The sequence below is a fragment of the Solanum dulcamara genome, chromosome 3, assembly GCF_947179165.1.
Source record: "Solanum dulcamara chromosome 3, daSolDulc1.2, whole genome shotgun sequence".
Classification (NCBI taxonomy): Eukaryota; Viridiplantae; Streptophyta; class Magnoliopsida; order Solanales; family Solanaceae; genus Solanum; species Solanum dulcamara.
Genome location: NC_077239.1, coordinates 43,549,938 through 43,694,116, shown reverse-complemented (window position 1 = coordinate 43,694,116; position 144,179 = coordinate 43,549,938). Strand labels below are relative to the sequence as shown.

The following is a 144,179-nucleotide window of genomic DNA, read 5'->3' as shown; positions in this document are numbered from 1 at the left end:
CCTTGATTTTATGCTTCAAAATAATGCTAAATAGGGGTTATGCGGTGTAGGGTTTTCCTAAATGGTTTAACTTTAGAACTAGATTAAATCAAAGCATGCTTCTGAAATATACGTAACAAAGTCATTTATGCCTTGCGTACATCGAACTAGCCAAAAATATGGTTGAAATCATTCACTGAAAGGGTAGTTGTGGAAACAAATTGGGTTTGAAACCTTGGTGACCTTGTAGGGCTTGATTTTGGCTGAAAATCATTGTAAAAACTTTGATAGGAGTATTGCACAATATATTAGGACTAGATCTATAAGAAATTTGGCGAATTTGGGCCAAAATTTTCTGACCCACCATGGAAGACTCGGAGTTTCTGGAGAAGACAATCTTTGTTATAGAGAGGGTCTTCTCTATGGTTCCTTCACTATAGCGGAAGCCCTTCATTATAGCGAGGGTCTTTGCCATAGCGATGGGCAGTGCTTACCAACTACCCAACTTAGTTTTTCAAATACTATTTCTTTGTTCATAACTTTTATTCCCGCATTTCTACTAGAATTTCTTGAATCATGATGTTTAATGATGATTTATTTTCTCATATATCAAGAAATGGTTGGAGCCAGCAATGTCATCCCTTATGAAATGTTCGTGTTGAATCAATGTAGTTGGCGCTACTATGAGCAAAAGTTCAATAGCCTACTACACGAGAGAGGTATCCTCATGAAAGGAGTACAAGAGAAGGCTCCAACTTTTTATGGGATGCTCCATGCCATGCATTGGGGTACATTAATGAAGTAGTCATCCAAGTGTAATGAGACCATGGTTAGGGAGTTTTATACTGACTTGCCTAATGTCGATTTGAGAAGCCCGAACCCTATAATGTACGTTCGGGAAATCTAGGTTCTGATTGGGGTGGTGGTGATCAATAAGGCATTGGAGTTGCCGACCCTACAATGGATGAGTTTAAGGCCAAGGATATAAAGGAAAATGGGTCGTGGCTGGTGAACATACCGCTCATGAAAAAGAGACAGGGTAAGATCACTTGGGTCTTATCATACCCCAAACTAGACCCTAGGAGTGACATGATGATTGGGAATCCAAAGGATCCCAACCAAGCCTATTAGCATATATTGTATTCATAAGGTCAAGTAAAATATAATGAAATTAAGAGGAAGAACAATCTCAATCATAGAAGTCTAGGAATGAAAATGAAAACTCAAGTCATATGTCCAAGAACGGACTACATCAACTCTATGTCTAAATATGCCTCTACATACTAGATGGGGGCTTAGGACAAGCTCCTAATTCACCTTAACATAAATGGAGTCAAAAGTAGCAACATGAAGAAAAGTCTCATCCTCGATGAATGAGGACTCACCCAAGTACTTTAGAATAGTAGCAAGCTCTAGCCATGAATATGATGCGTAGTATGATCATCTGTCCCTACATTATGATACAATGTAGGCAAAAAATGTGTTAGTACATAGAAAGTACTAAGTATGTGAGATATGCATGAACAATGAAATAAGGCATAAACAATATGAACATAGGATACATGACCGATGTAATGAAAAGCATGAATAGGGATTGAAAAGCATTTGAAATCATATTAGAAACTTGCAGTCAATGCATCATAAACATCATTGTAAAACTTACTTCATTTCATATAACTTGTGTGAGATAGGACCTTTAACCTTATGAGAGATCGTGGACATGTCTGAGAGATATTAGTAGTCATAGTAAGAAATACTTTAAATCTTGTGAGAGAAACCCTTTTACCTTTTGTGAGAGACATCATTAACTGACATAAATTATGTGAGTCCCGATGTTTACCCATACACAGAAGGAAATGGGGAGACTACTTTCCAAGGTAGACTCTTATATGCCTAAGTGGATCCACTAAGCTACATGAAGGATCAAGCCTCTACTACGGGTGACCCTTGAAGGAATTCAGCCACTACTACAAGTGATACTTTATCATATGGTGGCACGTAGTTATGGGACAATGGGATCTTACTATGGGTCTCATGCCTCGACTACGGGAGAGAGCCTATATCTCAAGGTCCACTCGGTGCTAAGTAAACTCTCAATGGAATAATTTTAGCTATAAAATAATAAGTTAACATCATGTGGAAGGGGTAATATCTACTACCTGTCCACTCTTTATAAAAGCATAGTCATAGAATAGCTTCTTAATCATTAACTAGGTGAGAGATCCTCCACCATCATTCATACTTTTCATGTAATTTACTTGAAAGCCTTATAAAATCATACTCATAATATATAGCTTATCATTGAAAATTATAGCATAATGCATAAGACTATATGGAATCATCTTAAAATCATGTAATTAAATGGAAGTCATTCTTAATCATATAGGACAATATCAATTAAATCATAATCGAGAGGACTCACTAAGGAACTTATGAACCCTAAATAGCTTTATAGAGAAATTACTTGTAAATTATCAAAACCCATGCAATTTAATAGTAATCCATACTTAATTGAGTAAATAAACAATAATTAAATCTTAATTCATGCCATTGAAAAAATTTTGAGAAGACCCATAAATATAAATACTTGAATTGGGTAGAAAAATAGAGATTTCTTTGGGCTTCATTGGTGAAAAGAAACTCATGGATGAATACCCACATACCTTGATGAATTCTAGACTTGAAATTAAAAAGGAGACTTGAGTTCTTGAAAATTTTGACTTGAAAGCTTTGGGGTTCTTGATGGAGAAGAGGAACCCTAGGTTTGTTTTGATAGAATTTCTTGAGACGAGGATGTTTAGATTGATAATTATGAGAGGAAAACTAATTAGTTGGATAATATGCTCAGTTAAAACACTCAAAAATGACTTAGAATAGGGCTAAAAAACTTGAGAAAGAACCAAAATAGCCCTGAAAGAAGTGTAGGATTTTTCTGAGAATTTGACTTCTACGACTCATAGAAAACTCTACTGGTGGTAGAGTTGATTCGTAACAATTTATGATATGGCAACTTCTAGTAAAATGGTATAACTTTTTATTCCAAACCCGAAATGAGGCAAACTTAGTGGAGTTGGAAAGAGAATTCAAAGACCTTAAATTTGATAGGTCATGGACCATCAATTATTTATACTCTAGGAGATATGATCATATGAAATTGACTCAAGTAAAATCTTTTATCGAAACTCAATCGGTAAGAAAGCTTTCAACTCGACTTTGTGTTAGAGGATTCTTGTGACCTTAAAACATCTCCAAATCTATTTCCACATTGAAAAATTGACCTTAATATCTATGCACAATTAAGAATCACCTAGTACGACCTTACGAATGGCCCTCTATGGGTCAATATTTCCTCTACGGGTCATAGAAACAAATCGTCAAATCCAAGTGCATGAAACAACTACCGAAAAATACCTTTGGATTTTATGACTCATTCTTACGAGTCGCCGACTCTTCTACGAGTCGTACAAATGACTCATCAACTTCCCCCTTCATTTAGTCAAAAATAAAAACTCAGGACCTAATCCTACGAGTCCATCTAGGACTCATCAAACTTTCTACGACTTGTCTTATTGAGTTATAACTAAAGTATTGAGGCTTGTTATTTTTCAGCAATCAAACATTGACCCTACGACTCATTTCTACAAGTCGTCAACTTTGTTGAGGGTCGTAACTTGACTCGTAGACCTTCCTTTCACTTGACCAAATTTTCAGTCCTCAGTACCAATCCTACGATTTCGTCCTACGATTTATATCCTCTATGCATCGTAGGTCGACTCGTGGGAACTGGCACAGTTTAATTTTTTTTCCAAATCTCCTTCATTTCGATTTTTCAACTTTCAGGATCTTACAGGTCCACGGGCGGACTTGGATTAAGAGTAACTATTTTACCAATAAGGCCCAAAGATAACTAAGCCTTATTGCTAGAAGGATACGTCTTTCAATCTACTTGAGCAACGTTACTTATAAGCGGTCCCTGATCATGGCTTATATCCTGAGAAGGGTATCAATAAATATGTGGTCCTAAGTGTTGGAGGAGTAGAGGTACTTCTTTATCAAGAACCTTGGAAGCTTGCTCTTACCCCATTTGATCACTATGCTATGTAGGTAAGCTGGGGTCCCTAAAGATCTATCTAAATGAGAGCTTCATTGTTACACTCCCTTCAATCTACTAAAAGCGAGAGGTGTTATAAGGAGGGGGAAGAAGAGAATGATGAACTTAGATTGGGGTATAGTGAGGGGGGAAGAAGCAGAGAATGACCTTGGATAGGGAGTATAGTGAGGGGGCAGGGTGAGGAGGACACTTTAGGCTTCCTATGACCTTTGAGCCAATTTTCGAAGATCCAATATGACATGGCTGCCATGATGGCACTACTGAATGACCTACCTATTCCTTACAAAGTCGATCGATACAGATACCATGTAGAGGTCCTCTATGCCCCTCGCCTAGGCCTATATAGAGCTCTGAGGAAATCTGGGCAGAGAAAAAGAAGAAGAGGCGCTCTCGAGATAAGTTATTGGTGAGGATGTGGAAGGGAATGAAATCCCTTCTAAGGAAGTTAACATTCGAATTGGGTTCCCCAAGGGTGCTTATGAGAGATATACAAGGGTGCTCCTTCATCAATGTAGAAGATAGTGGATATTTTAGTGGCTCGGGTACTAGTAGTAATAAAGCGACCAACAGATGCAACTTGTGCCCCTCTCTTCCCTCTCAGTCCCTTCACATATTTCTTTGGTATTTTCTAGATTGGTTATTGGCCCCGTTTGGGCTTGTATTGGACAATTTACATTTGTGTACTTTGTCTTCTATTTTTGGATATTTGTTATCGTGCCGTTGATGGTACTTGAATGATATTGACCTCATTTTTTGACTTTTGGTTAGTTTTAGCACTAATGAATGAGTTATGAATTGAACAAGTGAGGGTATTCAAAATTGCATACTAAATCCAATTCATTGCCCTTCGCTATAGCAAGACTCTTCACAAAAGCGAGCCTCGCTATGGCGAATAGGGCTTTGCTATAGCAAGCCTGAGTAATAAGGGTTTCTTTGCTATATAAAGCCCTTATTCTCTATGGTGAAGTCCACTATAGCAAATGGGACTTTGCCCTGGCAGTAATTTACAACACAAATGGCTTTGATATTGAGAACTCCTTTTCACTATAGCGTTTTTCACTATAGCAAAGGGAGTTCACTATGGCAAACGCCAGTATACAGCAAAACAATCAAAATGATACATCTCTATCCTATTTATCTTGTCTCTACTTGCTCACTGCATGTGCAAATAACTGAAAATTATGATCTTTTCAACTCTCAAAAGTCTCAACATAACAACATTAGAAAAATCAAGCTCAACACAAAATTTTTATCGTGAGATACTAATTGGAATCCCCAAATACCAATTGGAAACATCTTACCCTTATATCAAAATTTCCACTCGAAACACCAAACTCGTCAAGATATCAATTGGAATCATTTTGAAATACTAGTTGGACTAAACTCCAGAGATTAATACATTGTAATGGCACTGAATAAGAGAATAAATGGGAAACTTCCTAGATGTACCATAAATGGTTAACGCTCAACTATACTCATAGTTTAGAAATCTAGGCGGTCATATGCAAAATGGTATCCAACTTATGAGGTCAGGGTTGAATCCCACAAGGAACAATATAGAGGCGATAGAAAGGATAAAGAACGATATCCCCCTAGGATGCCTTCGGTATCTAGGGTCACAGACTGACCATAGAACCCTTTTCAATAAGTGGAACGCATTAGTTGTCCGCTTTCTGGTTAGGCAGTCAGGGTCGAAGAAGGGCAATGACTCATTCTTAAAACTAGCATTCTTAAGACCAAAGAGTTAGGTAGAAGAGGGGGGGAGGGGAAACCCTCCGTTCCTAGTTCTCCTATAGTTGGATCCTCTAGAACCAGCGCCTTGGATGATGTGATCATAGGTATGATTTTATTAGGTCATCAGCCCACATCCTCTTTATTTGATCCAAGCTCCATATATTTTTATATATCTATTTATTATGCCCCTCGGTTGAGTATAAGATCAGAGCCATAGTGAGTTGTTGCATGTTTCGACCTCGGTAGGTGATTCTTTTATAGTGGATCAGGTCTTTAGATCATGTGTGGTGACTATTCAGGGGAATGACATTAGGGTTGATCTCATTTTGCTTGATATGGTGAATTTTGGTTTGTATTTGGGCATGGACTGGTTATCTCCTCACCATACGGTCTTGGATTGCTATGCCAAGACCGTTATCTTAGCCATGCCTGGTATCCCATTGATGGTGTGGCAAGACTCTTGTAGTCACACGCTGATAGGTGTGATCTTTTTTGTTCGGCCCAGAGGTTAGTAGCTAGTGGGTGTTTGGCATACTTGGCTTGTGTTAGAGATTTGAGTAGGAAGGGCCTTACAGTTGATTCAGTACCTACAGTTTGAGAGTTTGCAGATGTATTTCCTACCGATCTTCCTAGCCTCCCTCCTGACCGCGATATTGACTTCGCTATTGATGTAGAGTCAGGTACTCATCCTATTTCCATCCTACCATATTGTATGGCCTCCGTAGAGCTCAAGGAGCTCCGTGTTCAACTTTAGGATCTCTTGGATAAGAGATTCATTCAGCCTAGTGTATCGCCTTGGGGTGCCCCAGTCCTTTTCGCTAAGAAGAAGGACGGTACTATGCAGATGCGCATTGACTACAGGCAGTTGAACAAGGTAACAGTGAAGAACCGTTACCCCCTTCCTAGGATTGATAATCTATTCGAGCATCTTCAGGGTGCCGTGGTGTTTTCTAAGATTGATTTGAGATCCAACTACCACTAGTTGAGGATTAAGGCAGGGGACGTCTCTAAGACCGTATTTAGGACTCGCTACGACTACTATGAGTTCCTAGTGATATCTTTTGGGTTGACTAACTCCCTTGCCGCATTTATGGACTTGATAACCCGGGTGTTTTGGCTGTACTTGGACTCATTCATCATAGTATTCATCGATGACATTCTGGTATACTCGTGGATCTGGGAGGAGCATGAACAGGATTTGAGAGTAGTTCTCAAGAGTTTGAGAGATTTGCGGCTTTATGCCAAGTTCTCAAATTACAAGTTTTGGCTTGAGTCCATAGCATTCTTAGGGCACGTGGTGTCCAAGGATGACATTATGGTAGATTCAATGAAGATTGAGGCTATTCGTGATTGGGCTAAACCCACCTTTATGATTGAGATTCGTACCTTCATTGGATTGGTATGGTACTACAAGCGCTTTGTTGAGGGGTTTTATACTATAGAGGCACCTCTGACTCTGTTGACTCACCAAGATATCCTATTTGTGTGGTCGAAGGAGTGTGAGATGAGCTTTCTTAGTCTCAAGGAGTTGCTTACCACCGCTCTTATAATGACTCTTCTAGTTGCGGGTGAGGGATTCACCATTTATTGAGACACATCCGATGTTGTTTTGGGTTGTGTACTGATGCAGCAGGTCCGGGTTATTGCTTTTGCATCGAGGAAGCTTAAGCTATATGAGCGCAGCTACCCCACTCATGACTTAGAGTTGACGGCAGTATTTTTTGTGCTTAAGATTTGGAGGCACTACTTGTATAAAGTTCGATGCGAGATTTACACTGATCACTAGAGCCTTCAGTACATTATGAGTTAGAGGGATCTTAATTTGAGGCACCTCTACTGGATTGAGCTCTTAAAGGACTATGACCACTTTATTATCTACCATCCGGGTAATACAAATATAGTAGCGGACGCTTTGAGTCAGAAGGCGGTGAGCATGGGTAGTCTAGCCTTCCTTTATACAATGGAGCAACCCTTAGCTTTAGACATCTAGTCCTTAGCTAACCGGATGATTCGACTGTATATCTCTGATTTTCGGTGCATGTTAGCTAATGTGGGAGCTCATTCATCTCTATTAGACAGAATTCGCCGCCATTAGTTTGAGAATGAGGATTTAGTTACACTTCAAGATCGAGTTTTGGGAGATGATGCCAGCTTGACTACCTTAGATTCATATGGGTTTTTAAGGTTTGGTGGTCAACTTTTCATTTTGAGAGTTGGGGTCTTGATTCAGATGAACCTTAGCGATGTCCATGACTCTAGATATTTTATCTACCCGGTCACCGCTAAGATGTATCGCGACTTAATGTAGCACTACTGGTGGAGCGGTATGAGGAGAGATATCATGGATTATATATCGCGAGTTGTTAGTTGGTTAAGGCCGAGCATTTGAGGTATGGTGGCGAGCTTTAGTGGTTACCCATTCCCAAATGGAAATGGGAGCAGATTACCGTAGATTTCACTATGGGGTTGCCTCGCACTTCCTGAGGTCTTGATAGTATTTGGGTCATCATTGATCTATTAACTAAGTCAATACACTTCTTCCCCATTCATACATCCTACAGTGCTGAGAGGTTATCCTATATTTACATTTGGGAGGTGGTTCTCCTTCATGGTGTGCCTATTTTTATCATCTCAGACCGGGGCTCACAGTTCACATCTAGCTTTTGGATGACCTTTCCGGAGGAATTGTGTACCCATGTCAACCTTAGCACAACTTTCCACCCGCAGACTGATGGTCTATCGAAGCACAATATATAGGTTCTTGAGGATATGTTGCGGGCTTGTGTTATGGATTTTGGGGGTTAGTGGGATCGGGTTTTGCCCTTGGCGGAGTTTGCATACAACAACAGCTACCACTCCAGTATTCAGATGGACTCATTTGAGGCCCTATATGGTAGGCATTATCGCTCTCCAATTGGTTAGTTTGAGTCTACGAAGCCTAGGCCGCGTGGTATAGATTTGATGCAGGAGGCCTTAAATCATGCGAACGTGATTCAAGATAGGCTCAAGACATCTCAAGTAGATATCGGAGCTATGCAAGTCATATACGTCGACTATTGGAGTTTGCTATTGGTGACACATTATTCCTCCTTGTAGTACCTATGAAGGGCATGATGAGATTTGGGAGGTGGGGTAAGCTTAGCCCCAGGTATATTAGTCTTTTAGAGATATTGAGGACAGTTGGCGAGGTTACATATGAGTTAGCTTTGCCTTTAGCCTTTTTAACTATTCATCTAGTTATCCATGTTTCGATGTTGTGCCGGTATGTTCCAAATGAGTATAATGTACTTCAGTATGACGAGGTTTACTTGGATGATCGTTTGAGTTATATTATGGAGCTAGTTGCTATTTTGGCGAGAGATGTCAGATAGTTGCATTCTAGAGCCATTTCTGTGGTTAAGGTCCGTTTGAGGCATCATCTAGTCGAGTAGGCTACCTAGAAGATCGAGTATGAGATGTGGGCACAATTCCCCATCTTACTTGAGCCTTTAGGTACTTTTTGACTCTTACTTTTGCAGACAAAAGCTCTTTTAGTAGTGGATGTTGTAATAACCCTCCAGCTCATTTTTGAATTTATGCATTCATTCCATCGTTTAGAGCATTTGTGTAGCAACCCCAAGTCATTTATAATTAGTTGGCGATGACTGTTCGATCCCTGTTTTGTGATTTTATAACTTGAAAAATTGAATTTGGTCATAAATTCAGGAAAATGACCTCAGAACATAGTTGGCACAAATATTGAGGCAATCGGTGTGAGTTTACGATAATTTGACGCTTTTGCCTTTGAAATTTGGCCTATAGCTGACTTTGGTCAACATTCTTGCAAAATGCACAAGAATGAAAATTTTTTGACAGTGCAGTTAGTTCTGAAATGTTGAGTTTGGTCTAGAACAAACCTTTGCTCACTTCTCAAGGCTTTCGGTCTAATCTCGAGGCTCATTATGGAAATAGGCTCAAAATGGCACTTGAGTATGGGACCCACTTTTTGTTAAAATAACTTCATATAGGAATTTTGAATGTGCCATAGAGTTTGAAATATCGAATTTGGTGGGGTAGCATATTTTATTTGTGCGCACGGGGATCCAAACAAATCCTGAGCACTCCGTTAGAGGTTTTGGCATGGTAAGCCTTTTCTTGCACCAGATGTGTTTGGTGCCATCGCTTAAACGACCTCTAGTTTCTAAAGAGAGTGTTGTTTAAGAGGCTAAGAGCTCGCTAAAGCGACCAGCCCTTTTTGGCGGGTGTCGCTTAAGCGACAGCCCTATCGCTAAAGCGATTGGTTGCTTAAGTGACCACACATCGCTAAAGAGATGCCTGCCTTTTAGGTCGGTGTCGCTTAAGCGATCCCTGGGTGGTCGCTAAAGCGATACTTGAGGGTCATTCTAAATACCCAAAAATCAGATTTTGTATCAAATTTGAAACTTGGTTTTCTTCTTCAATTCTTTCGATTTGGGCAATTCAAAAGGCTAACTTGCATAGATTTTCGAGGGGAATCCAGTGGTGTGTTCAGAATTAGGACTTGAGGCTTTCTTTGAGGTAAATTCTCCTTTTTCCTACGTTCCTAATATCTTGAGCTTGGTAGTCTATCACTTGTGCATGTTAAGGTTGGGTCCGATTTGGTGTGTGAATTGTGTACCCTTATGGAACATGAGCTGGGGGTAGTAGTTAGAGCCTATTCTTGGGGTCAATTCCGGATTTTTGGACATGGGTTCCACATTTCTCATTTTAGACCTCAAAATTGGCCCATCTCTAAATTTGATAATTTTAGTGTCATAATGATAGTATTAACATTATGATTCTACTGTTGATAGCGTGGCAACTTTCAAAGGCCTCTCGGAAGGAAAAACCTCTGATTTCATATCTCAGAGCACGCGTGGTCGGTTTATAGGTAGACTATAATTTTTTCCTCGAAAGACTGAGCATGTTTTGGTAATTTTACATTGATTTGTATGAGTTTGGTTGTCTTTGGTATCGAGCATGCTAGATTCCTGGAATCTATGTTGTAGGCTTTGTTTTAGGAAATTGTTGGACTTTTTAAGCATGAATCATGTGGTTGTTGGTTATTCCTATCCCGTGATGCATATTGTGTCTGTGGTTATGTGTTTGGAAGCATGTTTGGCCTCAGTCTAGGCCTAGACTAGTGTTCATTTAGACTTTTGGCATTTTGGTACCATTGGGCCTTAGAACTTCTCCGTCATCATTTCAGATGGTTAACTCCCTGTAGACTGATATAGAAGACCAGAGTTTGATAGTTTGAGCCTTATCTAGGCAGTAACTCAGCTTGTGACCTTACCTCCATAATGCCCTATTCTCCTATCGATCCTATACCGCTCGGTTCTTAATTTTGGGAAGTTTTCTCAGCAATTCAGTTTATATTTGGTTTGGGATGGAGTGGTGCACCGATGACTCTGGGTTTGGGGCTACTCCCCATGATGCACAGCTGGTCGCTGATTCTAATTTGGTCTGATCCCTTAGCTACAGTTACCAGGTTAAAGTCCATGGTCCAGCGTACTTGTGTTCAGCTCTTTAGCTACAGTTACCTGGTCAAAGTCTGTGGTCCAGCTTACTTGTAATTAGGCTTCCTAGCTACTGATAGCTGGTTAAAGTCCGCGGTGTAACTTACCCATGCTCGACCTTTGGCTACAGTTACTCAGTTAAAGTCTGTGGTCTAGCTTACTTATTAGCTACAATTACACGGTTATAGTCCGTGGTCCAGCTTGTACATGGTTAAATTCTTGATTCCCTTATGAATCTTCGATTTAAGTCTTCATCCACTCTCAGCTATGGGTTGAGGTGTTGGAATTTGGAAATGGTTTGATTCAAGTTCGGGAAATAGTGATATTACTGAAATCCTTTGGTCCCATTCATTTTTATCAACTATTCTTGCACCTATCGGGCTTTTGGGAGTCCATGCAGGTGGTTACTCTTTATTTGTGCACGAGCGTACCTGTGTTGTTTATGGGAGCCCGGCGGAGTTAGTTATATTCTTTCTCTTTGTTTGCTAGTACACTTGTGTACATACCTACATTTGTTTCTTGCCCTGTCTATGGTTGTGATCTTTTACTCACATTTTAGTTACTTTTACTTATCTTGCTCAGTCGGCTTATGATGCCTACTGGGTATATATTGTTTTGATACTCATGCTACACTCTGCATCTGGTTTTGTGATACAGGTCCTAGTACTAGATACCGACATTGATTCGAGCCAGCTATGGTAATGATCAGAGGCGAGGGTGAGCACACTGCGTTCTGGATTTACCCATCTCCTTCTTAACCTATATTTTGCCTGTCTTTTCTTTTTTGAGATAGCTCTATTTTTGTGGGGACAAAGCTGATGTTGAATAACTGTTATCCCATGCTTCAAACAACCTAAAACAACCTACACCAACAAATCGGTGTAGTAAAAATAATATCATTATACCGCACATACTGAGTAGGGATCATACACCAACCTTAATTAGTTCCACATAAAATATCACAATAATCAAGAGAGACAACAATATAAATACAACGATGACACAACATTATATCACAGTAAATACTTCTCCATAACACCTACTACTTTCTTACCTTATTCATTCTCAAAAGATTGCAATTTCATTATTAATTGACTGACATAGTCACTAGCCTTGATATCCATATGAACCCCACTAATTAGATATGAAATCTATGCAATAATCATTATCTAAACAAGTCTAGCATCATTATTACTATCAATTCACACTACTCAACTTCTTAACTTACTAGTGTTTATATTATCAAGTTGATCATTGTGATTTCTTCTCACTCCCTATTAAATATCCATTATCGTTACCACAACACCACAAAATGTTCACCCAAGAGTCATCTTATTTGACAGGATATCATATAGAATCATTTCTACCTACCCTATAATTGAAAGTACCATCACATTGATGTCTAACTCTTGAACATACACCGTATTCTCATGTGATCTAGCACATATCAATCTTAGCATACTTCCCCAACAACTTTCCCAATAGCCCAATCGATTAATCATACATAATCTCATATTTATCAACAACGCAGAGTAAGTATATTAATCATACCTAGTTTACCGGTCACGACCATCAAAATATATCAATTAAATCATATTATCATGGTGTAGGCATCCAATCAATATAAGTCATCAATACACTTGTTCAAAATGCAAACAAATTAATAATATAATGGAAATCGTATCCATTATGGCCTTATAGTTGTACATTCATTGCACTTTTCAGAAATCATTAACATATCTCACAAATCATATATCATCTTTTTATTTGTACACAGATGCTAAAAGGTCTTAATCTTGCCTATCTAGTCATGATCTGTACAGGACTCTAGGTATATGTGTACCATACCGGCGTGGTACTTGGTCACATATAAATTGCTCATTCGTAACTCACATTGAACTCATTCCACTCATCATCTAAATAGTTGTTATATACTCATTATATATGAATATTTCAATATGCTAGCCTCTTTGGTTATCTCTTTAGTGCAAAACATCAAGCACAAAATAGCCACACAATCATCATTCATAACATCATCAAAGTATAGAGTAATTACAAGTTCATATTCCCTAACATCAGTGAATGAATAATTAATTCAATGATTTACATGCTTAATCTTACGAGAAATAATTTATTCAATAATAAACAACAACTATATTCGAAGATCAATCAACACACAAAATAAGTCACATTACATATCATTAACTAAGCAAAGTCAACTCCAAGTAAACGTAGCAAATTCCATGGTACTATTCAATTTACTAACCAATGATTTCCTACAAGACTACTACTTCGTTAGTTATTTCATGAAACTCATAATTATTAACACATCTTTAACCCTATTTTCAAACCATCTTTTCTCCTCACTTAACATGTTATGACAACCTTTAGTTTATGATACTCTTGTTTTTACCTGGTAAAACATCAAGATCAGTAAACTACATTTTCATTATTATCATTATCACTAAGCACAACATCACTAACTCTATCATTGAATTCAATACGTATACATTTCACGATCCAAGCTAGATCCTAGACGTAACACGATGATTAGAATCTCAAGAGATCCCAACCAAACTTCTTAGCATATCATAACATGAGCATAAGCAAGGATTACCAAAATAAACATAAATGAGGAAGATTAAGTCTTACCATAACAATCTCGATAGAAGAGAGACTCAAAACATAATATTCAAATGAACGGAACTACATGTCGGTAGTCTAATAATTCCTCTACTAATATGGATGGGGGCGTAAAATAAGGCCTAGGTCACCAAACAATCTGGAGTATAAATTTATGAAGGAAAGCATAAACTCATGTTAGTTTATCCCTCAAAGCATGAGGACTCACCAAAAAAGAGAACAACAATAATCCGTATCTAGCCATGAGTGGAAGGATGAGTATGGGACCCTATATTATAGGCTAATATCAGCAAAAGTATGCGTTAGTACATGGAATGCATTAAGTATGTGAGAGGATGCAAAAATGTAAGTATGATAACATGATAGTCATAAATAAGAGATGCATCACCAACATTCATTAAAACATGAGAGTAAATCATAACATCATAAAATAAGGTCAATGCATCATTTAAAGACATGATAAAAGCATAAAAGGAAACATAACTCATTTTAACCGACATTTAAGACTATATGAACTATAACATATGATCCGATGTAACTCTCACATCAAAAAAAGAGAGGATACTTGGCAAGGTAGATTTAGTATAATCATCAACATGTGCTATATATGGATTCGCTAGCTAGGCCAATTAAGGCACCTACGGGGGCATGTAGTTTGGGACTAGGGGTTGCTACTAGATATTCCCTTACAAAATCTCCACCACAAAGTCCTCTAGGTGCTAAGATAATCCCAACAGAATACATAAATCATTTATCATAACATAATCATTAGGAAGGAAATTAATTATTTACCAATTCACATTATATAATATAGCATAAGAATAGCTCCTAGAAAATCATGATCATAATATAATTCATATAGACACTTAACTTCTAAGAATCTAAATCGTGATTCCTTCATATTATGAGAAAAACTTTTCATAATTCATTTATGCATACTTAAAAACATGCTGAAAACATAATTCATCATTTTCATAAAACATGCATAATTCTTCATCAAAATATGATCATAGATTCATAGTTCATAATTGAAAATCATAATATAATACATGGGGTCTATTTGAATTCAATTGAAAATAATGTATTATAGTAATTTCATGCATAATATTGAAGAGTAATATTAATTAAAATCAAATAAAAAATGACCCTATGAAGATTAAACATAAACTCTAATTGAATTGGGTGAAATTGAATTTGTAAAATCGAGCTCTATTAAGACCCAATGGATGAAAGAAATCCATTGGTGAATTTTCACATATCTTAGATATCAAAGACTAAAAGCAATAGAGATTAGGATACTTAAAACCTTAGAGATCCTTGGAAACCCTAGCTTCTTCTTCCTTGAACTTGAGAGAGAATTTGAGAAAATGAGTTGAGAGGTTTTGAGTTTGTGAGTGAATGAGAAGAAATAGGTTATAATTTAAGGGTAAAATGGTTATAGGGTAGTTATAGGTCCAAAACAACGTAGTTTAGACATTAAATAAGTGGGGAAAGTCTAAAATACCCCTAACTTTAAAACTATCAAAGGGACCTACGACTGAACCTACGAGTCATAGGTCATTGTACGAGCCGTATAAAGGATTCATAACCATATTTCAAAATAGCCCAACTTCTATGATCCATTCTCTATGGGTCATAGGATTTTTTATGAGTCGTAGGACTCCTTCATAGAACATATGCACCCAAAAAGGTAGCTGTCACATCCCGACCTATGGCCTAGTCATAGCACAGTGATCGAAACCTCGAAGGGTCTCTAATCAAGCCTCTTGACATGTCATAAAGCATACATAAGGTAAAGTAAATGCGGAATCAACATAAGAAAGTCTAGAATGTGAATCATAACGATGAAGGTAATTTGACAACATAAACTCAATATTTTGTCCAACTAATGCCTCTAACCATGAACATGGGTGGGGGATAAGATATGTCCCTAGATCATCCTCAATATAAAAGAAATAAATGTCTTTGGAATTAAGAAAAACAACACATAAGTAGTCATTGATAAATGAGTACTCACTAACACTCATTTGATAAGCAAGCTCAACTAGCCACGTGGATGGATATAATCCTCAATCTCAATCCCTACATTAGGAGATAATGTAGGCAACAATATGCATTAGTACATTTAAATGTACTAAGTATGTGGGCATGACATGCAATATAAATCATAAGATGCAATAATAAAAAATTATCACGACTCGACCTAGGGACTAGTCGTAACACGACGATCGAAGCCTCGAAGGGATCCATGTAGCACCCCTTTTGGGAGGATGCCACTTACAAAATAAAAGGTATTTGTTTAATTTTTTTTAAATCACAAATAGTCAACACCATTGCGGGTCCATAAAATACACAAAACTCAAACCAGCAGTTATTACAAAACTATTATCTTCCTTTGTGCAAAATGACAAGCCAACATATAAATACAGTACAGGCATGACTTGAGTTAAAAGCGCACTCCAAAATAGCAAAACTAGTCACCCTATTCAAGTTACAAGCATACAATTTTGCTTCCACAAACCTTCAAAATATCATGCATAAGTGCTACATGTATCCTGTACAAGTCTCCAAAATATTTACAAAACTAGATGCATATGCAGATGTGATCTTCAAAAGGGCTCCAAAAGTTTACTCCAAATGGCCATCTTCACATATCGTCCCGCACATTACCTATGATAGAAAACAACTATCGCTAAGCATAAAGCTTAGTGGTGTAAAAACTTTGGGCTTGAAGCCATTAAATTCTTCAACTCCCTAGTTCATCGCAGGTGGATCAATAAGGTAAAAGTAAGCCTAAGTGAACAAGTATGTCAAAGTATCAAATACAAACCTTGAAGAGTTTCAAAATCAATATCAATATTCGAAGGCTCAAGTATCAAGAAACTTATAATTCAATTCGAAAGAGTTGTCAAATAATTAATTTTGCCCAATAGGTACGTCATGCCTTCACTCTAAAAGCACAATCAATATTAAGATAGACCAAAGCCCCGAAATCAAGAAGGACCGAAACCCTTATCAAAAAGGGTCATCACCCAATATCAAGAGAATCAAGAACCATGTTCAAAGTGGCTTTCCACCCATACTCGAAAATGGATGAAAATCCCATCGTCAAGATGAAATGTAAATCCAAAGTCAAGATGGGCAAGATCCAAATTGAGAGGCATGCCAATATCAATGACAAGTCACCATAACAAGAAGGACAAAGTCCCATCAAGAATGCAAAATGATCAAGCAATTCATACAAGTGGGCGATTTAGCGAAAATTTTGCAATACTTGAGATAATAATCATACCAAGATATAAGACAAAGAGTAAGAAAACAAACCATCAAGATACTTCAAATTTTGAAAAGTAAAATATTCCAAGTTCAAGTTTATACACGAACCTTGGCGTTTTAGCATACAACAGGTTCTACCACAACTCGAGGAGCTCAATTCCTCTCCGACATAGACCAAGCAAAATCCATTTCATCAAACAGTTCCTCTTAGCTTGTATAAGCACATATACACCTTAAATACACAATAAAATATCTACTTAAGTTTAAGAGTCTCGTCATATCAAAACTAAACATGAAATTAATAAAAATCAGCCCAAACTATTCAAACCGGAATTCTGGACAGCCTACTATCTTGTATTGTTGCTCAGTTTTGAAGGGGTAAATGGGGGAAATAGGCTTATTGGCCTCAAAGAAAGTTATATACATGTGTATTAGGGTCGCATATAATTTTGAATCATCCCTACAACAATTCTTTACAAAAAGATATGCCAAAAATACCAACAGCTGTCCATGTAGGATTTCTAAAACAAAATATGGGCAGCACCTCCCCTATACTTCATCACCCTTTTTCGAGCATCTAAAAGAAAAAATGGGTTTCCGAGCCTAAATTAAAGTTATATCTCTATGAAATAGCTTTTCAAAACATCTTGAATTACTCAAAATGAATCTTTACACAAGGAATTATACTAATATTACTAACGACAGTCATATCCAAAAATGGGTTTGCTACCAAGAACAAGAACCTCCTCACTGCCCCAACTATAAATTTTACGTTGTTAAACACCTCTACTTAACTGAAGAATACCTTAGAAAATTAATTGGCGGAACAAAATCGAAGGGCTTATCTTAATTGGCCAAACCCGTAGCTCTCTTTCTCCTTTCTCTAAGTTTCTCTCTTCTTTCCTCTCACTTTCTAATTGCAAAAGATGACTGATCAAGAATTACTCATTACTTTACATGTATATATATGCTCCCTTAAAGTGTGACACGTGGCATCCCTAGGGCTCCACCTCATCCATGCCCCCAATCCAAAGCTGCCACGTGGTAGCGTGGGGTTCACCCCAAGTAGGTATGTCACCTACTTGGTCCAAGTAGGTACATCACCTACTTGGTCCAAGTAGGTGCATCAACTACTTGTTTCAAGTAGGTGCTACGCCTCTTTTTCCCTTTTCCGTGGGTTCGTAATCTCATCTCACTTTAAGAACCTATATAATCCTTGCTACCTAAGCTCGACGTGTACTCAAGTAGCTTTGTTATGTAAGACATCCCAATCAATAGCTTACGTAGAACTTCATAGATAACGTGGATCACCTGGAAATCTTTTAGAAAAAACATAAAAAGAAAATTGGGGTGTTACACTCCAACCAAGCCTCTTGTATATATCATAAGCATACATAAGGTAAAGTAAAAGCGAAAACATCATAAGAGAGTCTAAATCATGAATAGTAAATAAAGAATGTCACATGACAACATAGATTCGAAACATTTATCCAACTAGATGCCTCTACACATGAGTATGTGCGGGGGCTAAGACATGTCCCTAGCTCACCCTTAATATGAAACATAGCAAAAGTATTTGAAAATAATAACTAACTCGATAACTAGTCCCCGATAAATGAGGACTCGCCACAAACGCCGTTGGATAGGAAAGCTTAACTAGCCACGTGGAAGAATATGATCTTCAACCTCAACCCCTACATTATGAGAAAATGTAGGCAAAAAGTAGGCATTAGTACATTGAAAAATACTAAGTATGTAGGAAATGCAACGCATAGAAAACCATGTTTGTACAAATGACCATTTTATATAGCATGATAGGAGAAGTAATAAAAATCATAAGTAGTCTTTAAGAAGGATCAATGCATAATAAACCATAAGAGTATCATATAAAGTAAAAGATAGGATTAGTCATTTAGAACATGAAAAGGACCATACATATGTAGGATAGGAACCATAACCGATAATAAAACTGTGCGAGCTATAACATGAAATCCTAATGTTGCCCCTATATTGGAGGAAAGAGGGAGACTACTTGCCAAGGTAGATTCCTACATGCCTAAATGGATCCACTAAGCAGTTATGTGAATCGGGTACTCACCCCTAGTTCTTAGACTCAGGTACTCACCTCAAACCTTGATATTTTGGGTACTCACCTCTTAGAGATTTGGGTATTCGCCTCTAATCCCTTTTATACCTACAGTGGCACGTAGTTATGCGATAAGAGACTTTATATAAGGAACCCATATTTTGAGTCCCCACCTCATGTCCATATTCGGTGCTAAGTTAAATTCCATGGAATACATATATAGCATAGAAATCATAATTGACATATATCATAGTCATTATCATAGGTTTGAAAATCATAGAGTAGCTCATTTTCATAACATACTTGTAATATGAGAATTTTTCTTTCATCATTACAATCATACATACTTAGGCTTAATTCATACTTAGAAATTCACGATCATAGTTTATACTTGAAATTAGGGTAAGACATGAATGCATGATCAATTGATTTGAAAATCATGTAATTGACTTGAAAAATGCATGATCATAAACTTTATTTTGGCCCATACATAATTAATAAAGATAATATCATTTGGAAGTAAAATTGAAAATACTTATATTTTACATCATGAACCCTAGAAATCAAAATAGGAGAATTTATGGAAAACTCTTCAATTTAATGCAATAACTATCAATTTATATCAAAATAGACTCATGATCATACTTTGAATCATAATTCATGTAATAGGAATAGAGATCATAAAACTCATAAAATACCATACTTCAACTTGATAGATAACCTTGAGAAATTGATTGGGCTTCATGGATGAAAGAATCCATGAATCAATACCTACATACCTTAAGTGAAAACACCAATAATTTGGAAGAACTTGAGAGTTTTGATGGTGAGCTTGAGTGAATTTATTTGAAGTCTTCAATGGAGTCCTTGAGAGTCTTTTGTAGAGAAAATAATATTTGAGTAGGTGAATTGTAAAAGAATGAATAGAATTAGGGGTTTAGGTTAATTTATAGAGTTGAATTAGGTCCTAAAAACATCTAGGTTCATTAGATAACAATTTGGGAGAAGTCTAAAACACCCTTACTAAAATCCAACTCGGCCAGAAAATCCTTGCTAGGTCCGCGACGCTGACTTTGCGCGGACCTTTCTGTTTTGTGTAGTTTCTTGAAAAATCTATCTTTTGATCTACGGGTCCTAAAAATTCACCAAAACTATTTTCCTATAGATTTTGACCTCTTGCTCGATATTCAGAACTCAGATTTTTCAAACAGATTAAGGATAATGCATTAAATGAGCGGTTTAATCCCAAGGCATTCAGATCCAGACCTTTTCATAAAGACACAGGGGCAAATTGGATCATTTTTATATCTTTCTTTTAGCAAGTATTCGCTAAGACGATTGTACCACATTCGCCCTGATTGTTTCAGCCCATATAAAGATTTTTGAAGTTTTATTGAACAAGTTTCCCGGGAATCTTTATATATTTCAGGTATTTTAAATCCTTCAAAAATTTTCATAAAGATATCGTTATCTAGAGAACCATATAAATAGGCTGTAATGACATCCATCAGATGCATGCCAAGTTTTTCATGAACTGCCAGATTTATAAGATACCTGAAAGTGATTGCATCCACCACAGGAGAATATGTTTCCATATAATCAATGCCGGGTCTTTGCAAAAATCCTTGTGCCACAAGTCGTATTTTATATCTTACGACTTCATTTTTCTCATTTCTTTTTCGCACAAAAACCCATTTGTACCCCACTGGTTTTATACCTTTAGGTGTTTGGACTATCGGTCCGAAAACTTTGCATTTTTCAAGTGAAGCTAATTCAACTTGAATTGCATCTTTCCATTTTGGCCAATCATTCCTCTGTCTATATTCATCGACAGATTTTGGTTCAAGATCCTCATTTTGTTGCATTATTTCCATAGTAATATTATAAGAAAAATTATTATCGATAATTATATTATTTCGGTTCCATATTTTTTCTGATGAGACATAATTTATTGAAATTTATTTATCATTTTCGGGCGCCTTAATCTCTTCTAAGGTTTTATCAATTGTATGTCTCCCCGCTCTTCTTGAGCAGGTTCTGTCATATCATGACCATCTTGATTATTTTCTCCTTTTCTTTTTTGAGAATTTTTATCTTTGTAACCGATTGGTCTACCATGTTTTAAATGTGGTTTAGACTCATTTGCATTATTTAATTGTCCTATTGGGATATCAACTTGAATTGGAGCATTAGCAGATGGGATATGAGATTTAGTAACTCTTGATAGGTTAGTGAATGCATCTGGCGGTTGATTTGCAATATTTTGCAAATGAATTATCCTTTGAACTTCTAATTCACATTTATTTGTACGAGGATCTAAATGAGATAGTGATAATGCATTCCAATCTATTTTCTTTTTGAGCTGCTTATTTTCTCCCCCTAATGCTGGGTATGCTGATTCATCAAAATGACTATCAGCAAATCTTGCAGTAAATAAATCTCCAGTCATAGGTTCCAAATATTTTATGATAAAAGGAGATTCATACCCAACATATATCCCAATCTTCTTTGAGGTCCCATCTTTGTGCGTTGTGGTGGAGCAATTGGAATATATACTGCACACCCAAATATTTTAAGATGGGAAATGTTCGGCTCTTGACCAAAAGTCCATTGTAATGGGGAGACTTTATGATAACTTGTGGGTATGATCCACACAAAACTTGCTGCATGCAAAATAGCATGACCCCATAATGAAATGTGAAGTTTTGTTCTCATAAGTATTGGTCTAGCAATTAATTAGAGATATTTAATCAATAATTCCGCTAGACCATTTTGAGTATGAACATAAGCAACCGGATGCTCAATTGTTATTCCAGTGGACAAATAATAATTATTAAATGCTTGAGATGTGAACTCACCAGCATTATCAAGACGAATTGCCTTTATTGCATAATCTGGAAATTGTGCTCTTAACTTGATTATTTGAGCAAGTAATCTTGCAAATGCCATATTACGAGTTGATAGTAAGCACACATGTGACCATATTGTAGATGCATCTATTAAAACCATATAATATTTAAATGGTACACATGATGGGTGAATGAGCTCACATATATCACCCTGTATTCATTCCAAAAATATTGGGGATTCAATGCCCACTTTGATTACTGATGGTCTAGTAATCAATTTGCCTTGAGAACATGCAACACAAGAGAATTCTTTAAACTGAAGAATCTTTTGGTTCTTCAAAGAGTGTCCATGTGAACTCTCAATTATCTTGCGCATCATATTAGAATCGGAATGGCCCAACCGGTCATGTCAAATAATAAAATCATTTGAGTTAGTAAACTTTTGGTTTACTATAGCATGTATTTCAACCATGCTAATACTTGTGAAGTATAAGCCGGATGAAAGAGTGGGTAACTTTTCAAGTATAAACTTTTTGCCCAACATCTTTGTAGTAATGTAAAAATATTCATTCTTTTCATCATTTATAGTCTCAATATGATAACTATTTTGACGAATATCTTTGAAACTTAATAAGTTTCTTTGAGACTTACTACAATATAATGCTTCATTAATTGTTAAATTTGTTCCCCAGCAAGTACAACTTTAGCTTTTTCGGATCCTTCAATTAACCTTGTACAACCAGATATTGTATTAATATTAGCTTTTTTCATAATTAAATAAGAGAAATATTTCTTATCTCTTAAAATAGAGTGTGTTGTGGCACTATCAACAAGATATATATCATCATAATTGATTTTGGATCCAATTGATGATTGGGAAATTTCCATATTCTTCATAAATAAAAGAGATATATTATAAGAACGTGAAAAACTAACAACATAAAAACTTTAAGAAATTGAACTGCTTTAAGAAATATTTTTATGAAGTACAACATAATATCAAACATAATTAAGAAAACAGTAACTATTTTATAAGATTTATCCCCCGTCAGATGATCAATTCATCAATCAATACTCATAAAGTCTTCTGCATCCAAATGAGTAATATTTGGAAGATCTGCGAAATCATCATCTTTATAAGCAATATTTGCCTCAATATTTTCATGTTTATTTGAGGGGGTTGCTTCATCATCATTATTTCGAAAACTCAAGTTTGCCTCCACATTATTATCTCTTTTTTTGAGAGAGGCTTGATAAAGTTTCACAAAATGGTCAGACATACGACATTCACGTGCCCAATGACCCTTCATACCACACCAGTGACAAATATTGGATTTACCTCTGGAAGAATTATTTTGAGGACCTTTATTGTTCTCATGTTTATTTCCAACATGATGACGATTATCGATTCGTCCTCTACAACATCCTCTCCCACATCCTCTCCCATGTCTACGACCACGTCCACGACCGTGACCGCGATAATTATTTTATCTAGATTTAGACTGATTATGCGCTGCTACAACATTCGTTTCAGAGAATGGAGCAGATTCAGTGGGACGGGCTTCATGATTTTTCATCAACAAAGTATTATTTTTGCTCAGCCACAAGTAAGCATGTAATTAATTTAGAATACTTCTTAAATTCTTTTTCATGATATTGTTGTTGTAACAACACATTTGAAGCATAAAAAGTGGAAAACGTTTTCTCAAGTAAGTCATCATCACTGATAAAATCTCCACATAATTTTAACATGGAACTTACCTTGTGGATCGGAGAATTATACTCTGTCACGGTTTTAAAGTCTTGAAATCAAAGGTGAATCCAGTCATATCGGGCTTTTGGTAACACCGTAAGTTTTAGGTGGTGATACCGATCCTTCAAATTAGTCCATAATTCAAGAGAGTCTTTGATAGTTAAATATTCAGTTTTTAGTCCTTCATGAATATGATGATGGAGAAAAATCATGGCCTTTGCTTTATCTTGGCTTGATGCATTATTATATTGTTTAATAGTATCACCTAGACCCTTAGCGTCAAGGTGAATTTCAGTATCAAGGATCCATGATAAATAATTTTTTCCAGAAATGTCAAGTGCCACAAACTCAAGTTTTGATAAATTTGATATGATAAAAATTGATATAGAAATTAATTTTACAAATAGAAAAGACAACTAAAAATAAAATTTCTTTAGTAAATATACCTGATATAGAAGTTAATTTATCTGGAAAAAATTAGAGCTTTGTGCTGATAACGTGTTATGAAAATAAATATAACTTGTCAAAATAATAAAGGAAAGAGAGTAAGACAATATAGAGAGTGTAGAAATAATTTTTCTTTTCGTGTGTTTGTTTCTGTTCTGCAACATCGCCTATATATAAGCAAAGAAGAAGACAATTTGTTGTCAATTTTGACAAATTGGCAAGTGGGCGGGTCCCATTTGGATGGTGACATCCATCACTTGCATAATAAAGATATATTTTTTGTGGTATGTTGTTGTTACCTTTTATATTTTTTATTTGTATTTGTGCTATTGTCTCCATTATTGCCTTTTAATATTCATTATTGATTTTATTCAAGTTTAGGCTTGATTATTTTAATTTTTTGTTAAAGTGGCCTGATAACTTTCTTTCTTTTATTTTTTATATGTTCCAATAACAATTTGGTGTCGTAGTCATATGTTTACTGTTAAAATGTTATTTTAATTTGGGTTGAGTATTTCTAATGTTGATACTAATTTAGTCAAGTATTCATTAATGTTTGTTGGATATTGTTTCTTAAATTTGATTTATTCCATTTTAAGTATTGCTTAAGTGGTTATATACATAACTATAGTTTGAAATTAGTTGATGAAGAAATTATCGTTGATTTCCAAGTCTCCCATGTTCATAAGACGAATTTTATTTTGGAGTTATCATTATTATTATTATTATTATTTTATTTATATTTATTCATTGCTAACACTTTTACTAATTATCTTTACACGTACCCAACCCAGAATTACTTTCCGAAGAAGCTATTCGAACGAATTTTGAATAATAATTTTAATTCATTATTATGTATATTATCGATGGTAGTCAAATATTAGGTCATTTTCTATATTATTGTTTTACTTTATTTTTGTTTATATTTTATTGTTTATTATATTTGTTATGTTATTTATCTCCTCCTCAATTTGAAGAAATGAATTCAATCGGGACCCACAACTGTGGATTCTGAAGCATGTTGATACCTTCCCTTCAGGATTATTTGAACGTCTTATCTAGAATCTAATGGTTTCATATATTATTTTGTTAATTAATTGATTTCCTAATTATCCTAAAAAGTTAGGTGGAGACTCCTTAAAATAATATTTTTCTTTTAATTTCTTTTAAAACTAATTAACTAATTAAATTGAGATTTTTACGAGTCCCACGACATTTCGCATTATTTTCAAAAATAGAGATGTAACACCATGTAATAACTCGCATGGTCTTAAATGTCGATTGTAGTCATCTTCCCACAAAAGGAATGTTTCAAATGCTCATTACTTGATTATTCATGCATGTGCTCACTTTTGTACTTTTCTTATAAATGTCTTAATGCTTTTCATTATAATGCACTGCTCACATACTTAGTACATTCAAAGTACTAACGCATACTCTTTTGCCTACATGATATCACCATGTAGTGATCGACATTGCTGCACATTCACCTCCTCATGGCTAGTTTGATCGTTGAAGGCTACTACCTATGTGAGTTCCCATATTTTCGGAATAATGCCCCTTCTCTTTTTCTAAATTATGTTATGTAAAGACTTTTGAATTCCTTTTTGGTACTTGTTCTATTTATTATGAGGGTGAGCTAGGGAGATGTCTTAGCCCCCGCCAAGTCTTTAGTAGAGGTATGCTTGGACATAAATATATGATGTCTCAGTTTGATTTTGTAATGACCCTCCAGGTTATTTTTCTAATACTGCATCTGTTTCATCATTTAAAGTATTTCTATAGCGATCCCAGGTCATTTCTGACCTGTTGGCGCTGATAGCGCGATCGCCTAGTCGTTCGTTTGGGTTTTAGACCCATTTTCTTGTTTTGGAGCTTTTATAACTTGAAAAGTTGACTTCGATCATAACTTCAAGAAAACAACCTCAGAATGGAATTCTGATAGTTTCATCTGCTCTGAAATAGCTAAATTAGGCTAGTAACATAGTCGGCACGAGTCCCGAGATAATCTGTACAAGTTTGAGGCCATTTGGTGCTTTTGTCGTTGAAATTTAGCTCATGGTTGACTTTGAACAACATTCTTTAAAAATGAGATCGAATAAAAAATTTGATAATGTGTTTAGCTTTAGAATGTCGAATTTGGTCGAGAACGAACCTTCATTCGCTTTTCGAGGCTTTCGGTCTAATTTCGAGTTCCGTTGTAGAATTTGGCTCACATGGCCCTTGGGTGTGTGGAATCCACTTTCATTTTAATGGTAAACATATGACTATGACACCAAATTGTATTGGAACATATAAAAACACAAAAGAAAGAAAGATATCAGCCCACTTTAACAAATAATTAAAATAGTCAAGCCTAAACTTGAATAAAATCAATAATCAATATCAAAACGTAATAATGGAGGCAGTAGCATGAATACAAATGAAAAATATTAAAGGTAACATCAACACACCACAACAAATATATCGTTGGAAGAAACATAGTAGATCTATAAACAAAAAGTAAAAAATAAATATAACAATGATGGCTCCACAACAAGAAAATAATAATAAAACAAACAACAATAATATAGTAAAATAAAGAATAAGAAGCAATAATGACAACAACAAAAAGTAAAAGCAAGTGAGCAAAATTTGTCTACCAATCCTAACGAATGATGAAAATAATAATAATAAGATAATAGCAACTAAACAATAACATTGGTGTATATAACTTAAACTAAAAAAAAATTGTCTTTTAAAATGGGGGGCCTCAAAAATCGATAGAGAAATTTTTTCATTGACCAATTTTAATATAAAATATATAGTCTATTTAAACAAGTTCATTAGAGAGAACAAATGATTCAAATAAAAAAGAATAAACATCTGATCAAAACATAACATACCATCCACACCAATTCATTTTAAGCAAAAATAATAAAATAGCATAAATAAAACAAGAAACAGTGCAAACAATTGGTAAAAATAAGTAAACTAATATATAATATAGAAAGAAAAATAAAGTTGACCACAAAAGTATTTGTAAAATTTTAACAACATGCTGAAAAAATTAAACCATCAATATGAAAATTCTTGAACAATCTATACAAAAGCAATTATATTAGCACATAAATTAATAAAATAGGATTACTGGAAAAGTTCAAATAAAAAAAATACTCCAATCAAATAAATCAACCCCAAATAACATTAACTATGATAAAATCAACAACAAAGAATGAGTCAATATAAAATTAATAACTAAACATGAGAAACTATATGAAATAAAAGTGGCCGAAGTTTAAACTCCTCCGGCCAGATCTGAAATGAGATGAAAGTTACCTTAGTAGAAATGGAGCTTGGAACTCATTTGTTATGGGGTTTTGCCGGTCATTAGTAATGATCTGGATGGAAAATAGGGAAGGTGGGTTTTGGAGGTGAGGAAAAGTGAATTTGGTTGGGGAAGAATAATAATAGTATGGGTGTGGATCCTTGGCTGTTGGAAAATAGGTAAAAGTGATGTCTTTTGTCTTGGTGAAGAATAAGAGAGGAGAGAGAGAGAGTTTGAAAATGGGGAAAGGAACGGGGGCCCAAAGGAAAAGAGGAAAGTAAAAATAATGTAAACATCTTTATTTTCTTCTTCATTCATGCAAATATCTACAAAGTCAAAAATAGTCAAAACTTACTTTTCCTAATGCCTAGAAAAGGAATATATTTTCTCATTTTGAGGTTGTAAATAAGGAATATGATTGAATAATTGAGTATTGTATTCGAAAGACTGAAGTAGTTAATTTTGAGCATGGTGAGCCAAATTTGGGTGTCAACACATGGAATCCAATATAACCCCCTACGTTGGCATGCGGAGACTATTTGCCAGTAGAGCTCCGTCAACTTCATTCATTTCTTTAATATTTAGGGCTATTTGGGGATCCACTAGCCTAAGACTACAAGGGATCCTATGTTGGCACATATTTAATCAGATAAGGGGTTTCTACTAGTATTCCCTTACCGAATCACACCTTAATACTCCATTCAGTGCTAAGTCAATCCCACGGAATAATTCATATAACATAAGAACATAATCATTTGCATAGCTTTAGATCATCAAAATATCATCTGGTAGAATTGCTCATTAAAACCTTTCATTTGATTCACACAAGTGCGAATTGACCTTTCATAAGTGGAATACATCATTTCATAATCAATCCAAGCCCAGGGCCTAGACGCAATACGAAGACTGAAGCACCCGGAGGTATCTAACCCAAGCCTCTTAGCATTCATTGAACATTTCATCGATAATGATAAAAAAACAAGCGTAAACATAAGGGGTAATCATGACTAAGGGGTTTAGCATTCAATAAGGATCAAAGTCAACATATCATCCTTTACTATGTCCAACAATACCTTCTACATTACGACTTGGTGGGGGCTAAGACATGTCCATAGCTCACATTAAAGATTAGGTCAAAATAACAAAATGTAACTCAAATTTATAAACATATCATAAGCTAGATAGGTTAGGAGTGTAGTTTCCGGAATATGGGAACTCACCAAAAGTGGTAGGCTTCAATGATCAACTTAGCCACGGTGAGGAGAGTGTGGAGAAACGATGGTTCCTACATGGTGATATCATGTAGGCAAAAATATGCATTAGTACTTTGATTATACTAAGTATGAGAGCATGCTATAATGAAAAACATCCAGTCATATATATGAAAAATATGCAAAAATGAATGCATGCATGAGAAACAACATATAGAATCTTAAAACATTCATTTGGTGGAAAAGTGACCGTAACTTACATTTAAGACCATGCGATCTATTACATGGAATCCAACATAACCCCCTACATTGGCATGGGGAGACTACTTACCGGATAGAAATCCATCAACTTTAATCATTTTATTAAATTTTAACTTTAATGGCTAATCATGGATCCATTAGCCTAGAATAGAAGACAAGGGCTCCTATGTTGGCGCATAGTTAATGCATTATAAGAATTTACTTAAGTACCTCTTAGGTTGAGTCCCCATCTACATTCTACATTCAGTGCTAGGCCAATCCCACGGAATAACATTTAAACATCATAATGGCATAAGCATTGATATAACTTTAAAATAAAATCATCATTCGGTGGAATAACTCATTAAAACCTTTTATTTGATTCAATGCGAGAATTTTTCTTTCAAATTGAAACCTTACTTTGGCTAAGAAGCCCCATAAATCAATCTTTTATAAGACTCCCATTACATAAACATTCGCTTCATATCATTCATTTGGAGTCAAGCTTTCATTTCAACTTTATTTTATCATAAGGAAATTGGGTGGGTTCATTTCATAAAAACCTTCAAGTGAATTTAAACAATACTTGCATGCATGAGAGTGATGGAAATGCATCAAAATACATATCTTAAAACAATCCACCATATATGCCTTCAAAACCCTTTTCAAGCCTTCATATGGGCACTTTATCAAATTATTTATTTGATGAAATTAAGTGTCAATATACATCAATATATGTAACAAAACTTAAAATACATCATAATCTATGCATATAGAGTCATTGTGTAAAAGCCCATAAGAATTCATCATTTAGAATTGAAATGCTAGTTTGAGAGAAAATATTTGTGCTCCATAGGTGGAAGGACCCATGGATGAAAAACTCACATACTTTGGGGACACAAAATCCTTATGTAAACTTGAAGAAGAAAGGAGATTTTAAATGCCTTGAGATGAAACCCTAGCTTTACATTGAAGTTCTTGGGAGAGTTTGAGAGAAGGGGAAATTTAGTGTATTGAGTATAAGTATGGAGAATGAGGGTTTTAAAGGTTTTAGGGTCTTTAGATAAAAGAACCCAGCCTCCAAAAATGACCCTAGTTAGAATTAAAATCTAGCAAAACACTAAAATACCCCTTATAAAATCTGGCTGGAAAGGATTTCATGGGGAACCTTCACGTTCTGTGGTGCTCAACATGGCCCATGGTGGTGTTCCGTGGTAAAGGACATGAAAAGGATTTTTGAAAAGCTTGCAGGGTAGTCTCTAAAGTTTCACCACGGGACCACGGTCCGTGATGTGCATGATGGGCCGTGAAAGGTGGCCGTGGTGCAGGTCCAACAAGTGGACTTGCAGGGTGTCCACCATGAGGACACACCATGGTTCATAAAGGATTCCACGATCCATGGTGGTCGTCCGTGGACCCTTTCTTTGGAAAATTTCTGAGGGTCTTGGGGAGGGGTCACCACGGAGGGATTCACGGACCGTGGTGCTCACACGATCAACGGTCCTCCTTCATGGTTCGTACCTTGCAGTCTGAGTCTCTGAATCTCTACCATAGTTACTCACCATGGTTTATGATACATACCACAGCCCGTGGTGGCCTCCGTGGTCAGCTCCTGGTGCCAGTTTCTACAACTTATAACGGTATATGTTGATGATCTGAATATTATCAAAACTTCTAAAGAACTTTCAAAGGTAGTAAAATATCTAAAAAAGGAGTTCGAAATGAAAGACCTCGAAAAGACAAAATTTTGTCTTGGTCTACAAATTGAATATTTTGTAAATGGGATATTTGTCCATCAATCAACATATACAAAAAATATTTTAAGGAGATTTTATATGGATAAAGCACACTTACTGAGTACCCCAATGGTTGTGAGATCTCTTGATATTAATAAAGATCCATTTCGACCTCATGAAAATGATAAAGAACTTGTTGGTGCTGAAATACCATATCTTAGTGCAATTGGTGCATTAATGTATCTTGCCAATAATTCTAGACCAGATATAGCTTTCTCAGTAAACTTGTTAGCAAGATTTAGTTCTTCCCCAATGCGAAGACACTGGAATGGAATTAAGCATATATTCAGATACCTCTGAGGGACCATTGATATGTGATTGTTTTACTCAAATGAATCCCCGTCACAATTGATTGGTTAAGCAAATGCGGAATATTTGTCTGATCCCCATAAGGGTCGATCGCAGACAGGATATTTAATTACATGTGGTGGTACAGCTATATCATGACGTTCAATAAAGAAAACTATGGTTGCCACTTCTTCAAATCATGCAGAGATAATAGCCATTCATAAAGCAGGTCAAGAATGTGTTTGGTTAAGATCAATAACTCAACACATTCAAGAAACATGTGGTCTTTCTTTGAAAAAAGACGTTTCAACAATATTGTATGAAGACAATGCTGCATGTATAGCTCAATTAAAGGGAGGATACATCAAAGGAGACAGAACAAAATATATTTCACCAAAATTATTCTTTACCCATGATCTTTAAAAAAAGGTGAAATAGATGTTCAACAAGTTCATTCAAGTGATAATTTAGCAGATATATTTACTAAGGCATTGCCAACTTCAACCTTTGAGAAATTGAGATACAAGATTGGAATGCATCATCTTCGAGATATTAAATGATGTCTTTATCAGGGGGAGTAAAATACGCGATACACTCTTTTTTCCTTAACCAAGGTTTTGTCCCACTGGGTTTTTCTGGTAAGGTTTTTAATGAGGCAGCACTCAAGGCGTATTACCAGATTTATGTACCCTTTTTTCTTTACTAGGCTTTTTCCCACTGGGTTTTTCCTAGTAAGGTTTTTAACGAGGCACAACATCTATGGGAGTTGAGAATTACTATGTATATTATTTCTTGTAAAATTTATGTAGACGTGGACATCCAAGGGGGAGTATTATGCAAGTGATGGATGTCACCATCCAAATGGGACCCGCCTACTTTCCAATTTGTCAAAATTGGCAACAAATTGCCTTCTTCTTTGCCTATATATAGGCGATGTTGCAGAACAGAAACAGACACACGAAAAGAAAAAGTATTTATACTCTCTCTATATTGTTTTACTCTCTTTCCTTTATTATTTTGCCAAGTTAAATTTATTTTCATAACAATCTTTAGAATAAATATAGTAGATCTGTAAATAAAAAGTAAAAAAAATAAATATAACAATGATGGCTCCACAACAAGAAAATAATAATAAAATAAACAACAATAGTAGAGTAAAATAAAGAATAAGAAGTAATAATGACAACAACAAAAAGTAAAAGCAAGTGCGCAAAATTTGTCTACCAATCCTAACAAATGATGACAAAAATACTAATAAGATAATAGCAACTAAACAATAACAATGATGTATATAACTTGAACTAAAAAATTTTCTTCTTTTAAAATGGAAAAGTCTTAAAAACCGATGGAGAAATTTTTTCATTGGCCAATTTTAATATAAAATATATAGTCTATTTAAAAAGTTCATTAGAGAGAATAAATGATTTAAATAAAAAAGAATAAACATTATAGGCTGAGAGATATGGTCGTTTGAATTTGATCTTAGTTTAAATTCAAGTCTAAACTAAATCGAAAAGACACTTTTAGCTCACCTTTGATATAGGAGCATATCACTACTTTAATTTATAACTATTGCACTCACATACCAAGGTATTGATCCTAACCTTATAATGAATGAAATTCGTATATCTTTACCACAGATATTTTTAGGTAACGATAGGCTTGGTCGTTACATATGCTATTTGAAATCACTTTTGATTTAGGGTCAAAAGATCAAGCTCAACAAGGTGATGTAAATTGTTTGTATACTTTTGTATATTGATTGTATTTTCTTATTTGATTGGATATGTTTTTATTAGGTATGACCTTTGTTGTATTGATGAAAATTTCAACTGGTCGTTCAAATCTTCAAGCATAAATAAGTCCAATTTATTCAAAGTTTGACGTTTCAATAAACTTCACTCTTTTAATATGCTCAAATTATATATGACACAAAGTCAAGCTAATTCAACCATTATTGCAAGTTTGGTGATGCAGAAACTTGATAATCCTAAGACTTTTTATACACCTAATGATATCATAAACGACATTCAAAAGGATTATTCTGTTGAGCTAACTTATATGCAAGCATGGAGGGCAAGATAAAAGGCAATGGAGCTGATAAGAGGGAACCCTAGTAGATCATATTGTAAGTTGCTGATGTACTTATATATGATTGCGCATACAAATCCAGGATCAGTAACAAAGCTGCATAAATCAGAGGATTGACGCTTTCTATATTGCTATATTTCACTCTATACATCGATCAAAGGATGGGTGTGTTGCAGAACTATAATGGTTATAGATGGAAGCTTTTTGAAGGCAACATATAGAGGTCCCATACTTATAGTTACACCCCATACTTTTGTACCTTGGAACGCATTCTTACGTCTCTTGAAAGGCTCTTAAGTTTCATGAAAGGATCGTAAGACTCTTAAGTTTCTTAAGGTTTCCTAAAGTTTCTTAAAGCTTCTAAAAGATTCTTAAGACTTATTAAGAACTCTTAAGCTTCTTAAGAGTTTCCATGTGAACCGGATAATCTATAATGCTATCAAACAACTCTAAGAAAAGGAGAATACGATACCCCATAGTAGAGAAGATTGGAAATAGAGTTGTAAGAATCCAAAAGAAGTTGGAGATCGAATGATGAGTCATACGACATGACTTATTTACGTAAGCTACCAACTTGGAAATCTTACATACTTAAGCTACTGGAGTACATACCAAGCTTACGTAGCAAGAATTACAAAGATTCATAAAGTAAGATGAGATTACGAACACGCAAGGGGGAGAAGAGAGTGCCACATGGCAGAATGAGAGAGTGCCACATGGTAGAATAAGAGAGTGCCATATGGCACAAGCTGGAGCAAGGATGGGGGAACCCCTCCCCCCATGTTACATGGCAGCCTGTGATTAGAGGAAAGGGGTGTATTGGCCCAATAAGGGCTTGACATGTGTCACTACTTAGGGCTTGACATGTGTCACCCCCTTAGGTGAAATATATATATATATGTCTTATGACTTATTAAAGTTCCATACTTATCTAGAAAATTCAAGAACAAGAAAGAAGGGAAGAGAAGAAACTAGAGAGGGAAAGAGCCACGATTTAGGAAGTAAAAAAAAATGAGTTCTTTGATTTTGCTCTGTGAATTGATTATCTAGGGTGTACCAAAATGTTATGAAGGTATTAGTAATGAAAATTTATGGTTTGTATCATCCCAAAATGTTACAAACAGCCACAAAGTTTTAGGCGCGCTAAAGGAACTTCTGAGGCAAGTTTCGATGAGTTTGACGAGTTTCGGGCAAGGTAAGGGCTTCCCTTTCAAATTAGAGTTTATGATGTTGTTATGAGGTATATTACATGTCTTAAATAAGGTTTTAATTGGAAAAATTACATAAGGATGCTTGACGTTAGAATCAAACTAAATTGAAGTGGTTGTAGCTAAATCAAAGTCAAGTAGTGGGTTGTGTTTGGGTTGCTATGGGTGTAGCTGGTTGGGTTGCATGTTGCAGGGATTTAAAGTGTTTTAAAAATGGTGTGGGTGCTTCTAGTTTCAGCCACACGACCCTCTGTTTGGTATGATTAAAGATTTTGTGAAATAAAGATTAAAAACTCTATTTTCGTATTGTAGTTTTGAGCTAGTTGTTTGGAGTTGTATTGTGTAATGTTGAGGTGGTTTACTTGCATATATTCTTTTGTTTGTTATTGTTGGTATGGTTGTTTACACTGTGGCCGAGTTGAAATCTCGGAGATGTTGAAGTTACAGGGAAAATACTGCCCGATTTTCGATAGCATCGGAACTAGTAACAAACTAGTCGAGGGTAATGGATAAAGAAATGGCTCCTATTAGTACTTGGCTGTAAAGTGGAATATTGGAAAGTGAAATTCTATTAATCTTAGTATTACTTTTATATCAAATAGGTTAAGGAGGTATCAAGGCAAGCCGGATTTCAATTAATCTCGAAAAAGGTACGTGAAGCTTTCTCTTGGCATGTCTTTGGCATAAGTATGTGAGCTATCCTTCTTTTCTTTTGGAATGTCTTAGTCTTAAGTGATTGATATACAAAATGCGGGGATAATTCCATTCATAAAACCCCAAGTATGACTCATAAGTCTTATTCACTTCTCGATGGTAGAATTCCTATACTAGTTGAGTTATTGCCTCTCAAGGCTTCTATATGATGGAGAGTAGTAAGTATGTGAAGTTATCTCCTTTATCTTGGCATGTTTTGGCATAAGTAGTTAGAGCTACCCTTCTTTCCTCTTGATATGTCTTTGACGTAAGTATGGTGCTATGATGGTAAGGTAATGCAATAATAAGGTTATGATACCAAGCCCATGATGGGCCGAGTACGATATATGTAAATGATGACTCCTTGAGGAAAAGTAGAGGCTAGATAAAGCTTATTCTTTCTCTTCCTTTAGCATGTGTAAGTAAAATGTGATATGAGCTCTGAGGTAACTTCACGTTTAAGTCCTAAATGTAATCTGTATCTCTTATTCACTTCTGAATGTCAAACTCTTGTAGTAAGTTGAACTACTTTCTTTGAACTCCATAGGTTGAGAAGTACTGGATGCACAAGCTCCTAGTCCTAAGAACTATGTGACAATGGGTATCCCTGATTCTATGAATTGTTAGTATTACTTTAGTACATGTCTAAGGTCCCCGAGGTCCTAAGTGATATAGGCCTCAATGGCATTTAGAAGGAACTCGAGATGGCTACACTACTATTCTGGTCCTCGGATGATAGCTTAATCTTCTTACATTGTCGAGTCTCTGATAATAATTTTGATTGTATATGGTTACTCACTACTTTATTCGTGTATACTATAATACATCTTTCACCGAGTCCCGGGCTGGTTATAATATCATTATTATTATATGATATATGGATCAGAACAAATATTCCTTGGCATTACTATATGATATATGGATCGGACCGAACATTTCTCGGTATTACTATATAATACGTGGATCAGACCGAACGTTCCTCGGCATTATTATATGATATGTGGATTGGACCAAACATTCCTTGGCATTACTATATGATACATGGATCATACCAAACGTTCCTCGGCATTACTATATGATATGTGGATCGGGTCGTCGTTCCTCGGCATTATTATACAATGTGCAGATCGGATCGTACATTCCTCGGCATGTACTTACTATATACATGGATCGGGCTGTACATTCCACAGCACTAATAATATATATGTTCTTATGATGACAGAATGATGTAGATGGTATACTGAGTCCCCTAACGGGCCGGGCACAATATATGATGGTAATATGTATGACCTTCTTTTATACGATGCGAGTACGGTAAATGGTTAAATGTTATACTTGCCCCTTGCATCCCTACACCAACTATAATTTCCTTATGATGTTTATGCTTTACATACTCAGTACATATATCGTACTGACCCCCCCTTTTTGGGGGGAGATGCATTCATGCCCGCAGGTACAGATACACACTTTGGGGATCCATCAACGTAGGAGTTCCACTCAGCAGTTCAGAAGCGCTCTATTGTTCCAGAGCCTAGTTTTGGTATTAACCCTCGATGTATATATTTATTTGTTCACAGATATGGTGGGGGCCCTATCCCACCTTATGTTACTATTCTTACTTTTAGAGGTCTGTGGATATGTATGTGAGTTGTGTATGGGTTGTATATGCATGTATGTACCATGGTGCATATGATAAGCCTCGCCGGCTTATATGTTATCCTGCCTGTTGATGTGCTATAACTTAAACAGGGGACAGATTTACTTATAGATAGCATGGATATACGCGAGTACCCAGTTCGGACACCCATCACGGTCTACGGGGTTGGGTCATGACACTTATTACTTCAACATAGAATGTTGATGGTAAATCTCAATTTTTATATTAACTGTATACTTGTTGTATAAGGGTGTATTAGGAGTTATATAATGTTTGTATAGTCAAGTATATGTTTGTATATGATGAATTTTCAAATTCAAGTTCTATGTTAACTGTATACTTGTTGTATAAGGGTGTATAGGAGTTGTATAATGTCTGTATAGTTGAGTATATGCGTGTATATGATGAATTATCAGATTCAAGTTTTATATTAACTGTATACTTGTTGTGTAAGGATGTATAAGAGTTGTATAACGTCTGTATAGTCGAGTATATATGTGTATATGCTGAATTTGAATATTTTAGTTGGTATATATAAGTGTATATAAATTGTATGGTGTCTGTATAATCTAGTATACATGTGTATAGACTAAAATATCTATTTCTTGATTTTGCTACTTGCAGGCCATATTTTGCCTCTTGCATATGCCATAGTTGATTCAGAAAATGATGGATTGTGGAAGTGGTTCTTTCAACAAATCAAGGATACTTTTGAAGTTCGTAAAGGGATGTGCATAGTATCCGATAGGCATGACAGCATCAACAATGCAACTATCATTATTTATCCAATAGTTCCACATTGTGTGTGCATCTACCATTTATGAAACAATATTAAAAAGAATTTCAAGAAGAGTCAAGTCAAGATTAAAGAAATATTTTTTGCTATGGCCAATAGTTACACAACTCGATAGTTTGACTATCTAATGGCAAAGGTGAATAAAATTGACTCTAGGGTGTCAAGGTATTTGATGGAAATTGGATATGACAAGTGGTCAAGAGCGCACATGAGAGTCAACAGAGGCTTGGTTATGACTTCAAATATAGTTGAGTCTTTTAGACCACTCGAGTTGTTAGATTTCATGACAAGTTTGGTCTAAAAGTGGAATTACTCAAACAAAAAAAATGCAATAAACACAACAACAAAACTTTCCAACAAATACAACACAATTCTATTGGAGAATATGCAAGCATCAACACGAATGAGGGTAAAACTTCTTGTTACAGTTTGTATAAATATTGTATAATGTATGTATAAGTATAGTATAATAGGTGGCTAGCTTTGTTTTTGAAAATGTTTAGGTAATGCCTTCAAGTGAGTACTTATACACTGTGATTGATAAGGTCAGACAATACATTGTGTGCTTGAAAGAAGGAACGTGTACTTGCAAAAAGTATCAAATTGATGGATTATCATGTCAACATGTTTGTGCAGTTTTGAAGAAGAAATATGTACATGGAGAAGATTATTGCTCCTTTTACTACACAAAGGAGTATATACTTAAAACGTATGAAGTCCCTATTGAGCCTCTTCCAGACAAGAGTACATGGGATATTTCTAAAGAGATTCTAGAAGAAGTCGTGCTACCACCAAAAGGGGAAAAAGTGTAGAAAGGCCAAGAAAGAAAAGGGCAAAATGGTTTACATAAATAAAGAAAAAGCGGGCAAAGACTTCATGTGATACTTCATGACTATACACACACTATTGATACTTCATGACTATACACACACTTCATGTGATACTTCATGACTTCATGTGATACTTCATGCAAGAATGTTCCAAATTAAAATTGTTAAATCTGTTTTGATTTTCAAAGTATTTTATTTGATAAAATTGTTGATACTTCATGACTATACACACACTATACAATTCTCCTATACACTATACAGCTTGATTTGATTATGAGTTTTGAAAAATTATTGTTTCTTAATGTGACTATTGATTCAGAAGATGAATAAATGGTTTAATTACGTCTATATATTCAATTTATACTTGATATTACATTCTTAAATAACACTTGATGCTATAAATAATGTAGACTTAATGTATAGCTATTGTATATGAATGTATAGTTCTTGTATAAATATGTATATCTAATGTATATGTGGATGAAATCTCTAAAACACATTTTGCTACATAAGAGAATGAAACTCTGCATAGCACATTTATATTCTATGCAAAAAAATATCCAAAAAACATAAAAATTATTAACCTGGAGCATCACTTCACTAGTTACCTTGAATGATAATAAACATCAAAATCAAAATTAATTACACACTATTTGATTTGTCAGAGATCAACAAACAAGCAAAGGCAAGATAACTAGTAGAACAATGATAACTAATTACACGTGGTTTGATTTATCAATCATTATAATTTTTCAAAAAACTACACTTTCAACAACCAAATTTTCTACTTTTTCTTCCTCTTTTTGGTCTTGCCATCGTTTTCTTCTTTTTTATCATTTCGGCCATAAATTCTGTCAGTTATCTCCGACTCACTAATTAAACCACCTAACTCCTTTTTGGCTATTGTATAATTCCACAATAAAACTACATATCTTGAATGATTCATTTGGACAAAAAAATCTTTTTTTTGGAGCTGAAAAAAGTTTCTCCATTATGAAATACTCAGCAAAGGCTGCTACGAATGCACCACAGTCCCTACAATAATCAAAAAAATAAAATAAGAAAATAAAGCAAAAGCTAGTAGAGAAAAACACACAAAAAAATAAACTTACACGATTTCTTTTTGTGGCAGTCCATCAACAAGCTTGATACCCAAAGGTGCAGGTAAGTCCTTTTCAAAATATGCATCGCTAAGCCAATCAATACCTTCCTTTTTTTATAAAATTCTATTATCTAGGTAAATAGGTATAAGCTCATCATATGATGCTATGACATCACGAACAAATTTATCATTCATAGCTACACGCTTTGAATCATACACATAAATTCACCTATCTTTAGCAGTAAATACACTCAACACCCAATGCCAGCGACTCTTTATGTGAATTGGCATTAACACATGATCGACTGTATGCTGCCAAAAAACATTGGCATCCATAACAAAGTCAAGAATATACTCATCTACAACATGATCCATCGGAATCACACTTTTATTTTTCTTAGTTTGAACAAACTTTGTATGTAGATCAAACAACTCATTGTGAAATAGAAAACCAGTTGTTGTAAACTTCACGTTAATATTAGGACCATATTTTCTTTTCTTCCTTGGGTAATAAAAGATCACATCAAGATGCTGAAAATAAAAAAATATAAACCACATAATAATATACTAGAAAGTATAAGCAATCTATACAATACTATACATAGGCTATACAGTACTATACATGAAATATAACTCAAAGCAAATGCATATAACTTAACTATACATAAACTATACTCTGAGTATATGGTTTGATACACTAAAAAGTGACTACCTCATGTCAGTAACATCACCTATATATGAATGAAATAGGAAAAAGTATCACACTAAATCAAAGAGTGAAATTGTTTTTGAAAATTTCATAGGTAAAGGAAAATAAATCATAGTGTTGCTCAATCCATCACCAACAGTGTATAACTTTGTGAACCATCCCTTCGCATTTAAAATATAAACTGCAAGATCAAGTGAAAGCTGTCTGAAGAATTAGTAGAAACAAAATAAACAAAACGTAGTAACTTAAAAAAATTAGTAGACAACTTTATGAAGACAGGTTACTCTTTGTTGTCCTTCCACTGTTTAATCCGCTTTGAAAATAATTCCAACAATTTAGAAGGAACATACATATCAACATCACTCTCAAAAGGATGCTTTCTATTAAAGATGATGCTTTGTATTCTTGTTGGCAAGGTACTCATGCCTGAATCAAACTCGATTACAAATGGAGACTTGCAAAGATTCCCTAGGAGCTTTACTCTACGAGATGTTCAGGCATAATATTCTCTGCCACTCCTAAATCTTCCTCGATAATCAATTTTGGATCCACAACTTTATTTAAAAAGAAACATTAGGATAAAAAATAATAATGTAAACTAAAGAAGCACCTATCAAACAACTAAAAATCAAATTACTATATCTAAATCAACAGCAACATGGACTTAATTTCAGGAGTTACTTGAGCAGCAACTTGTTCGACTATGGTTTCTTGTGCATTTACAACTACACAAAGCATAAGATAATGTATACAAAATATTGATAAAATAAAAATAGATACAACAGAACAAAAATGAAATATACAAAATAACTTGAAATCTTAAAAACTAACAAGTAGAAGTATCTACTCCCTTCGTGGCATCACCACCATGATCAGTTTTTCATCAAGAGAGAGTTCATGATATGAATCTTATGAACTTGATAATGCGCATCGCCATTAGACTCTTCGATTTTCTTGTCCTTCATAAGTTTGAACAGTTTTTTGAATGAACATACCACAAAGTCATTCAATTTTGTGAATTTATCATTAACCTACAATTAAAAAAAGGTAACAAAAATTAAAAGAAAGAAGAAACTAATACACTACAAAAAAGGTAAACATCTCTTACAATTCCAAGTTCATCCCTGAATTTTATGATCTCTAACTTCAAATCATCAAGCTTCAAAGGGGGAGCTTGCATCATAGGAGGTTCTTCTTTGGTGTTTTTCTATATAGAACGTCTAATAGGTTTAGGAAGTGGGATGCAAAAATCATCAGAATCATCGTGTACTTCATGAAAATTAGAAATATCATCATAGAAGCCTTGAAGATAAGTCTTTGATTTTTCTTATAGAGTAGCACATATTGTAACACCCCAATTTTCTTTTTATGGTTTTTTTTAAAAGATTTCTAGGTGATCCACGTTATCTACGAAGTTCTACGTGAGTAGGAATGGTTGGAAATAGGTCTAGAGGGATTTAGAAGGAGTTGGAGGCCAAATAATGGGTCATGGTAATCAACCTACTTGCGTAAGCTATCGACTTGGATGTCTTACATAACAAAGCTACTTGAGTACATGTCGAGCTTAAGTAGCAACAATTTCATAGGTTCTTAAAGTGAGATGAGATTTCAAACTCACGAAAGAGGAATAAGGAGATGATGCACCTACTTGGAATGAGTAGGTGATGCACCTACTTGGACAAAGTAGGTGACACACCTGCGTGGGTGGACCCTACCCCACCACTTGTAAGCCATGGGGTAGATGCATAGAATGAGGTGGCGGCCTAAGAGCCAGACACATGTCACCCTTAGGGGCTGACATATGTCACTCTCAAGAGAGAAGTATATAAGGCAACTAATGACTAAGGGTTCTTATTTTGTTCATCTTTTACACTTAGAAACTTAGAGAAAATTTGAGAGAAAGAAAGAAAAAGAGGATATTGACGTGCACACCACATATTTTAGCCAACTTGAGAGACCCACTTGTTAAGGTAAGATTGAGGTTCTTTTTCTTGTTAGCAAACCCATTTTTGGATGAGACTGTCGTTAGAAATATTAGTATATCTCCTTGTGTAGAGCTTAGTTTTGAGTGATTCAAGATGTTTTGGAAATATATTTTATAGAAATATAACTTTTATTTAGGCTCTAAAACCCATTTGTGCTTCTATCTACTCGAAAAAAGGTGATGAATTATAGGGGAGGTGCTACCCAGATTTTGTTTGGAAAATCCTACATGGACTGTTATTGGTGTTTTGGGCATATCCTTTTGTAAAAAATTGTTGTAGGGGTGATTCAAAATTTTATGCAACCCTAATACACATGTCTACAACTTTCATTGAGGCCACAAAGCCTACTTCCCCCATTTACCCCTTCAAAACTGAGCAACAATATAAGACAGTAGGTTGTCCAGAATTTATGTTTTGATAGTTTGGGCTGATTTTTATTAATTTCATGTTTAGTTTTGATATGATAAGACTCTTAAACTTAAGTAGATATTTGATTATGTATTTAAGGTGTATATGCACTTATATAAGCTAAGGGGAATTATTTGACGAAGTAGACTATGGTTGGAATATGGCGTAGATAAATTGAACTCTCCGAGTTGTAGTAGAACATGTTATGTGCTAAAATATCAAGGTTTGTGTATAAAATTGAACTTGGAATATTTTATTTTTCTGAAATTTGAAGTATTTTGATGGGGTTTTTCCTTATTCCTTGTCTTGTATTATGGTATGACTATTATCTCAAGTATTGTAAAACTTTCGCTAAACCATACGAATTGCTTGATCATTTTATATTCTTATTGGGACTTTTTCCTTCTTGTTAAGGTGACTTTTCATCGATATTGGCATGCCTCTCAATTTGGATCTTGCCCATCTTGACTTTGAATTTATATTTTTTCTTAACAATGGGGTTTCGTCCATTCTCGTGTATGAGTGAAACCACTTTCAATATGGTTCTTGATTCTTTTGATATTAGGTGACGATCCTTCTTGATTTTGTGGCTTCGGTCCGTCTTGATATTGATTGTGCTTAGTGTGAAGGCATGACGTACCTATTGGGCAAAATTGATTATTTAACAACTCTTTTGAATTGAATTGTAAGCTTTCTTCATACTTGAATATTTTAATATTAATATTGATATTTTGAAACTCTTCAAGGTTTGTATTCGATACTTTGATATACTTGTTCACTTGTGCTTACTTTTACCTTATTGGTCCACTTGCGATGAATAAGAGAATTGAAGAGTTTAATGGCTCCAAGCCCAAAGTTTATACACCACTAAGCTTTATTCTTAGCGACAGTTATTTTCTATCATATGTAATGTGCGGGATGAGTTGTGAAAATGGCCATTTGGAGTATACTTTTGGAGCCCATGTGAATATCACATCTTCATATGCATCTAATTTTGTAAATATTTTGGGGACTTGTACATGATACATGTGGCACTTATCTATGAAATTTTGAAGGCTTGTAAAAATAAAACCAGATGCTTGTAACTTGAACAGGGTGACTAGTTTTGCTATTTTTGGAGTGTGCTTTTAACTCAAGTCATTTCATGTGTTGGGTTTATACTTTGACTTGCCATTATGCACAAAAAAAGATAATAGTTTTATGATAATTACTAGTTTGAGTTTTGTATATTTTATGAACCCGCAATGGTGTTGAATTGGAAATAAAATTTCAAAACAAGTTTTCTAAATGTGTTGACTATTTGAGATTATAAAAAAAACTATCTTTTGCTTTTTAAGTGGCATCCTCCCAAAGGGAATGCTACAAGTGTTGGTATCAGAGCCTAAGTTTATGATTCTAGGACTTTTGTTGTGACTTGTTGGTATACTATTTTTTTGTTACATGTTATTTTTATATATAGTGCATATGCATCATGTACATGTCCCTAATGCAATGTGATCTTCCCTTATGAAGGAATCAAGTCGTGGCATCTTCTACTTCTAATAGACTTATGGAAGCCAGTCGTAAGGGTTGAAATACCTATAATGCTCCATTCCACCTACAAGAAGGGGTTGGAGAACATTTTTCTGATCCTAATCCCCCTAGTACAAGTGGATCTGAAGTGGGAAGTAATCAGGGTACAAGAGTTGGGCCACACTCTCAAATAAGTCATAGTGCCCTCGCTGTTGATCCCCCTTTTCAACAAATAGCTGATTTCTTTCATCACATGGCTAGAAGAGTGCCTAACCCTGATGAAATAAACTTTGAGAAAATCAGAAAAATGGGTGGAGTTGAGTTTGAAGGCACTGTTGACCCTACAGATGCCGAGCAGTGGTTGGAATGGATTAAAAGAGTGTTCGAGCAGTTAGAGTATTCAGACGCTGCCAAATTTAAGTATGTTGTCTCACTATTACAAAAATAAATGCCTATGATTGGTGGGTAAGTGTATCGAATGCCAGAGCAAAACCTCTTGTTCTTACTTGGAATGATTTTGTGAAAGAATTTCATAAGAAGTATGTCTCACCTGCTTATTATGATGTAAAGAAAAAGGAGTTCTTAAATTTAGAGCAAGGGAGTATGTCTATCATTGAATATCAGCAGAAGTTTCTCAGGTTGTCCCGCTATCGCTAGGAGAGTTTTGAGAAGCTCAAATCCTTATTAACACAATCTTCTATACTTACTCCACCAACTGAAGAGAAGGAATATGTGATATATAGTGATGCCTCTCATCGTGGTTTGGGTTGTGTCTTGATGCAAGAAGGGAAAGTGGTTGCGTATGCTTCCCAAAAATTAAAACCACATGAATTGAACTATCCTACTCATGACCTTGAGCTCGCTGCCATAGTGTTTGCTTTGAAAATTTTGAGGCATTACTTATATGGCAAAAAATGCCACATATTTACTGATCACAAGAGTTTGAAGTACTTGGGTACACAGAAAGAGTTGAATTTGAGGCAACGTAGATGGCTTGAACTCATTAAAGATTATGATTGCATGATCGATTATCATCCGGGTAAAGCCAATATGGTAGCAGATGCTCTAAGTCGTAAAGCCCTTGCTAGTTTATCGCTAAGCTACTTGCCTTTGTTTGTTAAATTGAGAGCTAAGAATGCTTGTCTTGCATTTAACTCTGATGGCTCTATTACTGCCGATTTGCAAGTCAAACTAGTTCTACTTGAACAGGTGAAAGAAGCACAAAAGTTAGACGAGAAGTTGGGGAAGTTGATCAAAGAAGCTCAAATTGGAGAAAAGCTTGATTTTAAATTAAGGGATGATGGTATTCTACTTTATCAAAAAAAGGTTATGTGTCCTTAAAGATGACGATTTGAGAAAAGAAATTTTGAATGAAGCACATACCTCACCATATGCAATGCATCCTGGAGGTACTAAAATGTACCAAACCATTAAAGAACACTACTGGTGGAAAGGTATGTAGAAGGATATTGCGGAGTTTACTTCTGGATGCATAGTTTGTCAACAGATAAAAGTCGAGCATCAAGTCCCGATTGATTTGTTACAACCCTTGTCGATACCTAAGTGGAAATAGGAAAGAATAACTATGGACTTTGTTTCTGGGCTTCCATGCACTCAAAGAAATTATGAAGTAATTTGGGTTATAGTTGATAGGCTAACCAAAAGTGCTTATTTCTTGGCCATCAAGATGGACTACCCACTTGAACGTCTTGCAGAATTGTATGTTGAGAAAATTGTGAGGTTACATGGAGTTCCTATTTCTATTGTATCAGACCGAGACCTAAGGTTTACATCTAGATTCTAGACTAGATTGCAAGAAGCTTTGGGCACTAGGTTGAATTATAGTACATCTTTCCATCCTCAGATAGACGGTCAATCCGAGAGGGTGATTCAAACCTCGGAAGATATGCTTCGAGCTTGCATTATGAAATTTGAAGGTAGTTAGGACAGACACCTAGACTTGATAGAATTTTATTATAATAATAGCTACCAATCAAGTATAGGCATGCCTCCCTACGAAGCCTTATATGGGAGAAAGTGTAGAACTCCTCTTTGCTGGAGTGAAGTTGGTGAACAAAAACTGGTTGGTCCTGAGATTGTGCAACAAACTGGTAAAATTCATCAAGGATCGTCTAAAATTACTTCAAATAGACAAAAGTCTTATGCTGATCTTAAGAGGCGTGAAATTGAATATCAAGCAGGAGATAAGGTATTTTTAAAGGTTTCTCTATGGAAGAAGATTATGAGATTTGGCCAATAAGGAAAACTTAGTCCTCGATTTATTGGACCATATGAAGTACTTGAGAGAGTTGGTCCAGTTGCATATAAATTAGCTTTTCTACCGAAGTTAGATAGAATCCACAATGTCTTCCATGTTTCTATGCTTAGAAGATATCGCTCCGATCCATCTCATGTTCTCCTTGTCGAATCCATTGAGATAAGTCCTGACATGACATATAATGAGGAACCTATCCAAATCATGGCCCGTGAGACAAAAAAGCTTAGAAACAAGAAATTTCCTTTGGTAAAAGTCCTTTGGAGGAATTATTCTATCAATTAAGCAACCTAGGAGCGAGAAGAGGATATGCGAATTCAATATCCACATTTGTTTTGAGTTTAAGGTAAATTTTGAGACAAAATTTCTTAAGGGGGGGAGAGTTGTAACACCCCAATTTTCTTTTTATGGTTTTTTCTAAAATATAACCAGCTGATCCATGTTATCTATGAAGTTCTACGTGAGTAGGGATGGTTGGAAATAGGTCTAGAGGGATTTGGAAGGAGTTGGAGGCCAAATAATGGGCCAAGGTAATTAACTACTTACGTAAGCTATCGACTTGGATGTCTTATAGAACAAAGCTAACTGAGTATATGTCGAGCTTAAGTATCAAGGATTTCATAGGATCTTAAAGTGAGATAAGATTTCGAACCCACGAAAGAGGACTAAGGAGATGACGTACCTACTTGGAACGAGTAGGTGATGCACCTACTTGGATTAAGTAGGTGATGAACCTACTTGATCCAACTAGGTGGTGCACCTGCTTGGGTGGACCCCACCCTTCCATATGGAAGCCATAGGGTAGATTCATGGAATGAGGTGGCAGCCTAAGAGCTGGACACGTGTCACTCTCAAGAGAGAAGTATATAAGGCAACTAATGGCTAAGGGTTCTCATTTTGTTCATCTTTTACACTTAGAAACTTAGAGAAAATTTGAGAGAAAGCAATAACAAAAGGAGATTAACGTGCACACCACATATTTTAGCCAACTTGAAAGACCCACTTGTTAAGGTAAGATTGAGGTTCTTTTTCTTGTTAGCAAACCCATTTTTGGATGGGAATGCCGTTAGTAATATTAGTATAACTCCTTGTGTAAAGCTTTGTTTTGAGTGATTCAAGATTTTTTGGAAAGCTATTTTATAGGTATATAACTTTATTGAGGCTCTAAAACCCAGTTTTGCTTTTATATTCTCAAAAAAGGGTGATGAAGTTGGGGAGGTGCTACCCAGATTTTGTTTTGAAAATCCTACATGGACTGTTGTTGGTATTTTGGGCATATTCTTTTGTAAAAGATTGTTGTAGGGGTGATTCAAAATTTTATGCAACCCTAATACACATGTCTACAACTTTCATTGAGGCCACAAAGCCTACTTCCCCCATTTACCCCTTCGAAACTGAGCAACAATATAAGACAGTAGGCTGTCCAGAATTTATGTTTTGATAGTTTGGGCTGATTTTTATTGATTCATGTTTAGTTTTGATATGATAAGACTCTTAAACTTAAGTAGATATTTGATTATGTATTTAAGGTGTATTGCACTTATATAAGCTAAGGGGAATTATTTGCAAAGTGGACTATGGTTGGTATATGGTGTAGATAGATTAAACTCCCCGAGTTGTGGTAGAACTTGTTATGTGCTAAAATGTCAAGGTTTGTGTATAAAATTGAACTTGGAATATTTTATTTTTTTGAAAATTGAAGTATTTTGATGGGTTGTTTCCTTACTCCTTGTCTTGTATTATGGTATGACTATTATCTCAAGTATTGTAAAACTTTTGCTAAACCGCCCACTTGTATGAATTGCTTGATTATTTTGCATTCTTGTTGGGACTTTGTCCTTCTTGTTATGGTGACTTGTCATTGATATTGGCATGCCTCTCGATTCGGATCTTTCCCATCTTTACTTTGGATTTAAATTTTCTCTTGACGATGGGGTTTCGTCCATTCTCGAGTATGAGTGAAAAGCCACTTTCAACATGGTTCTTGATTCTCTTGATATTGGGTGACGACCCTTCTTGATTTTGAGGCTTTGGTCCATCTTGATATTGATTGTTCTTAGTGTGAAGGCATGACGTACCTATTGGGCAAAATGGATTATTTGACAACTCTTTTGAATTGAATTGTAAGCTTTCTTCATACTTGAATCTTCGAATATTAATATTGATATTTTGAAATTCTTCAAGGTTTGTATTCAATACTTTGATATATTTGTTTACTTGGGCTTACTTTTAACTTATTGAGCCACCTGTGACGAACAAGGGAATTGAAGAGTTTAATGGCTCCAAGCCCAAAGTTTATACACCACTAAGCTTTATGATTAGTGATAGTTATTTTCTATCGTATGTAATGTGCATGACGAGTTGTGAAGATGGCCATTTGGAGTATACTTTTGGAGCCCATGTGAAGATCATATCTGCATATGCATCTAGTTTTATAAATATTTTGGATACTTGTACGTGATATATGTGGCAGTTATGTATGAAATTTTGAAGGCTTGTAAAAGCAAAACCAGATGCTTGTAACTTGAACAAGGTGACTAGTTTTGCTATTTTTGGATCGTGCTTTTAACTCAAGTCATGCCATGTGATGGGTTTATACTTTGACTTGTTATTATGCACAGAGAAAGATAATAGTTTTGTGATAATTACTAGTTTGAGTTTTGTGTATTTTATGGACCCGCAATGGTGTTGAATTGGAAATAGAATTTCAAAACAAGTTTTCTAAATGTGTTGACTATTTGAGATTATAAAAAAAACTATCTTTTGCTTCATAAGTGGCATCCTCCCAAAGGGGATGCTACACATATATTGCTCACCTTCCACTAAAAAAGTAAAATGCATTAATAAAAATGATAAGGTTACGTAGAAACATAAAAGAATTATATCAAAAGTAAATATAGTACCTCGTCAATATTCTTAACTTTAAGATCATTAAGAGAAGGCATGTTGGTTAATTTCCTGTTCAGTATTCATGGAGACTTCGTGCCAACTCAAGTAGTAATACTCCAATCCAAATTACACGAACACTCATAAAACCAGGTGAGAAATGCAAGTGATAGACCCCTAATCTTATACATGTTTTTTGTTTTCCTTATTTTATCGCGCATTGACTTCAAGGTAGCTTCAAAAACCACTTTGCCCCAACGATATGTCTCGTAAATCCCACTATCAACTAGATCAAAGTTGCTTTTGTGGATGACATATTCATTTTCATTTGAGAATAAGACAAGATGAATGAAATACAACGAAGACATTTTCAATGCATCGTTATCTGATTTTCAAGAAGCATTGCAACAACTCAGACCTTGTTAATTTTTGACTATTCTGAAAATATTTATACAACAACAACTTTGATTCTTCAATATCCGATACTCTTTGATTTTCATCAAAACACTTAAGGCCGATCATGATTGCAACTTCATTAAGACCAAACCTCAAGAAAATACTATTGATCTTAACGCACAAGTCATTCAAATTATCCGAAACTAACCATCTATATAGGACCTTTCAAAAAAACTTAAGAGTTGCTAAGATAAAAGACGAATCTTATAAAAGATATTTAAAAATATTAGACCCTGATAAAATTGAATAGATAAGAAGAGTACAAAATATAATACAATCTAATGAAGATGATATAATAGGAGAATGAGATAATATAAAATTGCTTCAAAACTATTATTTTAAAAAGCATCCAGCTAGCTTAGGATAGAATAAAAAATAAATCCAATTATAAATTACTTAATGAAGAAGATCCTCTAAAAATAGAACAAGATTTGTACAAAATACAAAAAACGATAATTTACTTTGGAAATTTAATAGTTAAAGAAATTCAAACTTTGAAAGATATACTAAATCAAAAAGAAATAAATGTTAATAAAGAACCTATAAATAAAACCTTAGATATCATAGGATCCCATATTTCAAAAATAAAAATACCTGAAGGATATGGAGGAAATAATTTAAAATGGTAAGCTCCGACTCAAAAAATTCTGAACTAGATAATCTTATAATAAGTATAAAAGAAACCCAGTTGAAAAATGAAGGTGATATGATAAACTTAAAAATGGATACAATCGAACAAAAAGAAGTAAATTTTAATCATAATATTTCTGAGCTTCCTACTCAGGATGAAACTAGTCGAACAAGTTTTAATAGACCCACTGTAACACCCCTCAAAATTTTTCCCTAAGATTCGGACCTTTCTTGTATACGGGTAGGGTCAACCATATTTATTTTGAGGTATGTGCTTGAGTTAAGATGAGTACCTTAGAAATTAAAGAATGTTGGAGGTGATGTGGGGTCACAGAGGACCCCTAGGACCAAGCTAAGTCCAAAAGATTCATTGTGGTTAAGTTTTAGGATGAGTTCATGTATAGGGTCGACTTCTAATGACCCAATCTTTTGAAAGACGACAATCTGGGTGGCCCACGACCTACTAAATTAAAGGTCATCGAGTCTTCTTTCCAACGCCACTAAGAATGTAATTTTTGGAGTTTAGAGTCAAAGGATATGACGATCCTAAGATGAACTAGCACAGTAGAGATTTTCAGGCCAGGGTTGCAATTGCTAGGAAAACTAGGCTTGGCGCAGCAGTGGCGCGACGCACCATTATCGCACCAGAAACATGCCTCAGTAGTTTGAACTCTGGCACGGCGCGCCACTAAAAGGTGTGCAGGGTCTTTCAAGCCAATTTCCAGAATCCAGAAAATATTGGCCTTGGCGCTGTAAGGGCGCGACGCGCCACTATCGCACCAAGAATGTGCCTCAGTAGTTTGGTCCTTGGCGCGGCGTGCCACTACGAGGTGTGCAGGTTTTAGGCATAATCAGCTTGGTGCTGCAAGGGCACGATGCGCCATTATCGCGCCAGGTGCATTTTTAGCCTATTTTAAGAACTTTTGAGGAGGAGTAATTTGGGAACTTACCCAAATTATATATGTATCAGCCCTAACACATTTTGGGATCATTTTCAATCACTCACTCTCTCTCTAAAAGCCTTAGAAACCTATCTCTCTCTCTCTCTCTCTTCTTCTTCTTCTTCTCCAACAAGAAGAGTTCCAAGAGCTTCAAGATTTGAGTCCTCCATTGAAGACCCAACATCAAGGTTTCTTCAAAGTCTTGAAACAAGGTATGTAAGGCTAACCTAAAATATGGATTGAGTTCTTCCATATGCCCATAGACGTGTTGGTTAGGAGTTGTGAAAGAGTTGCACCTTCTAGAAAGGTTTTCTTGAAAGTTTTCCCTAAACTATGGAATGTTTTTAGATACAAATGGTTGATGGATGATTTTAATGACTTGAGTTACTAAATAGTTAGTTTTCATATTATTAACTACAAATGTATCTTTGTATATAGATTTATAGGTATTGACGATATTCTTGAGCTAAGTTTTATTGAGAGTATGAGTTCATGTTTCATTCACATGAACCCAAGATGAGATTTCTTGTCATAAATGTCTTGAGGTTGAGATGGATAGTTGTGTGTATGTATGTATTGATTGGAATGAAAAGAATGAATTGGATAGTTAAGAATGTCCTTTTTCTTCTATAAAATGAACATAGGACTAAAATAAGGATTTCGGAGTGGATGTTTGATGATGATGTGAATGATGATATATGATGATGATGTTTGATGATGATGTGAATGATGATATTTGACGATGATGTAAATGAAGAGGTTATATTGAGGAGGATATTGTGTGATGAAGTGGATTGGAGTCTAATGTGATTTTGTGGTATATGATGTGCATAATTTGAGTTGATTGGAGTCTTAGGAATATTTTGAAAATAAATGATCTTTTGAGGAGGAGCTTTAAATAAATTATTTGTGAACCTTTTTGCATAAACTATTTATACACTATTTTGAGTCTAAAGAATTATTAGTTTCATCTTTGATTTAGAAAGGAGTTTAAGTATGAGTTGAGTATGAGGAGCCTTTAAATGAGTTGAGTATTTTTACATTAAAGTATCTATTTTGAGTTTGAGTTGAGGAGTTAAAATTATATTTTAATGTACATAATATTTTCTACATTCATTGAGTTGAGATTGTATAAATTTTTAAAGAGAAGAGTTTGATGATTTGAGATGAGTCGATTTGAAACAAGGTCCAATAAGGCTTGATTGAGTTGAAATGAGAACAAAGTTGATGAGGTGGCAATGTACCACATAAAACTAGCCGTGAGGGCATCTTTGAGATGATTGGAGGAGTTTTATGAGCATGGAGTCATGGGAGGAGTATCGAGCACCGAATTGGGCAAGAGTATAGTCCATACTCGAACCCAATACCTATGTTGCCAAACGTAGGGGGGATTGAACCGTTAAAGTCGAATGCTTCCCCAAGAGATTTGTCCTGACATTATAGGACTTGGTTGGATTGGATCCATGATTGTTTGATTCATTCATACCCTGACAAAGTATAAACGGGCGCGGCAACAATGTCATTTTGTTGTACTGTCACTGGCTCATAAGTGATGGTTGTCGGATAAGAGAAACTCCCATTTAGGTCTTGATAGTGCTCTGAGTCAGTTGAGTTGAGTGAGTTGCTATATGCTTATGAGTTAGTCCTATCTAAACTAATTTTTGTTAGACTTAGGACACTTGAGTGAGTTGTTACATATTTATTGAGTTGAGTCCTTTGAGTTGAATTGTAAAACGTTGCATAATTTAATTTGCATATTTATTGAGTTGAGTTCTTTGAGTTGAATTGTAAAACGTTGCATAATTTAATTTGCATATTTATTGAGTTGAGTCCTTTAAGCTGATTGTTGAGTTGAATGTTGAATAGATTGTATATGGTCGGATTGGAATAGATGAATTGTGATTGGATTGAATAGAATGGTATGTGACTAGATTGGATTTGATTATTGAGTTGATTGTTGAGTTGAGTGTATATAAATTGGATTGTACATGATTGAAAGGGATCGAATTGTAAATGATTTGATTGAACTGTATTATACATAATTGGATTGGATTGTATGGTATATGATTGGTCTCTGTCTAAACTGTATCCTTACTTTAGATTTACGACGCTTTATTTGAGTCCCTCTTATCTTTCTGGTTTGAGATATGTGGACTGATATTATTCTTCCTCGAGGTATATTTCATTCTGCCATATTACATACTTGTACATTCCACGTACTGACGTTCATTTGGACCTGCATCATTTCATGATGCAGAGACAAGTTTAAGAGATCGTCAATAGAATCATCATTGGGGATCTATTCGCACTCAGCGTATTGGTGAGTCCTCCCCTACATTCGGAGGACACCATTTGTGTATTCTTGCATCGAGTTAGACCTTTTCATTTTGATTTGAGGTAGCCATGAACATGTCATTGTCACCAATTAGATAGTAGTGATAGAGGCTTCATAGACTAGATAGTGATGAGTCGATTGAGTATTTCTATCCTTGAGTTATTCTTGTCAAACTATTTTTAAATGACAAATATTTTAGTTGATATGTCGGCCCATGGCCTTTATTCTTTGAGTTGGATGGGTGATTTGAGTTGCCCGCTAAATTATTCTTTATTTTTAAACTTTTCACTGAATGAATGAATGAACGGATGTGTGATCAGGCTATGTGGTTCGCTTGGGAGCCAGAAATGGTTTCTGAGTGCCGGTTACGTCTAGGGTACCCTCCCAGGGCGTGACACCCACTAGGGCTTATGCAAGTGTAAATGCTGCATTAAGAACAAAAGATAGCCACACACCCGTAGGATCAATGAAAAGTGAAGCGATTAATCCGTTTGGAATATATCTAGATTTAGATTGCATTAATAATATTGAAGAAGCTATAGATAAATGGGAATCTTCTTTAAGGATAGCAGTAACAGTAAACAAAATGGATTATGACACCACTAAATATTTTATAGAATAAATTCTATTAAATAGTGTGCTAAGATTTTGGCAAAACTTAAATAATGCCACCAGAAATGATATTTTTTGTACCGATGATAATATTGCTATTTAATTATAAGAGCTACAGAAGCTATAAGATTAGAATTTGCTGGAGATGGTAATATTTTAAAAGACCCTACAATGATTAAAAAATATGAAATTGCTTTGTTATGATTACAATCATCTGATATGTGTGAAATAGATAAATATATTTGTATCTTTCAAGATTATTATTACTATGTTTATAACAGAGTTAAAAATACAGAAATGTATTTACTGATATTTTTCACTAGGATACCAAACTCTTGGGGTAAAAAGTTAATAGATACTTATAATTCCGGAATAGCCGATACTTTAGGAAAAGAAATAACTCATTTAAAAGATAAGCTTAGTACATGGTGTGCAGATGCCATATTAGCTAAAGCAACAAAAGGATTAAGAAAGAAAGTAAGTCTATGTTGTGATAATCCTAAAATGCCTATAATGATTGGATGTGAAAGTCCCTATTACTACAAAAAGATTAAAAGAAAATATAAGAAAAAAAACTCTTTAAGAAAAAATATTTTAAAAAGAGAAAGGATAGATATTACAAAAAGAAAGGATCTACTAGATATAACAAACCTTTTTACAAAAGGAATAATAAAAGAAAAAATCAAAAGAATGCAGATGTTACTAATGCAAAGAGATAGGACATTATGCCAATAGATGCCCAAAGAAACTTGCTAATAAGAACAAGAAAATAGAAATCGATGAAGATATCGAATAAATGATAAATTTAGAAGAATTTATACAACTAAATAATTTTGAAAAAGTTGAATCAGACGATACAATATTTATATTAACTGATACGGATTATTATTCTTCGTCAGAAGAAGTCAGTCAAAATGAATAATGAAATCGAAACTGATATAATAGAAGAAACGATAGAACAAGTTGGAGATTATAAACAAGATATTTTTATTGATAAAAGAAAATTAAAACAAATACAAAAAGAAAAGTTTTCTTTAACTAACTACTCAGGATTTGACGTAAATATACTTGATAGATTTGGATTAAGAAAAAGACAACATCATTTATTTTATGGATTAAATATCCAAGAAAGAGCATTAGAAGTTTCTGTTACTTCTAATAAAATAATGATTCCTTTATTATCCAAAAAAGATATTCAAGATAAATTATGAAAAATAAAAACAGAAATTCGAAATACTCTAGGATGGATACATATAGGAGCAATCCAGATAATAATAAAATCCACATTTAGAGAAGGATTAGATACCCAATAGATTTAGTTATTATAGATAATAGGATAATAAACAGGATAGAAGCCTGTTTAGGAATACTATGAGGAAATTTACATTACGGAAAGATTAAATTTAATGTTTATCCTAGAATTTCATACCATCTTCTAGATAAAGACTTTGATAAAATTTTAAGCTTAGTACAAGATTTTAAAAGAAAAAAATTCTTTCATAAATATAATAGACCATATTCGATAACATATGTAATCTCATATGTTATTTCTAATACACATCATTCTGATTTCTTTGCCATAAAAGAGAAAAATTTTATAAAAGAAAAGAGATTATAACAAAAATAATAAAATTTGTTCAAGAAAGTAACTCACAAACTTTTTAGCTTTTATTCTTATCTGGTAGTGGGGATATTTTATAAAAAGAGAGAGGAGAGCATTCAAGGTTGTTTTTCTATAAAAATTCATTCCTCCTTAGATGGATAGCACGAGCTTTCTGATGGACATCGCCAGAGCATCAGCAGAGATTACTTAGGCTTCGACAATCTCTATGAAAATCTTGGCACCTTTGGATCCAACATTAGAGATTTAGCATCTCGATGAGCATACACCACAGGCAGGTGTGGTTTTGGACACATTGAGCAGTTCTCATCCTAGAGTTGGATCTGTTCGTCCTTAGCAAGGTTCTTCACCAATTTTTGAGTATACGATTGGGTTTCTTAAGTGGGATAGACTGACTCCCCCCTTATTTCTTATTGGGCAGGAGTTGATGTAGGGGTTTATTAATAGATTGAGCTTGCCTCTGCATTTAGCATCACAACACTTCATAGCGGTTGGGTCTACTTTTCCCCAGGTGGTCAGTTTTGTCAGGTTTATGGAGCATGCATGTATGGAGACTTACAGAGGTAGAGATAGGGGATCCCACTGTCAGTGCAGCAGAGGTAGCATCTCGCCCCGAAGTAGGCATCATCCCAGTGAGGATCAGCCTCCTTCTAGACCATAGGACGCATAGCGGGAGAACCTCAATTTCTAGGCTCAACTACAATGCATGTATTAGTTGATTTTGAATAATGAATTCAGGCAGTTCAACAAAATAACCAAAGAAAGTCTGTTCAAACATTTTAAACTACCTCTTGTTCCATGTGTTCTCAACACACTCACGAATCAGTATGAGTATGGACACTAACCCTAAGATGTACATGTTTGTTTGGTTGAATATAAAAACCACCAACATTCTGTATATACAAAAAGAAATCAAAAAACAACGCTAACCAGAAATAAAGTGATTTGCATCAAAGAAAAGTCCCATTCAAAGCACATAATCATATACTAGAAAGTATAAGCAATATATACAGTACTATGGTACAGGCTATACAATATTATACATCACTATATAGTGGGCATACAGTATGATACACTCAAAAACTATATATAACTCAACTATACATAAAATATATAATGATTATTTCTATAAAAGAAGGTAATCTATTCATTATCCTATGCTAGAAGGATGAGTTTTATGTTATCAGTTAGTCTTTCTATGACTCTGTTATAATCATCTAATATTTGTTTTGTTCTAATAATAGAATCTCTCACGTTTTCGTTGTTATCTTTCAAAAGTAAACGTAACAATTTTTTGCATTTTTCTTTATCGACTTTAGTATCCTTTAAATGTTTTCTAAATTTCCATAGATAATTATTATCTATTTTTGTATCTGAAAAAGAGGGATGCCTTTTCATTCTATATCTATGTTATTAAAATTTTCATCACATCTTAAAGAGTTAGTTATTTTATCAAATTTATCTTCACTGTTTTCTTGTCTAATATTAATATCTAATGAGGACATGGATATGTTTTGAGTAATATCTACCCCTACGTCTTTAATATCTATCATGCCTCTGATACCAACGGGGAGAAGGGGTCCTGAAAATTGCTGGTTCGATAAGTCAAGTATCCGGATAGGTATATTTTCATATCTAATAATATTATCATCTTGTTTAACAAGTAAAATAAAGCCTCCAATGGGGAGAGGGGGTCCAGAAAATCGCTGGTTCGATAAGTCAAGTATCCGGATAGGTATATTTTCATATCTAATAACATTATCATCTTGTTTAACAAGAAAATTAAGCCTCCTGAGGAGGAATATGTTATGTCTAAAATTAACATAATTTTTGAATTAGAGTAATTTTCCAGAGCAACAGGATATTATAACAACATAATATCTCAACTTGAATAAAAAGATAAGGGTCTAACACGCTTCCATACCTGTCCCATTTAGACCAAAATTATACCGGGTATCCGTCGAGACTTTTATCGGATATTGCAATCTCAACCTGAAAATAGGTAACTTCTCTGACATTCCTTCAGTATAACTCAGCACAACCTTAGTTCATTTTCTACTCTAAGGCGTAAGGGTGATATGGAAGGGAAGACTATTCTTTTTATAAAAGAAAAATAATTATAACAGAAATAATAAAATTCTTCTCCAGAAAATACTCACAAACTTTTTAGTTATTATTCATAGTGAAGATGTTTGTACAAAGAAAAAGAAGGCTGATGATTTCTCGATGCCTCCTTCGTTTACAAACTGTCCCCTCTTATAGACGAAGGAGACGGACTTCAACTGATGGACTTCAAACTTACATTTTCCTATTTAATAGTACTTGACAATGACTTTATACTTAAACATTTAAATTAAAAAAATGACTTTTCTACAAAAATGACAAAAATGTCATCTTTATCTTCTACGCTTACTTATCTTCGTAAACATTATTACAAAATGAGAAACGGTTAGCTATCATTCGCTATCATCTCCTTTGTCTTATCTTCTATCCTTGACTTCTTACTTTTCTTTTTGCATACGTATTTTCTTGCCCTGTCTTTCCATCTTCTTCTTCCATCTTTCAGATTTAACGACCTTTTAGGTCGTTTTGAATATTAGGGCTTTTTATTTCATAAAATACTCACCCTGTAAATTTTTAATGGGTACTTTGGACTATTCGATAACTATAATTATTTAGTTGAGGGTAACTTTAGATAAATAATGTAGTTAATGGGCTAAGGTGGTAATTTATTTAATGCTCTATACCACTTGTTCAATACATATAAAAATATATTAATGGGATTTAGCTTTTATTTATTGATTGATTCTTGATTAGTTGCCCTAATTAATTAAAAGAAAACAAACAAGGGCAGAAACGTACCTGGCGTCGGCGAAGAGCATTGAATGCTTAAGATAAACTACAGTGCAATTGTAAGTATGAATAGATGTTTTATGCTTCGTATTATTACTATGCATTATGCATATTATTATTACTATTATAATGAGGAATTGTGTAAGATAAAGGAAGTAATTGGAAAGTTGTAAAAGTTGACTATCCGTAAAGATTATTATTGGGGTTTGGGGGAACAAGCTTTTGACTGTCATTATTAACTAAGAATTGAGACATGATTGGCTAGTGGAACTTGGAATTTATATATGTGAGTATATGGGGGTATGTTTGAGGTTCTGTAATGGTTGGTCCTCGTAATAGTTCATAGTTTTCTTGGTTGTTTCTTTTCTAGATTCTTTTTTTCTTATTATTATATTATAATTTATGTTTTGATATATTAAGATAGGTAATTAAATAATAAGTGTATTGTATTATACGGATATCATTAGATTTATGTGATTGAAAGAAATTGGGCTTAACCCTAGAATTAAGATTGAGGAAATTAATTATAGGTTTGAGTGTGTTGTTGGTTCTAGGTTAAACATATAAATGATATTGGTGTCTACAGACTAGTTTACTTATAAATATTATATATTTGATAAATTGGAAATGGTCTGAGGCATTGAAGAAAGGAAGGACATTGGTGGATTAGCTTTCTTTACTTCGGTTCTTCGGTTAAGGTAGGTTATGGTTTTATTCTATATCATAGATAGACTCTTAATAGTGATTGATATTCATTGAGTAATGTGTGAAGTTTACTACGCATTTAATTGTTGTGGTTTGGATGGTTGATTTATTATTGTGATTAGTCTGAAATCCCGAGACCATGAAATCCATAATCTTGAACTTGTCCTATCAAAAATGGTGCCTTAAATAAAGAAGGCTTGATGAAATATTGTTAATGAAGTAGAATGTAATCATGAATAATGATAAATTAATTATATTTGAATCGGGTGTCACATTCTTACACGATATATTTAGATCGGGTGTCACATTCTGGCACGGTAATATTAATGATAGGTCTGCGACGCGGACCTGGGAGAGTTTTCTAACCGAGTTGAGTTTTTTTAAGGGTGTTTTATACCTTTTTCAAATTATTAGTCAATGAAACTAGACGTTTTTAGGGCCTAATCCGACTCTATAAATTCACATAAACCCCTAATTCTATTTATTCTTCTACATTTCATCGATCAAATATTTCTGTCTCTACAAATAAAAAGGCTCTCAAGGGTTTCCATTGAAGAATTCAAGTAATCTACTCAATTTCTCAATTAAACTCTCAAGTTCTTCCATTATTTGGTGTTCTCACTTAAGCTATGTGGGTATTGATTCATGGATCCTTTCATTCATGAATCCCAATCGTTTTTCTCAAGGTTTTTTATCAAACTAAAGTATGGTATTTTATGGTGTTTTATGAACTCTATTCCTATTGCCTGAATAATGATTTAAAGTATGATCATGAGTCTATTTTGATATAGTTATTGCATTGAATTGAAGAGTTTTTCATAAGTTCTCCATTTTTTATCTCTAGGGTTTATGATGTAAATTATGAGTATTTTGAATTATACTTTCAAATGATATTATCTATATGAATTATGTATGGGCTGATATAAAGTTTATGATCATGCATGTTTTCAAGTGAATTACATGATTTTCAAAGTCAATTGATTACGCAATTGAGTTTTTCTCTAAGTTCAAGGTATAAATTTCATGAAAGTTATGAAGTAAAGTGACTTAGGGCCCTATGTGGTGACCTAAGGCCTAATAATATGAATTATGCAAATATGATTGTAATGATGAAAGGATAATTCTCACATTACAAGTATTTTATGAAAATGAGCTACTCTATGATTTCAAATCTATGATCACGACTATGATATATGAAATTATGATCTTATGATCTTATGTTATGTATTATTCCATGGGATTTGAATTAGCACCGAGTGGACTTGAGGTGGGGGCCATACCAAAAGCCTTAGTAGCAGCCTCATGTCCCATAAACTACGTGCCACCATAGGTTGCCTTTATGGCCTACCTAGTGGATCCACAAATAGCACATGTTCATGATCAAGAGTCTACCTTGGAAAAGTAGCATCCTCCTTCTCGATGTCGGTATCATCGGATTCCATATTATAGATCTCATTGTCTTATTTTTGGTTTATGGTTCCTATTCCACATATGTATGATCTCTTAAGTATGTTATGATTTTGAATTTATTCTTTTAAATGCTTTGGTCAATATGATTTTCTCATGACTTTACTTATTCCATCTTAGCATGTGTTTTACTTGACCTTTGCATTCCATGATTTATATTTTATGTCACGCCCTCATACTTAGTACATTTCAACATACTAATGCATAATTTTGCCTACATTGTCTCATAATGTAGGGGTTGAGGTTGAAGATCCTAACCGTCCACATAACTGGTAGGCATTCTCTATTCGACTGTGGTGAGTCCTCATTGACCGGGGACTAGTTTCAAGCTGCTTACTTTTTTTTTCAAAAGACTTTTTCTTACATTGTATACTGAGGGTGAGCTAGGGACATGTATTAACCCCCGCCCATACTCATGTTTAGAGGCATCTAGTTGGACATATGTTCGAGTTTATGTTGTCATAAGACATTTTTAGATTTCTATTCATGTTTTAAACTCTCTTATGATGTTTTTGCTTTTATATTTTACCTTATATATGGTTATGATATGTACAAGAGGCTTGGTTGGAGCCCTTCGAGATTTCGATCGCTGTTTTACGACTAGGCCCTAGGTCGGGTCGTGACATAAACATCATTCATTAAACTTTCATTCAAATAATTTGAAAATCATGATCATAACTTCTAAATAATTCTTGAAACTAGCATATAACATGTATCTTTGAAATTTATTTTGAAATAATTCAATTTCATGATTGAAAAATGTGACGTTACTATATGCTTTTTACTATTTGTCACTGTGCGACACTGTTTGGCACTGTAGACTTTTTGACTTTTGAGATTTTACTGTTCATCCTTTTATTTTATAAAAGGAATGAACGTATTTCATTCCTCATGCCTTCAGACCCCTTTCCCTCTTCTTTCTCTCTAATTTCTCTCTCTCTCTAAAGTATAATAGTTTTTAATAGTTGTGTATAATAAATAAAGAGTGAAGTTTGAAGTACACCCCAGGAAACTGGTGGGCTTTCCAGGTATTTACTTTCTTTCTTTTAATTATTGATTATATAACTTAGTCCCATGATGGGATAAGTAGTTAAGTGTTAAATAATAAATAATATAGGTTGTTAGAATACAAAGTGGTAATGACTCATGGAAGCCACTTGTAGGATCTCACTGGAGAAATTGGGCTTGGGGTCTATGAACCCCTCGATAGATCGTAGAAACTCATAGAGGTCGTAGGGCTTAGGTACAATTTTTAGTAGCTACTAGAATTATTTTATTTTGTAATACCCTAGAAGTTGAAAAGTCCTAAAATGAGGAACAAAGGATGAAAACCCAAAAAATATAGCTTTTGGCACCATATGGTCTTTATAGGACCCACTACAGCTGTGAAGATCCATACTGGTCAAAGACCTGTGTTCTGAGTTCTGAAGTGATGACCACGAGGGACCACCACAGGTTGTGGTGTGGACTACAGACTATTATAGCTCCCGTGGTTGACACCCCTACAGGTCTCCTATCAGGGTCTCTTCCATGACCCATGTTCATGGACTATATTGACCTCCACGGACCATGAAGGTCTCCATGGAGGATGTCTTGAAACTTTCCTGCAAACCCTAAGAATGCAAGTCCAAGGCAACCACCACGGACCATGGTACCCATAACGGGTCGTGGTGGGGACCTTTCCATAACCTTTTCAGGAAAATCCCAAGTCCCTCACTATGGAGGGGACCACGGACTGTGGTGACCTTAACGGTCAGTGGTGATGGTCCATCCTGAGTTTCAAATTCAGTTTTAATGAGGGTTAATTTAGTTTTTTTTCTATATCTCATTAATGAATGTGAACAGTTTTTGATACTAAGCTCATGCCTATTAACTATCCCAAACTATTCTAACTCTCTCATTCTCTCCATAATCTCTAAAACACAAAACTTTCTCCCCCAAGTCTTCTCTCTAAGGTTTGTTTCTTCCACAAGCAATTAAAGGGTTCTCCAAGGTCAAGCTTTCATTCTCTTCAAGTTAGGGCTCTTCAAGGTCGAGGTATGTGGGACTTCATCCATGGGTACCTTTAAACCATGGAATCCCAAATATTTCTTCTCAAATGATGTTATGATTTCTTCAATTAAAAGCCCTAATTTCATGATCTTTATTGGGTATTCTCAATTATGATGTGTATCTATGTTGTTAGTGTAATTATGCATAATTAACATCATATTTCATGATTTCAAGTTGAATTTTAATGACCCATTCTATATATACTAGTTTCAAGTATGATTTATGAGATATAATCATGATTTTGAATGATATTTCAATACAAGCTTTATGAATGAGCTTTAAGATGCTTTATGCAAAGAAGTTTATGAATGACTTATGAAAGGTTATGAATATTGTTTTAATGATTTTCAAGCAAGTATAATGAAAGGGTGACTTGAGATCCTTGAAGGTGACTAGATACTCTAATGAAAGATTGACTTAATATCCTTAATGAGAAAGGTGACTTAAGACTCTAAAGACGTTTTGTGGAAGTCCTGTACCCACATTACATGAATTACTTTATAATGAGCTATTTTTGTGAATAAGTTTATAAATTATGATTATGAAGAAGTTTATGATTATTACAAGTATGATTTATGATTATTTTATGATATGTATTCTGTAGGATGATGTACTTAGCCCCGAATGGACTTTGAGGTGGAGGCTCGACCTAAGCCCTAGTAGCAACCTCTAGTCTCTTAAACTACGTTGCCATCGTAGGTTTGCCAATATGGCTTAGCTAGTGGATCCACATATAGCAAATGATGATAATATTTGGATGGAGTATACTTTGGCAAATAGCCTCCCCCTTCTCGATGTGGGTAACATCAAATTTCATGTAATAGCTTGCATGGTCTTAATGTCGATTACGGTTATCTCCCACATATGTAAGTTTTATGATGATTATGAGATTCTTTTGATGCATTGACCAATGAGATAAATGTTTCTAATATTTCCATGTTTACTCATGCTTTTAAAGATATTGGTCTTGCATCCATGATTCATATTGATTATGTCATATGTTTATTGTTCATGCATATTATCATATACGTATTGCACTCCATGTAATAATGCATATTTTTTGCCTACATTGTATCATAATGTAGGGTCCGGCGACCACGTTTATCCTCCCCCGCTCATGGTGTAACATTCCTCAAAAATACTCACCTTGGGAATATCCTTATCCTTTTTGGAAAATTCGAATCCGAAATATCAATTCGGGGGACAAAACATGCAGAAAAATGGTCTCGATAGATTTTTAGGACTTGTCTATCTAAAGATGAATTTTTCAAGAATTGTACAAAATAGGAGGATGCGCGACATGTCCGCCTCACAGACTTGCTCTCCCATAGTGTAAATTTATCCAAAATCTGGCCAAAACTCATTTCTGGACAAATAAGGCATAAAATGCATTCAAGGAATGCGATTTACCTTTTTTCACATAAAACGCATGTGGCCAGTGCATTTTGCTTGTTCCAAAATTTAGTTTTTAAGTGGGGGTACTTTAGACATTTTCTAAATTATTACTTAATGAACCTGGACATTTGTAGGACCTAATTCAGCTCTATAAATTAACCTACACCTCTAATTTCATTCATTATTCTATAATTCACCTATTCAAATATTTTTTTCTTTAAAAAAGGCTCTGAAGGACTCCATTGAAGACTTCCAAGAAATTCACTCAAGCTCTCCATCAAAACTCTCAAATTCTTTTAAATTATTTTGTCTTCTCATTCAAGGTATGTGGGCACTTGATCCTAGGGCACTTCCAAACTCTTATGGGTTCTATGAATTTTCTTCCAATTTCATCAGTTAATTTTACTTACATAATTTTCTATTCAAATATATATGAATTTTATGATATTGCATGATTTCAATGATTTTCTAATAAATCCTCTTACATGATACTTAGGGTTCATGATCTCATTATGAGTTTTGTTTAATTCTTATTAAATTGCCTGAATTATGATTTTAATTATGATTATGAGTCTATTTTAATATAAATTGATGGTTATTGCATTGAATTGAAGAGTTTTTTCATAAATTTTTCTATATTGATCTTTAGGGTTCATGTTGTATTTTCAATTATACTTTCAAATAATATTATCTTTATGAATTATGTATGTGCTGATAGAAAGTATATGATCATGCATGTTTTCAAGTCAATTTCATGATTTTCAAGTCAATTGATCATGTATTCATGTTTTGCCCTAATTTCCAAGTATGAATTATGATTACATATGTATGATTTATAATGTGGAAGGAGAATACTCACACTACACTTATGTTATGAAAATAAGCAACTCTATGAATTTTAAACTTATGATCATGTCTATGATATATGTTAACTATGATTACTATATTATGATACGTATTCCATTGGATTTGACTCAACACCAAGTCGACTTAAGGTGGGGTCCTACCAAAAGCCTTAGTAGCAACCTCGTGTCTCTTAAACTACGTGCCACCATAGGTTGCCTTCATGGCTTAGCTAGTAGATCCACATATAGCGTATGTACATTACCTGCCTAGCGGGGTAGTGTCTACCTCGGCAAGTAGATTCTCCTTTTCCTGGTGCAGGGGCAACATCGGGATTACATGTTATAGCTCATATGGCCTTATTGTCAGTTATGGTTCCTATCCCACATATTTGTGGTCCTTTTATGTTTTAAATGACTGCTCCTATTATTTACTTTATATGATATTCTTATGTTTTATTATGTATTGATCCTTCTTATGACTACTTATGATTTTTACTACTTCTCCTATCATTCTACTTAAAATGGTCATTTGCACAAATATGATTTTCTATGCATTGCATTGCCTACATACTTAGTACATTCAAACATACAAATACATATATTTTGCCTAAATTATATCACAATTTAGAGACGGATGCTCCATCCCCTTCCCGCAGCTAGTTGGTATTCTATTGAAGATTAATGGTGAGTCCTCATGCTTCAAGGGCAACCCGAGTCATTCTTTTCTTTATTGTTGTTTTTAAACTATGGTGATGTTTAAGGACTATTCCATATTGTGTCATTACTTTCTTTGAGGGTGAGCTAGGAACATGTCCTAGTCCCCGCCTATGTTGTCATGTAGAGGCATGTTGGGCTAAGTTTTCTTGATTGTCTCTAGCTAGGCTTTGTCTCTCTGGACTTTTATGAGTTTTTGCTTATTATTTACCTTATGTATGCTTTATGATATGACAAGATGCTTGGTTGGAGCCCTTTGGGATTTTGATCATTGTGTTATGACTTGACCCTAGGTCGGGTCGTGACACATGGCTAGATTCTACTGTTAGCTTCTTGTTGGTGAGTCCTCATAGTTCGAGGATATGTCATTATTTCACATTTGAAAGTTATAAAGGAAATCCTATGCGAGCAATGTAGTTTGGGAATTTAGGTTGCTAGTAGGATTTCCTTGGGTAACTAACTGCGTTACCGGACCGAACTCCACCTAGAAATCCTCTCGGTGCTTAGTCAATATCCCAATGGAAACTCATAAAACATGATCGTAACATAATAGGAAAAGATAATAACTACTATTAATTCATCTTTATAAAACATAATAGGAATAGCTCAATAACTTAAGTGATTCATAAGAATCCATAACTTAGGTGAGAATTGTACTTATCACCATCTTTAACATGATTGTGTGAGAATTGTACTTATCACACCATAATAACTTTCTTTGATCATAACTTCACATTAGAATCATAATCTCAACTTTAAATCATGAAAATTTTACTTGAAAATCATTGAACTCATAATATATTCATAAAAATCATCTTTAACTTCATAATCATAACTTGGAAATAGATTTATACATGGGCATTTATAATTAAACTTAAAATTATGAAATTCATATAGAAACATGCTTAGAATAATCATTGATAACAATACAAAACGAAATTGAAATGACCCAATGCAATTCATCAAAACTAGGGTTTGTAAATCAATTTAAATTGAAATAAACTTTGAGGAAACTTTGAGACTCCATGGGTGAAAGGAACCCATGAATCAATCCCTAGATACCTTGAGTGAATTCACTAAAAATTTAAGAAGAAACCTTGAAGAAATCTGGAACCCTAGCTTGTAGCTTGAGGAGGAACCTTTGAGAGACTTGTTCTTGCCTTAGAGGATTAGGAGAGTGATTTTAGAAGAAGGGAATTTTGAAAGAATTGGGTAAATATAGGGTTGAACGCAGCCATAATTGTGTCTAGATTGATTGAACCAAACTTGGAAAATGACAAAATTACCCTTTATTAAAACTGGGATTTTGACCTTATGGATCGACTCTACGGGTCATCGAAGAAATGACGAGTCGTAATAAAGACTATTCCTACAAGTTTGAGGAAAGGCCTGAAAATCAGGTCTCTAAAGTTTATAAATGAGTCGTTTATGCGACTCGTCAACTTGTCTACGAGCCATAGACTTGACCCATCCTCCAAGTCTCATAACCTACAACTTTAAGGTTCTCTAATCTTTAGGTATGAGTCAAATCTATGACTTGTAACAACCTCTACAAACCATCATATCAAGTCGTAGACTTGACCTTGAGGGACTTCTGAAACTTGGCCTCTGAAGTTTGCCTATGAGTCAATGTTATGACCCATCAAATGATCTACGAGCCGTAATGTTGACTTGTAGGACCTCTTATAAGCTTTGGTCCTGATCATTCCCTAAGACTCCCTCTAGGACTCGTATCTACAAGTCATACAAATCCATATGAGTCGTAGGGTGAGTCATACTTCTTGGTCCAGTCCACATTTTGAAGATTTCTCTTTGGTTTCCAACCTTCTGACTTTCGAGGCCTTACACTCCCTCAACTTCAATGGGAAAAAGCGATCAAGCAACACTCCTTTGAATTCATCCCAAGTCATAGGATCCTCCTCTCTAGTCCTCTCACTTTTCCATTGACCAAACCAAATATGAGCAACACCCTTTAATAAGTAAGTAGCCAACTCCGCCCTCTCAATCGGTCTAATCCCCATAATCTCCACAATCTTGTACATGTTATCAACAAACTCTTGTGGATCCTCTTCCACCTTAGAACCCCAAAACTCTGAAGGATTTATCCTAATGAAGTTACAAACTCTTGTTGCCATCGTAACCACACTTGGGTTCACGGGAGCAACCCCCTCATGATTGGCTTGTGCCATTACAGCATGATAGCACTTTAAAGGCCACTCAAAACTCGGCATTGGAGATTTGGTTATTCAAGGGATTATTTGAAACTTCTTGCTCCTCCTCAACCACATTCCTTCGAGCGGGGTATCTTCGTAGAGGCATTTTCTGAAAATCGTAAAGAACAAGCCTTAGAGGGAAAGACTTAGAGTACCACTCTATCGCACGACATAGATCATGAAAGAAGTGAGATTTTCCTAAGACGCTTCATATCCTCCCATTCATATATGTGGTGCACTTCACATCGATGAATAAAACTCCACTAAAAGCAACATGTTAGACTCCCTAGGACACTCCTAAACCTTGTGCTCTAAAACTAAGTTTTTCATGACCCAACCTAGGGCTTAGTCGTAACACGATAATCAAAACCCTAAAGGGATCCAACAAAGCTCCTTGACATATCATTAAGCATATATAAGATAAAGTAAACATACTAAGATAAGCAAAAGAATTAACTCAACATAGAAGTCAAGGAAAGTAAATTCAATCCCAATGTCCAAAAAATAGACTTACATCAATTTAAATGTCTAAACATGCCTCTATACTAGACTTTGCTGGGGATTAGTACAAGCTCCTAGCTCACCCGAATCATAAGAGAAAGTCAAAGTAGCAATGGAAAATAAAAGTCACGTCCTTGATGAATGAGGACTCACCAACTTTTGAGGACTTAAGCAACTCTAGCCATGAATAGAATGGTCGTCGTCCGCTCCTACATTATGAGACAATGTAGGAAAAATATGCATTAGTACATAGAAAAGTACTAAGTATGTGATTTATGCATGAACAAGTAAAGGAATATAAATAATATGACATAAGATGCATGACCAACATAACGAGCATGAACTAAACTTAAAACATTTGAAATATCATGTAAACTATGGTCAAAGCATCATAAACTTCATAATAAACTATTCATCTTTGCATGTAAATTGAATGTGGGCTAAGAACTTTAACCGACATCTTAAGACCATGCGAGCTATAACATGGAATCTGATATAACTCCCACATCAAGGAAAGAGAGGCTAATTTCCAAGGTAGACTCCGTGAGAAATAACTTTTAACTCAATAGCTATATGTGTATCCACTAGCTAGGCCATAAAGGTAACCTACACGGGCAACGTAGTTTGAGACTTTAGGTTGCTACTAGGGATTCCCTTGGGCAATTAACTATGTTACCGAACTGAACCCCAGGAATTCATTAAAACATTGAAAACATCATAGTTAACTTCACCATGAAAATAATCATAGAGTAGCCCATTAACTTTAGTGATTCATAGGAATCCATAACATTGGTGAGAATCGGATTAATACCCACATACCTTGGTGAAATCTACTAAAAATTGAAGAAAAACCTTGATGAACTTGAAACCCTAGCTTGGATTTGGAAAGAGAGTTTGAGAGGATTTATGATCTTGCCTTAGAGAAATTTTGAAGAATGATTTAGAGTAGAGGGAATTTCAAAGGGTTGGGCAGTTATAGGCTTGAACTTGTCCATAATAGTGTCTAGATACATTGAATTGAACTTTGATAAAAGAACATATTGCCCTTCATTAATTTTGGATTTTAAACCTTCGACTAGGGTTCTACGAGTCGTCCCCAAGTCTAAAGATCATAGACTTGAGTCATCATTACAGGCTTGAGGAAGGTCTGATTTTAGGGCATTTGAAGTTGAGTTACGAGTTATGGTTACAACTCATCACCGTGAGTACGAGTCGTCAACTCAACTTATCCTGCAGGTCTGAGAAGACCTTGATTTTAGGGTTTATGATCTTTTCCCATGAGTTATGTCTACGACTCATTAATAGGACTATGAATTGTAAACTTCACTCATCTTGCAGGTCTTGAAAACCTAGAAAGAGAATAGTAGTCCATGAAGTTTTTGTACGACTCGTCCTTACGACTCATCTATCGTGGAAATGCCATGTCAGGCGCACCTATCAAAATCGAACACATAAAGAATTCTCGACGTCGAGAGAGATTTGATATTCTGGAGAAGGTTCTTTTGCTTTGAATCTTCGAGGCAAGCGAATGATCCCAAGGAAAATCTCTAATTTAGATCCCAAATTGACGGGTTAGTGTGAGCAACCATAAAAGAAAAAAATAACTAAAATGTTTAAAAGAAATACTAGAGAAGGTTTCTATTTCACACATTCTCCAGGTCCGAAGGGATCCAGTGCCCAACTACCGACTCCTCAACCAAGCCTTTTCATTTCGAAATCGAGAAAGATCACTCTGAAAAGTCAGTCATTCCTTAGTAGCTCATTGCTACAACTTTTATTTAGCTCATTCCATGCTTACTTATTTCACTCGCTCTCGTTCAGTACACGCTCACCTCAGGATGAGAGGACTTCTTTAATCCCTAAGCTTTGTTCCCTTCGCAAGTGACTTGAAAGCCCCAAAAAATCCCTGGGAACAATGAAAAAAAATCTTGGTGCTTCCATGTTTTCCCCAAATTTCATCAGTTCCAGGCTCAAGTACCTCTTCATCCATCTTCATTCCAAACTGCCTCTTTCAACAAGGAATAGCTGAACAATTAGAATAGAAGTCATATTTTCACCTTTCTCAAATTCGCAGGCAGAGATGGAAGAGATCAAACACGGGAATAAGAAGCAAGCTCGCCTTCCTTTTTGATTATTTTGATAGAGTCTCTTAAGACAGGACAAAAGCTAATTAATATCATATTTACACCGATCGGATCTCCCAAAAAAGAAAGAGCAGACCCCATTGAAGATGAGAGTGAGGTAAATCAAATCTTCTTGACCTGGGCACAGCAAGCAGTTTCTGTGATGGAAAAAACGGCATTATTGACTCCAGAGAAGTATGCCAGCAGAAAGAAATCTAGAGTCCCTATTGCCCGCCTAATGCAGCCTCTCGAGATTGGTTTTCTTCCGCATAGTACCAGCACCAGCCCTATGAGCTAACTTTCCATTTGATGGCTCTATCAATAACAAGAAAAAAGTAACAATTCTATTTCAAATGGTTTGAGCCAGCCTGGGAGGAGGAGTCAAAGGAAATAAAGTAAAACTTTTGGTCAAGCCGGGCAGTTTTGGATCACTTATAATACACGAGCTCTACGAAGGAAAGGGTTCCGTCTTTATTAACTCAAAATATTGACTTGGGTCAATATGTCTTGAATTTAGAACTTAGTCCAATTTTTTTATGACAAGCAAATTCCCAGAAAAAATTATAAACTAGTCAAAGGACAGCCTGCCTTATTCTTCTGCTTGAAAATAAATGGAGAGGTCATTCATTCATAGCAGAAAAAGCGCTCACTCACTCATATCTGAAAAGGAAGGAACATCGGATCTCAAGTACAAGCCAAGGAGAAAGACTGCCATCTCAGGCATACCATCATAGGAGAGAAAGGTCCCTCTTATATTCTCCACCCATCTATGGAGGGTTTCGCTCCTTACATCGTGAAAGCATAAGACTTTAGTGTTCTATTTCTACATGCGTATTGAGGTCAATTTCACTAATTTCCTGCCATAAAAGAATAGAATATTTTTCTTTAAATTGCATAAATTCTACCTTTTTTTCTCCCAATTAGTAAAGGGTCCTTGGATTATGACCCTTTGATGGATCTTGTACCAACATATAGAGCGAGCGATAATGGAAATGAAGCATGCGGCAAGGCCTCCCAATTGGGAATCTTTGTTCCTCTTTTATGATAATGAGCGCCTATTCATTCTTTTTTGGGGTGTATAAAGACATGGAGCGATTCAGGCATCTATCTTATTGTATTGACGTCCTGAATAAGACCTTAGGATTCACTCTACGGCTCATCCCTACAAGTCATAGAAATGACTATGAGTCATAGAGTGACTCATTATCTTGAGGACATGCCATATTTTGAGAGATTTTTCTTTGGTTCCAACTTTTGACTTTCGAGGTCTTACACAGGTCCGAGTCCCAGCCTCTACCGACTTGTTAGTATGGTGAGCATTTGGGTCCTAGTCCTGGCCTCGATCATACCAATGGCTTATGGTAAGCATCCGGGTACCAATCCCAGCATCGACCATACTAATGAATTAATGCTAGCATCCAAGTCCCAGTCTTGGCCTTGGCCATATTGAGAATTCGGGAGAGCATTCGGGTGCAGTCCCGACCTCGGCCTCTAGAGAAATCATGGTTAACTAATTATTAGAGATTTCAAGGATGATATGGTTCTTCAATTCCTATTATCACAGATTCTCAGTTCCTAGACTTTGTAGTCATAGTTATTCTATGCACCTGGTAGGCTTATGGGGGTTCATCTGGGTTTTATTTAAACTTGCACACGATTGTCTCCGCTGGGCTTATGGGGGCCCTGTTGGGTATAGTCGGCTGTAGTCTTCCTAGTTTGTATCTTTTTGTTTGTTGGGATATTTACCTTCCTTACCCTAGATGCTTATTATGACTCTTGTTTAGACTTATTCCTCTTTTTCATATTGTTTTTACCTTTCTTGCTCAGTCGGTCTATGATGCCTACTAGATACCCTATATCTGGTACTTATACTATACTCTGCATCTTCTTTCATGATGCAGGAATGAGCACCAACTACCATCAAGGATAGATCAAGCCTATTGTAGCCAATTTCAGAAACCAAGGTAAGCACTTGCTGTTTTGGAATCATTTCTGTCTCCTTCAGCTTGGATATCTTGTCTTATTATACTTTTGAGACTAGCCTGTGTTGTATATTTTTTGGTCCACTTTTGGTATCTATACTCATTTTATTTTAGGTAGCAGCTGTGACTTCCAGGTTCTGGAAGGGATTCAGTTTTGTGTATTTGGTATATATTTATCTATCTTCTTCTTATTTTGGTTTCTCTTATTTTTGTTCAGTTTTTCTACCTTATACCCATTACTTGCAATTCTGGGTTATGGGTTTGGCTTTCCTATCAAGGGGTTATGGTGGGTCCCATCATGACATAAGAAATTAGATCGTGACATTTCCAAAGCTCCCCGAAAACTCCCATGCATAGCCACGAGTTTCACAAACCACCAACACTTGGAATCTCTCAAATTGGAGCTCCCTATCTCCCAAATTTTCAAAAAGACTAAGTATAGCTAAAATGCAGGACTTAAAAGAACTGCCATGGGTCGCTTCAATAACTAAGGTCCCAGAGGCGGGCCTCACTAAAGAGACCCCTAGCCTTAATTGAGCCTCGCTAAAGCAAAACCCAGACCATTTAAGCGAGAGTCGCTTTAACAATGGCAGGGCCGCAAAAGCAACGGCACCAGCAACTACTATAACCTTGACTTTGGCAAAGTCTAGAATTCTCCAACGGGGTGCTCGAAATTTATTTGAAATCCAGTGCATGCAAACGAACTATACTACCCTACAAAATTCAGCATTTCGGACTCAATGGCGCTTTTGAAATTTCTATCCAATGTCATCTCGATAAAAAGTAAATCCCACACCCAAGCATTATTTTAAGACAAAATCCACAAAGAGGCTCAAAAGGAGACCGAAAGCCTCAGGAACCGCACAAAAGGTCATTCTAGAACAATCTTGACATTTTGGAGCTAACCGCACCAATGGAATTTCAATCCGAGCGTGTTTACCAAGAATGTTGACCAAAGTCAAACTTAGGCCAAATTTTTAAAGCTAAAGCGGCAAATGGCCCAAAACTCGCACTAAATACCTTAAGACTCGTGTCGGCCATGCTACTAGCCCAATTTGGCTTTTTTGGAGCTGATAGAACTATCAGAATTCCATATTAGGGTTATTTTTCTAGATTTTTGACCGAAGTCAACATTCAAACTCAAAGAGCTCCAAATAGGAAAATGGGCATAAAACTCAAATGAACGACCAGGCAATCAAATTGTCAGTTCCAGCAAGTCATAAATAACTTGGGTTCACTATAAAAAAGCTCTAACCACTTAAAAGATCAAAAAAATGGAGAAAATAACCTACAAGGTCATTACAGAATCACCTGGTACGATCCTATACGCATATGAAGAATGGTTCGGGTTTTAGCTTAGAAATTTTTTAGGTTGTTATATAAAGTGAAGAAACAATGATTATATTATGCTTTTAGATTAAGCATCAAGTATGATTTTATGAAAATAAAATTGCTTCAAAGTGAAGAATCCTTATCACGAAGGATTTCCATGATTTTGATGAAAAAACTTATCATGATTTAGATGCTTTGATATGTGTGTTTTATGAATATGTCATGATATCATGATATATTGCAAGGAGCTATTCTATGATTTTAAGTATGTTACGATGAATTTGGTATTACTATATTTTGACCATTTTCAAAGCTTATGATATGTTATGTATGATATTATATTGAGAGTGTATTTAGCACCGAGAGCACTTTGGGATGGAGGCTCCCTCGTTAGTTGAGGCAGAGTTCTTTAGTAGCAATCACTTAGTCTCATAACTACATACCCCCCATAGGATGTCCCAATTGGGAATATCAGCTTAAGCTCATATAGCTCATGTCATAGTCCTTACCTGGAAAGTAGGACAACCCATTTTCGGTGTAGGAAAGACATTGGACTCCAAGTTCTAGCTCACATGATTTATGTCGATTAAAGGTATCTCTCACAAAGACTTATGATTCTCACTTATGTTATATTAACCTTATGATCTCCTTAAAAACATTGCATTGGTCATGTTTTATGTTTCTAATAATTTTTTAAAAGATTATGTCATGTTTTAGCTTAGTCATTGCGTTATCATATTTTATGTCATACATTGCACATTTTCTATACTTAGTAAATTCCATAGTACTGACCGCATACTTTTATTTTCTATATTATTTTATAATACAAGTCACGATGCTTCTCATCAGGCCCGCAGTTAGTATTGGATCTCATCGGCGTTATCCTATTTTGGTAAGTCCTCATGGTTCGAGGGCACGACCATATTATATGTTCTTTTATATCTTTTCAGAGTTCTTTCAGTTTTTAGATTATTTCGTGAGTGAGGGTTTGTCCTATGCCTCACCTATAGTAGTAGAGGCTTGTTGTTAGACTTAGTATGTTTTTCGCATTTTTAGTTGTTATACTCAGATTCTCCGTATGTTGAAATTGCTATTTTGAGATTTTACTTCCGCTTATCTTTCTTCGGTTATATTGTTTTAATAGTATCATGCTTATGTCAAGAAGATTGTTGGGTCTGTTGGGATGCTATTTAACATGTCACGTCTACGGGATAGCTTGGGTTGTGACATTTATTCTATGAACTCTTAATGAAAGTTTATATCTCATACGAGTGGGGTGTTAGAATTACAGGAACATCCTTGACATATTTCACCTATATGAGTGTGAAAGTAGGTCATTTTCTATGAGAATGGGCTTGTTCTAAAAAAAACTCTCATGAAAACCGGCTAACACAAGGTCGTAATATTCTGGCTAAAAATGTTTATGCCAATACCTTGATTATTATGTATAAGCAGTGATACTTTATTTTCCTTAAACAATCATAGTTCAAGTCTGAAACCACTACTGACTCTGAAGTAAATATCATTATTTTACTAAGTGAAGGTTCAATGCAAATCACGCCTTTATTATGTATAGTAGTCTACCTTCAATAAAATTATGAAGTACCCTCTCATTTTAATATTAAAATAACTGGGGTAATGTTGGTGTTTATGAATTTTAATATTAAAATTAAACTATTAATGCATAAGTTAGTGGGTGGGTATACAGTGGCAATAATGTGGTCATTATTTTTTGGTGAAACTCATATAACCACTCTTGAAATGATCTACCACTACTTGTCCCATTAATCCTTAGATGACTATCCGCATTCTTGATATTTATTTGTAGAAAAAAATCTATATCTATATAAGGGATGTTTTCTTTCTTGTGTTATGGGTGTAAGAAAGAGTGTATGTGTAGCATTATTTGTGTTTTAAGGTTAGTATAGTGAAAGACAATGTCATGACCCGATATAGGACCTAGTCGTAACACGACGATTGGAACCCCAAAGGGCTCCAATCAAGCCTCTTGACATATCGTAAGCATACATAAGGTAAAGTAAATGCGGAAATAACAAAGGAAAGAGTATATATCATACAGCATAAAAGGATAAAAACTTGACTACATAAACTCTATAACGTATGTCCAATAATGACTTTACTACATAAGATGGGGGAAGGCTAAAACATGTCCCTAACTCACCCTCAATACGAATATAACACAGACTTTAGAAAGGAAACAACATCATAACTAGTCCTCGATAGAGGAGGACTCACCAAAATTTTGACGATATGGAAGCTCAACTAGCCACATTTGGGTGGAATGTGATCCTCAAACCCTACATTATGAAACAATGTAGGAAATAATATATGTTAGTATGTTTGAATGTACTAAAAATATAGGCATGACATGCAATATAAATCATACGATGCAATGATTAATTAACGTACATGATAATAGAGAATAGTAAACTAATGAGAAAACCATAATGATTAAAGCATTTAAAAGACATATTGAGATTATTAGAGAACATAAGGAAAGTATACATATGTGGGGTAGAATCATAACTGACAATAAGACCATGCGAGGTATAACATGGAATTCTGATGTCTCCCCATACAATGGAAGAAAGAAGAGTCTACTTGCCAAGGTAGATTCTACCCCGCTAGGCGGGTCATGTACATACGCTATATATGGATTCACTAGCTAGGACAAAAGGTCAATCCTATGGTGGCATGTAGTTATGAGACAAGAGACTTTATATAAGGACCCCGTAAATCGAGCCTCCACCTCAAGTCATCATTTGGTGCTAAGTCAAATTCCATAAAATACATAACATAGTGATCATACTTAACATATATCATAACTTGTTCATAAACTTCATAATTCGTAGATAGGCTTATTTTCATGTCATACTTGCAATGTGAGTATAAGACTTTCAACAACACAATATCATACTTGCATAATTCATGTCATTAGGTTCCTAGGTCACCAATTAAGGATTCTAAGTCACCTTTCCTCATAACTTGCATGTAATTCATAACTTGAACATAATTGTAATCCATGATCATAATTCATACTTAAATTTAGAGTATAACTCATATACATAGTCAATTTGGATAAAAACCATGAGAGTATATTGGAATCATTGAACTTTATGGTCATACTTCATGTAAATTATCATTGAAAATAGCTTCATGCATTGGCATTCATAATTCAATTTGAAATCATGCAATTAATATAGAAACATACTTATAATGATTATTGAGAACAAATAGAAATATAATTGAAACAGCCCATACAATTCATCAAACTAGGGTTACAAACCCAATTGAAATTCATGAGATTTTGAATAAAAATCTTGGGACTCCATGAGTGAAAGAAACCCATGGATAAATCCCCACATACCTTGAATGAATTTGAGCTTGGAATTGAGAAAGGAGACTTTTCTTGAGGAAACCCTAGCCAAAACTTGAAGAAGATGAAGATCTCTTTGAGGAACCTTGGAAGAGAAGTCTTAAAAGTGATCTTAGAGTTTATGAGGGAGAAGAATAGACTTAGGAGTATTTAGTACAATTACATAATGAATCTAGTCCCAAAAACGTCCGCATACATTAATGAAAGAATAGGAAAATGACCAAACTACCCTTCATTTAACTGAAACTTAGGACTTCATGTAGGACCCATCACAATCTGTGATCCTCACCACCGCCCGTGGTGGTGTCCGTGATGCTAGACTTGATCTTGAAACCTGGGGTTGCAAAAAAGAGTTTCAGGACTTCCTTCATGGAGAACTTCACAATACGTGGAGGTCATCATGATCCGTGAATAATGGGCGTGGTGTAGGACCGACCTACATGAGGGTATGTAGGAGCGACCATCACGGAGTCCGTGAAAGACAATACGACCCGTGGTGATGAGGCGTAGTCCTTGCCTTGGGAAAGTTTTTTGAGGGTCTTAGGGTAGGGGTCACCACAGAGGGCACCACAGCTCGTGATGCTCACCATGGTCCATGGTCCCTTTCTTACAGAAAAAGTTTCAGAACTACCACCACGGTGGCTCACCACGAGCCGTGGTGCTGACAACACCCCGTGATGTCCTTCGTGGTTAGCACCTGGTGCCAAAAGCTGTATTTTTTGGGGATTTCATCTTTTGTTCCTCGTCTTTCGACTTTCCGAATTCCTTGGTCTTACAGAGAAGGTTGAGACAAAGAAAAAATATTCTAAGTTTTCAATGTATTTACTATTCAAAAGAGAGCAATTGTTTATTGAAGGAAGGTGTTTCTATGGTGAAGCATTGGACTCTTCAACTAATTCGGAGTTGTTTGAGTCTCAGGACGTTGTTGGGTTGTTGTATCCTAAAAAGGACAAGTCAAGAAAATTATTGTTGGATTAGTGTAGATTAAACTGCAACGGGCATGAATCTCTTTAAAAAGGGCGAGATATCCACGTCTCAACCTGACTATGAATATATTCATTTTTGTCATTTATTTTCAACTATAATTTATAGATATATATACCAAGAATCTTCAAATTCATTTTTTGTTTGAATAGTTCTCTGGGTTATATGATTTCAAATAGAGAAATTATATGCATTTCAAAAACGGGTTACATGATTTGAGCTTTCAATTTGAAGATTCAAATTAAAAGTTCCCTCAAAATAGAAAATTACTTCTCTCAGCCAGAAATATATCTCTGACAATCATTCATTCTTCTTCATGTATCTTTTCTTTTTCCCCACTTCCAAAGAAATCCCTCTAGCTATCTTTATATCTCTCTTTCTCAAGAAATTCATATTCAAGAAAAATAAGTTACCATCTTCAAAACAATCAATCTTTGCTGAAAAAATATCGTACCATCTTCCAAACAATCAATCTTTGTCGGAAAAAATATCGTCGGCAGACCTATTCATCATTTTTATGTACTTAATTTTTCAACAAAAATGAAACATCAAACAATCACTGAACACTCAAAATCACACTTAAGACAACCAAAATCCCTTTCCAACACCCATTTTCTTTATATATATTACATTAGCTTTTTAAAATAAAATAAAAATACACACTTAAAAATCTAATCATTGTCCATCTTGCCAAAAAAATATAGTGACTGATAATTTTTTGTGCTTAAAGAAGTTTTTGGGTGTAAAGAAGATGGAAAATGATGGGAGTGGGAGATGGGTTTGAATTGGAGGGAGGTGATGAAGAAGAGAATGAAGTGGGGGATAGGGAAAAGAAACATACAATGAGAGAGAATTTTTTTATATTATCATTTTTTAACATTTAATTTCTGATGTGGCATTCCATGTGTAGTTAGTTCTCATACACACACACTGATTAAACGAGGAAAAAATTTAAAATGTTGTGTTTTATTGATTTAAAGTGTTCAGTTGATAAAATTGTGAATAGAAGAATTCAATTGACAATTCGAACTAAATACAAGGGTGTATGTGTTTTTAATAGGGATAATTACAGTAGATGACCATTCGGCCAAAGTAATTATCAAAAAAATAACCATTCACTGTATAGGCATGTATAATTAGTGTATATTTCATATATAAAGGGTAGCCTGGTGCACTAAAGCTCCCCCTATGCGCGAGGTATGAAGAAGGGCCTGACCACAAAGGTCTATTGTACGCAGCCTTACCTTGCATTTCTGCCAGAGGCTGTTTCCAAGGCTTGAACTCGTGACCTGTATATTTCATGTATAGTCGAGTTATATTCAGTTTTTGAGTGTATCATAATGTATATTCAGTGTATAACTCATGTATAAGTAATCTATATTATATAGTCAGTGTATACTTTCCTATATTGTATAAGCTATATTATATAGTCACGGTATATTTTCTATGATTTTTGACTATTTTTATGTAAATAAAACATGATTATATTTATTGTAAATTAATTAGTTCATTGTATATATTTAAAATTATACCTTTTTAATACACTAATTAAGGTTTTTTTATTTGATGTAATAAGTAAAACACAAGGACTAATTTAATCTAATAAATTGAAAGCAAACATTTTAAAACCATTTGTGTAAGAGCATTTTGGATCCTTGTGTATAGTCGAATTGTGTCATGTAACATAAAAATCAGAAGAAAAAGCCTTTGTGTATGTTTGTAATCGGGTGGCGTTTGGCAAATAATCGGAGCAGACACATCCTCCTTTTCCGCTCAGCAGAAGTTTTAGCGACAAGAGAATTGGGGATATCCATCTATATAACTTGTAAGTAGCCACATTTCTTCTTGAAGCATGTTTCCGTTATTTTAGTCAAAATTACTGATTTACAAATACTTATATAGTGTTTTTCTGAATAAAACAACTTGTGAAGTGGCACGGATATAAGTCACTGTTGCCAATTTGTTGAATAGGGCTTGCAGTTTCAGTTTTAGAACTCCTTAATCAAATTTTAAGGAACAAAAAAAAAGAAAGAGTTTATCCTCCTTTCTTTTCCCCTTTTTCTGCATTGCAAAGGCAGATGAGTTAAATTTGTGCTATTGTAGTGGGACTCTTGGTTAAAAGTTCCATTTAGGTTTCAAGTTTTTTTCCTTAGTGAAATGACCCACTTTTTTCATCCTTATTCATCAACTCTATATCAACATAAAACTAATAAGGAATAAGACGATAAAGAGCGATCCAGCGATCCATACCACATCTGGCAGACCAAAGCATCTGCTGTCTGTCGGACAGATGCTCAATTTATCAGAAGGCCATTTTGTTAATTGAGGACTTGAATGGGTCTCTCAGCCAAATTTTATCTATTGTAGGTGTCTAGTCCCCTGGTGCCATGGCAGTGGATGAAAACAATAATGATGGGGAGATGATAGAGAGTTCAAGTCGAAAGAAGTTGAACACAAATGGTGTTGAAACTCAAGATATCGGTATGGGATTTGTATCAGAAAATGGACTTTTATCTTTTTCTTCCTACCTCGCAAAATACACATCAATAAACTAGTCTTTTTTTGTTAAGGTTGTGATGTTGTAGGTAGCTATGGAGTACGGATAGTGTATCATATTTATTTCACAAACTTATTCTGCTCTCGTCTCATGGCATGCAACAGATGATGTGGGGATTGTAGAGAGTTCAAGTGGAAAGGAGTATGGTGTTGAAGCTCAAGGACGCTTCAATATGGAACCATATGTGGGTATGGAATTTGAATCAGAAGAAGCTGCTAAAGCATACTATAGCACATATGCCACACATTTGGGCTTTATCATGCGAGTAGATGCATTTCGACGATCTATGCGTAATGGGGAGTTGGTGTGGCGTCGACTTGTCTGTAATAAAGAGGGTTTCAGTAAAAGTAGACAAAGTCAGAGTGGAAAAAGGAAGTGCAGAGCAATTAGGGAAGGATGTAAGGCCATGATAATTGTGAAGAAAGAACACTCTGGAAAATGGCTTGTTGCTAAATTAGTGAAGGAGCACAATCATCCACTGGTTGCCAAACCTGTTAATACCCCTAAAGGTGCAATCTTGTGTCAAACACCGGTAAGTACTTCAAACTAATTCATGAAATTTGAAATAAGGTTGTTGACATATATAAAGAAAATCCTCTCTACATAGACATTTCTCAAGTTTATTAGACTGTGGTTTGTATCAAATCCCTAAGTAGTCAACTTCTTTTTTCTTGTTCTGCTTTGTTGCTAAAACCATAACCGCCGCCTCCAAAACTTTCGTCTTTGAGTTCTTAGCTGATGCAGTTAATGATCCTCATTTACAAATATTAGTTCACTGTGATTTAGGGATGCCTGTTAGTGTGGCATGACCTTCTCCATGGAAAATAAGCTCATTCTTGAAATGCATTGATTGCTACTCCTTCCTTACTAAATATTCATATTTGCACCAAATTATTGAGGCTATTCAAAGAACGATTTCTGGGATTCTCTTTGTCAATAAATATTTATAGCATTAGGACTTTAAAGAAACTTCTAGGCCAAAATGTATGTCCTGCAAGTGGCTTCTTTGAATCGAGCATGAAGTGCTTGTCAGTAAAGGAGATATTGCTCTATTGCAATGACATTGTGAAATCTGTTCTCTTATCATATAGTTAAAGGCTAAACTACAGGAGAACCGAAAATTCATTATTGTTTAGAGTCAAACTGAATAGATGTCTATTACTGGTCAGGTGATCTAAGGCTTCTGAATCAAGAACCAGAGCCAAGACATGAAGAATGTATGGGACACTCAGTTCTTAGGATCGATTGACTGATTAGACCGTGGAATCTGCATTGATCTTGACGTGGCAAACACAAACTTCACGAACTTTGTCAGAAAGTTTTTATGTGAAACATGAACTTCGATATTTTCTTCCTTTGGCTCTGGATTCTTGGTTCAAAAGTTTAGATCACATTTCTCTCCATACTTGGTAAGATTCACAAGAATTAGCAAACTTTCTTCAAATCTATTGCACAAGGAGCCCTATAATGTTGTGTTACTCACCACTTATGAATTTTCTCTCTTCACTTGTTTTAATATGATATCAGCTCGCGATATCCAGACTCACGTGACCACCTAAGTCTAGACTGGCTTCGCCACCAACCTTTTCTTTTTTCAAATAGTCTTCTATTCTTGTCTGCCTTTGGTGACTTTGAGAGGAACCACATCTGTTTAGTGTGTCTTTGTTGGCTTCCCTCATTCCACCCAATTCTGATTATTAGTCCTCAAGACGAGCACAACTGTGAAGATCCCCCCTCGAAGTCCTTCACACATCAGGCTTGAAGTCTCTGCTCCAATTTGTTTTTCTGGAAAAAGGATCTCTGCTCCAATTGTTTGTCTGTCCCACACACCATCAAGTATCAAGGACTGATATCAGTCCATCAGCTGACATTTCAAGTCAAAATTCCGTTTTGTCTATCATTGATTTACAGATGCTACCTATCAAGATAGCAATATATCTTAGTTGATATGTCAAATCAACAATCAATTTTTCTATGGTCAGTAGTTCTCATCAACTCACTCGTCGAGTCGGCATTCCAACTTTGCTGAACCAGCATCAGGTATCATTAGTCTTCGTCTGCAATCTAGTCAAGCTGGCAACTTATGTATTTTTAAGTTCAATTGTCCCTCATATTTGTCCGGAAAACAAGTTTAATAATCTCCTATTGATTCACGGTAGCATCATGGCCAAGTCAACATCTTGCAGCGTCAAGTTAGTTATATTTCATGGCAGTGCCAAGTTTGTTTTATTTATTACAATGATATTGTTAAAATGACTTTCAAACTTTTACTATTTTATGCAACTCAAATCTCTCTTAAACAAGTCTTGCATATAATATGACTTATCTATTCCCCTTCTCTACTCAAAAACATAAAAATAGGTACTATCATTTGAAGAGAGGCAACAAGCTGATCCACTAGTCTTACTTTTTGATGTAACAAACAAACTTGTAGTCTTTGATCCATTTTTACATGTTTCTCATGTGCATTGAGCTAATCTCTCTAGACCCTCTTTTAAGTCCCCACATCCAAGAAGGGAACCAGTACTTGGTCCCTATGAAGAACTCAAGAAAGAAATCAAATGATAAATAACGTATCAGCAGGAAATGACAAAGTGCAGTTTACCCCAATCTTAGGGTAGATTTCACCCAAGAGAAAATTTTCTTGCCTCAACTCCTTGGCAGACACATTCATTAGCCTCGTTAATTAGGGTATTACAGTTGCAGTTTTGGTAATCAAACAAAGGGTGATCTACTTGACTGGTGCTATATGTCTGCTTGACTAGGTAACGTTCTGTAGTTCAGTGGGGGATGACACATTTGTCTGTCAACTTCTGCAACAAGTTTTATGACCCATGTAACACATATTTATAAATAGTCTTTGACTCAAGGCAATGTCCCACCTGGATCCTCACTGGGATTTATCAGCATAGATTAAAACCATGCTTTTAGCCAATATCTAGGCGTGCACTTGCCTTCCTCTCTGTTGATATAGGCCAGATAGCTATTGGTTGGACCATGGACAATGGTGGGAAAAATGTGAAGGTATGAATCCATTCCATCAAGGATCTACTACAAATTCTTTCTTTATCTTAGATATGATATGTGGCTACATTTGAGGTTCTGGGGGAGTGTATGAATCCATTGGTTCGAAGTAACCCATTCTCAAATTATAAGCTTACTTGATCGATATCTTTTAAGTTATTTGCCCCCTAGTCATACATATTCAGCTAGATTAGCTAATCAGCTAGACTGTTTAAATGACTTTAAGTCTTTATCACGATCAATTGTATGCCCTAACTGTAGAAATATTAGGATTCATTGTAAATAGGGATTAGTTAGGATTTATTTCTGTATTGTATTTGTTTCTATATTTAGAGGATGTGGTATTATTTCTAGATCCTGTACAGTTGTACATATCTCCTAGGATTGGGTAGTTGCTATTTTAGAGGGATTTCTTTCCTAAGATCAAGGAACCACATTCGGATCCTTCATGTATATATAGGGCTTTTATGCCCGATTCTTGAGATATAAGTGAATAATTCATATTTCCACATGGTATCAGAGCAAATTTGAAACCCTAATCAGCCTCTCCTCTCACTCCTAAAGTCCGGCATGGCCATAGAAACTCACTCCCAATCTGAGGTCACCTCAAGCCCGAATCAATCTCTCCCTACCCACCATGGAAACTCTGAGAGTTTTCATTCCATCACAGGTCATAAGTTAAATGGCCACAATTTTCTCCAATGGTCACAATCCGTTATACTGTTCATATGTGGGCGTGGCAAAGATGATCACCTCACAGGGGCTGCTACTGCTCCCAAGCCTGATGATCCCAACTTCAAAGCTTGGAAGGCCGAAAACAGCATGGTGATGGCATGGCTGATCAGTTCCATGACCATAAAAATTGGAGAAAATTTTCTTCTCTACACAACTGCAAAAGAAATTTGGGATGTTGCCCGAGATACGTACTCTAGCAACGACAACACTTCAGAATTATTCGCCATCGAGAGTACTCTCCACGATCTACGTCAAGGGCAGTTGTCTGTCACTGCCTACTACAACTGCTAACTCGATATTGGCAGCAGTTGGATCTCTACGAAGTTCATACGTGGAAGTGTTTTGAAGACCAGGCTAAAGTTCAGAGAATGGTAGAAACAAAAAGAGTATTCAAGTTTCTTATGGGTCTCAACAAGGATCTAGATGAAGTCAGGGGTAGAATACTAGGAATCAAACCACTGCCACCAATCAGGGAAGTTTTCTCTGAGGTCCGAAGGGAAGAAAGCCGAAAGAAAGTTATGATGGGGATATCACCTTCAAACCCACAAGGTGACAGATCAGCACTTGCTGCTCGGGGACCTTCTTATCACAGCACAAACTCACGGCAAGGAGGAAATCACTCAACATTTAATGAAAACAGGCCCAAGAGTGGACGACCCTGGTGTGACCACTGCAGCAAGCCTGGCCATACCCGGGATACTTGTTGGAAGCTACACGGGAAGCCAGCCGATTGGAAACCAAAACGGATGACTAATGACTATGAAAGTCGTGGACACTTGGTCTCCTCAACTGATCCTTCTCAGACCGAGACACATCAGTCTAGCAATCCTCCTCAGGCCGAGACATATCCATTCAGCAAAGAACAGATGGATATGCTACAGAAGATGTTTAACTCCGCACAACATTCCTCTTCTCTGATTCCTTCCACCCCGCGTACAGGAAATATAGCTCAAACAGGTATTCCACCAGCTGCCTTTACAGTTTTAAATGAATCTTCGCAGTCCTGGATAGTAGATTCCGGCGCCTCAGATCACATGACAGGAGATGCACGGTTGTTTGATGATATAAAACCGTGCCCCTCAAATTTATGTGTCCGTATAGCCGATGGGAGCAGCTCCAAAGTGACAGGCCTCGGTACCATCACAGTGTCACCGAATATCACCCTCAAATCTGTCCTTTTTGTCCCTAATCTCACTTGCAATTTATTATCTGTTAGTAAACTTACTCAGGATAGCAAATGCACAACTAATTTTCGTGCCAACACTTGTGTTTTTCAGGATTTGGACTCGGGGAAGACGATTGGCAATGCTGAGATTTGTGCAGGCCTATACCACCTTAGAATGCAACCAGATTCAAAACACTCCTCCAACCATTCTCACCTCGAGTCAACTAGACTTTCCATATCAAGTCACGGCCAAAAGTCTATTTATTTCAGTTCAAATAAGGATAGTGAGATTATGAACTTACACTATCGTCTAGGACATCCCAATTTTATTTATCTATCTCGGTTGTATCCCTCATTATTCAGAAATAAAAATCCGCAATTTTTTCAATGTGATATTTGTCAATTCTCAAAGCATACCCGTGCATTCTATTCACCTCAATCACACAAGCAATCTCACCCTTTTTCTTTGATACACAGTGACATTTGGGGAAAAACAAGGGTGAGTAATGTAACAGGGGCTAGGTGGTTCTTACTGTTTGTGGATGATCATACTCGTCTCTCATGGGTGTTTCTAATGAAGGAAAAATCAAAAACCAAACATCTCTTCATAAAATTTCATACAATGATAAAAAACCAATTCCAGACAAATATCCAAGTCCTTAAAACCGATAATGCCCCTGACTATTTCAATAGCATTCTTGGTGACTATCTCTCTGACCACGGAATTGTGCATCAAAGTTCATGTGTCGACACTCCTCAGCAAAATGGGGTTGCCGAGCGGAAAAATAGGCATTTACTTGAAACTGCTCGAGCACTTCTCTTCACATCTAATGTTCCCAAACACTTCTGGGGAGATGCCATTCTTACTGCCACCTATCTCATTAACCGGATGCCATCCCGTGTATTAAAGTTCAAATCCCCATGTCAAGCTCTTCTAGAGTCTTTTCCTCATACCCACATAATCTCAGATATACCTCCAAAAATTTTTGGTTGTACTGTCTTTGTACACATCTATCCTCATCTCCGGAGCAAACTTGACCCAAAAGCCTCCAAGTGCATCTTTCTCGGCTATTCTCCGTCTCAAAAGGGTTATAAATGTTATGACCCTTCAACCCGAAAATTTTTCACCTCCATGGATGTCACTTTCTTTGAAAACAAACCATTCTACACGGCTGTTCAGGGGGGAATGTGACAGAATATCCTCTCATGATTGAAGGTATTAACACGGAGACAACCTCATCTCAAGTACTTTCTTCAATACCTGCCGAGCCTACCCGTGCAGAGCCTACCCAGATTGCTCCTAGTCTATCCCCACATGTGTATGAACTTGTCCAAACAGTGTCTACTGAACCTTTACCTAGTCTATCCCCACATGTGTATGAACCTGTCCAAACAGTGTCTACTGAACCTTTAGCCGACCGAACTTCACCAACAAAATCGGGGAACACATATCTTAGCCCACAAAAAGAAATCCTGGTCTATTCCCGAAGAAGGAAGCAAGATAAGGAGGTACAACCTGTACAATCTCAACAATGCCGTGAGTCTCAATCGAATCCCACTCCTGACGAATCTCAAGGTATGCTTCCTAGTGAATCTACTAATATTGATAATTCTGATCTTCCTATTGCTCTAAGGAAGGGGGTTCGGACTTGCACTTCACATCCAATAAAAAATTTCATATCGTACAAGGAATTGTCACCCAATTACCGTGTGTTTTTGTCTAGACTTGATGAGATTCAGGTTCCAACTTCAGTTCATGAGGCTCTAGAAATCCCAGCCTGGAAAGCTGCTACCTTTTAAGAAGTCAAAGCGTTAGAGAAGAATCGGACATGGTTCGATAGGTTCTCGAAAGTTCTCAAAGGGACCGGATACACTCAATGCCAAGCAGATCACACCCTCTTTGTCAAACACACATCGAATCAGAAGATAACAATTCTTATTGTCTATGTTGATGATATAGTCCTTACCGGTAATGATTACATAGAAGCTATCCGTCTTAAAAGTCTCTTGTCAAGAGAATTTGAGATTAAAGATCTCGGAAATTTAAAATATTTCCTGGGAATGGAAGTTGCTAGATCAAGGAAAGGCATCTTTATCTCCCAAAGGAAGTATGTCATTGATCTTCTAAAGGAGACAGGAATGCTAGGGAGTAAACCAGCCGACACACCAATGGATCCATACAACAAAGTAGGATCCAAACAGGGCAGTACACCAGTAGACAAAGGGCGGTATCAAAGGTTAGTAGGAAGACTAATCTACCTGTCTCATACAAGACCAGACATCGGGTTCTCAGTGAGTGTTGTAAGTCAGTTTATGAATAGCCCCACAGAAGAGCATATGGAGGCAGCATATCGAATTCTAAGATATCTCAAAAGCACACCGGGCAAAGGACTAGCATTTACAAAGGTTCCTGAGAGAGGTATCAAGGTGTTTACCGATGCGGATTGGGCTGGATCTCTATGTGACAAAAGGTCCACCTCAGGCTACTGTACATTTGTGTGGGGCAATCTCGTTACTTGGAGAAGTAAGAAACAGTCCGTAGTTGCAAGGAGTAGTGCAGAAGCCGAGTATCGTGCAATGGCAGACGGAATATGTGAAGGTATGTGGCTTAAAAGATTACTCAGTGAACTCAAAGTTGAGAACTCAGAGTCAATTACGCTCCTGTGTGACAACCAAGCAGCTATAAGCATTGCACGGAACCCTGTCCATCATGATCGAACAAAACATGTTGAGGTTGACCGGCATTTCATAAGCGAGAAGATTGAAGCTAAAGTCATCAACCTGGGATACACTCCATCACAACAGCAAACCGCTGATATCCTAACTAAAGCTCTCCAAAGGCCTATATTTGAAGATCTATGCTCCAAGCTGGGAATGATCAACATATACTCCCCAGCTTTAGGGGGGGTGTAGAAATATTAGGATTCATTGTAAATAGGGATTAGTTAGAATTTATTTCTGTATTGTATTTGTTTCTATATTTAGAGGATGTGGTATTATTTCCAGATCCTGTACAGTTGTACATATCTCCTAGGATTGGGTAGTTGCTATTTTAGAGGGATTTCTTTCCTAAGGTCAAGGAACCACATTCGGATCCTTCATGTATATAATAGGGCTTTTATGCCCGATTCTTGAGATATAAGTGAATAATTCATATTTCCACACTAACCTCTTTCTTTTCCAAAATAAAGTTCTTCTACAATCCCCTACTTTGATAATGTATTATGCAATTAAGAATCTAATATATTTCCAGTTTCCAACTCCATATGAGGGCCTTGGTGTTACCATGATCCAAGAATTTTCCATCTTATACTTCTTTCTAACCATTTGCCTATAGAGCGCCTCCTCCTCAATCCTCATTGTAAAATCTTAAGAACAACTTCATAAGAAGATTGTTGTTGTGTACCCTTAGAGTTTTGACTTCCAAACCACATTACCCTTTCCTACTTAACCAGATTAAGAGACTTTTTCTTGTTTTCTCCTTGCCACAAAAAAATTGCTCCTTTAGATCATCAATTGTCTTATCCGCCTTCTTTTTTAGGAAAGAGTGACATAGTATAAGTCGGAAGTGCATCTAGAACACTATTAATTTGAACCGACCTTCCCTTAAGGATAAGTATTGTCTTTTCTAATTTGCTAGTCTCATTTCACACTTTTCAATTACCCCCTTACAAAATATTGTATTCTATATGATTGGTACCCAAAGGCATACCTAATTTAGCTGGTAATTTGCCCACATTGCAATTGAGTGAATTTGCCAACTCTTGAATGTTGGACGCCTCGTTTGCAGTGGCGGAGCCAGGATTTCTGTAAAGGGGGTTCAAAGTATATAGAACTAAACAAGTGAAAATCACAAGATGAAAAATGGAGCAAGATGGGAGGAATATAGCAATCTTCACCCACTAAATTTAACGTATCTTATCATGCCGCATTTAGGTTCTTCCTACTTTTACCCTGCTCCATCAAGCATTTTTATATTTCTTGTGTTTTTTTTTGTAGTGTTCTACTTCATTTTGAACTTTTTTAAAATTCTGAATTAGAGCCCATTCAATCATATGTTACTTTAAAAATCACTAAGATTCTTTAATAAGGTGTAAGAATTGATTTACTAATATTATAATGTATATTCAGGAGATAAATAAATGACATCGTCGATTTTTTTAGTTCATTTAATTCAATTTACTATGTTAATCATTTGTCTTTACAAATGATGAATAAATCAAATAAGTTTAGTTTAGTTTTCATTTTTTTAGAATCGAATTGAAAAAAATAAGAAAGAAATACTATAAAATTAAGAAAAAAATCAATTAAATAAATTTTGTTAAAAGAATATTCACAACTTTTAAATTTCTTCATTCGATTAATTTTAAATTTAATAATAACTCATCATTTTTTCAAAGAGTTTCTACGAGTTACAATATGGGAAGAGAGTTATGTAGAAGCAAAATGAGCAATATAAATAAGAAGACTAAAACACAAAAGTTATCAAAAATGTGTGTAATAAATTTAAACAAAGACAAATTGAGAAAAAGAAATGGGAAACTTACATAAATATACTATATTAAGAAAATATTTACCATTTATAGCAGTAATATTTTTTTCACTGAACACTTGTAATTCATTTATAATACAGTTTTAATACAATTTTAATACATATTAGCGAGAATAATTTATAAAACTCATATGGGATTATACTGGGTTTGTTGTTGTTGTTGTTGTTATATAATACAAGTTTTATTCATGGATAATATATTTATCACACACTTTAATACACTTATAATACATTGTGTCAATTTCTTACCAAACAAGTATAATATATTTTAAAACACTTATAATACATTTATATTGCATGCATAATTCATTTTTAATACATGACAGATATATCATAATATTGTTATGTATTGCTACACAACAATAACAACAACAACAACAATCCAGTGAAATCTCACAATGTGGGGTCTGAGGAGGGTAAAGTGTACGCAGATCTTACTTCTACCAAGGTAGGACGGCTGTTTTCGAGAGACCATCGGCTCAATAGAAGCATAAAAGGAGGTTAGATATTGCTAAGAAGTACAAGAAGTTCAAAGCGTTATGTGAAAGCAAATAACGAAAGCGACACAGATAAAATATAGTAATCAAAGTACAGAGAGTAGTATATAATAACAGAAATCAGAGAACAAGAAATTATAGTGCGCTAATGCGCCTACTAATAAGGAAGAATAAAGATACTTTGTACTAACCTTCTACCCTAATATGGGTCCTCCACACCCTTCTAAATAAAAAGTATAGCTAAAATCAATAATTATTTATTAAAAAGTGTTCTCCCTGGTAATTTTTTCAAAAGAAATAGCATAGAGAGAAAAACAATGAAAAACAAAAATAATAAACCCAAAAACAATGAAGCCTTTCATTGGATTGGGATTCTGAGCCCAAAACTTGAGCCCATCTCATCCTTTCCCAAAGCAAAAATATGATGCAAATATATTGCATGCAATGGGAATCGAACTCGGACCATTTCGGTCAACAATGAATCCCTTAGCCACTCAACTATTCCTCTCTTTAGTTTTAAAGGGTTTCATTTTAATATATATACTTATAAAACCAGAAATTGACCTTACATATACAATGTAATCTTTCGTCGAGAGGGTTCGGGTGAACCCCCTAAACTCCACGTAGCTCTGCCCCTGCTCGTTCATCACAAAAATCTGAATCTTAGCATATTCTTTTGTGAAGACCTGATATTGCTTCAAAGAGCTATAAGATTGTCTTCAAATATGGTATTTCCTCTTGGCTTGAGTATTTTTAACTTACATCCTTGCACTAGTATTCAAATCTCTAAACCAACTAAAAAGACTCCAGACAAAGATCATACACAATGTAAGTGTACCGACATGGCTAAGTCCTAATCTCAACTAATGGCTGTCACCCACATGACTCTTTTGCTTCTGTTGTATTTTTTTCAGTCCTTTGTCCGCATTGATTTTAATTTTTTCTATAGCTTTTTAAAAATGCCGGTATACAATAGTATCCCACTTCATGCACTTAAAAAAACAGAATTTCGTGGAAAAATCACTGACCCTTTTGGGCTGGTAGGTTAAAGGATTGACTTTATGTAATCACGCTGTCTTCCTTGTTTAATACTGTGAAAGTCACACGGCCAGAATGATTTCCTACCGATGTCTGCGCATTCTGCATGTATGGTTTTCCACATGTGGCAACTACTTTCTTTCCAGTAATGAATGCATATGGTCAAGTCATGCCAGAGGGCTCTCTCGGTTATGTAAATGACACATTAGTTTGTTATACATTTCGTTAGCAAAAATAGTAAATTGAACCAAAAAATTATGTGCAGCCAAGGAAGCCCAATGGATTCATGAACTGCAGTTAAAATCTTGGAAGTTAGTTGTTAAATTCTTCTAAGATTTCCAGTGTTGTTTTGTCATTGCTTCCCCTTCCCCTCTGCTCTTACATATTAGGCAATATCATCTTCTTTAGGAACAATAGTTTGATTGTGTCATGTGTCTGTGCTGTTCTTGATATTCGGTGGATCAATTTCAGGATGATAAAGATGTCAAGATCCGGGAATTAACGGCAGAGTTGCAGAAGGAGCGTAAAAGGTCTGCTGCTTTACAGGAGCAGCTAGATTTGGTTTTGAGAGATATGGAGGACCACTCGGAGCAACTGTCAAAGAACATTAATGGCATTGTTAAAAGTGTGAAAGAATTGGAATCAAGAAAAATTGTCTTCCCAAATGGCCGATAGCTTCTGTAGCCTTTTCCCCTTTATTTTCATTTTTCTTTGGAAAATAGTAACATAGGCCCGTAAATTATTTGAAAGTCTTAGTTAAACCTTTTGTACTGTTAATCGAACAGAATTCTTATACTCCTGCTTTGTTTTTGTATAATTCCTTGTCATTTACTCAGTGAGGTGTCATGTGCAAGGGCATTTTGGCATCCAAAGGTGTAGCCTAACGGCAATGTAATGGGTGAAGACCTTAGCAGCAATGGTTTAAATCCTAGCATAGACAAAAACCATTTGTCTAAGTCTTAATTTGGCTAAGTTATTTGGTATGGGTGTTGGTGAAGTGCATGCGAAAAAAGTCCCAAGGACATTTTGTACTTGCCAGAAGCTAGTAAAGTGGACCGTATTCCTTGCTCTGTTTTTGCTGGTCTGTAGCAGGGATGAAGGTAGTCTTTTACTTCTCTTTGCTTTTAGCCTTAAATATTCCGTGACTGGAAGCTATAAGATAAGGAGGGGCAGTGGCAATTATATTCTCTCAGTTCACTTAGGCACAAATGTGGTGTTCCCATTTATGATCACAGAATTAGGTGTAGTGTAATTTAACTCTAGCGAAGCTTGTCACGATCAAAATTCAATAATCACAAGATAATGTCTCAAAGCCCAAAAAGACACTCAAATATCAAAACTCACCTCCTATAGACTAGCCAAAGAGCATTTAATATAAATACGAATACAAGAATTTAAGGACACAACCTGATAATAACAAATATAAAGAAGATGAATGAAGTAAATGTGTCTAATGCAATTGTCTCAAACCATACTGCGGTACTAGTGCTAGGATCCATACAAACAAAAATAACAAGAAGGGTGAGCATGAAGCCCTCGCCCTTCTTGTGCAGAGTTCATATATACTTTGATGCTATGAAAAGGGGTTTTGCCCAACTAGATCACTCTTTCTATATATGCTTTGATGATATGAAAAGGGGTTTCCAATAGGGATGCGGAAGACATATAAGGTTGGATGGGTGCTTTTTAAAGGAAATTTATAAAGGTCAATTCTTGATAGCTGCTGCTAAGGATGGAAACATCAAATGTTTTCAATAGCATGACCATAGTACTGAAATCAAGGCTACATGGCGATCGTTCATGACCATTCAACAAAATGATCTTAATCTAGGGGATTGTTCCTAGATCACTATCATCAGTGATATGCAATAGGTAACTTATTTTCTTTATTTTTGTCTTGAGTTTAATTTGAACCAAATTTAACTATATTATTTTGTTTTGTAACTACAGGGACGAGTAGCTGCTTTTGAAGAAATTTTATTGGATGTGAGCACAAATGTGTGCTAGGCACATCTTATCTAATTGGTCACAAAACTGAATAGACATGGTTGTGTTAGAGCCACTTTCAAGGCACAATTTAAGCACAAGCTAGATGGTCAAGTTGGGAAGAGGTATTGTTAAATACATTACCAAATACAACAAGGAGAGATCACTTCTTGATTCGTGTATAGGGTTGGTGGGTATATTTAGTACTCATGGTTGTTCAATCAAAATTAAACGATTGGTTATTTATGTGTTTTGGTTGTTGATGTTTTATTTATTGTGATTATTTTGGTTGAAATAATGAAGCACTATGGTGTTGTTATGTTCATGATCAAGACAGACATATGGAATGTTTCTATTTATGTTATTAACTTTGTGTTATTATTACTCTCTTTATGTTTTATGTATATTTACGTAGTGTTACCTCTTGCATTTTGTAGTTCTCAAGAAAAAAAAGCCAATTGAAATCAAGAAATATGAGGCATATATGTTTCTTTAATCAGTAAAAGACATACACTTATAGCTGACATCATCTAACTACAACAAAACATACACCGAAAACTCCCAACTCCGTCAAAATACATCAACTCACAAAGTCCCCCCAAGTCTCCTTTCATCTAAGGCAACGTTAACAACCAATAGTAGCTTCCTTTTCAATGACATTGTAAAAAAGAATATTATCACATTTGATTTTTTTAATATTCAATTATCCAGATTGAAGTCTGGGTCATGGTGTATTCAGCAAAAAGGGGCATAGGGGGACTGAGCCTAACCTCAATACAATACTGTTAAGCCAAAAAAGATGGTGATATAATATCACCGAAAACACCAAAAAGTACAAAAATTACAACTCTCTAGCTCAACAACTATGTATAGACTAACTAGCTAATGTAAAAGTTTGCCTTATTAGCTTTTGTTCTAATGCTAGGCATTTGCCTCTTGTCGAGTTGAATCAATCCCTTAGCTTGTCTTGTAGAAGGATGAACGAGTGGAACATGTTATTCTACGAAGATGTGGAAGCCAGCTTTGCAAAAAAGTCAGCCACTTGATTTTTCTATTTGTAGCAGTGATTTACTTGCATACCATGAAGATATTTTAAGTTGGCAATTCTGTCTATAATATGTTTCAGTTTCAAGTTAGTGGAGCCTCCATTGTTCACCATGTTAATAACTAGTGGATCAAGTTCCAAAATAAATTTGTGTGTCTTTGAAGACGACACCATTTCATTTCAAACTCCGCAACCAAAGCTTCTGCCATATTACTACTAATACAAGGTACAATGAGGGAGAAATCCATGATCAAATCACCACTGCTATCCCTGACTATACCACCAATACCAGCTCTACCACTATCATGAAGATAGCTTCCATCAGTGTTGATCTTAACCGTGCCTTCTTTTCACATATCAAATTAATGCACAAAATCAGTTTTAACATCCTTCTACACTTTAGTTGTCTTTGCTTCTTGCTGGCCTTCTTCAACAAATCCGAAATCACGACACTTGGCTGAATCGAAAATTTTCGATCCTACCAATCAAAAAAATTATAAGAAGTTCGAAATAAAGACTGCATTTCATAAATCAAAGTTAGAAAATTACCCAATATGAAATGAAAGAAAAATTATGAATATTACATATCCATAGTGCCTACAACCGAGAAATCTACATTCGAAATTAGCATCTGATCATAAAATTCTCACAATTAGAGGACACTCATATGCACAAGCAAGCCTCCAATTATAATTCATGAATTTAGAAATTGCAATTTCAGAAAGATGAAGAAAACATAAATTATAGGCGAAGAAAGAAAATAATAGCAAAGAGAGAAATTTCTGAAATTTGAAAATGATGAAACAAAAGAGTATTAGGGAGAATAGTGTTTGGATTGACTTTTTTAAAGCGACTTATAAGTTAAAAGTTTAAAGCCCTAAGTTGGAAACACCCAATTTTTGACTTTTGGTTTTTTTGGTACTTTTTCAGTCTAAAAAGTGCTTTGAAACACTTATTAAGTTACCCAAACACTTTCAAAACTAAAAAAGAGCTTAAAAATCAAAATCCTTTAAAAATAAACCAATCCAAACACACACTAAATAGGAAGAGAAGAGAGAGAAAGAGGCGTTCTAGAAAGAGGGAAAAAATTAAGGAAAAATAAGAATTTTTACGTTTTTTACTATTGGAGTAATATGATGTGGCAAAAATTTTACTCCATCATACACCTAGTTGAGCTTGTAGTCAGTTTCCATGTCATGTGGGCGTTGCAGGTGTACGTGATGGAGTAAAAAATAAGTTTCAAAGAATATTTAATACTAAGGATAATATAGATGTTCACTAAATAAAAGGCTACAAGCATGGGTCTTTTAGCATTTCTTTCTTTTAGTTAGTTGATGGAAAAGGTGGGTCTAACTACCTTTCAATTATCTTAGATTGTAAGATTTAAATTCGTGCCTAACACAACTGAAAAAAGTTGTGGCAGACTCATTTTTGATTTCACATCTCGATGGATTCAAGTTTATGAATCAAGCGTAAGACGGGTTCACTAATTTGTAAAACAAAAATCTCACATAACTTGCGTCATTGACATGAGTTTGTTCACTTCACAAGTTCCATTGCAGCACAAGGTATTCTGAGGACGGTTTCCTAAAGTATAGAATACTTATGTGCTGGTGGATTTTCATGGCCCGGACCCATATCAAAGGTCGATAGAATACTTAATTCGTAATTGGCAGATTTTCTCCAAATCGCCATTTGTCTGGGCAGCTCTATGGCACTGCTGTATAGTTGATAGCAGCTAATCTTGGAAGGAAATAATTTTCCTGCAAGCCCCACCATTACTATTGTTACTGTATCTTTGCAAATTCTAACTTGGTTTGGATACCAATTCCCATAGTGATACATTGTTGGAAGAATGTATGTGCTACAGTTCATGCCCATGAATACCAGACTAAAACCCAACGAGCAGTTCTCTATGTCGGAATGCAAATAACCACAACTGTTACCTCGTTCACTATTTCCCCGTGTTGTATTTTTTCATTCAACTCTATCAGAAACAATGATTCTAACTCACTATTAGGGTCAATTGTCGTCATTTCTCACCACCTGTTTTTTCTACATTAATATGGACCAGTTTTCTTCCATCAAGACAACTATGCTTTTCAAGGTTTCTGTCATTTGAGGTTGTGCACCCTGGTTGAACCTTGCATCAAATTAAGTATATAAATCTATCTTACACGGACTATCAGAGACGTAATCATCAATTTGCCTTCATTGTACAGTATATCGTTTCAAGGAACCTATAGAATTCACACTAATTATTACTAGGAAATTGCAGAAATATTGCACTACAATGTTTTCAAAGCTACCAAAAGGACTATAGACGACATTTAAAATTTGATTACCAAAGGGAAGTTCCGTGTCCTCGGCGACCATAAAACTGTCACATTAATATCACCAACCATACTTTCCCTGAGTTTGAGCTTTTGTCAGCATCCCCTTGGCACGTCGTTCTGCCAGCTCCATTTCTTTTTGTTTCATATCAAAGTATAAAGTACTAATTTGATGCTTTCTCTTGAGCAGCTTAGAAGGCTTTCCCTTGCTCGAAACAGGCTACACGAAATAAAATGTACATGTGAGAACCTCAACACTTATCAACCTTAATAATTGACAAAAGGAAAGGAAAAAGAGTAGGTATAGCCTATAATAGGAATATGTCACGTGATTTATTCCCTTCTCCTTTTCATCAAGACCAGCACAATCAATATTTGATAAGGTTATCAAGCATAAAAATAAAAAAGGATATTGATTGTAAAATACTGGTACAGATAATCAAAATCAGCTTCATAAGTCTAACCAAACAGACCCAAAAGCCACCACCTGCCTTCACTCCTTAAATGGAGGCAGGAGAAACATAATGAGACGAGATAATGATCAATCTCAGGTACCTTTAAAGATATATCAACTATATAACAACAGCTCAGTAAACTACATTAAAGTTTAAAAAACAAGCAAATAAAGATACGTATTCATAGCACCATATAAAGTTGCATGCTTTCTGCAGGATTGACTCATGATGCATGTCAAAGAGGTTCAGCTATATAGCAGTAGATGCTATATGTGTGGTAAGAAAAAGGAAACAGCAGCCACTTGTCCTCATTGCCCCGTTACTAGACAATTATGGGAGCTATTCCTAAGCACTTGGTAAGGCCAAGGTCAATAAAGGACATCTTTTCTGGCTGGTAGCACTGCAAGGGAGACTGAGGCTAAGGAAACTTGGGAGAACCACTCCAGCCTCTGTAGTTTGGATGTTATGGAAGGAAAGAAATAGTAGAAGCTTTGAGGATAAGGCTACAGTGATGCTTATGATAAAAATACAGCCGTTTAGGACTTTTGGCCAGTGTATATATATGAGGAAAGCAACATGATAGACTTTATTAGCTCTGTACAGCATTGATGTTGTACTGGGGTCTCCACCTGCTTTTGTACTGTCCACCACCAATATAGTGCCTGGATTCTTTTGTGTGAATGAAACATTTACCTTTACTTATCCAAAAAAGAAAAAAAAAAGAGAATTATGCATTTTGCTAGCAGGTATCATCTCATTTTGCTATATACAGATTGGTGAGGATGGTCAAAAATCCCCATAATAAATTATGTTCAGATCATGTTAAGACAGACAGATCACCCTATAACATATGTTGTTAACAGGGCATCCCTCTCAAAGCAATGTGAAGCCTCAACGCTTACATCAATGGAGCAAGGTGCAAGGAGCTGGGGCAAGACTATCACTTCTAGGATCCTATTTATTTATTTTTGATAAAAATCAAATGGCATTAAAGGATGATACTGAAATGGTGTAAACTATTCAAAGGTAGTTTAATGCAAAGTGAATTATACCTCCCAAAATCCAACCATCCCTCTACACAACAAGGAATTTACTTCTTACATCATAAATATAAATAGAGGAGAGATTAATTTTGACCCTTTTATTAAATTGTCAACTCCTTCAAAGGTCCTATTACTCCTTTCCTTTCATAACAACCAAAAGATACGAAAAGTTGTTATCTCAATAGGCTGCTGGTGCTTATTATGTACCCAATCTATAAAAGAAGGGTTGAATTTTTATTTTTTTGGAAACTGGTAAGGTTGTATTCTTCAGCATTAAGGGTATGCTGGCTACCTCCGAAAAGGGATAATTACAGATTTCCTATCAAATCTATAATCTGATCTATATCGTCTATACAAAGTTGTTTACACCAAAAAAGTAAAGATACTATACAATTCCAGTTGATGGAATTGGATCTATATTCAAAACATCTTCCATTTCTTTCTTTCCAGATTGACCACCATACACATGATGGTATTAGCTTCCACCATATCTTTTGAATTTTACTGCCTCCCCTCCTAATCCAGCAGCTCAACAGATCTGATGTATGTTCTGGCATTGTCCAGTTCATGCTTGTGATGTTGAGAAACAGGTTCCAAATTGGAGCAGTAAGTTTACTCTGCAGGAAGAGATGGTTATTTGTTTCCCCTGTCAAGTTGCACAAGAAAAACCTACAGACCAGCTGCTGCCTTTCTTCTGTAGAACTTCTTGTGTTAAACATGCTCTGTTTATCACTAACCAGGTGAAACACTTTACTTTTGTAGGAATGTCACTCTTCCAAAAGTAATTCCAATTATACTTTGGCCCCCTTGTCATCCCACATAGTCCTCTTTTATAGGCATTGTTGACTGAAAAGACTCCATCCTTGCTATGTTTCCACAGGATCTTGTCTGTGGCTGTTGTGGTTATAATCATTCCAGCTAGTTTTCCCAGTAGCTCTCCACCTTCCAGTCATTAAGTAGTCTTCTAAAAAATATGTCCCATCCCTGTTCTGTCCAACAGTCACTCACTTTAGCAACAGGGTTCTCACAGATTAGAAACAAATCTGGAAAAAGTTCCCTAAGAGAGGTTTGGTCTATCCAGCCATCTTTCCAAAATTTTGTTTTGTTTCCATTACCCGCCTTGATATACATATTTCCTTCCATTTGTGACCCTAGGTTCATGATTGTCCTCCATAGCCCCACCCCATATGGTTCTGTACACCAGGGGTTTAGTTCTCCATATTTTGCTACTATAACCTCCTTCCAAAGAGCTGTGTCTTCCTCAGTGCATCTCCACAACCATTTCAAAAGGCTTTCATTTTGCAGTCTCAAATTTCTGATCCCTAAACCCCCTCTGTCTTTGCTAAGAAGTACATTCTTCCAGTTCACTAAGTTATAACCCTTTCCCTCCTTATTACCTTTCCATAGGAAGTTCCTTCTAAGCTTGCCTAGTTTTTTCACCACCTTTGCTGGGATTGGGAACAAGGACATGCATAGGTTGGCAAAGATTCTAGAACAGAGTTAATGAGGATCAATCTACCCCCTAGGGATAGGTATTGTGATTTCCATCTAGCAAGTTTCTTTTTTTTCTCTAGAATACCATTCCATATCTCCATTGTTTTGTGTTTGCTACCCAGGGGCATGCCCAGATATATGGTAGGCAAATGCTCCACTCTGCATCCCAATATACTTGCTAGTTGCTGGATCTGAGGGACCTCATTTACAGGAAAGAGACTACTTTTTTTTTTCAGTTTACTTTCAACCTTGAAACTGCTTCAAATAAAACCAAAATCACTCTGATGTAACTAATCTGTTCTGTTGTAGATTCACAAAAAATGATAGTGTCATCCGCATAAAGCATATGACACACTGCTTTTTCTTCCCCCAACTCTATCTCCAACTGGAAAGCCTCTATCTGTTTTCTGTTACAATCCACGTCATATTATCAAAGCCTTCCATTGCCAAAATGAATAAGAAAGGGGAAAAAGGGTCACCCTGTCTCAGTCCTCTTTTTGATTCAAAAAAGCCCACAGGTTCCCCATTCACAAGGACAGAAAACTTGACTGTTTCTTATACATAACTCAATCCACTTCATCCATTTGCTAACCATTCCCATTTGACTGAGAGTATTTAGAAGGAAAGACCAATACGCATGATCATAGGCTTTCAGAAAATCCAATTTGCACATTAGACCAGGGGCTCCTCCTTTCATTCTTGAGTCAATGCATTCACTAGCAATGAGTGTTGTGTCCATGATTTGCCTCCCCTTTACAAAAGCCATTTGATGTTTGTTGATCAATTAAGACACCACTTTTTTTAGCCTTTCAACCAACAATCTAGCAATGATTTTGCAGACTCCACCACCAGGCTGATTGGCCTAAAATCCTTCAACTCTGATCCTCCAGGTTTCTTTAGGATTAAAGCAATAAAAGTTGCATTAAAGCTCTTCTCAAAAATCTGCTTAGAATGGAAAAATTGAATAGTATTGATGACGTGTTCCTTCAATAGAGCCCAGAAAGTCTGGAAGAACACCATTGGATAGCCATCCGGACCAGGGGCTTTCTCCATTGCACACAAGTTTAAACATTCCCTTATCTCTTCTTCCTCAAAAGGTCTCTGCAGCCATACTTTTTCTTCTTCAGTGATCATGGTAGCCTCCTGCAGTCTCAACTCAGATCTCCATTGTTCTGCCTCCTTGTATAGGTTTTTCTAGAAATTATGTACTGCCTCTTTGATCACAACTTGATCATTAGTAACAGCACCATTCACTTCCAATTGATCTATATAGTTGAATCTTTTATGAGAAGTTGCAATTCTGTGAAAACAATTTGTGTTCCTGTCACCTTGTTTTAGCCATTGGATTCTAGATCTTTGTTTCCAAGCTTATTCTTCCTTCCTTGCACATCTTCAAATTCCATGCCTAGACATGTCTTCTGCAGCAGTTCATCATCAGTAAGGGACCTTTGTTCCTGAATTGGTTCCCAACTTGAAATTTAATTGAGAATATCTTCCTTCCTTTCCAGTTCCCCCTATTATTTTTGCTCCACTCCTTAAGCTTCACTTTCACCATTTCTAACTTTTCAGCCAAAATATAACCTGGTCTACTAGTCAAACTAAATGACTCCCACCACTCTTTCACCTTCTCTTTGAAACCCTCCACCTCTAACCACCATGTTTCAAATTTAAAATAAGACCTTCTCCATAATGCTTTCCAAAGAAAGTCTTGAATACCTCGTCAATTTGGCAATTATAATTCAACTTCACCAAAAAGCAATTGGACAAAATCCATCCCCTGACCACTCCTAAACTCACAACTACAAATACCTTTCCTCAAAATTCTTATTCCCTTTCGCGGTAACCAATAACTCCAATGTACCCTCATGCTCCCCTCTTAATCCTTCCTTTTTTCTTGGTGAGCTTCATTTGGTACTAGACTACTAGTAACCTTTGTGATTAAGTTTGATTGTAAGTCTTTAGATCCTAATTATGAAAATTGACTTCTTAATCCTTCCCTTTTTCTTGGGGAGCTGGAAGATTTGGTACTAGTAACCTTTATGTTTTAGTTGCATTGGAAATCTTTAGTTCCTAATAATGAATATTGACAAAATTCCGGGGTAGTGGGAGTAAAAATGATTGTATTTTTCTTTTTTCTTCTTTTTTTGTTTAATCTTTTTTCCTAGCAAGTGAAATTGCTCAGATCAAATATTTGTCAGTGAAACCACTTTCACAAAAATAAACTAGATTTTACAATTTTTCTGGATAAGTTCCACAATCTTTTTTTTTAATCAGATAAAGTACAAGTTTCACAATCTTTTCGACATACTTAAGACAATAGTTTATACAGGCAAAGTTTATCAACATGAATGTGCTTAAAAAGGAAAAGAAGCAAGAACAAAGAGAACCTAAAATATGCATAACTTTCGACACCTCCTTAAGAATAGTTATAAAATGCAAATCAACAAGACCCAATGTTAAAGACCCAGACTTGATAAAGGAGATTGTCCTAAATTTTTATATGAATATATACGAGGAATCTGAGCAATGGAGGCCTGATTTGGAGCTGCAAGGTGTAGCTATGATAACTGATGAAGAACAAAGTTGGCTGCAAGGCCTTTTGAAGAGGAGGAAATTATTTTTAAGTATTAATATGTGTACTATGGAGAAAGCACCTGCACCTGATGGCTTTTCAATGATCTTTGTCCGGACCTTCTGGCAAGTTTCAAAGAGTGATGTAATGAAAACTTTGACACACTTCCACTCCAGTCAGATTTCTGAGAGGAGCTTCAATGGAACCTTGATTGCTCTGATCCCCCCAAAAAAATTAGAGCTTCAGAATTGAAGGATTACAGACCAATTAGCTTGGTAGGGGTTGTACACAAAACTATAGCCAAACTACTTGCAGAAAGGCTCAAAAAGGTGGGGAACAAACTGATCAACAAAAAACAGATGGCCTTTATAAAAGGAAGACAAATTATGGATGTTGCACTGATAGCCCGTGAGTGTATAGACTCTAGTATGAAAGGTGAAGTGTCTGATTTATTGTGCAAATTGGATATTCAGAAAGCTTATGATCAAGTAAGCTGGTCACTTCTGGTAAATATCCTGAGGCAAATGGGTTTGGGAATTAAGTGTCGAAATGTATTGAATTCTTATATAAAAACTGTTAGGTTCTCTGTTCTTGTAAATGGATAACCAGTGGGGGGTTTTTACATCAAAAAAGGGATTGAGGCAAGGAGATCCCCCATCTCCTTTCCTGTTTATCATGGCTATGGAAGGCTTTGACAGCTTTGAGAGTGGCAACACATAAAAGATGGATAAGGAGTTTTCAGATGGGAGACAGACCAGGAGGTACAAAAGAGATTAGCCGTCTGTTGTATGCAGATGTTACCATCATCTTATGTGAACCAGAAGCAGAATATGTGGCCTACATCAGATTGATACTTGTCCTCTTTGAAGCAATAGTAGGGCTAAGGGTCAATTGGAGCAAAAGTAGTTGATACCTGTCAAGGATGTGACTCAGATTTAGGAATTGGCAAGCATTCTTGGGTGCAGAATAGAAGAATTCCCTAAAACCTACTTGGGAATGCCTCTACGGAGAAAACACAAAGGTTTGGATATATGGGATAGGATCTTGGAAAAGGCAGAAAGAAAGCTATAGCAAGATGGAAAGCACAGTATCTTCCCCGGAGGGAACGGGTAGAACTCTAACAAATTCTGAGCTAGACTCTCTTCCTACTTATGTTATGTTGTCCCTGTTTCTAATTCCTCCAGAAGTCGTTATCAGAAGAGCTTGGTTAACTCAATAAGTACTCCAGAAAAAAGGAATGCAACTGTTCCTAGGTGCTTTCTTTGCAATTTAACAGGGGAAACAAATAAGCACTTATTCCAACACTACAAGTTCACTACTCAACTCTGGGAGTTGTTCCTCAAAATCACCAGCTCCAGCTGGACTATGCTGGAACAGACCTCTGATCTACTGAGCTGTTGGATTAGAAGAAGGGGTAGCACGACTCAGAAGAGGTGCTGGAAGTTGATACCTTCATGCATATGGTGGTCTGTGTGGAGAGAAAGAAATGGTAGATGTTTGGAAGATAGATCCAATTCCATTCACAAAGTAAAATGGAATTGTTTAGTAACTTTACTTTTTTGGTGTAAACATCTTTGTAAAGAGGATGTGGATCGAAATATAGAGTTAATAGGGAGTCCGTAAGTCTCTTTTGTTTATGGCTGTAATCCCTTTTTGAAGGTGGACACCATCACCGTAATGCTGAAGAATACAACAACAGCATACCAGTGTAGTCCACAGAGTGGGGTATAGGGAGGGTGGAGTGTAACCTCTACCTCAGAGGTGAGGTAGAAAGGCTCTTTCCGATAGACCCTTGGCTCGAAACAAAAACAGTTTAGAAAATTAATGTTGAAGAATACAATTTACCAATTCTCAAAAAATGCAAATCAACAAGTGAAGAAAAGGGAAAGGAAAAAATTCTTACATTTTTTAATCAAAGCAGCAAGTGGTAATCAGGAAACAAGAGCAGCACATACAAAAGAGGAAATCAAAATGAAAAGCGGTGAAAGCCATGTCCCACATGAAAGCTAGAAGTGTCACATGCCCTGGCAAATCATGGGGATCACTTTATAGGTCTTCATACACCGTCATAGACGAGAATCTTAGCTCACTTGCAGAATGAGTTTTAGTGAAGCAAAGGATGCCAAAAATATGAGGATTAAAAAAAAAGTGTGGTTCAAATGATATCCCTGTAGAGGTTTATAAGTGCCTCAAAAAGGCAATTGTATAGCTAACAAGCTATTCATTGCAAAATTAATGATGTCGAACAAGTAGTCTCGGAAAATAAGAATAGAGGAGATATTCAAAGAGCATACTGCCATCGCTTTGAAACTTATGATACATGCGTTGAAACTTTGTAAAAAAGAAAGTGATAAAGAGTATAGATTTAGGATATAACAAAGATAATAGAAAAGAAAATAAGTTTAAATCTCATTCTTGGAAGATCTTTCATAGAGACTATATTTTTGTTAATAAGTTCATGAAGACTTTTAATAAGAGAAGAATTGATCTCCAAGTGATGCACAACAACCTAATAAAAGCATATTATAGAGTGTCAAAAAAAGGCTCCTGTTGGTGCTTGAGAAGAAAAGAATTTATGACAAATACATAAATTCCAAAAAAGTATGTACAAAGAGGTGCTCCCAGGTGTGACCAACAATGGAAGAGTACATGAGTGCTCGTGAAACCAAAGCACAACCGTAGAATAAAACACGACACAACTCCAGGAAAACCTAATGGGCAGTCGACGACATAGAAAAATTGAGTCCACGGCCCGTAAAATAGTTGAAGATCGTGGAGTTGGTCGCCAAAGTCTATCGGTAGAGCTTACCTTATTTGTTTAGGATTCTACTTTCTCGACCATCATAATAGATACATAGGCTTCAATTGTAAAATAAGAGGCGAGCATAGTAGTAAATACTTTTTAGGATTAAGTGGTAGTGGTTCTTCTCATCCAAAGTTTATAGTTTTTATAGTTCTTGAATAAAGTCTTCAACATTATTCAAGCTTTCAACCTTCATAGTAAGTTAATGCTTTCTTTTAATCCTTATTCTTGTTATTTCTTTATCAGTATGAGTAGGTAAATCCTCTACTTAGGTTGTGAAACCCAATGAGATTGTGTAGTTCCATAAGGTTTTCGTTTAATTGCATGTTACTAGGGTTGTTAGATATCAAACTTCCTTTCATTCTTAATTAAAAGGATTAGCGGTTGCAAATATTACCCTACAACATAATATCTTAATCTACAGACTTAGAAGAGTGGGTTAGGATTATGTAAAGAAGATTTGCATGAACTCATTAACCCTTGTTTGATAAATTTACATTAGACATAATTCAATCTACTTGGCATAATCGGTCATTTTTATTGTCAATAACTCATATAGTTGTAGAACCATCATGTGTAAATAAACTGTTCATGAACTCAGAAGAGACTGAGTGCATATCTATAATTTAACTGCATGTTGCATGATTACCGAAGAGCGAAAACAAACCACTGTGGGGCACAATCTTAGTGTTTTGTGGGGCACAATCTTAGTGTTTTAATCATATAAGTTTACAAGCATATTGACTTTCTGTTTTATCAATTTAAATTACTACAATCAATCTCTACAATTGTTATGGATTAGAAACTGGCTATAAGTTGAGTAGCCATACCGATACATAAACGTGAAGGAGTTCTCCCATATTCCCTATGGATTCAACCCTAACCTAGTTGGATTACTATTATTGCATACGATCACGTTACATCTAAAGTGAGTTGTATCTTGAGCGTATCAGTTCTTTAAAACAATATTTTACTCAGAAAAGATGTGTTTAAAAAAAGGGAAAAGGGTCAAAAATACCCCTCAACTTTCATTTATTAGTTGACATTACCCTTACGGTTAAAAAGAAGTTAGTAATACCCCTACAGCTAATAAAGTTTTCATTCGGACCCCTCTTGTGACAGAAATCCCCAAATCCTCTAAAAATTGACCTTTTTTTGTTTTTACCCTACCCCCTTTTTAACCCATGCCCGACCCATCTCAGTGTTGATAAGGTATCAAGAGGTATTTCCAGATATATTATTCAAAAGAACCAAACAAACATTTCACCCAAACCCCCTTTCTCCTTCTCCCATTTCTAAGCTCCTTTCAATGGTACTTTTACTCAATTCTCTCCATCACTATCTTCCGCATTTCTATTTTTTCTTCTTTATGTTCAAATATTACATCCTTATCCCATCTCTTACCCTTCTCATCCCTATACCAATCATCTTTTACTTAGCTCCATCAATCTTTCCTCAACAACAAATATCCATTTCTCTGCCAGACGAACTCGACGATCTTTCCATTTTCCACAAAGCCATCGCCGTCGATTCCACTTTCTCAAAAAACCATCCCGTAAACTCCCAATAAATTCCAACTAGGTTCCACCACCGTACGCCGCCCTAAAATCGCCTTTCTCTTTTTAACGAATTCAGATTTGCACTTTGAACCCTTGTGGCACAAGTTCTTCAATGTCTCTGATCCACATCTGTATAATATTTACATTCACACTAATCCTACAGTGAAAATTACTCCTCCAATGGGTGTTTTTGCAGATAGATTTATACATTCAAAGAGAACTCAACGCTCATCGTCGGCGCTTATCTCTGCCACGCATTGCCTTCTTTTGATTTTGAGAAGAATGGGTGGAAATGGGTTAAATGTTTGTTTTGAGATGGGTCGGGCATGGGTTAAAAAGGGGGTTGGGTAAAAACAAAAAAATGGGTTAATTTTAGAGGATTTGGGGATTTCCGTCACAAGAGGGGTTCGGAGGAAAATTTATTAACGGTAGGGGTATTAATAACTTTTTTTTTAATTGTAAGGGTAAGCTCAACCAATAAATGAAAGTTGAGGAGTATTTTTGACCCTTTTCCCTAAAAAAAATAATAATATGTTACAGAAAAAAGGTATTTTTGATCCAAAGTAACAATAGGGACATTTTTTGACTAAACTACAAACAAGGGAATTTTTGTTCATTTCACATAATTTAAGGGCATTTTGATCATTTTCCGTGTCAATGAGGTAATAACACTAGAAACACATATATTGAAACAAACAATTCCAGAGGAAAATGCATAAAAATTTGTTTCAGATCAATTTAACTTGACTAATAATTAACAAAACCCTTTTTGCTAGTGTGTGAACACGCCAACAAGATAAATGAATAAAAGCATAGGGCAAGCAGGAAGAGCAGACATCTAAACTACCATTACTAGTTAAGAGAAAATCTCAATCCTCCCACTGGACTATCAATTGTCAACTTTTTAATCTTAAGGACTAGAAGCTAGAATACAAGGTTGTCTCTTCAAGGAAAAATCAACTAGAAACATGCATAATAACACTTGACGGAACAAGCAAACATATCTCACAATGCTGTAAGCTATCTAAATCTCTCAGATTCATTTATCCTGCTCAAAGTAAGCAGAAAGCATCATGACCAATTTGGATATTAAAAAATCCAAACTTAGCAGAGACAGATAGTAAAAAACAAGTCCAATAACAAACACCACATTCACAATAGTGTCCAGATACTCAAAATTAATATGTAGTGCTAAAAATCAACTATAATTAAACTTTAAGCTTCTCATAATTTAGTTGAAGAAAAAGTAACATCATAGACATAGTAAAGGTGTACCTGGTAAGATGGCCCAAAGGCAATCCCAGTGAGCCTGGTTTGGTCTTCCCTTGGCCGATTCTTCATCAACTCATCCTGGTTCACCTCAACAATTTTCTGTGGAGCATCACTCCTGCCTCTCTTCCCAGGCAATCTAAATGCAACTTCAGCCGTATCAGTAATTGTTGATGCTTCTGTTGCACTAGACCCATCAGTCCAATTATGACCATATTGCTCATAACCAGTGTAAGTGCCATAATTACTGTCATAGTCAACATAATTCACATTTGATGGAGCCGCATGAGAATAATCACTAGCCCCATCATTACCATAGCCAGCATACCCTTCATGGTTTACATATCCCTGTGCATTCCAATTTGTGCAATCACCTGTAACACCTGCAACAGCATTGTGTTCTGGGGGAGCATCAAAACCTCCCATTGAACTCTCAAACGACACATCAACCTGCTGGTTCTCACTGTACTCTGTATTGAAATTAACTAGAACTTCATTCTGTGAATTCGAGCTAGCTGGATTAGGAACAGGGACATCTGCTTCAATGGTTGATCTTCTTCCGGAGCCCAAACCCAAAACGCCCAAAGTGGTGGAGTTCTTTGGAGCAGGAATGCTGGACAAAAATGATTTAACTGAAGGTGTTTGAGCAAAAGATTGAGACCTTTTTCTTTGTTTTTCCTTTTCATCCTCATCCTCATCGTCGTCTTCATCCACACCATTAGACATGACAGAAAAAGGGTTGACAGGGGGCTTAAATTGAACAACCCTTTTGGGTTTAGGATCTGATGAAGACAAGGAATTGAGGAGGAGTGGAGGATCTGGCTTGGTGGTTTTTGGAGGTGGAAGGACAGAGAAAAGCGAAGAAGAAAATGTGGACTTAGGTTGAGGAAGGGAAGAGAGAAACGACGACGATTTATCGGACGGCAAATCTTCATCAAACTCTTGTTTGTTAAGAGGGTGGTTTAAAGATGCGGAAGTGGTTAAGTTGGGTGAAGTAATTGATTGGGGTTTTGGTGGGGGAAGTGAAAGGAAAAGGGAAGAAGAAGAAGAAGAAGAAGTTGATATTGGGGGAGGAAGAGATGAGAAAAGTTTTTCAGAATTGGAGCGCTCTACTTGTTGTTTCTCTGAATCTTCCTCTTCATCTGAAGAAGCATAGTTTGCAAACAAAGATTCCATTGCGGCTAAATCAAGGGGGTGAGGGACTATGGATGAAGCTTACAATCGGAGATTTGAAGGCACAAACAAGCCTTGTACGGACTACGGCTGTTTCGCCTTCCTCGGATTGGTTTGGAAATTAGGGTTTGGACGGGCAACATCAAATCATGGTTTTCGATATTGAAATCATGATGATTTTAAGGGCGGTTTGGCCATGCCAGACGTGAAATTGATCAAACACATAAAGGAGCCTTAGAACCCGTTTGGATGAGTTTTAAAAAAAAAAAAAACTTTTATGTATGATGTGCTTTTATTGTTGTTGTTGTTGTTGTTGTTGTTGTTGTTGTTGTATGATGTACTTTTAGAACTTTGAAGTGCTGAAAGTTATTTTTATAAATAAGCAGTTAAGTGTTTGGATAAAAGTGCTTATGATGTGAATTTTAGGGTTAAAAGAATAAAAAAAGGTAGTTTAAGAATTTAGTTAAAATATAAGGGATATAAAAGTAATTTTCATGGTCAAAGAAAATGACTTTAATCACTTTGGAAAAAAAAGTTAGGAATCCTAACTTTTCATTTTTACCTGACTTTAAGAACTTTATGGCTTAAAGTCAGCATTAGGCAAACACATCCAAAAGCTAAAAAGGGGCTTTAAGTTGGTTTTAACCAACTTAAAATCAATCCAAACGGGCTCTTAAACTTGTCACAATTTTTTTTTATTTTGGCATCTTATTTATGGTTAAAAAAAATATATGGTTTAAAATAAATAAGTGATTTCTAAGAGAGTGAAAGCCAAAAAAAGTATTTTTTAAAAAAAAATCTATTTTATTTTTCTTTTATCTCTTGCCACATCAATATCATAATTTTTCGCCTGCAAGATTGAATCTGCTGGAGCGTTCTGATTGAAAGATTTTCAAAGTTTATTTGGGAATCAAAAATTCACACGTCCATTATTTAATTGGGGTCAAACACATACACAATCTCTCTAACTTTTCCTTAATTTTTATTTTGACATTTATCTTAGTCTTATTTTATTTTTACCCTTCACCTCTATTTTTTATGTATCATTTAAACAAAAAATAATAATTTTATGATTTCTTTATTTTATATATGCTCTTCGACAGTAATTTTGTATTTTAAAAATCGGGCTTTGTCCGTTAATTTTTGTTAAAAAATTAAAAATTGACGGACGAAAATTAATTTTTTTTTAAATAACAATTTCTTGTTGAGAGATTCTCTAGATTTTTGCATGAAAAATAATCGATGAAAGTGTGTCAGTTTTCTTGCTTAAAAAAAATCAATGACAACCTAATAAAATATGCCGAATTTTAGCATATTTTTAGTAGTGTTATTAGCAATGAACAAGAGTTTTTTTTACTCATATTGAAGATGGTCTTTTTACTCGTATTGAGTTGAATGAATAATTAAAAAGGTAGTATTTGAGTTAAATTCAAATAGCCTGAATTTGAAAAAAATAAAAGTATGTGGTGTTATTTAATTTAATTGGTTGTTTAAGAAAGAAAATCGACACACTTTTGTTGTTACAATTTTTATTTTAGCACCTTATTTATGGCTTGTTCCAAGTAGATACTTCAACATCATTAAAATTATACTATTTAAAACAAGGCGGAACCATCAGTGCCCCCTAAAGTTGGCACCAACTTTCACTTAGACACCTCAACTGACCTTTGTTCATTTTAGACACCTCAACTAACCTTTGTTCATTTTAGACACCTCAAGTAAGGTTCTGATGTGTCATTTTGACACTTTGTGCTGACTTGGCACATTGCGTGTGCTGCACCCATTTTGAGTGCGTAAAGAGCATTTTTTAAGAAACAATTTTTTTTTTCTTGTTCTTCTTCTTCTCCATTTTCTAGTTGTTTTCCTCCATAACTTTGGACCTTGATTTTGTAATCTCATTGTCATTGCCTAGGTCTAGTTCTTGTTTTCCTTCTATTGTTAATTAGTAACTGATTTTTTAAAACTAAAGTAGAAAAAATTATATCTTTGTAAAATAAAAATTTTAAAATAGTTTCTTTTGATAGTGTTTCTTGAGAAGACAATATGGGTGGGGAAGGAGTTGGGGTTGGGTGAGTGGATGTAATGACCTTGAGGATGATTTTTGAAAATTTGTACAAAACACGCGTGAAAAGTAACTTTTGGGCAGAAAATGCCCCTTTCTTTCCATTTTAATATTTTCATCAATTGTTTGAGTTCTTGAACTCCTTGAGGTGATTTGAGAAGAGATTTTTAAGGCAAAGTGTTGGGTAAGTGATTTTTGACCTAAAACCTTTCCTTTTCATTAAGTTTTTGATGATTTTAACCCCTAAAGTTTAGTTTCAAACCCCAAAAATCTTTATTTCTTCCCTAATTCGAATTTAGGGAAAATGGTGATTTCTAACTCGTTTTGAGCTCTATTTTTATGGGTTTTTCAACCATGAGTTCCTTATTATAATTAGAATGTTATTGTCCAATAAATTTCCAGATTTGACCTTTTTCGGAAGTAATTAATTTTTGGATCATTTTACCCCAGTTCCGAAACCTATCAATATGGGTGTCATTGGACTCCTTGTGATGTGTATGTTTTATTGTTGATAGTGGGTTGTCATTCCGGGCATTGAATTCGAGAGTTTCTTGTTTGATGGAGGTGTTCGAGTGCGGTTTCGGCAATTGAGGTAGGTTTGACTATCCTTCTTTGAGATTAAGATGGGGTAATTAGTCATTCATATGTTATAGACTTTGGGATGAGGTCGTAGTATGAGTTTAGAATGTTATATATATATTGTGATGCTCGTGTGGGGGCTTATTTATTAATGTATTTCCATGTGGGGGTTTATTTGTATAACATAGCCCGTGTGGAGGCCTTATTTGTTATCTTATTTGCTTTGAGAAAATGTGATTCGTGATTTGCCTAAGAAAGAGGCTTGAGTACATTATTTGACTTGTGATGCTCGCCTGAGAGGTTGAGTTGGGGGTTTTGAGAATGCTTGAGTATTGAAATATTGTTGAGAAAGGGATGAATATTCCTATTACTATTTATTGAGGGTGAATATCATGTGTAGGTTAAGTTTTGAAAACTTTGAACCTTCTACCACATGTGAGTTGAATATTACTTCCATGTCATATGTGTTTTGATGCATTCATCCTCATTCATCATAGAAGTTGAGAAATATGGAAAACAAATTGAGAAAAAAAATGAAACACCTTTAAACCTTTGTATCTTGAGTCCCTATCCGAGGCAGTATTACGGCAGGGTAGTGGATGCATTGTGATCCCTTGACCACGAGGAGGTGACAAGGATAATGAGATATTATGATTGAGGTATATGGTCTGCGAGACCCCCATGGGTCCTACTTGGTAGCACAGCTCGGCAGGTGTATACGACAGGCTGTGCGACAGTCTTGATTTCACCGTACCACCACATCATTGCATCATCATATTGCATTGCATTGCATTGATATATGTGCTGCTTGAATTATCTGATTAATTGTGATTATGAGCTGTTATTACGGGTCTACTTTACTCGTGCAACTATATATATAAACTGGCGGCACTGATGCCAAAGTGAGACTTTTCTGTATGTAGGTGGAAGCGTTCCTTAGTTTATTTCATAGGTTTGATTAATTTCTTATATTCAGTCAGCTAAAACCTACTAAGTACATATGAATTGTACTCACCCCTACTTCTGTATCCCTTTTTGATGCAGATACTAGTCGGGGTACCTCATGTGGCAGTTGATATTCTAGCGGATTGTGTATTCTCAGATTAGTGTTGAGGTCCCAAAATTTGGATCGTCACTAGTCTATTCTTATTTTTCAGTCTTTTGTATCATTCAGAGACTTATGTTATATCTTCAAATTCGAATCTTGTATTAGATGCTCTTTATACTTATGACACCAGGTTTTGGGATAATTTTCTCTTTATTATTTTTCTTTTTATTTAAATTGTGGCATCACTTTTCCCTTTGGGAGTCTAGTATGAGTTTTATTTTTTAGGGTTACACATCAGATTGGATTTTGAGATGTGTGCCATCATGACCTCAATTTTTGAATCATAACAGTGGAGGTGGAGAAGACGACAACGACTGGGTGGGGTGAGTGAAGAAGACAACTAGGTGGTTTTTTTTTTTCTTTTCGAAAATCACTTTTTTTAAAAGATGAATTTCTTCTTTTTTTAATTATTATTTGGGTAAAAAATGTCAAATATCATCAAGTTAATAGCCACTTTTTTTTTACTCAAAAGTCATTATTTTAAAATTATTTTTGATATATATGTCACGTGTCTTTATTTAATTGGTCACATTGACACATCATCGGCAAGTGTATTACACACACTTTAGATATTTGGGCGTTTGTAAAAAAAGTGTCAAAATGACACATCGAAACCTTACTTGAGGTGTCTAAAATGAACAAAACTTAATTGAGGTGTCTAAGTGAAAGTTGGTGCCAACTTTAGGGGGATACCGATGGCTTCCGCCTTAAAATAAATAAGTGATGTGGCAAAGTATGTCACACTTTCTCTAAGAGAGTGAATTTTATTTCTTCGTTTATCACTTGTCACCATCAATACCACAATTCTTCTTCGGCGAGATTGAGTTGGAGTAAAAAAAAATAATTCTTTTATCATTGAAAGATTTTTAAAATTTTATGTAGGGGTCAAAAATTCACACGTCGGTTATTTAATTGGGGTCAAACACATACACAACCCTCTAACTTGTCCTCAATTTTTCATTTCGGCACTCTATCTTAGTCTTATTCCATTTTAACCCTTCAACTCTATTTTTTATGTATCATTTAAACACAAATATATATGCTCTTCGACTGCAATTTTATATTTTAAAAATTGGCATTCGTCCGTTAATTTTCGTAAAACTATAAAAATTGACCGACGAAAATTGATCTTTTTTTTAATAACAATTTCTTTTTGAGAGTTTCTCCATATTTTTGCATGAAAAATAATCGACGAAAGTGTGTCAGTTATCTTGCTTAAAAAAATCAATGACAATCTAATGAAATATGTTGAGTTTTAGCATCTTTTAGTAGTGATATTAGTGTTAACACCCAATTTTGGCCTTCCACAATTAAATTAATTTTCAAGCTTCTTCAATTTCAAACAATTTAAAATAATTATTTTTAAAAATAAAAAATACTTTTAAAATCTTTTTCAAGGAACTTTTGCGCTTTTTCTATAAAATATATATCTTTATATACGTATAATATACATATATATATATATATATATAGGTATTGATTTAATAGTAATTTGAAAAATCATCTCAAAAAATGGATTTTAACTCAAATATGTATTTATTTTCTTTTTATAGTTAAATAGTAATTAATTTTTTTCGATAATTTGATAATTATTTTACTTTGTTAAATTAAGAAGCTTGATCAGTTAATTTGGATTCACCTTATATCGTATTCTTCGAATTCGAATTATCAATGATTTTTTTTTTCAAAGGCACTGATATCTTGATATCTTAATTCTAATCGGACTTTTTCTATTATTTCAGTCCAATTTCTCAAACCGAGCTCATTTCCCCTTTTAATTCCGGTTACTTTTCTTTGTCTTTTCCAAATACAACAAAACATACAGCTCCAGTACACACCCTATACCTACATACGCGTCTTCTTCCTCACGCTCGCTCAAAGACAAACGCAACCTACAACACCAACAGCTCTTTCCCTACAAAAAACCCCAAATGCGTCGGATTTGAAGGTCATCCATCCCCCTCAAGTCAAATATTGGAGCAGGTAATCCTATCCCTTTGTCATCTTTTTCCTCCTACTTTTCTTAATCTGTGATATTTTGAATTCAAACAAGATCTTGGAGAAGATTTTCTCCTCTCTCAAACGGCTCTTTTGAAATTCAAGCACTATTTTCGGCTATAAATTGTTCACTCATTTCCATTGAGAAGGGGGAAATGGTAGAGAGAACTTGGGAAATATTGGAGTTCTCCATACTTTTTCATGCACTAATTTATCTATTGTTCTTTTTGCTTTCTCTGATTTCCGACCCAATCGCTCCGCTCTTGTTGTCTTCTTTACTAGCACTCTAAATTGATATGGAAATTATCCACTCAACTTGTCGTCTCAAGTTCACTGCCCAGAGAAAGGTAATTTCTTTTCATTTTTAGTTGCTTTGGTTATTTAGATTGCATAATTTCCCTGCTGCCCTGTACGTTTATAATTTGGTTTTCTATATGTGTTAAGTTTTGTGCTCAGTTAGTTCAATTACTGCTTTATAGTTTTCAGTTTTATATGTTTAATTTCTATTGTAAATTTTCATTTTTATTTGCCCGGTACATCGTTTGTTTCTTCCATGATGTGCTAAAGGAGTGTGATCATGAGAAGTGTCTAAATACTCATTTTTGAATAAAGGCTGGGACTTAGATAAATGAATTATGTATTTTGTTGCGTTTGTGGATCAAGAAGAGTTGTAAAACTTCTTTCAATGATTTGCGTTTGTCTCCGAAAATAATGTATGTGATTGTCTTAAATCCCAATTCCTTATCCATGACTTGTTCTGTCTGAACTTACACTCCATCATGAATGCGTTAATGTTTCGATTCCAGTTTGGTTAATATAAGACTATTCAATGCTTGAGTTCAGATCAGAGGGTTAAAATGACACATTTTGATCCTTTTTTCTTTACTCTCGGCAACACTATAGCATTTATTTGGATTTTGTTTCATCTGTTGGATCTCTGGAATTAGCATAGTTCAGTAAATCAAGTTGAGTTATTAAATTCGATATCAGTTCCTATTTTAATCAGATTTGTGCAAGATTTTGGGTTGATCAGTTTGTGTTTGAACTAGTTGTTTCCACTTCGTTGCTATGTTGCATCATAATCATGTTCACTCACTAAGTTCGTCATTTGTTCACTTTGGGACTGTTTTAACAACCCGTTCTCTCTCTTGTTGGATATATTAAACTTAAATCTGGAACTAGAGGAACACTAAGAGTGATTCCCCTTCTCTGTTCATTTATTTTTGTACTTGTTTCCTTGTTTCTTTGTTGCAATTTGGTAGCCGAGATTGTATGTCTAAATTTAGTATTTAAGGTAGATTGGCAGTTTATTGCCTTCATGATTTAAGTTCTGTAGAAGACATGTGAGATATTTATGCCTTCCTCTTTGTTCATCTAATTTCAACAAATTTCTATTTTCTGCTATCACCTTAGGATAAGTATAGCCAGTGTTCACTTGCGCTAGAGTTGTATCTTGCATCTAAGCATCGTGTGGCTGTGATGTTACGATATTTTACTTGCTATTTGTTTAATTTAAATTCCCAGTTTGAATTAACTCTTCGCTGTTATCTTTCATATAGCTTCATCATAGATTCATAAATATTTAACTTCAATAAATGTCTAAAAGTAGACTGTTTTAGCCTCTCTACACGAATAAGTTATTGATAATCAAATGTGCCTTTTGATGTACCTCTTGCTCGAGTCTTTTGCTTACGATAAGACTCGTTACTGCTAGCTTTCAATGTTCTGATTGTTTACTTCAGCTTTCTCGTTACTTCAAATTTCCTAAAAAGAAATAAAATAGTTTGGTGCATTTTCAAGTTCTTTATCTTAATGATTCTTCTTTGCTTATGGTGTATCTGTTTCATTATTTTGATCCATTCAAATGTCATTAGGTCTCTCATTTATATTCAGCCTTGATTGTTTCCCCATGTTTTGATTATTTTGAATGTTCAATGTAGCCTCTCAATAATGTTCTTCACTGTTTTGCCTTGTTTTCCCTTTGAAATTCCATTTCAGTTTCAACTATGGATTATATGTTGGGTATAATGTTTCATTGATTTCTACGCTTACTTGATCCAAATATGTGAAATGACATATGTTTGATTCACCTTGAACTGAGATTAGCTCGCATATGATAAATTAGTTAAACTAAAATGTCGTATGGTTTAAAATCTTTGGCATATTAGCTATGAATTACAGACCGATCTGCCATGTTGCAATTGTTGTCTAAGTTTCCAGTTTAGGAACTGGGTTTCTTTATTTTTTACAAAGTCTCTTAAATAGTTGATGAAACTTAGATTTTTTTAATTGATATGAAGCCATGGCACATGCTTTAAAAGGTCAGCACCCTTTATATTTTTCTTTTGATATTAAGAATAGTATGAATAACTTGGATGATTATTTTTGCTTTCCGTTCACTGTTTTAGGAGCACGCATTAAATTGTTTTTCTTTCCTCGACTTGGCCAACTTTTCTAAACTTGTTTCTTCTCTGATCCGAGTATGTCATGTTATCATTGTGCCCAAAAGTCCTTACTTATTCTAAAGTCTTCTTTTATATTAATGGATAGTTAAGCTCCAGTTATGGGTTTACCATAGAACACCTTTGTTTGCCTTAGAAATCCTCTTTTGTTCGGATTTGTGACTATAGACAGTGGTTATTCACTCGTCTTGTTTCCATTTCTCTCTCGATAAATAGTGTTTGAGAAACCAAAGTTTGAATATGTGTTGTTATTACCATGTTTCCTTCAGAATCTTTGTTTTCTCTTATCTTTCCAAGAATGTAATTGGTTAGTGTAGAATCTTCGATCGTTTTGCTGCTCGATGAATTAGTTTTATGTTATTTTGATGCTTGGTTCATTAGTTTAAGTTCAACAGGTGGTTAATTATCATATTTGCTCGAGTATATCTCTGAAATAGTTACAATAGATGCAAATCCTTATCATGTTTTATGCATGGATATTCTCGATTGGACTCTGAAGCTATATTTTTAGGCCTAAATGGCTAGAGAATCAGTAGTCAACAGCAGCCGTCCAAATAATGAAGGAAGCAATAAACTGATGCGGAGGGTGCAATCAACTTGAGATCATCCATTTCTTTTCTCTCTCTCTCTCTCTACATATATATATCTTTCCTTGCCTTTTAATTTCATGATATTTGTTGCTAACCCTTTTAACATTTTTATTAACTTAGATGAATCCTTGGGAGATTTTTATTTGTCACTTTTTAACTATTTCATTATTCATTTACTTTAATTATTCAATTTCCAAAATCCAGGCAACTTAAGCTTATAGAATAAATTAAGAATTATTCATGTTCTTTCATAGTTATTGAAAGCTTTGAGCCCATGTTTATGAGTTTGAACTAATCATTTAGTTCAAAATCTTGACTCGAATAAATTGTTAAATTAGAATTATTTTTGGGACTTTGACATTATAATTATTTCATTATCTGAACTAAGATAAATGGATGAGTATAAAAAAAAAATTCTATTCATTTGAAATAAAGATTTTTCATAATTAAATTCAATAAGTCTTTTTTATATTATTTATTAGCCAAATAATTTAATTCGTCGGTCAACCGCATATTAGCGGATCTTTTAAGGTGCTTAAAATCTTTTTTAGAGGATCATTTGAACCCTTACTCGAACTCTGATATATTTAAGGTTTTATTTCAGAATTATCCTTTTAAATGATTTTCTTATTTTTTCTTAAAATTAAGTGGCGATTTTTTTTTCTTTATTTTCAAAAATAATAAATAGCCAAGTTATGAGATGTTTTTAACCAAGTTTAAAAATGGATCGTAACAATTAGCAATGGACAAGAGTTTTTTTTTACTCATATTGAAGATGGTCTTTTTACCCGTATTGAGTTGAATGAATAATTAGAAAGGTAGTATTTGAATTAAATTCAAATAACTTGGATATGAAAAAAATTATGCATGCGATGTTATTTAATTTAATTGATTGTTTTAAAAAAAAAATCGACACACTTTCGTTGTCACAATTTTTTATTTTGACATCTTATTTATGGCTTGCTCCAAGTACACACTTCAACATCATTAAAAGTATACCATTTAAAATAAACAAGTGACAGAGTGTGTGCATCACACTTTCTCTAAGAGAGTGAATTTTATTGCTTCTTTTATCTCTTGTCATCATCAATACCACAATTCTTCTCCGGCAAGATTGAGTCTGTTGAAATAAAAAAAAAATCTTTTCTAATTGAAAGATTTTAATATTTTATTTGGGGGTCAAAAATTCACGCATCGATTATTTAATTGGGGTCAAACACATACACAACCCTTTTAACTTGTCCTCAATTTTCATTTCGCCACTCTAATCTTAGTCTTGTTCCATTTAAACCTTCAACTCTATTTTTTTTTGTCTCATTTAAATACAAAATACTAATTTTATGATTCTTTTTTAATTTTTTATATGCTCTTCAACTGCAGTTTTACATTTTAAAAATCGGCCTTCGTCTGCTAATTTTCTTAAAAATATAAATTGATCGACGAAAATTGATCTTTTTCTTAAAAATAACAATGTCTTTTTAGAGTTTCTATGGATTTTTGCATGAAAAATTATCGACGAAAGTGTGTCAGTTTTCTTGCTTAAAAAAATCAATAACAACCTGATGACATCTGTCGAGTTTTAGCATTTTTTAGTGGTGTTGTTAGCAATGAACAAGTGTCTTTTTTTACTCGTATTGAAGATGAGTCTTTTTACCAGTATTGAGTTGAATGAATAATTAGAAAGTTAGTATTTGAGTTAAATCCAAATAGCCTGAATATGAAAAAATTAAAGTACATGGTGTAATTTAATTTAATTGATTGTTTAAGAAAGAGAACCGACAAACTTTCGTTGTCACAATTTTTATTTTGGCACCTCATTTATGGCCTTTTCAAGTAGACACTTCGACATTATTAAAAGTATACAATTTAAAATAAATAAGTGATGTGGCAGAGTGTGTGCATCACTTTCTCTAAAAGAGTGAGTTTTATTTCTTCTTTTAATCTTGCCGGTTGCCACCATTAATACCATAATTCTTCTCTGGCAAGATTGAGTCTGTTGGAGTAAAAAAAATAATTTTTTTCTGATTGAAAGATTTTAAAATTTTATTTGGGGATCAAAAATTCACAAGTGGTTATTTAATTGGGGTCAAGCACATACAAAACCCCTCTAACTTGTCCTCAATTTTCATTTCTACACTCTATCTTAGTCTTGTTCCATTTTAACCCATCAACTCTATTTTTTTATGTATCATTTAAACACAAAATACTAATTTTATGATTTCTTTATTTTATATATGCTCTTTGACTGCAAATTTGCATTTTAAAAATTGACTTCCATTCGTTAATTTTAGTAAAAATATAAAAATTGACCGACGAAAATTGATTTATTTTTTAAAAATAACAATTTCTTTTTGAGAGTTTCTCTGAATTTTACATGAAAAATAATTGACAAAAGTGTGTCACTTTACTTTCTTAAAAAAACAATGACAATCTAACAAAATCTGTCGAGTTTTAGCGTTTTTTAATAGTGTTATTAGCAATGAACAAGTGTCTTTGTTTTACTCGTATTGAAGACGAGTCTTTTTATCCATATTGAGTTGAATGAATAATTAGAAAGGTAGTATTTGAGTTAAATCTAAATAGCCCGGATATGAAGTAAAAAAAGTACGTTATGTTATTTAATTTAATTGATTGTTTAGGAAAGAAAACCGATACACTTTCGTTGTCACAATTTTTTATTTTGGCACCTTATTTATGGTTTGTTCCAAGTAGACACTTCAACATCATTAAAAGTATACCATTTAAAACAAATAAGTGATGTGGCAAAGTGTGTGCATCACACTTTCTTTGAGTGAGTGAATTTTATTTCTTCTTTTATCTCTTGCCACCATCAATACCACAATTCTTCACCCGCTAGATTGAGTCTATTGGAGTAAAATTTTTTTTTGTCTGATTGAAATATTTTAAAATTTTATTTTGAGATTAAAAATTCACTCGTCGGTTATTTAATTGGGGTCAAACACACATACAACCTCTCTACCTTGTCCTCAATTTTCATTTCGGCACTCTATCTTAGTCTTGTTTCATTTTAACCCTTCAACTCTATTTTTTATGTATCATTTAAACACAAAATACTAATTTTATGATTTCTTTATTTTATATATGCTCTTTACGGTCAAAAATTAATTGATTTTTTTAAAAATAACAATTTCTTTTTGAGAGTTTCTCTGGAATTTTGCGTGAAAAATAATCGACGAAAGTGTGTCGCTTTTCTTGCTTAAAGAAATCAATGACAACCTAACAAAGTCTGTCTAGTTTTAGCATTTTTTAGTAGTGTTATTTAGCATTGGACAAGAGTCTTTTTTTTACTCGAATTGAAGATGGGTCTTTTTACCCGTATTGAGTTGAATGAATAATTAGAAAGCTAGTATTTGAGTTAAATCCAAATAGCCTGAATATGAAAAAAATAAAGTAGGTGGTATTATTTAATTTAATTGATTATTTAAGAAATAAAACCAACGCACTTTCGTTTGTTATTTTTCACGCAAAAAATAGAGAAACTCTCAATTTTTTTTAAAAATTGATATTCATCCGTTAATATTTTAAAAAAATATGAAAACTAATGGACAAACGTCGATTTTAAAAATGAAAAAGTGAAAATGAAAAATAAAAAAATCATAAAATTAATGTTTTGTGTTTAAATGGTTCATAAAAAATAGAGTTAAAGAATTAAAATGGAACAAGGCTAAGATAGAGTGTCAAAATAAAAAATACGGGAAAGTTAGAGGGGTTATGTATGTGTTTTTAATTGGTTTTTGTGTCATGTCATGGCGTGTGAAATAGACGCATTCCATTTGTTGATTCCTTGGACAAAAGTGTCTAAATGGAACATGAAAATTGGAGTTGAAGGGTTAAAATGGAACAAGGTTGACTTGGAGTGCAAAAACAAAATTTAGGGACAAGTTAAAGGATCATATGTTTTTGGCCAATGAAATTAAATGACATGAAGTTGAAATTTTGTTTGGACATGCAATTTGAATGTTTAAGTTGCATTTTGGCCAAACACATACACAACCCTTCTAACTTATTTTTTTTTTATTTTGGCACTCTATCTTAAGCTTGTTTTATTTTAATCCTTCAACTCTTTTTTTAATGTACCATTTAAACACAAATACTAATTTTATGATTACTTTATTTTTAAATATGCTTTATGACTGCAATTTTTCATCTTAAAAATCGACGTTTGCCCGCTAGTTTTCGTAAAAGAAAAAAAATGACAGACACATCGATTTTTTTTTATAGAAAATAACCATTTCTTTTTTAGAGTTTCTCTATATTTTTGCGTGATTAATAACCGATGAAAGTGCATCGATTTTCTTTCTTAAAAAAATTAATGACAACCCAACGAAATCTGTCGAGTTTTAGCGTTTTTAGTAGTGTTATTAGCAATGAACAATAGTCATTTTTTACTCGTATTGAAAATGATTTCTTTTTACCCATATTGAGTTGAATTAAAAACTAGAAAGCTAGTATTTGAGTTAAATCTAGATAGCCTGAATATGAAAAAAATAAAATATGTGGTATTATTTAATTTAATTGATTGTTTAAGAAAGAAAACCGGCACACTTCTGCCAGTTATTTTACATGCATTAATATAGAGAAACTCTAAAAAAAGTTATTGTTTTTATAAATTTTTTTTGATGTTCATCCGTTATTTTTTTCCCACAAAAACTAACGGATAAACGTCAATTTTCAAAATAAAAAACTGCAATTGAAGAATAGAAATAAAAATAAAAAAAATCATAAAATTCGTATTTTGTGTTTAAATAGTACATAGAAAATAGAGTTGAAGGGTTAAAATGGAACAGGGCTAAGATAGAGTGCCAAAATGAAAAATGAGGGCAAGTTAGAGGGGTTGCGTATGTGTTTGGCCTTGTATGTTTTTTGTTCATAAATGTAAAATCTCCGTAATTTGTAAAAATTATCAAAATTTCCCTAATACTTTATATAATCTTACCAAATAAGCAAAAGTTCATAACAAAAATATGATGTACTATCACAAAGTTATTCTAGAAAAAAATACAATATTTATTGATTGAACTTTAGTTCAATACAAAAGTAAAATTGAACATGAGTTATAGTGTTGTATGACCCCAAAAGTTTGAAAGACGGAACAAGTTTTCTTTTAAGAAAACAAGGGCTGAGACTCGCTGATTTCACTCGGCGAGTCGCCAAGTGCATTCGGCGATTCGACGAAGTGATCAGGAGCTCGTCAAAAAGTTTTGAGAGTTTGGTTCAGGGAGTAAAGAAATTTGGTGAGTTTGATTCAGTGGCAAACCTCTTCCGAGCTATGGAATCTCTTCGAAATGATCTGAGAATTTTACTCAAAACCAAAGCTAAGTTGGCGAGGAAGGAAAGGAAACGACAACTCACTAACAAGTCAGCAAGCTGAGGGTCAGCGCCAAAATATTTAGAGAAAATCCCTCAGAACTCATGTGATTTGGTGATGTGAGTTAGAGATCAGCGACTCACCAATCAGGTTAGCAAGCTCAACCTAACTGGCTGAATGACATCAGACAGTTTTAAGTCAGTGTTATTTCGGTCTTTTTCGATTCATTAAATCCCTAAGCTATGTTATTTTAAGCCTATTTCTAAGATATATATTTACCCAAACCCTTCAAATTCCCCTCATTCCCTCTCAAGCTTTTACAATAAAAAATTCTCTATCTAAAATTCTCTCCCAAAGGGGTTATCTTCTCCATTAAGATAAAGCTAGGTCCTCAAGCTGTCAAGTCTCCCATTCTCAATTGCATTTAGGGCTTTGATGTCACGATCAAATTTCTCATGATGATACCTACTAACACCCACCAGAAAGTAAGCCTAACGCTTAACCCTAGCCCAAAACTAAAGGCAACGGGCTATCAAGTAGAAGATAAATAACATTGAGAAGAACGAGAACAACTAAAATAAAACACAAGGAACCATCATTAGTCAGTAATCAAGCATCTAAATCAAAATAGGTTTACAAGTCTTTTAAAATGCAAATATAGGTTCAGACAGTCTTCGAAAGAATGTAAAGACTAGTCCTAGCCCAAAATAGATGGAAATTGGAAACTCCGGATGTCAGGAGCTCACCCAATCTCCGAATCAACAGCTTCTCCGCACCAATCCAAATCAACGACAATAACCTATACTATGATCTACATGATGCAGAAGTGTAGTATGAATACCAATGAATGGTACTCAGTAGGCCGATTGAGCTCCATAAATAAAGCAAATATAAATAACATATATCTAGGTAAATACAACACAAGCAACTAATCAGGAACTAATAAAAGATAGTACAAGAAATAAGACAAAAAGATAGGATATGTAGATGAAAGAGCAGAGTTAAGAAATGCACCTGAAAGCGCAAAGCAATAATTTATTTACAATAAAAAGATACCATAAGATTCAACTAATCAAGAATGGAATACTAACTGTCATCACAAATCACATAGCCACCTGACGAATCTAACTGGTCCTAATAGACAGTACCAACAACAACTCTAGACTATGACACCCTACAGACCAACTACAAATACAACAAGAGATAAGTACAAGTAAAACCAACTAATAATCGATCGAATTCCCATACCCTCGAAGGGTACAAACAATAACAAACATACCCCCAACCCCCATGAAACTGGGGGACCAAACATCAAACAAATATACTAGTGATAGGCGATTCTAATGAATGTAAGTTTGTAGTAAAACAAATAAAACTATCAGTGGCTCTCAAAGATAATCAACAATAAATGTATAGACCCATCCCGGCCCTTGATCTGCCAGGTGGGACCCATGTAGCTCCCTAATCCAGTTTAGTGGTGCACCGACTAGAGGCTCCATGAGGGACGTAAAAAGTCAATATATATTGCCTGAGCCCAAACCAGGTCTTATATAAACATAAAACATCCCCATAGTGGTACCGAAGAGTGAGTAGCCAAGCCTATGTAGAAAAGGGGGACGCTGTTTCGGATAGTCAAGTATAGGCTAAAGGCATCCCAGATGCAGAAAGTAGAAAATGGGCGACGCTGTGTGGGATATCAATAAAAACTGAGTGCAACCTTGATGCCTCTAAAATTGTTAGTATAAAAGGACTACATCCCCGACGCTTCATAAATCTCAAAAATCAGTGTCCAAATGAATCTAGGTGGTACGACTCCCATTAAAACCAGTTTAAAAGTACTAAAAGTGTGAGAAAGCCTTTTTAAAAGTAGTGAAAACCCATCAAGGAATCGGGATCGTACCACAAAACATATGAAAATGCTCAAATAATACAGGCATGCCATCACTAGCATCCAAACAAGACACACACAGTCCATAAAGTAACATTAAGTCATACCATACTATCAAGGCAAAGGAACTAACCTGATATCCAATCGCTCCACAAATATGGCCTTGGTCCCAACAATAGATAATATATATAAACGCATCTCAAGCCTACCACTAAACAAAAGCGAAGTAATCGAAAAATAGCTCAAAGTCAGATAGGGGAGAAAATATCTCTAGAATCGATGCCTTACCCCAAAATATGCCATCTCAATTCAAACGAGTATAGCTAAGTCAAACCCACATCTACGATGAGCCACAGAGGTCTCTAGCACTAGCATAAAGGTACACTATCCACAACAGGACCTATCTGAAGTTACGCATAGCTATAAGGGCGGTACATAACATGATACAACATCTAAGGCTAAAACCTAGCCTAACACCAACAATATAAATCCTAAAGAGGATAATAATGCTAAGTCCATACCCTAGATGAGGCCTATCACCTAAACTAAGGTTTCACAAGATCATTCTAGTTTAAGTCTCAACCAAAAAATCAAGAAAATGAAGTATGAGGAGGAAAAATCTAATCTCGAAAAATACAAACATAATTCACATGCAAAATATACTAATCAATATCTAATAAAGCTTAGTCAAAGTGGGAGACCATAGTCTACCTTGAAGACGATCACACACGCTCTAAATCCACCAATTTGATGCTTTCCATATTCCAATCGCCTCCAATTGCCGCCACGCTATAAAAATATCGAACACGACGTCAATACGAATGTTTTGACACTAAAATTGCATTTTTCAGAGATGAATCCAAAATTGGGTCTAAAATGGGATTGTGGGACCCGTATTGAGAATCCCAAAATTGACTTGTGAAAAGGTTCATTTGAGCTTACTGAACTTGTGCTCCAAATTACAACATAATTTGATACTCGAAACTAAGGGAAAATATCCCATGCAATAAAATGACCATTAAAGCCAAGAAAATAACAGGGACAACAGTTTCAACGCGAAATTTACCTTAAATGGAGAGTACCCAACCGCTCTTGAATAATCCACTGCGTGGGTCTTTTAATCACTCAAAATGGAGTTATAGAACTCAAGATATCACACTTTTAAACTTGGCCAAATAACTGAAATTTGGGTTTTTAAAGAACCCAGGTGTCGCAAAACCACCTAAGTCTCTTAAGCAATTGGAGTCCTAGGGGCGAGAGTAACATCCCTAAAAAATGCTCACAAGTGCCTTAAGAATGCTTTGGGATTAGGTCACTCAAGTAATGCATCATCCTTAATATTTTTGGAAAATCTTAATTCGGAATATCGATCAGGGGGTCAAAACCTGCGGGAAAACAGTTTTAGCAGATTTTTAGGACCCGTAGATCGAAAGATAGATTTCTCAAGAAACTGCACAAAATAGAAAGGTCCACGACAAGTCCGTATTGCAGACCGGGCAGGGGTTTTCTGGCCGAGTTGGATTTTTAGTAAGGGCATTTTAGATTTTTTCCAAATTGTTAGCTAATGAACCTAGACGTTTTTAAGACCTAATTCAACTCTATAAATTAACATAAACCTCTAATTCTATTCATTCTTCTATAATTCACCTACTCAAATATTTCTTTCTCTACAAAAAACTCTCAAGGACTCCATTGAAGACTTCAAGTAAATTCACTCAAGCTCTCCATCAAAAAAAACTCTCAAGTTCTTCCAAATTAATTGGTGTTCTCACTTAAGGTAAGTGGGTATTGATTCATGGATCCTTTCATCCATGAAGCCCAATCAATTTCTCAAGTCTTCTATCAAATTAAAGTATGGCATTTTATGGGTTTTATGATCTCTACTCCTATTGCATGAATTTTCATTCTAATTATGATTATGAGTCTATTTTTATATAAATTGATGGTTATTGCATTGAATTGAAGAGTTTTTCCATGAATACTCCTATTTTGATTTCTAGGGTTTATGATGTAAAATATGAGTATTTTCAATTATACTTCCAATAGATATGAACTATGTATGGGCTGATATAAAGTTTATGATCATGCATGTTTTCAAGTCAATTTCATGATTTTCAAATCAATTGATCATGCATTCATGTCTTACCCTAATTTCAAGTATAAGCTATGATCATGATCTCCAAGTATGAATTATGTCTATGTATGTTTGATTGTAATGATGAAAGGACAATTCTCATATTATAAGTATGTTGTGAAAATGAGCTACTCTATAATTTCAAATCTATGATCATGACTATGATATATGAAATTATGATTTCTATGTTATGTATGTATTTCATGAGATTTGACTTAGCACCGAATGTGGACTTAAGGTGGGGTCTCGAAGCACGGGGTCCTTATATAAAGTCTCTTGTCTCATAACTACGTGCCACCATAGGATTTGCCTTTTTTGCCTTGCTAGTAGATCCACATATAGCATATGCATGACTTGTCTAGCAGGGTAGAGTCTACCTTGGCAAGTAGATTCCCCTTTCCTCTGATGTAGGGGCAACATTGGGATTCCATGTTGTAGCTCGCATGGTCTTATTGTCGGTTATGGTTCCTATCCCACATATGTATGGTCCATTTTATGTTTTAAATGACTAAACCAATCTTTTACTTCATATGATACTCTTATGGTTTATTATGCATTGATCCTTCTTAAAGACTACTTATGATTTTTATTAGTTCCCCTATCATGCTATTTAAATGGTTATTTGTACAAACATGGTTTCCTAGGCATTGCATTGCCTCATACTTAGTACATTCCAACGTAATAATGCATACTTTTTGCTTACATTATCTCATAATGTAGGGGTAGAGGTTGAAGATCATATTCGTCCAAGTGACTAGTTAAGGTTTTCTATCCGGCAGTGTTTGTGGTGAGTCCTTATTTTTATTGAGGACTAGTCATCGAGTTGGTTATTGTTTCAAAGACTTTTGTTATGTTTCATTTTGAGGGTGAGATAGGGACATGTCTTAGCCCCCGCCCATACTCATGTGTAGAGGCATCTAGTTGGATAAATGTTTTGAGTTTATGTTGTCATGTGACATTCTTAAATTTCTATTCATAGTTTAGACGCTCTTATGATGTTTCCACTTTTATTTTACCTTGTGTATGCTTATGATATGTACAAGAGGCTTGGTTGGAGCTCTTCGGGGTTTCTATCGCCGTGTTACGACTAGGCCATAGGTCGAATCATGACAGCGGGCCTCGCTAAAGCGTGCCCTTGGTCGCTTAAGCGAAGCCCAGGACGCTTTAGCGACAGGCGCCCAGCTGGCATGCGTTGCTTAGGCGATGCCAGGGTTTCAAAAGTGATGGCACCAGCAACTACTGCAATAATGACTTTGCATAGTCCAAGTCTCCGACAAGGTGCTCGAGATTCATTCGGAATCCATTGTGCGCAAATGAGATATACTACCCCACCGAATTCGACATTCCAGACTCAATAACGCATTTAAAATTTTCATCCGAGGTCATTTTAATAAAAAATGGGTCCGAACCCAAGTTTTAATTTTAAGCCAAATTTCACAATAGGCCTCAAAAAATGCATGCAGGGTTGTTCTAGATGAAACTCGACATTTTGAAATTAGCTGCACTGACGAAATTTCAATCCAAGCACGTTTACCAAGAATGTTGACCAATGTAAAACTTAGGCTAAATCTTAAAGGCTAAAACTCCTAATGGCTCAAACTCGCACCGAAAGCCTCGGAACTCGAGATGAACATGCTACTAGACTAAAATGACTATTGTAGAGTTGATAATCATCAGAATTCCATTCTAAGGTCGTCGTCTTAGTTTTTTTTTTACCAAAGTCAACAGTGCAAATTCTAAGAGCTCCAAAATAGGGAAATGAGCATAAAACCCAAACGAATGACCATACGATCGAACTGTTAGTGTCAGCAAGTCATAAATGATTGGGAGTTGCTACTGGAAAGCTCTAAACATTGAAAATACCAAAAAGGGAGGAAACGACCTGGAGGGTCATTACAACATCCACTACTAAAAGAACTTTTGTTTGTGAAAGTAGAAGGACAGATACAACCTGAAGTCATGAAAAGCCAAGGGTACTGAGCCCGCATGCTCCATCAGACCCTCGGACACCCTCTTGGGTCAACCAACGCCAAAACATAACTTGGGCTTGGAGGGAAATGCTCAATTTGACTTCAAACCTCCAATACTCCTCCAACTACCTTTTTCGCTCCAACTCTCGATTGATAAACCCGAACTTGAGAGATGTTACACAAATGATCTAGGTGGTACACCTCCCATTAAAACCATTTTAAAAGTACTAAAAGTGTGAGAAAGCCTTTTTAAAAGTAGTGACAACCTATCAAAAAATCGGGATCGTACCACAAAACATGTGAAAATGCTCAAATAATGGAAATATGCTATCACCAGCATCCAAACAAGACACACAAAGTCCATAAAGTAACATTAAGTCATACCATACTATCTAGGCAAAGGAACTAACCTGGGATCCAACCACTCCACGAATACAGCCTTGGTCCCAATAATAGATAATATATATAAATGCATCTCAAGGCTACCACTAAACAAAGTGAAGTAATCAAAAAATGGCTCAAAATCAAATAGGGGGAGAAAATATCTCTAGGATCGATGCCTTACCCTAAAATATACCATCTCAGTTCCAATGACCACAGCTAAGCCAAACCCACAGCTAGGACGAGCCACAAAGGCCTCTAGCACTAACATAAAGGTACACTATCCACAACAAGCCTTACTTGAAGCTATGCCTAGCTATAAGGGCGGTACATCACATGATACAATATCTAAGGATAAAACATAGCCTAGGACCAACCATATAAATCCTAAAGAGGATAATAATGCTAAGGCCATACCCTAGATGAGTCCCATCACCTAAACTAAGGATTTCACGAGATCATTCTAGTCTAAGTCTTAACTAAAAAAATCAAGAAAATGGAATAGGAGGAAGAGAACTCTAATCTCATAAAATTCAAACCTAAGTCACATGCAAAATATACTAATCAATATCTAATAAAGCTTAGTCAAAGTGGGAGACCGTAGCCTACCTCTAAGCCGATCACGCACTTTGAATCCACCAAATTGATGCTTTCCACCTAGAATCATCTCCAATCACTACCATTTATCAAAATATCAAACACGACATCAGTGATGACACCAAAATTGCATTTTTCAAACAAGGACCCAAAATTGGGTCTAAAATGGGATTGTGAGACCGTACTAGGAATCTCGAAACTAAGAGAAAAAAGCCAATGGAATAAAATGGCCATTAAAGCTATGAAAATAATAAAGACAATAGTTTCATTGCGAAATTCACCTCAAACAAAGAGTACCCAACAGTTATTGATCACTCTACTACGTAGTGTTGCTAATTTCAAATGCCTGGGACTTCCAATCACCCAAAATGGAGTTATAGAACTTAAGATATCACACTTTTAAACTTGGCCAAATAACTGAAAATCGGGTCTTAAAAGAACCCCAGGGGTCGCAAAGGTGACCACCTAAATTGCTTAAGCGATTGGGGCCGCAAAGGTGACCACTTTAACTGCTTAAGCAATTGGGGTCCTAGGGGCAGGCCTCGCTTGGTCTCTTAAGCGAGCGTCGCTAAAGCGAAGCCTAGACCGCTTTAGCGACAGGTGCCCAACTGATATGCCTCGCTTACGAGATGCCTTGTCCATTTAAGCAAGGGTCACTTTAGCGATGCTAGGGTCACAAAAGAGAAGACACTTGCAACTGTTGCAACAATGACTTTGGCATAGTCCAAGTCTCCAATTGGGTGCTCAAGATTCGTTCAAAATTCTGTGTGCGCAAATGAGATATTCTACATAACCAAATTCGATATTCCGAACTCAATATAACATTCAAAATTTCCATATGAGGTCATTTTACTGAAAAGTGGGTCTTATACCCATGTGTCATTTGAAGCTAAATTCCATAATAGGTCTCAAGATTAGACTCGAAGCCTCGGAAAGCACACATAGGATCGTTCTAGAATAAACTCGATATTTTAGAGCTAACCGCACTGATGAAATTTCAATCCAATTTTTTTTACCAAGATGGTTGACTAAAGTCAAACTTAGGCTAAAGCTTAAAGGCAAAAATTCCTAATGGCTCAAACTCGCACCGAAAGCCTAGGGTTTCGAGCTGAATATACTACTAGCCTAAAATGACCATTTTAGACCTGAGGAAACTGTCAGAATTCCATTCTGAGGTCATCTTCCTGAATTCTTAATCAAAGTCAACCATTCAAACTCCAAGAGTTCTAAAATAGGGAAACAAATATAAAACCCAAGAGAAGGACTAGGCGACTGAACTGTTAGTGCCAGTAAGTCATAAATGACTTGGGGTCACTACTGGAAAGCTCTAAATACTAAAAATATTGAAAAATAGAGGAAATAATCTGGTGGGTTATTACATTTGATTATCAAGGTATGTGGGAATTCACCAATAGATTCCTTTCATCCACTAGGTCCTAAAGATCTCAATTTTCTAAGTTTAATTTCACTAATTAAATTGATTTTTTATGTCAATTCTTCACGGGTCCTCTTTATTTGACTTCAACTAATGTTATTCTTCACTATTATTTATGATTTTCAATTGATTTCGTATGGACCCATATATTATGCTATGATTTTCAATGATGAACTATGTAATATGATTATGAATGATTTATGAAAGTAAGGATATATGTTTCAAGAATTTTCAAGCTAGTATCTATGAATTATGAAAGGTTTTCTCACAATATGATTAAATTATAATTTAGATGCTTAGAAAGGTAAGTGTCTATATGAATATATTTATGCATCATGATTTTCAAGGAGCTACTCTTATGATATTTTATGATGTCGATTGGTACTGATTATTGCCTTTTCTAATATTATTAATGATGATTGATTTATGTATTCCATTGGGATTTAACTTAGCACCAAGAGAAATTTGAGGTTGAGCTTGGTAAGGGAGCTCTAGTAGAAACCTCTAGTCTCAAACTACGTGCTCTTATAGGTTGCCTAAATTGGCCTAGCTAGTGGATTCATAAATAGCTCAATGTTAAATGTTGTTACTCATGCGGAGTCACCTTGGTTAAAGTTCATATCCCACGAGAGTGATTATGTTTACTTACAAAGCTTCTTACTATGTTTTAAATGATGAAATGACCATATCTCATGCTCTATGACTTACTTACATATTTTAAATGCTTATTGCATTGCATCTCATGTTTCATGTCCACCCTTATCTCATATTTATATCATGCATATTTCTCATATACTTAGTACAATCCATGTACTAACACATGCTTTTATACTAAGTACAATCCATGTACTAACACATACTTTTGCCTATATTGTATCATAATATATGTCATAATGCTCCCGCTCCTCTCCGTGGCTAGTTGGATATCTATTCATAGTTAGCTATTTTGGTGAGTCCTCATGATTCGAGAGCAAATCCATCATGTTAATTCTTTTATAATGAAGACTCATTGTTATGCCCTGAGAGGGTATCCTAGGCGTGGCCAATATTTGGAGACCATTGCTGGCCGCAAGAGAGCCACTTGATCTGATTACTCATTCGATCAGTCAGTGGATGACTCAACTTAAGGATAAAAGGACCCAAGTGGGAAACTCAAGCATCCTCATAAACATATAAATAATAGTGTTAAAGTATTCAAAGTATAATGTAACTCAATGTCATAAACTCAATAATGAAAATATATTTTAAAAATAGACTCTAAAAGGACCACTCTATCTCCACTCTAACTCTGTCTATGAAGCCTCTAACATTAGTACTAGAAAGGTGCCAAGACAAATCTAAGGCTAACTCAAATGACTATAAAAAATTAAAGAAGGATGAAAGAAATAACATGAAATCCTCTGGATACAAGGAGTTCTAACCAAAAGCTGGACAGAAACTGGCCTTCAATGATGCACCTATTGAGGACCTCTATCGCATCTATCCGCATCATGAAATGATGCAGAATAAATGACATCAATACATGAAATGTATGAGTATGCAAAAATAGCTGGTAGGAAATACAATCAACAATACTCAACCTCATGTAACTTAACTCAAGGGAATCAAATACAAAATCGACTCAACTCAATAAGCATGTAGTTTAAAAATAAACAATGCTTTGAAAATGGACTCAATAATATGCAACACAACCAAATAAAACAATTTATTTTTAGGGAGTTTCTCTAATCGACAACTCTCACTTATGAGCTAGTGATGATATAATGCTTTGCACTGCCGTTTCCACAGCCATCCAATACCTTGTCAGAGTAAGGGACGATCAACCTTATTGGATTCACAATAAATCAAAGTCTTCTTTTTGGGACTAGAGAGGCATAGCCTCTGTCTTACAGTGGCTTCGTAGTTTATGGGGTTCGAGTTGTTATTTACTCTTACCAAATTGGTTCTCAATACTACTCCCAAAAGACTCAATATGCTCAATAAAGTCATTATATTCAAATCATCTCATCTATTCTCAATAGACCTTTGAAAACTCAATCTCATCTCAAACTATCATGCTCTTTCATTCAAAATATACTTTTAAAAATCATCCACATCACATCAAAACTCTTTTTGAAATCATTTAACTCAATACTCAAACTTATTTAAACTTAATTCTCATGCTTTTTCAAAGCCCAATTAAATATGCATGGACTCAGTTTAAAATCATACTTCATTTAATGCATGTAAACCATTCTCATCAACTCAAAATAGATGCATGTTAATATAATGATAATCAATTGAACTAGGGTTCATGTGAATGGAATCATAAACAACAAATCAAGGACTTAAATCTTGGAAATCATCACAATATACTCATATATAAAGAACTCAATGAAGAATTACAGAGATAACACAGATATAACTCAAGAAATTAATATAACGGGATTGAAACTCAAACTCAAACTCAATCTTAAATGATGAAGATTTAGGGTATGATGAGAACTCAGTCTAACGTTGTGATTAGCCTTATATACTTGAAATGAAGATTATCTCACCTAAACTCAAATACCTTGCTTGAAAACCTTGAATCTTAGCTCTTTTCTCCTCTTTAATCTCTTCTCTCAAAATTTCTACGTTCTAATGTGAGAGAAAAACCTTTTGTGTATGATAAGGTACTAATTTTTGGGTCCGTAGAAATGTAGGGTTCAGTTGGAAAAAGGTTGTAAAAGATTGAGATAACCCTTATTCAAAATATAGACGTCTCCTGGATGGAAGGTCACCATGGTCCATGAAGTTCACAATAGTCCATGGTGAGGGCCTAGTCCCGAGGGTGAAATCATACTAGGGGGTTGACTTCCACGAAGGCCACTATGGTCTGTGAAGGTCACTATGGGTAATGAAGGTCATCGTTAAGTTGACCCATCCTAAGGTTTTGAGGGTAGAGTTTCACAGACCTCTTCATGGTCTGTAACACTACTACGATTCCTTAACATTTCACGTGGAGTGGACTTATCAGGTCCCTTGAGGAGGCCAGACCACAGAGCAAAACCACGGCTCATGGTGCCCTACACGATCTGTGACCCCTCTCATGATCGTTCACTCATAACTCCCCACTGGCCAGGGATTGACACGTGAGCTTTCCATGGACCATGGTCCTCTTCACGGCCCATGTAGGGATCCATGAATTTCACCTAGTGCCAAAAAGCTAAGATTTTTCAGAGATTTCCTGTAAACTCTATTTTATGACTTTCCAACTGCTGTGGCCTTACAATATCTCCCCCTTGGGATCATTCGTCCTCGAATGATGACCAAGCTAGGAATTCACTCAAGGCATAAATACAAATCAAGAACTCAAATACTCAAACAATATTTTACTTGGACTCAAAAATACACATTATATACTCAAACTCAAAATGAACATCAACTCAAAGATAGGAAAAAGGAATATTACGATCAACATCATCAATAGAAGGCACAAATCGATACAGGTACTTGTCTTTCATATCCTCCTCGGCTTCCCATGTAGACTCTTCAACAAACTTATTTTGCCATAGAACTTTGACTGAAGCGACTTCTTTGGTTCTTAATTTATGAACCTAATGATCAAGAATCTGGATAGGAACTTCCTCATAGGACAAGTTGTCTTTCATCCAATTTTTTCCATAGGAACAACAAATGAAGGATCTCCTAAACACTTCTAAAGCATGGAAATATGAAACACAGGATGAATAGCCGCTAACTCTGATAGTAGCTCTAACTCATAGGAAATATTACCCACTTTCTTCACAATCTGATAAGGACCAATATAACGGGGACTCAACTTTTCCTTTTTCCCAAACCTCATAACTCCATTCATAGGTAAAACTTTTAGATACACCCAATCATTTACCTCAAACTCCAAGTCTCTTCTCCTAACATCATTATAAAACTTTTGTCGACTTCATGCAATCTTCAACCTTTGCTGAATGATCTTTACCTTCTCTAGAGCTTGCTGAACTAAATCTGGACCTATCAACTCAATTTCACCAACCTTAAAGCAACCAATCATCAATCTACATATCTTTCCATAAAGCGCCTTGAAGTTGTTATTGTAAGCAAACTCAATAAACGGCAAGTGATTATCCCAATTACTCTTGAAATTAATAACACAAGCTCTAAACATATCCTCAAGAGTTTGAATAGTACGCTCTGCCTGACCATCCATCTATGGGTGGAAAGCGGTACTAAGATTCACCTTTGAACCTAGACCTTTCTAAAAAAACTTTCAAAACTATGTAGTGAATTGGGTACCTCTGTCTGAGATGATGGACAAGGGAACTTCGGGCAACCTGACTATATCAAGAATGTACAAACTCATATAATCCTCTGCAAAGTTTGTAGTCTTAATTATAACGCCCCTAATAATTTAAGTTAATTTTCATATTAAAGTGGATATTTCTTAATGATATGATCATCTACTACCTACTCGAATTTTGTTATGTGAATAAAAAAAATTATTTCATTAAATCATGACAGTTTTATGATGGATTGTCTTAGGATAGTTTAGTCAATGTCCATAACATTATATATATAAACATCTCCTTCTAATAATGGTAATCAATGTAGGATTTATAGTTGTTTTTTTAAAAACAAAATGACAAAGTTGGGTAGCCACTCAACTTTTCAGCAACATTGAGTGATGGATATCACTTCTACATAATATCATAATGAAGCTCTACTAAGAGGTTCACTTATTTTAGACTAAAGTATGTTTATAGATAATTGACAATAAGTTATTTCCCAAAAAAAATCTGAAGTACAACCTATTCCTTTAGCTGGAACTCAAGATACACTCTACATCTTGGTAAGTGTTCAAATCCCATTTTTTAGACTATGTAGCTAGTACTAATTATTGAATATCTCATTGTGTAGATCTTTTATTTTAACAAATAAATATGTTTTGAAAAGCTAACGAACTTACCTACAACTCTTATGTTTATGGTAGAGCCTAGATCTGATTTTATGAAGTCGAAATAAAAGGATAAAACATAAGACACATTTTGTTTACATTCTTAATTTGCAAAATCGGTCATGTGTACCTGTTAGTATTTTGATGATATCGTTTTGTACAAAATGAGTTTTGCGTTGATTTCTTTTGGGTTGCAAACTTAAGACATATATGTACACCTTTTGTGAAGGACATAAAGTCCAGTTTTATCATTTTTAGTTTCCAAAATTTGATACAACTGGACAAGTATATCTGTCCAGATTCTTGATTTTTAAAATCCGTCATGTGTACCTGTTAGTGTTTTAATGATATCTTTTTGTAAAAAATGATTTTTGCGTTGATTTATTTTGGGTTGCAAACTTAAGAGATATATATACAAGTTTTGTGAGGACATAAAGTCCAGTTTTGCCATTTTTAGTTTCCACAATTTGATACAACCGGACAAGTATATCTGTCCAGATTCATGATTTTCAAAATCTGTCATGTGTACCTGTTAGTAATTTGATGATATCTTTTTGTACAAAATGAGTTTTCCGTTGATTTATTTTGGGTTGAAAACTTAAGACATATATCTACAAGTTTTGTGAACATAAAGTCCAGTTTTTCCTTTTTCAGTTTCCAAATTTAGATACAACCGGACAAGTATATCTGTCTAGATTCTTGATTTTCAAAATCTATCATGTGTACCTGTTAGTGTTTTGATGATGTCTTTTTGTACAAAATGAGTTTTGCGTTGATTTATGTTGGGTTGAAAACTTAAGACATATATGGACACGTTTTGTGAAGGACATAAAGTCGAGTTTTGTTGTTTTGAGTTTCGAAATTTAGATTCAACCTGTGGTGTTTGGCTTTCCGAATTTACTATTTTGGTAACATAATTCGGGTCGAAACATTCTAGGCTTATTTGCAATAATAAATCTTATTTTATGTCAATATTATGGATATTTTGTAAAGTTAAATAAGTCATTTAATGATATTTTTAAGGTTGTTTATATCGTGTGCAAGTTGAGAAACTTGAGACATTTGACGGCCTACGGTTTGAACTTTTGAAGTCGTGTTGGATTATTGGATTGTTGTATGCTAAAAGGCTGAGGTTTGTGTATAAACTCTTGTTACCTGCTAATATATTGAAAGCCTATCTTAGTATGTTGTTATTTTCTTGAAATATGTCTTGTCATGTTGGTATCTTGGGAAATTGCAAGACACTTGTTTAACTCGCCCACTTGTACGGATTGCTTGATCACTTGACATTCTTGTGGACTTTGTCCTTTTTATGGCTGTGACTTTTTCACCCTTGGCATGCCTCTAATTTTGGACCCTTTGCCATCTTGATTATGGATTTTTAGTTTGTCTTAAGTATGGAAGTTGTCCATTTTAAGTACGAATTAGGAAGCCATTTTTAATATGGTTCTTGGTTCTCTTGATTATTGGGTCTTTACCCTTCTTGATACAGGGCTCCGGTCCTTCTTGATACTTGATCATGTTTGGTGTGACGGTATGACGTACATATTGGGCGAAACTTGATGTTAAATCTTGTAAATATGCTTCCATGAATTATTGAGACTCAACCTTTTACACATCAAACTTGATAGTCTTGATATATTTGTTGTCTTGATTTATTTATGATGTGTAAATTTGTGTTTTCCATGACTTGAGAAAATAATTTGAAGAACCCAAAGGCTTCAAACTTGTAGTTTTGCACCACTAAGCTTTATACTTAGCGATAGTTGTTTCTATCGTAGGAAATGTCCGAGAAGATGCTTGAGGTTGACCATTGGAGATGAAGTTTTGGGAGCTTTAAGGGAGATCACATTTGCATATAGGCATCTATACTTTGTAGTATTTTGGGACGTATATACGATTATGGGTTGCTTGTGTATTTGTATTTATGTACGTATTTCTGAGAGTTGTAACTTAAAGATTGTTGCTTGTTTTATAAATTTTGGGGTATGTACATTTCTAAGTTTTATGAAGCACTAAATTTACCCTTTGGTGTTGGAATATTTGAATGAAACATAAATTGTCGTAATACATGATTGTCTCGGAAGCTATTTTTAAAAAACAACTATTTTGAGAAGTCGCCCGTCCTAAATTGGAATTTTTATTTGATTTAATTGAGATGAAAAAAAAAGAAAATTTAAGTTGGCTAACAACTTACACCTTTAACTAATTTTTTTAGATTATTTAAATGGGCCTTACAATTTTTTTTTTGTGTAACGAATTTAATATACATTTTTTTGTAGTAGCATCCTCCCTGGAGGGTCGCTACATTAATAGACAAGAAGTGGGCTGATTTGGTCATCCTATCTACAATCATCCAAATCGAATCATGTTGTTTGTGAGATCACGATAAACCTGTAATGAAGTCCATCTTGATTATATCCCACTTCCATTATGGAACTTCTAAGTTCTGAGCCACACTATAAGGCCTTTGATGCTCAAATTTCACTTGTTGGAAGTTTGGGCACCTGGACACATTTTTTGCTATATATGACTTTATTCCATTCCACCAATATACTTCTCTTTAGTGGCGGTACATCTTTATAGAGCTCGGATGAATTGAATAGCTGGAGCTATGTGCCACAACCATGATTATTTCTCGAATGCCATCAACACTTAGAATACACTATCTTCCTTGATACCTTAACATTCCATCTTACCCTTTTGCAAAATCCATGACTTTCTGCTTATGGATGTCTTATTTTAATTGGAGGAGAATAGGATCTTGGTCTTTCTTTTCCTTCGCTTCCACCACTAATGAAGACACAACCCCATTTTTAATAGTCATAACGCCTTCACTAGAGTCAATAAGCTGAACTTCTATGCACTTGTTTAGCCAACTCCTTCTTTCCTTACTCAACATGATCGGGTGCTCCCCATAGATAACCTACTAAGAGCATCAACAACAATATTAACTTTATCTGGGTAGTAAAGAATGCTCATATCATAATCTTTGATCAAATCAAGCCATCTTCTCTATCTCAGGTTTAACTCTTTCTAACTAAACACATATTGCAAGCTTTTGTGATCATTGAACACATCCACATGCACCCAATAAAAATAATGACATCATATTTTTAATACAGACACTATTGCTGCCAATTCGAGGTTGTGAGTTGGATAGTTCCTTTCATGGATCTTAAGTTGTCTCGAAGAATAAGCAATAACCTTGCCCTTTTTCATTAATACACAACCCAAACCAATTCTGTACGCATCATAATAGATAACAAAACCATATGTTCCCTTGGGTTGGGACAAAACTGGAGCAGTAGTCAATCAGGTTTTCAACTGTTGAAACTTTTCTCACAAGCATATGACCATTGAAACTTAGCCTTTTTATGGGTCACATTAGTCAATGGAGATGATATAGATGAAAATCCCTATATGAACCTCCTTTAGTAATCAGCTAAACTCAAAAATCTTCTTGTATTAGTCGGCGATGTAGGTCTAGGCCATTTCTTTACTACCTCAATCTTTTGTGAATCAATTTGAATTCCTTCACCAATATAACGTGGCCTAAGAATTACATAGAAGCAAGAAAAAATTCACACTTAAAAAACTCAGCATACAACTCCCTATTTTTGAGAGTCTGAAGAACAATTCTGAGATGGTTGACATGCTCTTCCTCATTTCTAGAGTAGACCAATATATCATCGATAAACACAATTACAAATATGTCCAAATACCATTTGAATATTCAATTCATAAAATCTATAAATATTACAAGAGTGCTAGTCAAACTAAAGGACATAATAAGAAACTCAATGTGATCATATCAGGTTTGAAAGATTGTCTTCGGGATGTCACATTCTCTCACTTTCAACTAATGATAGCCTAATCTAAGGTCTATCTTTGAGAAATAAGTGGCACCTTGAAGTTGGTCAAATAAATCATCAATTATGAGAAGAGGATACTTATTCTTAATGGTGACCTTGTTCAATTAATGATAGTCAATGCTCATTCTGAGGGAACTATCTTTCTTTTGCATGAATAGTACAAGAGCACACCAAGGTGAGACACTCAACCTAATGAATCCCTTTTCTAAGAGATCTTTCAGCTACTCTTTCAATTATTTCAACTCAGTAGGAGACACTATATATAGCGAAGTAAAGATAGGTTGTGTATCAAGAAGAATGTCAATCTCAAAGTTGATCTCCCTATTAGGAAGGAATCCAGATAGATCATTAGGGATGACTTTAGGAAACTTATTAACAACAGGGACTGACTCAAGGGATGGAGTCTCCACACTATTATCTCTAACTTAAACTATGTGGTAGCTACACCCCTTGGAGATTATTTTTCTGGCTCTAAGGTATGAAATGAATTTACCCTTAGAAATTGATGGACTACCCTTCCACTCTATGAAAAGTTCATTCGAGAACTAAAACTTGACAGTCCGAGTTCTACAATTGACTGAGGCATAACAAGCATGAAGCCAGTCTATACCAAGAATAATATAAAAATCAACCATGTCTAACTCAACTAAGCCAACCATGGTATCTCAGTGATAGATGACATAGTACGATCTCTATAAACCCTCTCAACTAAAATAGACTCACCAATAGGAGTGGAAATATTGAAAGGCTCAAGAAGACACTCAGGAAGAATCTCAAACTTATTAGCCATATATGGGGTCACAAAAGACAAAGTGGTACCCGGATCAAGCAAATTATAGACATAAAAAAAAGTGACTCGAAGAATACTAATGATAACATATGGCGAGTTCTGCTGATCTTGGCAACTAGCCATAACATACAGGTGGTTTGAACCTCCGCTTGTACCCAGAGTGGTATCTTTGTGATTACCCCGACCTGGTGGTGCCGCGGTAAATGATTGGGTTGTGTCACCCCACATTAGATACTCTCTCTAAAAATGACCCATATTACCATATTTATAGCAATCATTGGAGCCCTCTCTGCACTTTCCCAAATGGAGTTTACCACACATGCCATAAGGTGGCTTCCTTTTTGAACCTTGAGCCACACTCTCTTGGGATGAGGAACCCTGAACTCTAAAATTCTAGTTACTCTAGGATTTTTGATCATACATGTAGTCGAGCGCAGATGTACTTGCTGATGATGGAGCATAGCCAGAAGTTCTCTTTTAGAAGAAGTACCTACTAATCATTGTCATGCACAATAGGGTTGGCCTTCTTGCTCAAATTCTCCTCTCTATCCTTTTTCTTATCATCCTCTACTTGTTGTGCATACACCATTAGTATGGAAACATCCATGTCAGAAATCAACAATGATGCCTTATACTCCTTCTTCACGTGTTTTCCTAACCCCAAGATAAGCTTCCTCATCTTAGATCTTACTTCTGGAGCTATCTCCGAAGATATCTAGATAGTTTAATGAAATTAAGACTATACTTCATCACTGTCATCCCCTCTTGCTTTAGATTCACAAACTCGTCAACTTTAGCCTCTCTTAATTCTCTAGGAAAGAAGTGATCAAGAATGCACCCTCAAACTCATCCCAAATAGCATGTTCAGTATCTTCCCCATGACTCTCCTCCTATTGGTTATACCAAATATTCACCACATCCTTGAGCTGATAGGAAACCAACTCAACTCGTTCAATATCAGTAGCATGCATCGCCTTCAGAATCTTTCACATCTCATCAATGAACTTTTGAGGGTCCTCTAGAACCTTAGACCTTGTAAAGACTGGCGGACTCATCTTAGAAAATATCTAATCCTCATAGGGATAGAAGACTCTTGAGAACTAGAGCTAGGAGATGGTGAACTTCGTCTATCACTTTAGGCCACTACTGACTGAGTGAGCATGTCAATACCCCCTCTGAAATCTGACTCTAAAGTAGGAGTCGACTGAGCAGTTGGCATTTGAGGAACCTCAGAAGATTGTATAGGTCAACCCCTAATTCTCACCCCTAATTGTGAGGGCATATCAGACTGTCAAATTTTGGTACCAGTGGCGTTCCTTTGACTAGCGATATATTTTGGAGGCTTTATCAGCAAATGCATAATGCACGAATTAGGAAGGAACTTATATAGAGTTAAACTCTATCGCATAAATTTAGAATACGAAAGAAGTGTGATAATTCCTAATGTCCTATGACCTCCTAATTATAAGTGGTGCACTTCACACCTGCAAGCAAGACTTTACTAGACACGACTTTATAGACACCCTAGGACTCTTGAACTCTTTACTCTGATACCAATTTTGTTACATCCCAAGAGGGTACCCTTGGCGTGGCTGGCACTCAGAGACCATTATTTTCTCCAAGAGAACCACTTGATCTGATTAGTCATTTAATCGCTTAGTGGAAGACTCAACTTAAGGATAAAAGGATCCAAGTGGGCAACTCAAGCATCCCCATCAATAAATAAATAATAGTTTCAAAATACTCAAAGTATAATATAACTCAATGTCATAAACTCAATAATGAAAGTATTTTAAAAAAACAAACTCTAAAAGGACCACTCTATCTTCACTCTAACTCTGTCTATGAAGCTTCTAACATTAGTACTAGACAGATTCCAAGACAAGTCCAAGGATACCTCAAATGAATATCGAAAAGAAAAGAAGAATGAAAGAAATAACATGAAATCCTCTGGATACAAGGAGGTGTCACCAAAACATGGACAAAAACTGGTCTTCAACGATGCGCCTGTTGAGGACCTCTATCACCTGTATCTGCATCATGAAATGATTCAGTACAAATAACGTCAGTATATGGAATGTACGAGTATGTAAAATAGTTAATAGGAAATATGATCAACAATACTCAACCTCATGCAACTCAATTCAAGGGACTCAACTACAAAATCGATGCAATTCAATAAGCATACAACAACAACAACAACAA

General features: G+C 35.3%; 2 protein-coding genes and 1 long non-coding RNA gene across 5 annotated transcripts; 2 read left to right on the top strand and 1 right to left on the bottom strand.

The window, feature by feature from the left end:
- Positions 1–80,187: 80,187 nt before the first annotated feature.
- LOC129882551 (protein FAR1-RELATED SEQUENCE 7) lies at positions 80,188–93,155 on the top strand. Of its 2 annotated transcripts, XM_055956907.1 has the most exons (4): positions 80,188–80,371; positions 80,914–81,027; positions 81,208–81,635; positions 92,586–93,155. In XM_055956907.1, exons 2-4 carry the CDS (start codon positions 80,934–80,936, stop codon positions 92,787–92,789), a joined length of 726 nt encoding a protein of 241 aa, XP_055812882.1. In that variant the 5' UTR covers positions 80,188–80,371; positions 80,914–80,933; the 3' UTR covers positions 92,790–93,155. The 2 variants fall into 2 exon arrangements, with proteins under 2 accessions (XP_055812882.1, XP_055812883.1); XM_055956908.1 differs by lacking the exon at positions 80,188–80,371 and having other exon boundaries at positions 80,493–81,027.
- A 4,184-nt stretch (positions 93,156–97,339) lies between these two features.
- On the bottom strand, positions 97,340–110,069 carry LOC129882550 (uncharacterized). Its single transcript, XM_055956906.1, has 2 exons — positions 108,680–110,069; positions 97,340–97,698 (listed from the first exon to the last, which is right to left on the bottom strand). The coding sequence occupies exons 1-2, from the start codon at positions 109,847–109,849 to the stop codon at positions 97,540–97,542; spliced, it is 1,329 nt and encodes a 442-aa protein (XP_055812881.1). The 5' UTR covers positions 109,850–110,069; the 3' UTR covers positions 97,340–97,539.
- A 5,278-nt stretch (positions 110,070–115,347) lies between these two features.
- On the top strand, positions 115,348–118,827 carry LOC129882549 (uncharacterized). 2 transcript variants are annotated; one of them, XR_008765795.1, is made up of 3 exons: positions 115,348–115,578; positions 115,876–115,940; positions 118,567–118,827. It is a non-coding gene; the product is annotated as an uncharacterized LOC129882549 (long non-coding RNA). The 2 variants fall into 2 exon arrangements; XR_008765794.1 differs by having other exon boundaries at positions 115,348–115,940.
- The last annotated feature ends 25,352 nt before the right edge of the window (positions 118,828–144,179 follow it).

What these genes read in the sequence shown, in the direction of transcription:
- LOC129882551 (XM_055956907.1), top strand. Translation starts at nt 80,934, where the DNA reads ATGGCAGTGGATGAAAACAATAATGATGGGGAGATGATAGAGAGTTCA. An exon ending in TGTTGAAACTCAAGATATCG is followed by an intron (nt 81,028 to 81,207) that starts GTATGGGATTTG and finishes GGCATGCAACAG; the next exon opens with ATGATGTGGGGATTGTAGAG. An exon ending in CAATCTTGTGTCAAACACCG is followed by an intron (nt 81,636 to 92,585) that starts GTAAGTACTTCA and finishes GATCAATTTCAG; the next exon opens with GATGATAAAGATGTCAAGAT.
- LOC129882550 (XM_055956906.1), bottom strand. Translation starts at nt 109,849, where the DNA reads ATGGAATCTTTGTTTGCAAACTATGCTTCTTCAGATGAAGAGGAAGAT. An exon ending in CCTTTGGGCCATCTTACCAG is followed by an intron (nt 97,699 to 108,679) that starts GTACACCTTTAC and finishes TATTTCGTGTAG; the next exon opens with CCTGTTTCGAGCAAGGGAAA.